Raw genomic sequence first — 112,252 nt, forward strand, 5'->3', positions numbered from 1 at the left:
GTGATGACAATACATTGTATATCTGAAATTATGCTGTATAATGTATAATGTTGTATTGCTGAAATAATGCTCAGTAGTATGTATTTTATTTTATAAAAATAGCTACTATTGTTGTCTTGTCAGGGTTTATGTTTTAGTTTTAACCAAGAAGGTTTTCATTTGTTATCTTTAATTTTTTTCCCCCTATCCTCCAACTGGTTTGTTAGTGATATTTGAAATAAATAACACAATAAGTTTTGAACAAACTCTGTTCTAAACTAACTAGGTTTTAAACTAACTCGCTAGGTTTTGAACTAACTCGTTTTTGAACTAACTAGGTTTTAAAATAACTAACTAGCTACCTAGGTTTTCAACTAGGTTTTGAGTTATTATTTAACATTAACTGTATATTTATATTATTATTTATGTTTAGTGTTTATGTTTACACTATGTTTGCACATTTACACCCTTCATACTAACACACATAATGCTGCCATATCTGTTTATTGTAGTTTGTTTGTTTTTTTGCACTCTTCTTTTGTGCGCCAATTCTGCTTTATGTTCCCCCAATTGCCCCTTTGGAAGTTTTTTTATTTTAATGAATCTGAATCATCATTATTATTAATAATAATAATTAATAATAATATTGATCTGTAAATCACATTTCATTCTTAGTGTATGATATAATAAATCATTAATATAATGCTTATTGGGGGTGGCAGTAGCTCGATCCACTAAGTCTTGGACTGGGGACCGGAGGGTTGGTGGTTCAAGACCCAGGAGTGTGAACTGACAGTGGTGTTAGTTCACCTCCCGAACACTGTCAAAGCACCTTTGAGCAAGGTGCCGTCCCCTTTATAAGTTGCTCATTGGAGGTGCACCATGAAGGAGCTGTTATAGATTATCATTCCAGTATGACTAACTTTATTATTAATTTTTTATATTTTTGTTCTTTCATGCACTTTCAAGTACAAAACACATTAGATGTTCAAGTGTCATGTTACAGTAGATGTGCTGCTATGGTGAAGTAATGTAAAATAGTAAATGACTTCATTTTGTTGATTATTGACATTTGTGTTTGTAAAATTCAAATTGTAAAGCAGGTTATAAGTTAATGTTAAACAATTAACTATCAGTTAAATGTACATTCAATGTATAACTAATGAAATCTGAGATCCTTAAGATCACTAAATCATTTTACAAAAAAAGATTGCATTTAAATTTGGATGAATCTTGGAAAATAAACTTTGAAATTTGTTCAAAAAATTATTTCACATGATTCAATTGTAAATGAAATTTGCCTGCGCCTTTCCTAGATTTGTACCGTAGAAACATGGCACAATTTACGTATGGACAAGGTTTTTGGAGACAAAACAACTTTTAAAAATGTGTCTCCAACTCTGAACTTTGCACAAATTCTGTAGAATGGCCAATATATGTAGTGGCTTCATCTGAATCAGATTCTGACAGACATCAAACTAGTTATAGTATCCCGTTTTGGTTTGCTGTGTGTATGCAAAAGTTAATTGCGCTACTGATGCTAATGTACTAGCCCATCAAAGGGATTTTCCATATTATGTTAGCTTCATGAGTTCGGTCCTGGTGAATAAAGCATCGGGGTTCCCGCTATGTTTGATAAAGCCAAAACGGCTCCTTAACCCATTTTAGCCCAAGTTAACAATTTTTAGATTTTTGTGATGATTTTCAGAACATTTGCATAAAATGGGAATACAAACATGTTGGAACTTCCAAAACTCCTTTATATCAAGTAAGAAAAGAAATACAGGCTGTCGTCAAATGAGGACACTGGGTTGATATGTATACATTCTGGCCAAATAAAAGAATATTTCCATCTTCAGAAAACAATAAATATAAACAGTTTCTACTTAATAGAAAATGACAAATGAACAAAAAACACTTTATTTAACATGTTCAGAAGCAGCTCATTCCTTAGAATGATGTGGAACAAACATTCAACACCTAAGGTTACAGTACAATTTTTACAATATGTTCTTTGGTTGAGGACATTTCCTATTGACTTAGATTCTGGCCGCCAAAGCTGTATATTCTTTATTGGTTGTACTGTGTCATGATTTGTACCAATTGTAACACATTTGCTGTCCACCCATTTCACAATGGGAATTTCTTCATTGTGATCAAACCTGTAATCATATGTTCCTCTAGGTTCTTTTTTCAGTGCATTTAATTCCTTCAATGGGCACTTGCTGATCCTGTTTTCCCTCATTGTTCCCGTGGCATTGAATCCCAAATTCCTCAAAAGAACTATTTTCAAAGTATACATTATAAGAGAATGGGTTATCTACAACTGAGAGCATATTCAGCACCACCTTAGAACCGAGCAACAAATCGCTGTTTTCTGCATTAGCATACCGTTTGCCAATAAAAATCTAAATTGTAGCAGTATCCTGACACCACACACAATACCCAGAATTTATACTGAAATCGAATTGGTTTGCCCTGCATGAATTGCTTGACAGTTTTATGTCCATAATTGCACACAATCATTTCGTCAACTGACAAATTCTAACACTACAAATTTTTGGAAGGATTCTTGAAGCATAGTTATCAGTGGCCATCATTTTATTATAATATTATTTATTATAATATTTATAACTTAAAATATATTTCTATCGGAGTATACTAAATGACAAAAAAATGGATATACCAGCTATGGTAATAAAACATGTAAACACATATCTTCACAAATTCATGGAGTGACTTAGATATTCATACAGTAATTCCTAATTGTGGAACACTTGGATCTTACCTTGCAATCTCTTCTGTACATTAAAAAAAACCTCTGCCCACCAGAAGCTCCAGTCAATGAATGCTATACAGTACAGTACAGCACGTACAGTACAGCTCTCATGTATGTTAGTCACTTTACAAGTTTCAAACGTGTTACGTTCAAGCTTTTTCCCGCCTTGCAGTTCAAAACTTGTTTAGAACAATATATGAACATTGTTTCATATTAGAAGTATGAAACTTATTGTGGATTGAGCTTGTTTCTTCCAAATGAGGCAGCGCTTCTTCCGATGCATATCGCTTATGTAATGCCCAGTGTCCTCATTTGAGGACAGCACATTTTACGCCGTTCTGTAGCCTACAATTGCAAGCCTATTTAATACGAAATAATAATAAAATAAAATAAAATAAAAAATGAAGCATATAAATAAACCCTTCTGGACACTAGTCACTGAATACCAGCATACGCAGATCAAAATTAAAGAAAATATTGGTAATAATTTTCATCGATCTCCAGAAGGGGATTTTTGTAAAATTTCCATGGAGTCTTTCTTGTGCTTTATATTATATAAATGAGAATTTTGCATCATATATTGATGAATCAATATTTTGAAATTACCCTCACTTCATAATGTTGTTCTATAACAACATTATTGTTATTATTTTCATAGTTTTTTATGCTGTCCTCAAATGAGGACGGTGGGTTAACACGGTTAAGTGAGACACATGGACAAATGTGAAGACTGAAGCTAACTCAGCCAGTGTCCCGAACTTCCGGGTAGATGCCGGAAGTGTGATAGCATGAGGTTTTCAACTGAGCTTATTCAAATATATAGAAGCGGAGATATATATATGTGTGTGTGTATGTGTGTGTGTGTGTGTGTGTGTGTGTGTGTGTGTGTATGTGTGTTCCAACATCCGTGACCGAAAACTGCTATCACAACTGGACATTGATGAAATACTAAAGCAATGCTATGGCAAGGGACAGCCAGGACGTTAGGTCAGCGGGGGTTTTTCACCATCTCCCCCACAATCTGAGATTGGGTACCAAGCCCCAAGAGACATAGACAGCCACAATCCAAGAGGTGCTGACTTGAGAAGGAAGATCGTGACCCAACTGGAAACCTGGAGCTTCCAACAAATACCGAAGCTGAGTGGTCAAGTACCTTCAGAAGATCTGCTAGAAGATGTGAATGCTGCAATAAGAACCATCCCATAGGGAACATAACTGAGACCAACAAGCTGATTCACATAACAGCAACAGTAATCCTCGATATACTGGGATATAAGATCAATACAAGGCATAACAAGCAATATCCTCCATGGAAGAGACGGTTAGAGGCCAAGATAAAGGCAAAATGGAGAGAGGTAAGCCAGCTAGCTGAGCTGAAGAAAGGGAACATGGTGACTAAAGGCGTACCCAGGAAATACAACAAGCTCTCCATACCTGAAGCACTCAAAACTGCTAAACAGAGACTAACAGCTCTGGCTACCCGACCGAAGAGATACACCAATTAGATACAGGCCAGGAGAATAAACAAAACCTTCTCCACTCAACCAGCAAAGGTGTACTCTCAGTGGCAGGGAAATAACAGCAGCTGGTCAGACCCACCAAGAGCTGAGGTGGAGAAATACCAGAAGGGCATATGGGAACACTGATAGCTAGTGGACCTGAGAACTGACCACAGCAGCCTCCCAGAACGAGAACCAGTAACCATCGCAATTGTAGACATCTGAGAAAGAGTGTCAAAGATGAAGAGTTGGTCAGCACCGGGCCCCGATATGATCCATACATACTGGCTGAAGAAGCTGACAGCACTCCATGAGCACCTAGCAACACAGATGAACCAGCTGCTAAGGGTTGGGACGCACCCAGAATGGTTGACTGAAGGCAGGACAGTTCTGATCATGAAAGACCCACAGAAGGGATCTACCCCATCCAACTACCGGCCAATAACCTGTCTCTGTACAACATGGAAGCTCCTGTCAGGCATCATGGCGGCTAAGATGAGTAGGCACATGGATCAATACATGAGTGGGACACAGAAAGGAGTTGGTAGTAACACCAGGGGAGCCAAGCACCAGCTACTGGTGGACAGAGCAGTACACAGAGACTGTAAGAACAGGCAGACCAACCTGTGCACTGCCTGGATTGACTACCAGAAAGCCTACGATTCAATGTCACACACGTGGATACCAGAATGTCTGGAACTGTATAAGATCAATAGGACACTAAGTGCCTTCATCAAGCACTCCATGGGAATGTGGAAGACGACCCTAGGGACTAACTCCAAGCCACTTGCCCAAGTTAACATCAAGTGCGGCATATACCAGGGGGATGCACAGTCACATCATATGCAGTGTGTGTGTGTGTGTGTGTGTGTGTGTGTGTGTGTATATATATATATATATATATATATATATATATATATATATATATATATATATATATATATGGATTAGATTTATACAGTCATACCTCTACTTATGAATGTCTTTATTTACGAAATTTTCTACTTACGAAATTTCTCAGCAAGAAAATATTACCTCTACTTACGAAAGAAATTTCGACTTACGTAATGTAAAACCACAAAATCGGCAGTATCGACTGATACTTGAATCTCCCACAGTTTCCTGAACGTAACATGTTCATAGCTGCTCTGCCATTGGCGATCACCTATTACGTATCTTCCTGGCATCCCATTGGCTAAGAGGGATGCCACTCCACCCCTGTGTGGAGCTAGAACAGTGCTTATGGAGAGTCTCGACATTCGGCACTCGACCCGTTAGGTGTTCTGATAGTTTTGCGCAAATATAATAAATTTTTCAGTACGTATTTACTATGGACCCCAAGAAAATGACGGAGAAAAGAGGAAAAGAATAGACGAAGAAAAGAGTTTTTTCGTCCATGCAAACAAAGCAAGAGATAATAGAAGAGCATGGGAAAGGGATGTGTTTGGTTGATCTCGCCAAAGAATATGGCCAAAAATCTACAATCAACACATTATTAAAACAAAAGGAAGTTTAAGGAGTTTAAGGCATCACGTGGGTGGTTGGAGAAGTTCAAAAGGAGAACTGGAATTCACTCTGTTCGGCATCTTGAGATAGGAGCTTATGAACCAAAGAGGGCAAAAAACAATGGGGACAACAGTTAAAAGGTAAAAGACCATTATTTTTATTCTTTAATCTATTCTTCGCTTTTTACGTTATGCACAACTCTCATTTATTGTGTAATAATCTAATCATAACATGTATTTATTATGTTTTGATACATTTTTCTGCTTTATAAAACATTTATGTCTGAATTTTTGTGGGCTTGGAACAGAGTAGGGCATTTCCATGGAAAACGCATCTGTACTTAGGTAATTTTCTACCGGAACCAATTAAATTCATAAGTAGAGGTACCACTGTATATATATATATATATGTGTGTGTGTGTATAATACATATACAGTATGTCAGTCAGTCATCTTCAGATTACCACCGCTACATCCGCCGCAGCGGGTCACGGGGAGCCGGAGCCTATATCGGCAGCATAGGGCGTGAGGCGGTGGAAACTCCGGGCATGACGCCAGTGCACCGCGGAGCCACACACAAAGACATACACACACACACACACTCAGTCCTACGGGCAATTTGGAATGGCCAATCAACCTGAAGCGCATGCTTTTGGAGGTGGGAGGAAACCGGAGAAGCCGGAGAATTTCCAAATATTTTGTTGTAACTTTATTGATAATACAATCAGTAGATAAAGTCAGTGTGACAGGATAAACAGTTAAAGTTATGTTCATCTTAATTTTTCATTTAATCTTATACAAATTTCTCAGTTAAACATTTGTGATTAGATGGGTAAATGCAGTGCATTTACCTTTCAGATTGGGTCACTCTCAAGACTTCTCATGAAAGAGCTTCACCAATGTGAATTGTATAAGAAACAAGAAAAAAATTGCTATAAATTTGCTTGTTATTAACAAGATTTTCCCCACCCCCACAAAATACAATATAGATTGTCACCGTATGAGGACAGGTGATGGCTCGCTTCTCCATGGCGGTACAAGGGCCAGGATCTGGGGGTACAAGGGCCAGGATCTGGGGGAACATCGTTACAAGCATGAACTAACTAATTAGCTAGCCATCATATTCACCTGAATTATCTTTTGTGGTTTGAAAAGTTTTTTTCTAAATAATTTTTGAGTAAGTGAATATATGCTTGTCAATCCATGGCAAATGGTATAACAATTTTTATTTTAACAGGTTTATTTTAATATAGAATAATAGTGTGTGCTTATTTTTAGCACTATATGAAAATTAATCATGTGTGTCACCACTCAAGGACTCAGGTAAATATTAATGCATTATTTAATTAATAAGAAAAAAATATCTGTACAGGTTTAAAACATGCCATAATCATGAAACCCTTGTAATTATGCTGGTTAGTGAGGCTTCACAACTGTTTTCTCAAAAACATGTATTATTTAAGAATTAGTTGCACAACAAACTACTGATCATAACAGCTGAGCAGGACTTTGTGCACTCGGCAAGCTGCACTGCTGCACCACTAAGGAGTCTGTCCGAAGGGCTCGTCAGCCTTGTCAGTCATCCCATTGCAGTCCATCGCCGAACATGGCTTGTGGTTTAACAGAGCTTTATCACCATGTATAAATATTTTACATTTCCTTATGTACAAACCAAGACCCAAATGTGAAGATATTGGAGTGATTAAAAATACTGTATATATTTGTTTTACTTTAAATGCTAGGACATAACTGAAATGTAATACAACCAAAATGGCTGTAATGTATTATTCTTGTTATTTTAATTATTGTTGTTTAAAAATGTGTCATATCTCTAAATAAGAGCAAAACATTTCCTGGATACGTGCGGTGCACCAGATGTGAACCACAGCTCAATATGTTCTTCCTCGGCTCATCTTCCCACCAAATGTTCCTGAAATCTGTCGAGCAGTTTTCCTGCAATCCTGCTCACAATCAAACAAACACAATAGTGACAACAAAAATATGACTTCTTCCTCACTGCTGAAAAAACTCAATTTGCTCAGAGGTGAATTGACCGGTACCCCTGTCTTCCGTGAATGTGAGCAAACTGATATGCCCACAAACAGCATGAAACATAAAGACTTGTTTCAATCACACTGGCAAAGTGGAAGTTATTAAAATAATCCCAAAAAGGCTGCCAAACCTTGTGGTATTTTTTTTAGTAAAGGCTTGATTGGGTTATCTCAGCTCCAATAGTTTTAATTGTGCCATTAAAATCGTGACGCTCCAAACCTCTGAAAAAAAACTGAACCATGGAAAAACAATTCGAAGATAATGTGACTGAAAAATGCAACTAGGCAGTTACAATTATCCCATTTAAATGAATTCAACTGAGAAAGGTCAATAAAGGATGGGCAGAAATTATTCTCTGGAGATTCTAGTCTTCATTGTTGTGAGTGTAACGGAACCACAGCACATCAAGTAATCAGCTATCTGAGTAAGTTTCAAAAACAACACTCTCAAGGCCATTTCAGTAACAATTACATCCCGTGAAGTGGTCATGTATTGTAATTGTCAGTGTTTGTGTGTTCGTCCGTCCACCAAATATCTTCACAACTGTTGCAGATAGAAAGATAAAAGAAAAAGCCCATTACTTGGGTGGCAAAGGGAATGAAAATGAGATGACCTTAAGAAAACTAGGTCAAGGTCATTTCAACTTTTGTACATTTTTTTTGCACATATCTCAGGAACCAGATAGAAAGACGAAACAACGGCATTTTATTGAGGGAAGCAAGGGGATAAAAATTAAATCACAACCACGACACTGAAAAACTCGGACAAGGTCAAATTTTAACTTTTATACCTTTTTAGGTATAACATCTCGGAACATGATGAATTATGATCACAAAACAAAAAGCAACATTTTCAGGAAGCCAGAGGCACAAAAATGTGATGATGTCACGGGATCTTGCAGTCTCTGACTGCCTTGTTTTATTTGAAAAGATCGATGATGATTGATCATTTCTGTCTGCACCAAAACATTAAAAAAAAATCAATACTCAAGCCTACATATTTGAGCATATTTGTGTTCATTATTACAGAAACTTTGTAATTATGTTTTTCAAGCTTTGTGAAAAAAAAAAGGATTAAACTCCACCTAGATGAGTGATGAGTGAATCAGGATTATGTTAGTGTAACTAATAATGAAAATATATCTCTATATCAATCAAATAATTAAACAGAAGTATTTAATATGTGCATTGAATGTAAATATACATCTATCAGTATATTAGGCCTAGTAGCGACCCAGGGTTGGGCTTTATGAGATAAAGCAAGCAGTGGACAAATTTTACTTTCAACTAAACATGCAGAGCATTATCTCTTTAAGAAGCCAGAAATTTTAGAAGCCTCAGTGATGCAGAGATGTCAGCGGCATAGATTCTGAACAGTTCTAGCTAATATCTAACTGTACACACACACAGGGACAAAGAAGCCGAGCAAGTCATATCAACATCTGTTAGAGCTGATGTCATTGCTCATGGTTACAAATCCTCTGCAGTAATTATGATGTAAGTATGATGATGCTATGAAAATATTTTTTGAAGTATTTCAACATTTCCCATGAATATGAAATTCTTGAACTCACACATTATACAGATAGGATACATCTAGTGTGACAAACACTAGATGGAGCTATTTGATGACCACATCTGTGTTACTCTTCTCTGTTGCACTAACAGAAGTTTTAATATATGAATAAAATGAACAACAGCCTGATAAGAAATTATGTTTGACGTTACTCTGAGGAAATGTCAAAGGATGTTTGGTTTACAAAAGACTACATAATTGGTACAGGGTGTATATTATAAGACATCATTAAATAATAATTGTTATTGAACTAATAATAAATTCCAAGATAGTATGAATAATTCTTTTGAGACCAGTCCATCAAAAACCTGATCCCTGAATCAAAAGATTTTTACTTATTTATTTATATTTTCTATCAATCCTAATTACAAAAATTATACGATTTCCTTTTTAAAATAACAAAACTGTCCAGCTTCGTGCTTACTATGTTGGTTTCTACTCATTACATATGTCTGTGTAGGTTCTCAGTGATCCACGTCAGGGTTATTTACAGCTGTTTAAATCAATCCCCTGGACTTTAAGAAAGTTTCTTGAAAACGTTTCCCCTCTCATCCAAGAGACTTCATGGATGAGAAGTCTTGGATGAGAGGGGAAACATTTTCAAGAAACTCCAGAAAGTCCAGGGGATTGATTTAAACAGTTATGAATACACTGACTACAGTACATAAATTTCCCTTCAGGGGTCAGTGGTAGTGAAGACCAACATTCTCAGTAGGATTTCAGATATGCACTTTTTTTTTTACAGCAGTTTTCCAAGAACCATGGAAGTTAGAAAAACATATCTCTAAAACAATGAAACAGACGGTCTGGTAATTTGCATATCTGTTCATTTTACTTTTCATTAGGTGCTTCATATTAATAAACAAATGTTATTTGTTGCCATTTGTCCATAGTGTGATCAAATTAGCCTATAAGTTATCAATTACCTCAAGAAACTCAAATTTTACTGTATTAAACCATTGATCAAATTTTTGTTGAGTAATTGTTTCAAACATTCCTGATATTTACCAATGTATTTTTCAAATACTTCATCAGTTAAAGATACTTAGTTTCATGGAGAAACTGGTTTGGGAACATGGCCTTCAAGTCATCTGACAGTGTCTGTCAAAGCTATTCTGTCATAGGACGAATGGCATTTTTAACATTGTTGTCAAATGTTAGCCTTGTGAACAAGTCCTTAACTTTAGTCCATGAAATGGAACAAAACCTGGTCCAAATGCTAAGGAAGAAAGAAACCCTTCAGTCAAGCTTCATGGTGGGCAGTTCCTTTCAGAGGTTGGTCTGAACGTTTTCTGACATGCTATAACTAAAGAATAAACTTCAACCATTTGCTTATTTAAACACCAGCTGACACCAAAAATTAGCATGAATCTAAAGGTTTTACAAAAAACATAATAAATTACATTCAGATATTCAACATCCATTTTGCCAAGTCTTGGACTCCACCATATTTTTATATTATGAATATGTGTTCTAGCTCTCTGATAATGCCGTTATCCAGTTAACAATCCTAAGGGTTAAAAAAAATCAGTTGGAGTATCAGCTATTTGGCGTCAGCCGGTACTTGCTGCTGCTAAGTCTGCTGCTGGAACCTTAATATTTATTTCCTCATGTATGGGTGTAGACAATTTTTTAAATCACTTTCTCATAATCATTTAAAAATGTCCTTCTAAATGTGCCCACTTTTTGAGCGTAGCTACAGCGATTGTTAGACTCTGAGTGCTGTTTTATCGTTGGTGATCTACACTCACTGCTGTGTCTGGGTCGGCACGGACGAAGCGCTGAAGCTGCAGACGACCGCTGCTGCTACATCTCCCATGCAACAGTCCAACCGTGACAACAAAGGGCCCTTTAACTTGGGCCTTAAGTGACAGTTTCACAACACATGTAGGATTAGGCTATACTGGGGGAAAGTTGCAGATGTCATTAGTTAGAAGTTTCATTAAAAAATAACTGTCCTTAACAAAAAAAAATGTGAGCGAGTCATCCTGGCCTTTATGTTCTCTGGAAATTGGATTCAGAGTAAATGGATAATTTCAATATACGTCAGTGTGGGTGTTACCTAATCCGGTACGAAATAACTTCCAACTAATAAAAGTGGTCAGATTCATTTAACAGCATTCAAAGATATATTAAAAGGTAAATGACTGACTTCTTTAAATCTTAAGGTTCTCGTTTATCCTCACAAACTTGTGCATGTAAAAAGTGAGAGCTCTCTTTGCACACTCTTAGTAGGAACAAATACCGGTAAGCAAGTTTCTCTCTCTCTCTCTCTGTGTGTCTCTCTCTGTGTCTGTTTGTGTGTGTGTGTGTGTGTGTGTGTGTGTGTGTGTGTGTGTGTGTGTGTGTGTGTGTGTGTGTGTGTGTGTGTAAAGAAATATCTTATTGGTTCTACTGCATTGTATTAATTAAAAACAAACATGACAATCATCAGATTTCCTGTTCCCCCTGGTTTTGGTTCACAGGTCTCTGAACAAATATTACTAGTTAACATGTTATTTAGCTGATATATGAAGGTATGAGTCAGAGTTTGTAGTTTGTACCGATGCTTATGGTCACTGCAGGTAATTTTTGTTGATACAAATAATGAAAACATTTCCCTGCACACATTTTTCATTTAATTGTGCAAACAAAAAGTGTTCTGTATCATACCTACAGCTGTTCACAGGAGAAAGCTGAAGCTGCAGCAACTTCTGAGGTCTTGCTTGTTCATTCTTGGAGCTGTTTGAGAGCAAGGGAGGGGAGGTGCAGGGAAGGAGGAGGAGGGAGGGGAGGTGGAGTAAGGTTGGACTCCCACATAAGGGGAACCACCGGCAAAAGAGCTGTTTCATGCTGTGTTTCTCAGAGCTGTCTGTGCTGGGAGTCAGCATGCACCTGTGTATTTCAACACTCACTGGTCTCTCTCAATCTTACTGGTTGTTTGACTCAGCTGCCATGTTAGTAGCTCATGCAGAAAGCAGTAGGAGAGAAGCAGAACTGGAACTGGCAGACTCAACATAACAAACTCAGAGCAAAGGAATTGTGTTTGGAGAGCTTCTGCCTCCATCTTGAAACGAAAGAAATCTGAGGCACAAACTTTACTGGAATGAACGACTGACAGCAAGCAGACTTGTGTGGAAATGGTAAGTTACTCTGTTGCTGCTTTTGGCTCAATATGAAAGTTTTAACCACTGAACAACTGCTTGGAAACCCTTCTGTTAACTGTCCAGTCTTCTTCACTTGTGCATTCAATTACTCACGTGAGCTGTTGTTTATCCTTTTGTGTATGTATTTGTGTGCACACACACGTGTGTGGGGGGCATGGGTCTGTAGATTTTAATGATGTGTTGAGTCTCTGAGGTTCATCTGCACTTTAGACGTTGCTGCTCTGCTTGTCTCGCTCTATGTCTTGTTTTCCCCATGCTCATTTGTTCAGGCATCTCACATGTCCAGAAATAAACACTCGCACACAGGAAGCAACAGGACAGTGTGATGTTCTCACTACAGAGCAGACAGGATTTACTCCTGCTGGTTCAAATGACAACAGTTACCTCCATACCCATATTCTAATTATAACATTATAAACAACTCTTTAAGCATGGAGTGTAGGTGGAAGATTGTCTCTGACTGTAGGCAGGTTAATGTTGCGGAGGAGCTGGGTTTGTTGATGTGATTATTTTTTTCTCATTGCTTGTGATAGGCACTGCTATTTTTTGTTCATGTAATTGTGGACTGGAGCGATGAATGCTTGTAAGCACTTTCTTTTCTTGTACACAAAAGAATCAATTTCCATATCATCTATTATATTACCACAAACTAGTTTAGCAAGAAGAGGCTAAGAAGAAAATGTGACTTGTATCAAACACATTTGTAGAAAAGGGATGATGGCAATAAGAGAACAACAATGAGGACTAAAGATTAATTAGCCTGAGTGGAAGGATTTCCAACCACGGCTGGTAGCATCATCAATATTAGAAAATTCTTTAACATCCATGCAGTATTGAAAATAATATTGTAGGAATCGTTTACCTTGTTTACTTCTGTGGGAAACCTCCCTGTTGTCAACCAGGGTGAAAGAAATGACCCTGAGGGCTTCAACAGAGACCCCAACGACTCATGTCATTCAGTTCTGAAGTATAACTGTTAGATGTCATTGCTTCTGTAGTAAATTTGATTTGTGTACAGGAAATGTGCTGGGTGTTTCTTAACTTTCCTGGCATGTTCAGTCAAACTCTACCACTTTTACATCTGACACATTTATCAAAGTAACAAAAAAAAATTTACTTTTCAAATTTTAAGAAGATAATAGATTGTATTTCATCTGCTTTTCTAACTTTTCATCTTCACCACGTTCCACCCTGTTGGACTGAAGGGTTGTGCTTCAGCAGGAGAGTGAGAGGAGTGCATACCTGTAGTGAAATGTGATGGTGATTGCATCCAAGTTTACACCGGTCACAACCTTTGTCACCTACACCATTTCATATCTAGCAGCAGCAATCATGTGTAACAGAACTCAGGTAGAGGCACACCCACCCAAAATGATTCAGATTTTTCTCAGAAATGGCCCATTCCAGTGAAAAAAATTGCACGAAGCCAAAAATTCATGGGAAATAGAATTTTATTTTATTACTATAGCAGCGTAAATATAGGGTGAAAGATGATGTCAGTATTTCTGAGATGAATGAGACATGTTCTCTTTAATGTATTGATATAGAGCTGCAGAAAACTGTATCTCAGGAATGCAGACAAAAATGTAAATACATAAATATATAGATAAAAATAAATAAATAAATAAATAAACTTAGTCCATAACATGCAAAATAAGCCAATCTAAAGAAAAGTCAGAGTAAAATTAATGTTAATTTCAATTAACATTTATTTCAGCAGATATTAAATGTTGCTGAGATTTAGTATCTGACAGGCAGTAGCTTAAATAAAGAGATTTGCAAAAATCAGTTGTCAACACTCAGGATTAGATCAGTGTCTTTTATAGCCAGGTGTGCCCACATCCTTTTCACAGACCAGTTGTCTGAGATTAAAGTAACTCCAACTGCTTCCAAGCCCAATAAGTAGCACACCTAATGCATTTTTTTATGGATCAAGAATGGAGAATCGGAAAGGGCAGTTGGGACAAGACAAAAACATCCCATGTTTTTTGAAGGATGTAAAACAGGAAATATGCTGGAAACAGACCCAGAATAGCTTTGTAAATAAGAGTATTCCAGTGGTTTAAATTGTGGGTGTATAAGACTGATCACCCAACCCTATAATCATTTAATAATAATTTAATAGTTTCAAGGCATAAATAGGTCTTTCATTCATCTAAGTAAGACTCAAGATCAAATATAGCTGTGTTTTTTTTTGTTTTACATCTAACAAATATATCTTTACCTCAAAATAAGTAATCTCCAGCCCTCCATTAGTTATTAGATAAATACCTCAGTCAGGATTCAAAGAGTGTGAAAAACAAAACATTTCAAAATCTATAAATCACTTTCAGATATCAGTGGGCTTCAAAATCCATAATAATGTGTTATTAATGGTTTGTACAGTATCTTCATTTTATTTACTTTACCCTTGACCCTCCACCCCACCGTATCTGAAGCTGTGGTGGGTATATAGCATATCTATGTAATGTATCTAAGTGGGTGCTTATAGCAGATTATCTTTTTCAGAAACATTCAGCCATAAGGAAGATAAATTGATGACTAATGAATTGGGCATTATCTTGTCTGATTGCATCCTTTGTTTACTATTAAAATGATTGACTTCAGGTTAGCCACTGTGGTTGAGCTGAGCATCAAATCTGGTTAATATTATGAATATTATGAGGGTTGTTTTTTTTTTAAAGCTAAAGTATCCAATGATATCCTGAAGGCAACAGATTTTTCTTTTTTTGTCTCTCCTTTTTTACTCATTTATTTCTCCTCCAAGAAAACTCTGACCAGTGCCAGGCTTGATGCTGTTCACGGTGCTAAATGCTATGACCTCATGAATGTTATACAGTAACAATGGGCAAGGATAACAAAAGCTATAAGCAGGAACACACTGGTTTGCACATTTGATGTAGAATACGCCATATATAGACATTTTAAACAGATTTGCTTTATATGAGTAACAACAAAAACATTTTCTTTTAAAAGATGGGGGTTGCTATGAAGAGAAAGGCATGTTTGAGGCTCTGCATGCCTCACATTCTTTGCTGCTGACCTCTATGGAAAATAACAACAGCCGGGCTTGAAGGTCACGCTATGGTAGCTTGCGGCTGAGATTGGATCATTATCGGTACCAAACTTAAGGTTTTGAAACCTCGTATTGATCTGGTCTGTAAATATACTGTCCGTGAGGGGGGATGCCAACGTTGCCCATTGATGACAATGACATAAAAAGCATACGCTAGATAAATAATGTGAACATTTATCATGATTATAAGTGTCCATTTTATGCATGCTAATGGTTTGGACTATCATATTTATTTAGTTTTTGCCTTTGGTTGCAACAGCATTACAAAGGAGCCTATACTTTAGATGTTTATCAATCTGTGGTCTAAATGGGATGATAAGAATATTTTTTAAAAATGAAAAAGATGAATGATGGACTGGCAACTTATCCAGGGTGTACCCCACTTCCTGCCTGATGTCAGCTGGGGTAGCCTCCGGGGTAAACCTGTGACCCTGATTTGGATAAGCGGCCGATCGATGATTACTGATCGTCTCCTCTTTAAGATAATGAATGGATGACTGAAAAAGAAAGTCAGTACAGAAACAGTTCTACTTTTTGATAGTGATGTATCAACAGTATAGTATAGTGACAGCATAATCATAGCAGAAGTACCAAGGTCACTTTTAAAAGAATAAAACTAATTTGACACAGGTTAAATGGCTTTTAAATAAATGTCCCATGAATAGGTTAGCTGCATCATTTTATGAAGGAGCATGCTTTGTGTGTATTCATTTAAATGTTTCCATTAATTATTCATCTATAAGTCAAATACCTGGAGCATCATAAAAAACAAACAACAAAAAAATTGCAATTACTTTATAGTAATTGCAGAGAAGTGGAGACAGATGCTCTAAAGATAATGCTTTTAAAGCTGCAGCTTACCTCCATATTTGTGATGGTTGTTATGTGAAGATATTGTGGACATATTTAAGAGATACTGTCAAAATCATGACTTATTGTGTGATATAATAAGAATGTAAAGTGCACTTTTCCAAAGAAAATCGCAGTGACGTTGCATCTGACATTTGTCAGGTAGTTACAGCTCTGCTTCAAAATATTTATAGTGATTTTCTATGAATATCTAAGGAATGTTGGAGGGAAAAAATGTCACAAGCATAATGTCAAATGTTTTCTCATCTGAATCATATTCTCAAGCCTGAGGAGAGGAATCTGAATAATTTTATCTCAACGGTGCACAGATATACTTTGAAACTTAACTAAATTTTACATTTATTATGAGCACAAAATCTATCATATGCATTATTATTTTTTAAAGCTTTTGTTGTAAAATGCTTGAATGATGAGGTAAAAAAATAAGCATCACATTGAAAATACGAGGCCAAAATGTTTTCTGAATTTAATCATTTGATTTTTACGTAATCTGAGGAGAAATTTCAAAATTAACACACCAACACACGTGTTAATTTGTTCAGGTCATTAAAACGTGTAAATAAAACCAGATACTTGCACAACTTTCATGTTATACATTATACCGTGTATTAGGATTAATGAGATGAATGAAATGACAATCAGTAAAATATAAATGGGGTCATATAGCTGAATAAAGACAACTTGTGAAGAAGACTGGTCTGAACCTGCTCAGTTTTTGTCTTTGGGTCAGACAGTTCCTTGTAAAAGAAATGGTTCTGATAAAGTAACCCATGGTGTGCCTGCCAGACCACACGTTTACTGTCACCTGTAAAATATAGCCACGCTTTTTGCCCATTTGTCTCCTGACTCAGTACCCTTTTGACCCGTCCTCATTTCTTGTTTTCCTCTCAGTTTAACCCCTTATCTTCTGTTTCACTTCCTTTTGTCTGTTCCTTTAGGCCTGCCTTAGCCAACAAGTGGTCTCCTTTCACTGCGGGCTGTTTCACCTTCTTCCCCTTTTTTGTTTCAAGCTTGTGGCTGTTAGTCTTAGGTGTCATTAGGTGAATACTCGAAGTTTGATAAGAACCATACTTTATAGTACATGAAGTAAAATTTGAACCTACCTGCTTAAATAGCTAAAGTTACCAATTCTGTACTTTGATGTTGTAGAAGGGCTGAGGAAATGCATTTAACCATTGAGTTGTGATCCGGAACTGATGTTCAGAATTCATTCCTCAATTTCCATCTTTTTTCTGGGCAGGAGGATCATTATCGCAACATTATACTGTATAGCTAAAAAGATCTCATTTGAAATGATTAATTAAATGTAGCCATCTATATTGAGTATTAGTAATTTCCATCTGCTTTGTTTTTGTTGTCAGTGTGGTTTCTATTCTTGTAAAGCCTGTAAAATAAAAGGGTTATATATAACTCTGAGACAGTAATCTTCAATAACGTCCTTAGTGACGTTCACATTTCACAACGGATAGATTGCCCAAGAGCTTTTCGTAGAATTCGAACAGCCTTGTAGGAAAAAAAAGAGTGCCCAGAATGTTGCTTGAAGCAGACATAAACTGCCTTGACAAATATGGCCAATGAGTGGTTGTTATCTCTTTATGGGAAAGATAGCAGTGCTCACTGTGCTTGATAAGTGGTTCCATGTCATCTGCTTCTCACTGTGTCAGTCCCTGTAACTCAGTGGTCGCTTCTAAGAAACCTGACTATTGACCAGAGAATAGGACCAAAACTAACAACATGCCGTGAAGGGATTAAGAGAGCGTCTAGAATTACAGCTCTCAGAACACATCCAGATGTTGCTTTCCTGATCCTCCTCAGGTAACACATGTGACAGAACTATAGTGTGCAGAGGGGCATAACGTGGCTCATGTAGAGCCCCCCCCCCCATCTCAGATGAATACTCTTTTCTTTTCTCAACTGGTGTGATAAAGCCATTAGCTGCACAGAGCACAGAGGGTGTCACAGTATGAGTAAGAGGTGCTGTAAGGATCATTTCAAGCATTTTCAAGCATTATTTAATCTTTGATGTCATTTTCTTCTTTCAACTGGAGGAAAACCACTGAAAACACAAGGAGAGAGCTGTGATTGCTTGATTTGTGGTGCTTTTTAAACCTATTTCTGCTCCTACTCTCTATCTGCTTAATGTAGTTCTCTCTTTGAAGTCACCTTAAAACAAACTTTTGGACTTTACTTTGTACCAGGTCTCCAACTTTTTTTGCTCCACGGACTGGTTTCATCTAAGACAATATTTTCACGGACTGGTCTTCATTTGCTCGATAATCATTAATGACGCCAGGACAGCTGTAGTCTAATAATAAATCATCTGCAGTGGTTTTATGTAAAATGTAGACATCAACAGACAATAAACAAACTTTTGTTCATAAATTGATAATAAACATCTCTATTTCGTCTCTGTAAATGAAATAATTATAAGAAATAATTACGTTAAAAACTCGATTCAAGTGACTGCACTGATGAGGTTTATTTTGAAATTTCGCGACTTACAATCAGTGCATTCAACGCAGGAGAAATATTGATCATTTCCAATAGAAAGGTGAACAAGTCAATCAAGTAATAGTAATTACAATAATGAGAATGAGTGGATGGGGACCGCTGATCTAGGGGTAACAGGAGACAATGACACCTGAAGTGTGTTCCATACCATGCGGTCTACTCCGCAGTTTGGTTTGGTTTAGTTTTCGGTCACAGCAGAAAATCGCTTCACAAAGACAGGAGGTTGGAAATGGAAGCAGGGTTTTCGATACTTTTTGGGCGATCTCAGGATAATCTGCCTTGACTTTAATCTAGAACACTGGTGCGTTTATGGGTGCTTCATTGTGTGTGTGTGTTGATAACCTGTCACGTGACCGAGACCCGTCAAGCGGGACAGATGCATGAATTTGTCGGTGCGTCGTTCCACACAGACGTCACTTTTCAAATTTAACGTCTTTCAGACTCCGAAATAAATAAAACAGAAGTAATGTAAATAAGTTCTTCTTTCTGAGCGGCCCGGTACCAAATGACCCACGGACTGGTACCGGTCCGCGGCCCGGGGGTTGGGGACCATTGATATAAAGCATATGAATAGAATTTCCATATTTTTTCCATAAATTCTTGATGCCAGCATTTGCTTTTTCTTGCTATCACCTACTTGTTTCTTGTCGTAAAGCACATCTTTGCAGAATGATTCAAAGTTCTTCAGAGTTATTTGTGGTGGTACTTTGTCTAGTTTAAGCCTGTTGAGAACCGATGACTACAAAAGCATTCTGACTGCTAGTTAAAATGAACTGAAGAGCAAACTCCACTTTTTCATCATCATACGAGCAAAGATGATTTAACTAAAACCAACAATGTGGATAACGACACTGGTAACACGTAGCTTCCATTTCCTGATGCTATTTGTTCTTACTTTGGAGTCAAGCTTACTTTATGGTACAGTGACCATTATCAGGGCGGCAGTGGCTCAGCGGTAGAGGGGGGGTAGAGCGGGTCATTCAATGTTCCATGATCGGCGGTTCGATTCCCGTTCCCGCCCAAAAACAAGCAAAAAAAACACCCGGAGTATGAGCTGATAGTGGGAGGTGTCAACTCACCTCTGGAGCACTGCCAAGGCACCCTTGAGCAAGGCGCCATCCTCTTTACAAGTCGCTCATTTGGGCGCAGCACAAAGGAGCTGCCCGCCACTCTACCTCCCCCTGCATACGTACAGGCACCATGTGTGTGTTTTTGTGTTCAGGGCCTGTACACACACACACACACACACACACACACACACACACACACACACACACACACACACACACACACACACACACACACACACACACACACACACACATATATATGTATATACTATATGCATGATTCATTCAATTCAACTAACTAGTGTGTGCCACTAATGTCTCTTCGGGGATTAAAATCAGCAAATCAGCAAAATAAAAGAAAAAAGGTTGGCATCAAGCAGTTGGGATAGGCTCCAGCTCCCTGTGACCCGTTGCAGCAGCAGATAATGCAGCAGAAAATGGATGTTGGTTGAGTGCAGGGAGGTGCGCAGTGGATTGCACCGTTGCCTCAAAGCAAGAAGGTTGTGGGTTTGATTCCTGTCTCTGTAGAGTGTGTATGTTCTCCCATATCTGCGTGGGGTTTTCTCCGAGTTCCTCCTACCTCCAAAATATGTAGCTTGGGTGAATTTGTCACATCAAATTGACCGTAGGTGTGAGGACGTGTGATTGTCTGTCTTGTAGCCCCAAGATGAGCTGGCATCTGATCTGGGATGTACCCCACCTTTGCCCATAGCTGGCTGGAATAGGCTCCATGTATTGTAGACCCATGCTCTGCAGGCGCGTCTGCTTGCTGAGGAGAGATAATTACAGTCATCTCCTCTTCAAGAAGATGGATGGAGGTGCACAGGCAGTTATTTTCGATGATGCTGCCATGCAAAGGCCCCAATTGTGACCTCAAATCACTAAATTGAAGTTGCTCACTTCTTGTTTCAGCAGATTACCAAATATTGTTTAGTGGTATGTTATGCAGCACACACTGAAATTTGTAAAAGAAGGGCCTGTAAACTTGTCTTCTTTCTGCCTCATGCATTGAAACTGGCTACAACACAGTTAGTTGACTCTGAAGTCTGGTGGAAATCAAGGTAAAAGGTTTTGACGCAGTTTCTTGAGTTCAGATATGAACTTTAATGTTATTCATTGACCAACCTTTTCATTAGTTTTACAAGTAGCATGACTGAATGCCTCACAAGGTCAGCCAGGTTTTTACCCACCTGAATGAATGGAATCTCAGACTTTAGGCTCTCTGAGTGGCAATATTCAATGTGTAGGACCAGGGTTAAAAAACTCTAGTCTGACATTATCAACAAACTTGACACATGTAGTTATTCCACCATTGCTCAAAAAAAGACCTGATGACAGTGTCAAATGTGATACAGAGCAAACAACCCTTGAAGTAGCTACACAATTAAACAGGTGCTACCCTGATAAAGATGGTAGAGGTAACTATATTCTTAATCTTTTTTCCTGCCTTCTTTTCTCACACCTCACTGGGATCCACAAGTGGTAAAGGGAGAATTTAGTTGAGTTAGAAAGTGCTGCCAAATTTCTGAGTTGTCATTATGTTGATTTTTGAATATGAAACCTGGTTATGAGCTCAGAAAATTATCCAAGACTAAAACTGTGTCCACTACAAACCCCACAATTCAGGATTATGTGAGGTCATTCAATCACAAAGCGCATTAATCTGTGATGAGATTTAATTTGCCCAGTTTACACATTGCTCTGTTGCCAACTTTTCTAACTGCAGTATGTGTGTATACATTGAAGTCATTGGAGGTAAAAAGAAGTTAGAAGCTCTCTTGTATTTATATAAATGTGTGAACATTTAACAACATTTATGACTTGAGGGACCATACCTATCAAAAACAAAGAAACAGTTATTTTCTAATGCTAATTTACAGTCATTGAAGTAAAGAAACGCATGTTGGTCTCTGCATGGACCCATTCTCCCTATCAGAATCATTTGAGAACAAGACATCTGTTAATTCCTTGGGGTCAAGCCAGCTTTGCAAAGCCACCCCCTAATCCAGATCAACCAAATGTCACTAGATCATTTGCAAATGGAATAATTCAACCCTACATCCAAACAAGTCAAAGAAGGAATGCTGTGGTGTATTTTATAAGTGGTGTATGACTTGGGAAAACAGGAGATGTGCGGCTTTTTTACTGATTTCATTTATTTTAAATTTTTTACTCAGACATCAACTTGAAGAAATATTGAGACATCCGCTCAGCCCCAAATCATCCCTGTCTCCATTATTTTATGGGCTCCTTTAAATAACAACAATTACAAAAATAATAATTAACAAAACGAAACAACAAACACTATAATAAGATGTTTTTATGCAGTGTTTTTTGAGGGGGGGGGTAACATCACTGCAAATGTCTGTGGAAGTACTACTCTGCATCACATGGGCAGTAGTCATTGAACAGGACATAAGGGGAAGGGTGGAACTGTCCAAGTTAATATGTGATGGATGGCACCTATCACAAATGGATAATAAAATTATAACTGCCACAATATGGTGGCCAAATGCACTATTTTTTCCCTTATGATCAGATACAATTTAAAACTAGTTTGCAATAAGGTTGTTCTTTACAGAGTTAAGTGGTTTGATCGTGAATAGGGTGCTCAGATTTGTATGATTTAAATATGATCACTCAACAGTCTCTCTGACAACAAAAAATTGCATTGATTTCTGTGTGTTCAAAAAGCAGACTTCTCAGTCAGTTTAGAGACTCAGGAGGGTGTGCAGGATTCTGAAGAAGTAACTGGACTGTAGAAAGTGATGAATTTAGTGAGAGTTTTACAGAACATAATCACAGAAACACAGATCCTTGGTTCCACGCAATAGCTAACAGTTACATTTAATGCAATTCTGCACATCAGGAGCAAATAAACACAATGAACACAATATTAGTAAATTTAATGACACAATTACATTATAATTCCAAATTAAGTTCAGGGGCACAACAGCTGCTTGTAATAAATGTACATGAACACAAAAATATTTGCAATAACTTGGAGCCCATTGCTCATGAGGAAGAGGATAAGAATGGTGACAGTAGTTGATGTTTGGATGTTAATGTTTGCAGGAGTTCATAGCAGCTAAAGGGTCTCTTGATAAAGGTTAGATGTGCTTGTCAATCAGGGTTACATCGTATAGAAAATGGAGTTGTCAGTTAATAGAGGCACATCTTGTCATTATTTAGGAGGGACTTGTACAAAGCCCTGAACTGTTTGATTTTTATATTGCAAATGGCCAGTCCCAAATTGCCCGTAGGAATGAGTGTGGTCATTTTAGAGAACACTCATGGACATTTCCACGTTTACTTTCTGTTTAGTCACATGTTTATATTGTAGTTTATCTTATCTACTGATGATGTATGCGCCGTAATGGTTATACTGTAGGTCATGATATCAGAATATCACGCCTCCACAAGTTGTATTCTGGATCCTTAATGCATCATACAGTAGATAAACTGCATGATGCAGGTTTGCTCAGTCACACTTAACCTGCAGGGGGCAAATGAGACTTTGGTCATCTTGATGTCCGGTTACCTTTGCTAGCAGAAAGTCTAATCTAGTCCAAAGTAATGACCCTCTGCCAACGGCATTCAGAGCAGGATATGTGATCACCAATGTGTTTTTATTTGTTAGTCTGTTCATAAAACATCTTTAAAGTTGATGGATCTTGGACCAAGGAAGAGTTGGTAATATTCTGAGGCTGATCCAGGTATGGAGGAGAATTTCAATTCTCTTTTTCACTTTTTACAACAGGGGTTGGCAACCTGTGGCTCTTGAGCAGCATGTGGCTCTTTAGCGCCTCCCTTGGGGCTCCCTGGTGATTAATCACAAAATAAAAAAATAATATTTAAAAGTAAAAAATAGATATTCTTCTCATAGCTAAAAATCTTTACAAGCAAAACTTCCATCCATCCCCCATCCACTTCCTTCCGCTTTATCCGACGCAGCGGGTCACAGGGAGCTGGAGCCTATCCCAGCTGGTGTAGGGCGTGAGGTGGGGGGACACTCCGGGCACGACGCCAGTGCGCCGCAGAGCCAGACACAAAGACAGACAACCACACACACACACTCACTCCTACAGGCAATTTGGGACCGGCCAATTGACCTGAAGCGCATGCTTTTGGAGGCGGGAGGAAGCCGGAATACCCACGCAGACATGGGGTGAACATGCAGACTCCTCACAGAGCGGGACTCGAACCCGGACCCCCCGTGTTGTGCGGCGCCACCACTACCCACTGCGCCACTGTGCCGCCCACAAACAAAACTTATTGTTGTAAATTTCCTACCTTTTGTTACGTTATCAACGTTATTGTAAAAATTTAGTCAGGCACCTTTTAGGACAACTCAGATGCGCTTTGGGGTCCTAGGCGATTGTAGCCATGGCTTTAGAAAGCAGCAGTATTTGATTGGCAGGTGATTAGGGCTGTGACATGAGTCCTGACCAATCGGGTGAGACTGCCGGCATCCCTGGCCAGGTCTACTCCTTGCCATCAGCCGCGGCACTACCATTTTGTCCTGGAGAACTTGACACTGCCGGCCCGTGTCAAGTTGTGAGAGAGAGAGCCACGAGGATTCCTCATTCTATTTCATAAAGTACAGCAGCATTGCGGCCTTTCAGTAGTTAGTGGAGAAGGTCCGCTGTTTGTTGGTACACCTATATGTGGTTTGAGTTCATACAGATTAGACTTGAAAGTCGCACTAGCCGCGCAAAGCGTGCTAGCTGCGCTAGAAAGGTTGGTTATGTTAGCCGTGCTAGGTGTGCTGGTCACGTGAATCGCTCTAGCCATGCCAGCTGCTAATTGCACTGTGAATACTGTAGTTATTATCATTAATCCAAACAAGTGTGTTCCTGATTAAGTTTCTTCAACCTTATTATGTGTAATATGTATGTATGGCCTGTCTGCAGGGCAGGTTGTTCTGGTAGAGGGTGAAATTGGGACCGGGTTCAGGACCGGAGAAGCGCCTATTGCTCTGTTGAAGGAGGAAGCATCCATTGGATAGAGGCCATTCTGGAGAGCGCGGTGAACTACAAAACCGAGTTGTTCACAAAATTATGTTCTGTAATACTGCAAGTTACTGATTAAATGCCAGAAATCAACTGTTCCCTTTGTGGTGCCTGCTCTCTGACCGGAGTTATGCCGTGGATAAGGTGGTTCCAACATACAAACACAGTCCCCCCGATTACATCTCCAGTAGATGGTGATTACACGAAGGACTCATTCATTAAAATGAAAACAAACAGAGATAATACAGAAAGTTAGACATGGTTCTCTCTGCAAAGACAGTGAAGGAGGTGACACCCAACATCACCAATCAGCAAATCAAGGACATTTAAATCAACTCCAGTATAATCAATTAAACATGATGAGTCCTTTGATGTGATCGATATTAGACAGAAAGCGCTGTTGTGCAGGTATGTAAACTCCGATGAGCCCCAACAAGAAACGATGGAATTAATAGCACTGCTTGTTGAGAACACATCACCTAAACATGCTCGATAAAAGTCAACAGGAGCGGAAACACTGTTTGTCATTGGAGCTCAATCTGACTGTAATCACCAGAGATGAACAGCAACGTTCTCTCACTACCCTCCATGAAAGAGTCCAGAGATGCCGTCATCATCACACACTGAACAGAGATTACTTAGGAGCGATTGTTGATATGTGAACTGCATTTGGGAGCATATTTAATGAGTTCATCAATGCAAAAAAAAATATGATAGAGTAATACAGTATAGTAATGGAAGTTAAACTAAAAGTACCAAATTTGGTACAACAGAATAGTCACATGGTGCATCATTCTCTATAGGATGCGCTGCATGGAAAATAAATAATCATGAATCTCATTATGCATTTGTAGCCCAGTTAGTCAATTTGATAGTAGGCTAATATAGACACTTAGAGCTTGTGTTGCGTTCATATAAGGCTTATAATTTTTTTGTGGCTCCAGACAAGTTTGCTTTTAGTTTTTTTGGTCCAATTTGGCTCTTTGAATGTTCAAGGTTGCCGACCCCTGTTGTAGAACCTTGGATCCTTTGCAACATTTTAACAAAGTAACAAAAAATGGACCAATAATAATACAAAGGCATGGATTGAAATAAAAAAATGAGGAAAAAGTTGTTCTATACTAAAACCTGCCCTGCACATGAGACTCTTCTCTTCTCCTCTTCTCGGCTTTTCCCTTCAGGGGTCGCCACAGTTTGTCAATTGCGTCCATCTAACCCTGTCTTCTGCATCCTCTTCTCTCACACCAACTACCTTCATGTCCTCTTTCACTACATCAATAAACCTCCTCTTTGGTCTTCCTCTAGGTCTCCTGCCTGGCAGTTCAAAACTCAGCATCCTTCTGCCAATATATTCACTATCTCTCCTCTGGACATGTCCAAACCATCTCAGTCTGGCCTCTCTGACTTTATCTCCAAAACCCTCTGATGTTCTCATTCCTGATCCTATCCTTCCTGGTCACTCCCAAATAGAACCTCAGCATCTTCATCTCTACTACCTCCAGCTCTGTCTCCTGTCTTTTCTTCAGTGACACTCTCTCTAGACCAAACAACATCGCTGGTCTCGCCACAGTTTTGTACACCTTTCCTTTCATTCTAGCTGAAACTCTTCTGTCACACATCACACCTGACACTTTTCTCCACCTGTACCATCCTGCCTGTACACACTTCTTCACCTCTTTTCCACACTCTCCATTGCTCTGGACTGTTGACCCTAAGTAGTTAAAATCCTCCACCTTCTTGATCTCTTCTCCCTGTAACCTCACTCTTCCACTTGGGTCCCTCTCATTCACACACATGTATTGTCTTACTGCGGCTAACCTTCATTCCTCTTCTTTCCAGGACAAACCTCCACCTCTCTAGTTTCTCCTCCACCTGTTCCCTGCTCTCACTGCAGATCATCTGCAAACATCATAGTCCATGGAGATTCCTGTCTAACCTCGTCTGTCAGCCTGTCCATCACCATAGCAAACAAGACGGGGCTCAGAGCTGATCCCTGATGCAGTCCCACCTTCACCTTGAACTCCTCTGTCACACCTACAGCACACCTCACCACTGTCTTATAGTCCTCATACATGTCTTGCACTGCTCTAACATACTTCTCTGCCACTCCAAACTTCCTCAAACAATACCACAATTCCTCTCAGGGCACCCTGTCATAAGCTTTCTCCAGATCTACTAAAACACAATGCAGATCCCTCTGGCCTTCTCTGTAATTCCCTATCAGCATCAGCAAAGCAAATACTGCATCTGTAGTACCGTACTTTCTGGACTATAAGCTGCTACTTTTTCTTAGGTTTTGAACTATGCGGCTCATACAAAGGTGCGGCTATTCTGTAGTTTTTTTCTTCCACCAATAGGGTTTCTCTAACCGGAATAAGAATTAAAATAGATGAAAGGTTAATGCAAAGAAGAATAGCCTACGCTACTTTTTCTTTAACAGATAGAACACGCACAACCTTTTCTTTAGCAGATAGAACACGCAAAAAAAATTACTAACTGGTAATTAATTTCAAATCCTCGCCCCTTCAACATGGAAACTACACGAAGAGGTTCGTATGATGCAAGTTTTAAGTTGAAGGCCATTGAGCTTGCTATACAGGAAGGAAACCGCGCTGCTGCACGCAAACTTAGCATCAATGAATGTATGGTGAGACGTTGGAGGCTGCAGTGGGAAGAGCTCAAGCAATGCCAAAAATCGCAAAAAGCTTTCAGAGGCCATAAAAGCAGGTGGCCTGAACTTGAAAATGTCCTGGAGGACTGGGTGAACACACAGAGAGCAGGTGGCCGAGGTGTATCCACTGTACAGATCAGACTGAAAGCGAACACAAATGAAATGAATATTGAAGATTTCAAAACTGGCCGGTATGAGACGTAAAAACCTGTCCATCAGGGCATGGACCACTCTCTGTCAGCAACTCCCCCCTGACCATCAGGAAAAAATTGAAAACTTCCACAAATTAGTTGAAACAAAGATGGAAGAAAACTCCATCGGCCCAGAGGACATCATAAATATGGATGAATTCCCTTTGACTTTTGATCTGCCTCTTACCAGGACTGTTAACAAGACCGGTGCATCATCCGTGTTGTTGAAAACAATGGGCCACGAAAGGACGCATTTCACCTGCGTTTAAGGGCTCAGTGGTAAAGCAGGCGGTAGAGCGGGTCGTCCTATGATTTAAGATCGGCGGTTCGATTCCCGCTCCCGCCCCCCCAAAAATACCCGGAGGTGAGCTAACAGTGGGAGGTGTCAGCTCATCTCCGGAGCACTGCCGAGGCACCCTTGAGCAAGGTGCCGTCCCCTTTACAAATTGCTCATTTGAGGCGCACCAAGATGGAGCTGCCTGCCACTCTACCTCCCCTGCATGCCTACAGGCCCCTTTGTGTGTGTGTGTGATACAGGGGCCTGTACTCACAAATATGTATGCATGCGTTTGTAATCAGTAGCTAGAGTGTGCTTTCTTAATTTCCCTTCGGGGATCAAACCAGTATATAAAATTAAAAATTAAATTAAAAATTAAAATTCTGGCATTCACGGCATCCGGACAAAAACTTCCACCAATGATCATTTTTATGTCGAAAGAACAACTCCCGAAAGGTATAGGGGTCAAAGTTAACACTAAAGGGTGGATGATGGAAGGCCTAGTGAAGGAATGGTTAACGGAATGCTACAGCAAGCGCCCGGGAAGATTTTTTCACCGGAAAAAAACGCTGCCTGTTTTGGGTAGCATGAGGGCCCACATCAGAGATTCTGTCAAAGCAGCGATTTAGAAAACAAAAGTCCATTCCAGCTGTGATTCCCTGAGGTACAACAAAGTATTTGCAGCCACTTGACATCAGTGTCAATCGGGCATTTAAACCTGCACTCCAGGTTGAGTGGGAGACTTGGATGACAAGTGGTGAGAAGTCTATCACAAAAACTGGCCGCATGCGAAAAGCATGCTTTTCTGATGTCTGTCAGTGGATCCTAACAGCGTGGAGTGCTGTGAAAGAATCCACCATCACTAACGGGTTCCGAAAGGCTGGACTGCTACGCGAAGAGAGCGGCACATCTTCAGAGCCAACTTCACCGGAGGACAACAGTGACACGGAGAGCAAGACTGATGGAGACAGATGTGACGAAGCGCTCTTGAGGCTGTTCAACTCCGACACTGAAGACGAGGACTTCATGGGTTTCAGCGAAGATAATTAAAGTCACTTGTGATTTCAAACACAGGAGAAATTAAGGTAAATAAATGCCGGTTATTTTCTTTTGGTTCTGTTCCGTTTTAGTCAACAAAGTTGCTGTATGTTAAAAGGCACTGTTCGGAAAGGATCTGTTCAGGAAGGTGTTCATTTACAGTACAAAATCGTTCTGCACATTCAGTAAATATCTAATTTTTCTACATAGATATATGTGGCTTATAGCCCAGTGCGGCTTGTATATCTTAAAAAATTTTTTTTTTTTTAAAATAGAGCAGGTGCGGCTTATATACAGGTGCGGCTTATTGTCCAGAAGATACGGTACTTTTTTTTTTGGCAAGAAACCATACTGCTGCTCACAAATGCTCACTTCTGCCCTTAGTCTAACTTCAACTACTCTTTCCCATAACTTCATTTTATGGCTCATCAGCGTTATTCCTTTTGTAGTTGCCACAACTCTGCACATCTCCCTTGTTCTTAAAAATGGGCACCAGAACACTTCTCCTCCATTCCTCAGGCATCTTCTCACTATCTAAGATCCTGTTGAAACTCCAATGCCACCTCTCCTAGACACTTCCATACCTCCACAGGTATATCATCAGGAGCGAGTGCCTTTCCCCTCTTCATCCTCTTCAATGCCCTCCTCACTTCATCCTGACTAATCGTTATTACTTCCTGGTCCACAACAGCCACATCTTCTACTCTTTGTTCTCTCATTTTTCTCGTTCATCAACTCTTCAAAGTACTCTTTCCATCTTCCCATCACACTACTAGTACCTGTCAATAGACTTCCATCCCTATCCTTAATCACCCTAATCTGCTGCACATCCTTCCCATCTCTGTTTCTCTGTCTTGCCAACCTGTATATGTGATGTAGCGGTAGAGACCGCGCCGTCCATCACCGTTCATCTTCGCTCTGCGCGCCTCTCTCTCGCGCAGGAGAGCGGCTGCAGTGGAGCTGTCATTTTTTTCTGGCAGGACCGCAGGAGCGCGGTCCCACTCAGACTGTTTTACCTATGGTACATTCGCGGGTGAGTTATCCACCAAACTGTCGCGGTGGTGCGTCGGGGGTGCACACCCGGCGCCCATGCGTGCTTCCTAAATACAAATGCTCACCTGTGGACTGTAGGACTGTACCATTTGGTACGTTGTGGAACTGATTTGTATTTTGTCGACCTTTTGCTTTATGTAAACAGCCATATGAGGGGAATTTATGTTTTATTCTGTTCTGGTTTTATTTTGTAAGAGGTTTTTCTGTTTCTAGGTTATTATTTTAGCTATTGTAAGAACAACCCCATTCAATTAATGTTGGTACGCCAGGGGAGGGGCATGGGGTTATTTAAGGGCTGCATTTTTGTTTCATAGGGGTGGTAGTTGGAGTTGGAATTGGTAAGAGTCGGAGAGTTGCAAGGAGCGATAGTAGAGCGATTGGTAAATGGTTATTGTTGTGGATTTCCTCTGTAGATACTTCTTTTTGTTGCACTGGGTTTTTGGTTTGGGACATTTTATTTGCACTGTAAATATTTTTTCACGAGTTATTGTGGTGTGAATAAAAACCCCACCAAAAATTGAACTTTTGCGGCTGCGCCATCAAGTTATTTCTTACGGCATACACGAACCCGTCACAGTATAGATCAGTCTCTCCCTCTTTACTGTCCAACCTAGCATACAAGTCATCATAATCCCCTTGTTTGGCCTTTGCTACCTCTGCCTTCACCTTACGCTGCATCTCCCTGTATTCCTGTCTACTCTCCTCAGTCCTCTCAGTGTCCCACTTCCTCTTAGCTAACCTCTTTCTCTGTATACACTCCTGTACCTCCTCATTCCACCACCAAGTCTCCTCATCTACTTTCCTTCTAGATGACACACCAAGTACTCTCCTACCTGTCTCCCTGATTACATTAGCTGTAGTTGTCCAGTCATCTGGAAGCACCTCCTTACCACCCAGAGCCTGTCTTAACCCCTTCCTAAAAGTCGTGCAACACTCTTCCTTTTTCAGCTTCCACCATTTCATCCTCTGCTCTGCCTTTTCCCTCATCTTCCTCACCATCAGAGTCATCCCACACACCACCATCCTATGCTGTTTGGCTAAACTCTCGCCTACCACTATTTTGCAGTCACCGATCCCCTTCAGATTACACACAAGATGTAGTCTACCTGTGTGCTCCTGTCTCCACTTTTATAGGTCACTCTATGTTCCTGCCTCTTCTGGAAGAAAGTATTCACTATAGCCATTTCCATCCTTTTTGTAAAGTCAATCACCGTCTGTCCTTTTGCATTCCTCTCATGGATACCAAACCTGCCCAGCAACTCCTCATCACCTGTTTCCTGCACCAACATGTCCATTGAAGTTTTCACCAATGACAACTCTCTCACTTCTAGGTATGCCCTGCATCACTTCATCAAAGTCTGACAAGAATTTCTCCCTCTCCTCCAGCTCACATCCTACCTGTGGAGCATACCCACTAACAATACTGAACATATCACACCTTCGATTTTTAGCTTCAGACACTCTCTTTACCTCCAGAATAATTTTTGACATTTTTTGAAATTTTCTGACAGATGGTATAAATGATATATTATTCTTAGTTGCGCTATATTTGTACAGTGAATATATCTGAAATAATTCAATTCAAAATTGAATTTGAATCTAGGTTATTTTTCAAATTAGTCGTTAATATGTTTCACACGTTTTCGTGTCATCTCATCTCTTTAAGCTATTCACTTGTTTTTTTCCTTTGGTTGTCATTTCCCCAACATACACCTCTGGTCTCTACACACAGAAACTCACCCGGTGTCTTTCTGTCACTGTCATTTGTTCTAATGTTGAGGATGATTTGTTTTGTTTTTTTAATTTAATTTAATTAATTAATTTATTTACAATTGACCAAAGAATTAGTAGGCGGCACGGTGGCGCAGTGGTTAGCGCTGCCGCCTCACAATACCGCGGACCCGGGTTCGAGTCCCGCTCTGTGTGGAGTTCGCATGCTCTCCCCGTGTCTGCGTGGGTTCTCTCCGGGTTCTCCGGCTTCCTCCCACCTCCAAAAGCATGCGGTTCAGGTTGATTGGCCGTTCCAAATTGCCCGTAGGAATGAGTGTGTGTGTGCATGGTTGTATGTCTTTGTGTGTGGCTCTGCGGTGTGCTGGTGTCGTGCCCGGAGTGTCCCCTGCCTCGTGCCCTATGCCACCGAGATAGGCTCCGGCTCCCCGTTGTTAGTGACATACAAATGAAACCGACAAATTGCTAACAAAGACTGGCATCTACCAAGTACACTTACAAATTTAAAGCACAAGGGCTAACGTTAAACATATTGGGTCACATCACAGGCCACACAAATAATCTGACATCACAGAATGTCCAATTATCTGTATTTTTCTGTTTTGGAGATAGATGGGATAGCGAGGGGAAAGTGTCCACAAATTAATCCGTCATGGATTAACTCTGGTGGATTAATATAAATGAATAGAAGAGCCACCAAAAATGTGTTACCATATACTGTATACTTTGGCCGGTGTAAAAATATATGGGTGGACTTCTATAGCAAAGTCTTTGTATGGAAAACACAAAATGTGTTTGTAAAGGAAAGAGCGAGGTGTTCCAAAAATGAGCCATTAATAAGCAATGGTTATATTGTGGTGTGCTGCCACAAAAAAATTGAAGTGTGTGTGTGTGTGTGTGTGTGTGTGTGTGTGTGTGTGTGTGTGTGTGTGTGTGTGTGTGTGTATGAATGAAAAATGAAATGGTTTTTGAAAGTAAATGTTCTACATAGTAAATTATAATACAGCAATTTACATTACTGAAGACATCAAGCTATGACGGAACACATGAAAGTATGTAGTAAACAAAAAGTGTTTACTACAAACAACCAGAATATACTGTACATCGTATTTTAGATTCTTCAAAGTAGCCTCCTTTTTCTTTGAAGATACGTCAGCATTCACCCAGCCAGCTTCATGAGGTAATCACTAGAAACGGTTTTCAATTAACAGGTGTGACTTGTGAAGAGTTAACATTTGGAATTCCTTCTAAATGTGTTTGTGGCCAGATTTGTTGTACAGACGTGGGGTTGGTGCAAAGATCCCTACAATGAAGAGCTCTATTTTTGAATTCACATTATGGCAAAAAACTCTATCAAAAGACAAATGACAATCCATAATGAATTTCCAAAGATCTCAAAAATGAGCAAAGATGATCATTAAATTGCCACAAAGAAACCACTTCTGAGGAAGAACAACAATAAGATGAGAAGTTCTTGGACCAAGAAAGACAAGGAATCATTAGACCTGTGGAAATCTGTCCTTTGGTCTGTTGTATTAAAATTTGTGACATGCCATCCTACTTAGTTTGTGCTTAGTAGGGTTCTCGTTTGTTTTTCAACAGGACAATGACCCCAAACATACCTCCAAAATAACCTAACCTAAACCCAATCAAGGTGGGTTTAGATAAGTTGGACCGAGCGTGAAGGCAAAGCAGCCAGCAGATGCTCAGTGCCTCTAGGAACTTCTTCCAGACTGTTGGAAAACCATTCCAGGTGACTACCTCATGAGGTTGATTGAGAGAAGAGAGTAATATGCAACGTAGTAATGAAAATAAAAGGCTTTGTGACTACTTTGAGAATAATAATATAAAACATATTCTGTTTTAACATATTTTTTGGCATTATTCCTCAATTTAGAAAAAAAAAAGGAAAAACCATTTAATGAGAAGGTGTATCCAAACCTTTAACTGATGCTCATAAAAGCCTACCAAATGAAAAAATAGATGTATTTGCAATACAGATAGTCCCCAACATACAATCATTTGGAGATACGAACAACCACATACCACCATATCTGACTATTGTCCTGCAGTTCCCCTTTCTGCCACAACCCCCGCAGGCGCAGCACTGCTGCATACAAGCAGTTCCAATACTCATCTCCCCCTCTTTTTACATCCCGCTTCAAAGCTGTAATGTATTGTAATTGTCAGCGTTGTGTGTTTGTCCGTTTATCCGTTAGTCCACCAAATATCTTTGCAACCGTTGCAGATAGAAAGATGAAACAAAAAGTACATTACTCAGGCGAGAAAGGGAATGAAAATGAGATGATGACCTTGACCTTGAGAATACTAGGTCAAGGTCAAAGTTTAACTTTTGTACACTCAGGAACTGGATATGATAGACGAGGGAGAAGGTCAGTGTAAGTAAGACCGTAGAGCAAAGCTACTGCTTTAATCTATGAAAGTAAGTCAGAGCACTAGCTTTGATCTTTGACCTATGTTAGTAGGTCAGGGTAAAATTTTGAAATCAGGGGTGTCGCAGGATGTTGCAGTCTCTGACTGCATTGGTTCTTGTTTGTCGTTGTCTCTGTTAGCATTTCAGCGCTCCGGGCGAAGTACCTTTGTATACTTTACTGTTTATTATGGATGATAAAGCAAAGGCTAGTGATGATAGTGGTAGTGGTGACAATCTTTTTAATCAGAACTTTCTCTCCTTGACAATAACTGCCCCCTCCTTCTTCACTTCCTTTGGTCTAACGTTAAGCTACGTGCTACTGCAGCATGTAGCATGCTGTAGCATCAACAGCTGACTCTGGCTGTTGTTGTTGGATGCGCTTAAACTGGATGAGAGTTCCTTGAACTATTTTTTTCTCCTCAAGGATTAAAGGATAAGGAGCAAAAGTTTACCATGAACTAAACTGAATTTAAAAAAATCAAGTGATGCCATTTCATGGCTCAGATATTTGTCGAGTACTGACATAAATTTATAATTATATGTATTTTTTTGAAAACCAAAGTATAATCAAGAGAGACTTAACTTGAAATGACATGTGACATTGACATTGTATTTTACTACTTCATGCAATTTTTATCATTCAAAGCTGTGAAACGGGACTTTCAGATGCTAATACATGCATTACGGTAATGACTGAGTGCCGTGTTGGGAGGGTGAGGAAATGAACAGCAGCTGCAGGTGGCGTTTGTGATGACAAGCAAGTGGAGTAAGCCACGTCTCCTTCTGAACCACAGTAAGTTAAACTTTTTGTTTATATAAAATATTTTTTTCCAACGTTATAACACTGTTTATTGTCATATATTTTTTATTATTGGATTTATCTCAAATGGACCTTTATTACTTTTGATCTTTTATTACTTTTCCTATGCAAGATTTACAAGTTACACTGATTACTTGCTCCTGTTTGTACAAATCTGGAACATTTTTTCTTGGAATAGAAAGTGTTTATATATAAAAGACTGCATGTATTATAACTTTCTTATTTTTTCTTAGAAATACTCCTGAGGAATAGCCAGTCAACAGTTGAAGGAATCACATCCGGGGCCAACGCTGTGCAGCTGAGTCCAAACCTACTTGTCGTGCCACTGACCAATCCACCTCATCCTTTCACTCAAGGCCACTTCCCTATCCCCACCAACAAAAATGAGACAAAAGACAGACAAAAGTGCACTCCGTGCACAAAAGTACACCTTGGATGTGTGATGTACAACAGGTGGACAGGAACTGTTTCAGAATCTACGAGTGCTAAAATAAAGAACGCCCGGCTATTGACAAATGTAACAGGTTTGATTCTATTTGATTCTATTTTTGTCCTTTTCTTTTTACAGTTTTAGGTACAGTATTTAATTACATAAAAATGGTACTTGACAGATTTTGAATGTTCTACTCCTGGAAAATGGGTGTAAATTATTTACACATAGGGCATTTTTTGACACAACTGACAAAAATAGACATGAAAGACCAGGCATTTTAATAAATGCATCTATTATTATGGTAGTAAATTAATAACTTGCATCTCTACAATCCAGTAGACTGACCTATAATAACAGTGGGTGCTGTTATGCAGGTTAAGGAATAGCAGATCTCACATTCCACAGGGCCACATTGTGCCCGATAATTTGCATCTAAGTGGCTACAGCTGCTTCTCTATTCACAGAAGGAAGGTGTCTCTTGTCTTCTGAATATGTGTTCACCTTCATTTGTTGCATGTTTTTATTGTGCTGGAGGAGAAGAACGCCTATGTTTTCACAAACCAACAACAGACATACAATTCTGTGTATCGGCATTCTGCTTTTTCCCACGCATGTTCACAAACACTGGAGGACACACATGTTCATGCAAACTGTACCTAGCTGGTAGTAAATGGAATAGAGAGGGGCCACCTGGTTCCTGTGTGTTTCAAAGAGCTTTACTTTGAGGGCGAGCCTTGCTACTTAGTTAAACAAAGGGCCTCCGTGTTGGTCCTCTAGATAAACACACTTTCCTGAGAAAACACGGACACAGTTACACTTTAACCTGCAGAGGGAGGCCGCAACGACATCCTCCTGGACAGTTTAGGTCAGACTGGGCTATAGTTCAGACCTGTGGTGAGAATCATGCGCTGCACGTGAAACCATGCTGGCCTGTCAGACAATGGAGCCTTTGACAGGCGTACACCCCTCCCTAGTCCTTGTTACAGTCAGACCACTGTCTCTCTAGGGCTTGGGTGTCACTCCCCATCTCTGTTGTGCTCCCCCAGAGCTAGCCAGCTGGCTTCTCTGCTCTGGGATGTGAGAACAGCGACACAGAGGAGCTACAGTCAAAGTTCGCTCGGATTAGCCCTGCAGAAAGGGGAGCAACTCATCCCGGTCAAGTTCAAGCTATTCTTCACAAATACCCTGATTATCTCGTCACCCGAGAAGAGGTTGAACTGGTCCTAGTCTGACACACCCCAGATATTTTCAGTTCTGATCTATTCCCCTGATTTTGCTCATGGATATTTCTAACTTTGACAATCTGTTGTTAGGAAAGTTATAGTAGTGTACGTGAAAAACTGTTACCAGTATTTGAGTGTCTATTGTGGAATAACTAGATAATTAGGTAGGTTTATTTTCCGTACTATGCAAAAATAAATATGACGCCTTGAAAAAGGAGATATAGACAAAACACTGTCTACATTATAGGTGCCATCTACTATATTAGGTTTAACTGAGTTCATACAGTCACATGTGTTTCCTCAGTATCTCTGTACATGCAAAACACAAAGGTGAAAGGAGGAAGCAAGCAGTTTATCACCCTGACTGCATTTCTTGAACAAACAAAGGGTCGACTGGATACACACAGGCAGAAATCGTTTTTGTTTGGTTAAGTCTACTATTTTTTACAGTGTGGCCACAACTGCATTAGGGCTACTTTTGGATCTCCATAAAGTGTCAACCAAATGTGGTTATTTTTGTATAATCATGTTGGAATATAATTATGTGGTTTTGCTTGCAGTCAATCACTGTAAACATTCTTCAGTTTAGTGCAACATATGATTGACTTACTGCCCGCCAGCTGAAACCCTTGCAGTTTATGTAGTAAATTGGTCATTGTTGAATCAATGGGGCTAGACCATTAGCATCTGGAGATACCGTCAAAACTTCAATAGGGTTACAGCACATGTTTGCATCTGATGAAAAGAAGTTTGTGAACTGCAGAGAGATTATTTGATGAAAAACTCATCAAGAGTAAGTTGACAGGTCAACCGTGGAGGTCAAAGGGTGCACTTCAACTGTTTAATTGCTTCAGGTGAGAGGTGGTTGGAAGGAAAATTTACTGGGGCTGAGTTTGGATGTCGCTAAAACTCTGGGTGGGGTCACATAGGCTAGTTTGTGTGCTAGCTTTCACAATCCTGTCCATGTTCGCCTTTTTTTTTTTTAGTAACTCTGGTCTTCTTGCTCAAGTTATACAGCTGACAATGCAGAGTTGATGAGTACCGAATAATTTTTTTAAAAACATTGAATGAAGTTCTCTGTTGGTATGGTATTTTGGTCTTGCCTTCAGGAAGCCAGTCTCAGTACTGAGATTTTTAAGCGATACCTGGTCCTGCATGGGTTAAATAAAGTAAAACGCCTGAGCAGTTTTCAACATTTGAAACAACAATAAAGGATTCTTGTCTCCCTGGTTGATAATGAACATAAATACAAGCAATGAGTGTTATCTGATGGTATAGTTCTGCAGAGCTGCCACCTCCCCCCAACACGGCAGTCATGTAAACAGACAGCACTCGTGAGGAATGCTGGACTCAGTGACCTCCCGCCCCAGTGCACTGAGTTCATCTGAAACAGCCCATGCTGCGCCTCCCCAAAGCTCCGCCTCACCCTACCCCAGCCTGAGGCCCCACAGGGTGGAAAAAAAACACACCTCGATCAACCAGCGCTAGAGCCTCCCCACACAGTCAAACATACATACACAAACAGAAAGACGGGGCTGACAGCTCTGCTTCTCCAACGCCCCAGCTGTCAGAGCAGCCACTTCTTGTGGTATCAACGCTTTACCGTCGCCTTTCCTCATTCAGCTAACCTGAACTCTTCAGAGTAGAGAACTGTTCAAACTATCTGTATTCCCATCCATAACTCTGTGTGTGTGTTAAAAAACAACAACAATGGCTTTTCTATTTCATTCTTTTCCTGGCTGGTCACTATGTCGCATTTGATGTTCTGATTTACTTTCCCTGATTTTGAGTGGAGAGGAAAATAAAGCATGGGGTCTTAATTTCTTTTTTAAAAAATGATATAAAGAGCAAGGTCAGGACCAGTTTTAGTAGACAAAAATAAACCTCCAGTGAAGTTTGAGAGAAGCACACCAGAGGGTCGAGCTGACACTGCCCTCTGCTGGAGTGCAACATTTGGTCTGGGAGCAGATCCCTCCACAAGTGAGTTTGTAGAGGCACAAGCATATGATAATATACTGAGACACTTACACACACTGAAATCTTTGAACTTTTCAAATAGCTGTTGCCAGATGTGTTACACATCATGAATAAGTCATAAGGTGCAAGATTTAAAACCCTGACTGATTGCACTGAAAGCACAGTAAACCAGACACTACTGATTATCACTTCGCTGCACATCATTACACGAAACACATGGGGCCTTGCTCTCGTGTGCATCACCCATGTGGATACACACACACACACACACACACACACACACACACACACACACACACACACACACACACACACACACACACACACACACACACACACACACACAAACACACACAGCTGTAGACAAACATGCACACTCAGACACACTATCACAGTTAGTTGTTGTCTGAGGAAACAAGGAGCTGTCTGGTGCCATAGCAACCAATGCGGATATCCCACCCTTCTTCAGCAAGACAAAAAAAAAAAACCCCCCAAAAAAACCAGAAGTGGCAGACAGACAGACTGACAAGACCCTAGAGGTGATGGATACAGACACTTATCCGTCTATATCTCTATTTATCTTCCATCTATCCATCTGGAAGAAAAAAAGGAAATATAACTACCAGAATAACAGAGCGTGGGTGAGGAAAGGGGACAACACAAACTGATGAGGAGGGAGAAATTAAATGAGAGAAGAAAAGACTGGTCTCTGGGGCATGTCTCTCTGTTCTGAGCACCGAACCACAGCCTGAAAACACAAAAACTGCCGCAGTCAGTATGAGCCTTTCCCTGCCTTGACTCCAGTTTGAACTGCATTCTGTTGTAATATTATGATTCTGGCCCATATACTAGGTTACATAACACTCCAAGCTAAATCCTGACCTCAATCTGCCTAACAGCCACTCTTGCGCAGATAAAATTTTTTAAAAATGGGACTATTGTTGTGAGACGATGTTTGATGATCCAGACGGCCACTGGCGGCCCTTCTGATTTATTCAGCATTATTTTCCTCTTCCTTAGGTGGCTGAATGAACCTCTGCAGAGGATGCACAGGATTTCGAAAAGGTAAGCTGATTCCTGACTGAATCTCACTTCCTGGGCTGGCCTGCAGGTGGAAGTCACACCCACTGATATGTGTTTTACACGCCATTTACTACGATCACCTTCACTGCTGGAAAAATCACCACTCTAGTTTTACCAGTCTTGTCTGCCAAGTTTGGTGTGATGTGACAAAGCGACAGTTTGTTGGTTGCCACCTCATCTCAGTGACACGATGTGTGAGTGACAATCTGTGTGTCAATCTACGTTTTTGTTTCGTCTGTGAGGTGTTGGTGCACAGTGGAGGACAATATGATCTGACATACAACATTAGCATGACCTAATTTTATTTTAGCCAGTGTCAGTGAGAGGTATATGTGCAAAGCCTTTGAGATTGAGGAAGTCTTGACGTCGGCTTGGAGCTTGGAGGCCTGAAGGAGGCTTGAGAGGATGTGACTTTGACTTTTCTGAAAAATATGAATTCTCAATTGAAATTAGGCCTCTTGATTTCTTATGGAATGGCCTGGTCCCTTGTTTGTGATAATACAAAATAAGAATAAGCATAGAACACTCAGCCACAGGTGCATTTCTTTGGTAAAGTGGCAGATCTTTGAGTTAATCACAATTCTGGGGCAGCAGTGGCTCAGTCGTAGAGCGGACGTTTTACAACCAAACATCACCCAAGACATCTGCGGTTCAATTCCCACTCCTGGCGGTTTGATTCCCACTCCTGCCAAAACATCCTCAGAGTGTGAGCTGACTGTGGAAGGTGTCAGCTCATCTCCCAGTCACTGCTGAGGCGCCCTTGAGCAAGGCGATGCCCCCCCCCCCCACAAGCTGCTTACTGGGGTGCACCCTGGAGTCGCAACCTGTCACTCTGCCTCCCCTGTACTGTTTGGACTAATTGCATGCCTACAGGCCCCTAGTGTGTTGTGTTTCAGGGGCCTGCATACAACATTGTGTGTGCATTGACACATGAACAAGCATGTATTGGACTGAAAAGTGTAAGGAGAATTTCCCCTCTGGAGATTTGTAGTGTATTTTTATCTATCTTAATCGGAATTCTGTGAATGCCCATTAGAGGAAAATGTTAATATTATTTGTTAATAATAAAACAACTGCTTGAAATATTTTCAAATAAAATATCCAAAGCAACCTAGACAGCACATGAGAGATTTGTGTCAAGGCTAATAAGAAATACTGAACAGTTTCCTCACAGGAAAATATATGAATGATGAATGTTTCTAAACAGCAAAAATCACCTTCAGTACTTTTTTTTTGGGAGTAGTAAGTTTCATTGCGATTATTGTATATGTTTTGATTTCTGCTCTGAAAATGAAAGAAGGACTCCCATTCCTTGCTTTGTTTGTTTCCAGGGATTATAATTCAACAGAATTTCACTGTAAACCAAAACTGAAGACTTTATTTCCTTAAAATTTTTTACTCTCATATGACAATTTTTTATCTTTATTATATCGCTTGTTGGGAGGATTTATATTTAAACATTCAGTGTATATACATTGGGAACAACCTCAGTCCAGGTACATGCTGCATTTTAACACTCGCCGCGCTATCAATGAAACAACTCGAAGAAGAGAAGCATCCTGCGTCTCCATTCTAGTGCTCTGTTACCTGGTTTGGCCGCACATCCCTCCTCCTCCGTCTCCTCTGTCTCCTCCTTCTCCTCATCAGGAGTGCACCCCCACCTGATGCACATCTGCTGGATCTACGCCACAGCTTTGGAAAGTGTGTGGTTGGCGGAGATGGAGAGGAGATGGTGCACCAGCCAATGGCGCTCCTTAATCTGACAGCATTGAAGTGATTTGACAAATGTTTTAAACCAATCACAGAGCACTGCAGCAAAGAAGGCAATGGTCGTAAATGTGGTGAGAATTTATTCAAAGCGTCCTTACCGTTCGGTACCATGCACATTTTGCAAGTCACAGCTTCTGTATATAAGAAATGACAGAATTACAATGTCGTAAAGTGAAAACATTTTCCAATATTGGTTGAATAAAACTGATGAATGATAAGTGTAAATGTTGTGCCTGTAGATATTAACTGCTTGTATATTGATTTATAAGGTAGATCTCTCAAAATTACACATGATGATCTTATGCAGAATCATATGATTGTGTGACATAATAAATACAGATGGCAGCCACGTGTTCATACAAGGTCAACGGAACAGCAATCAGCACCTTTTTTGGAGGAGAAGAACAGAAATATGTCGGGATACTGTGAAAGCGAGTAGATCTATTAACCTCTATAGTTCCTATTAGGGACATGCGCCTGCTACCTCAGTAGTCTTATTATTATTGTTCTGCCCTCCAAACGGAAGCTCCATGAATCCTTAAATCAACTCAGGATGTGCTCCTCAGCTTCGGTGTCTGTCAGTCAGTCCCGTCAGAGTAAAACACAGTGTAACACAGTGTGGCTTGACTGTCTTAAGGGCTGCAGACACATGTCAGAGCGGTAGTCATATACTGTAGAGGAGGACTTCTTGTCTTTCTCCCTGTGAGCTCAGGGGTAAGTGGTGCTTCTTAAAGGTTTTACCTTGCGCTGCCTGGTAATGGTTGTGTTTCAGTAGGGATACACACAGTTGCAGGTTTGTGTTTGGACAGAAGTGCACATGTCAGGCACTGTTGGATAACTTGTTGTAATTCTTGCTGACTATCTCTGTTGGAAGAAGTCATTAACAGAGCTGCATATTTAAATTACTGTTTTGATTTGAACAACTTGGAGCTACGAAATAAACCTGAGGGTGCAAGAGTGTGACTGAGGTAAAATGATTTTGCAAGAATGAAAACAAAATAATGAATATTCTTCTCTTTAAAGGTCTAATGTGTGTCTAAAATCACATTAGAGCTTTAAGGAGAAACTGTTCAAGTGCTTGCTTTGTCTGTATTCGTATCTACATAGTTACAGGTGATAAGTGTGGTGATGTGTTCATTTGCAGAGTATGTGGAAGGAAATAAAGAACAACACATGTGCAACCTGGCAAGCCAAAAGAAAAAGAATAACCCATATTAGTTACAAGTAAAATTTATAATCCCTGTATACACATCTTTAATGTATCATCAAAGTTCCTTTAAAAATGTCCTTGATGTTCTTAAACAACAAATGAAGGATTTAAATGAATCAACAGGAAGACAGAATGAATGATTGTAATGTAAAGATCATTAAAACCTCAGGAAAACATGCACTTAACTGCCTGTCAAAGCTGTTTTGTAATCAAAGAATAATGTAAACACAATAAATATAGGAAAATAATTGACAAAAGCTGAACATTAACCAGATATTAAGTGAAAGTAAACCAGTAAATAGTATAGGATTTTGAATGTTGACAGTTAAGGAAAATGTCAGAAAACAATGCAGCTCATGTCTGTTGGTGTGGATGTACTAACTGAACTGAAAAGAACATGGACATGGTATCAATTCAACACAAGGTATGCTCGATAATAGTGCTGGGAAACCAGAAACTCGTTGGCGCTATGATATCAAGTAAAAGATCTTATCGCAAAAAAAACCCCCAAAGAATGTAAAAGAGTTTTTGAGAGACTTAAACCTTTGAACTGATCATCCAAATATTTTGGGATAACACTGTGCAATTTGTAATATAAGCTGCTCCATTTTATGCTGAGGAAGATTCTTTAAATTTAAATTTAAATTTCAGTATCTTGCTGTGTACCATGGCAATGTTTCCTTTCAACACATATATATGTAAATATTTTACATATTTAGATTGGGATATACATATTTACAAAGTGGTCCCTGTGTTAAAGTGTGAATTTTTTTTGCAGCTGACAAGAAATAAAACATAATTCTACGATTTTTACAAAGCAGAAATGGAATGTTGCTTTTTCTCTGCATTCTGTGGATGAGTCTAAATAGCTTTCAGCTGCTGGCAGGGGGCCACATCATTGACATCCTTTCCTTTCTTACCTTTACCTAGGCATGACAGGTATGTCTGAATTCTCACCACCTCAACTCAAGTGGACAAAGAGACTGAAAGCCATATGGCATTTCTTCTCACCATAGTCAAGCTGAAATATTTCTTGATAATCAGACTGAACGAACGACAAATGAATGTCACCATTTGAATCCCTAAATGACTGAAGCTGCAGGGAGAAATTTCGTGGTGGAGTCTGACAAGTGAGAGATCATGTAAACCGATAACAGCATGTACTGTATATAAATTATGACTGACATTCATTTTCCTTAGTTGAAGTGAATGAGCTATGAGGTGGATTAGACAACATCTTTTCCCAAAAGAATATCAATATTGAGCAACGTCAGAATTCTTTTGTTTTTAAAAACTGTTGCTGATTGGCTGAATCTGACTGCTGACTGCATTATTATGCAGGTTGGTGTCTAATTCTTGGAAATACGTTCACACAGTATCATTCTGATGGAAATATAGAGTGAAATCTGAACAGTATTAAGATTCATTAATGTCACAGGGTGACGTGATGTATACTGCAATGCAGGGAGGAATAATAAGAGATTACTGCACTTATTACAGAGAGAAAGGATTATTCACAGGAATTTATGGAAACCTGACAGATGTCCGGAGTTGCACTGATGAAAGAACCTCCACTGAGTAATACAAGAAACTATTTTATTTCTCTTGAAATAAAACGATATGGAATTATGAAGAATTATCTTTTAGAATTATATTCGTATTTTACAATAAGAATATTTGTTCCAAATAGTCATTAATAATGTTCATAGTAGTTTAGTCTTTTTGTAGGTATGGTGCAGCTCAGGAGGTAAAGTGGTCTCCCACTGATTGGTCCCCCAACCTAGAAGTCTGTAAGTGCTATCAGTGCAGTGATCCAGTAACTGGGTGAGTGGGTATTGCTCCTGATGAACAGTTGGTGCCTTTATTTGAGTGATAGATTCTGTGTATGACTGGGTGAAAGCTTTGAGGGACTGGTCAGACTATGAAAGCTCTACATAAGTACAGTCTATTTAGTTTTTTATTTTATAGAAAGAAGTTAAAAAAAAAAAGCACTTTACAGTCAAAGCTCCTGCCTCATAATTATGGTGAGTGAAACAGTGTTAACTTCGCATATTCAATGAAGTGTGTGTGTTGTCAAGAATATGATTCAGACTGGGATTTGTTGGTGGAAATGTGGTTAAGTGACCAGTTTGTTCATGTGCTCACCACAAGAGAAAGTTCAAATGAGTCATCAGGCAGATGTACAATAGCACAGGAAACCACAGTGGTGTCTGTATACCCTGGTACAGTTAAATGCTCACACACACCAGTACAACACACACGCTGAAAATACTTGAATGCTGAAATTTAGGCATGTTTCATAATGACGTCATGGATGTGAATCATGTTTGGAGAGACACACCCAACAAAGATTCCTAACTCATTGTGTGTGTAGACAAAAGTGCATTCTGTAAAAGAACACAGCAGTAATGAGTCAGTAATAAACTACTTAGGTGGGAGTACAGAGACACTAAACATTCATCTTTACTGGTACAGACTTGAATTAATCAGTAACTGTATGTTACATACAGAGGAAAGTGCAAGTAAAAGTACAAATAAATTTAATTTGTTTTTTGCTCAGGTTATATGCAACACTCCTGAATTGTAACAGCATTCAAATACTATCATAGAACAGTTTCTCTTAGTTTCTCTGTTTAAAACTCACTGAAAATAATTTTTTTTACAGATGTCTTTCATTTTGCAGACAACAATCAGACATTTAGTTTTCTATTTTTTTTTAAAAATGATGACAGTTTAATATTGAATATGTTTGGGGAAAGCTCTTACAGGACCACATTCTGAACATTTGTGGACTGAAAAGCAAAATAATTTTGGTTTCTCAATGCCACTTTATTATCCACTAGCACTAACAAGATGACGGGAGCATTCGGGAAACGTGTCCATCTATTAGTCACAATTTGTTTGTACACAAAAGTACTGAAGTGGTACTTTTGCTGTTCAGTAACTTCAATAGATATTTTTTTATAATTTGAAGATTTTATTTTTGAAAATGTACCCTTTTCACAGATATACTGTACATCTAAGAGGAACTGCGGTTAACAATGCTCAATAACTTCTTTCATTCTTCATTCAAGTGCAACTGTTGTGATTATTATTTCATGTTAGTTTCTACACATCTTGTAATTAGGAGTAGGTTTTTTGCAGTCACATTCCTACAGACATAACCTGTAGATTCATCATCTTTAAATAGGTCTGGTGTATCTTGGAGGATACTTTGAGCCAAAACGGCAAATCCCTTTTCTGCAGCTTTGTTAAATCAATTACAAATCAAATGGGTTTATCCAGTGTTTGTCAACATTGCAGAAGCAAATGAAACAGAGTATTGGAACTGATGTAAAACTCAGAGGTCACTCACTCACTGCATACCTCAGCCAAGGCAATGATCTACTTGTTTATGATGATTAAGTCAAATATGTTTGTGTGTAGCTCAATCGTCAGCATTGCCTCTCAAGCATCAATTTAGCTGACTAGTAATGTGTGACAGTATCTACAGAGTTCCCTGTATTTTCTCCTTGTTATTCTGAATATTTTTCTATCTTGAGGATGTTTCCATTCATCAGCCGTTAACGATGCACAGGGTGTCAGGTGAAGACTGCAGGTCGATAATCTTGTTACTGGGTTTCCTTGCCTTCTCTTCCTCTCTCACTTGCTCTGTATATGTCATACATGTAAGCTGAGGATGTATGTTTGGCATATGATTGTGAATTCTTACATTCAAACCATAAGGCACCTTCCGACAGGTGTATGTGAAGGTGTGGCCGTGTTCTGGCTTAGAATGTGATCAGAAAACAGTTCTTTTTCTTTTGTTGATTATTTTTTTTTAGTACCAAGTATTACTTCCTCCCTGTCTTCACTCCCTGCCTTGCACTCAAATCTTCACCCTCTGCAGTCAGGAACAATAATTTTAAAAAAAAACTATAAAGAAGATTTACTCTTTGCCAAAGTGAAACAATTTGAAAATCCAAAATCCCAAAATTCAGATAGGGTTAAAAAATGAATGGTTTCCTCTTTTCACCTAGTTCTCACTTCCTTGACAGAGGTATCAAAACTTGCAGCAAGCCCATACAAACTCATGAAAGAAAAGCCCACAGCAGGGAGGAAACACAAATAGATATGGCTGAATGGAAAAAGGAGGAGGGTGGTTTTGTTGCAGACATCGTCCTGGCTCATTTTGTAATCATGATGGAGCAAAAGTAACCTGCAGAAAAAGTTGATGATTAACAAAACCTGCCACCATCTCTTTCAGATGCCATTGGAAACTATTAACTAAAGAGTTTGATTAAGGCCTTTAAATCAATAAAAATCTGAGGCACAGATTCATTCATATAATTACATGACTGACAGAAGATGATTTGGTACCTTGTAATATTGGCAGAAGACGCTCAAATCACAACCTTGCTTGAGTTTAACTTAGTTATTGACTGAAAAGATATGTACCTCCAAATGTTACTTCCAATCTGTTTGTTTTTCATCACTCATTCTGTGTAATTATTGCCATCCCATAGGTTCAGTTCATTGGTTGTTCCTTCTTCCTCTGCAGCAGACATGTGTAACAGTCTGGCGATGTCTCTGTAATGTTCGACATTTTCCAAACCAAAGTGGTTTTCTCGTTGTTTATTAAAATGAGTCAGTAATGCGACTTCCAGAGAGTGATGTCCAAAATGGAAAAGAGTAATTTGTCAGAGGTGGAAGGTGTGACCACAGCCTGTAGAAGTTACAAGGATGCACTGTGTGTGACATCACCCACAGGTCTCTGAAGGGAGGGTTTTCACTGAAGCAAAGGGGAGGCAGCCCGTTGGAAGAGACTGAGGGGCTAAGATGTCTGTCAGTCAGTTCACTGTAAAACTTGAAGTAGCTTCCTCAATAGTTGTGAGCTGGTTGAGGATATTCAGCGTTTACTTTCACAAATGGGTAAAATCCATTTGAACAACTGTAAATCTGCATTATCTACCCTCTGTCTCACATAATATACTGTGACCCAATTCCAATTTGTAATCCAATTACTTGTTGCGATGGGACGTCATGTATTTCCCATGTTTTATTCTATTTGGCTTTTATTAATTTTCCTATTTTCCCTTTTCTAAGAAAGAAAAACTTGCCCTGACCCTGTGGGTGTACCCCGCCTCTCACCCATAGCCAGCCCAGATACGCTTCAGCTGACCTGTGATCCGCAATGCGGATAAGTAGCTGAAGACTAGATGGCTGCGGTCGCCTTGCCTTTAATAAAATGAATGGATGAAAAATTTTCAATCTCCATTCATATTTGCTTCAAACTGTCAGATTTTGAGAGATTTTATGGATAAAATCAACCGACAGACCAACCAATGCAGAAATGCTGAATTTTTAGATGGTTTCTGGTTTAAAATTTAATGATTCTATGCAGCAGTATTGGTGATGACAAAAACAATCATAAGACACCTTTGCAGGCCTTTTGTTCTTCCATCAATCATCACTAACCTGAATAGTGACAGACTTGAGCTAACTCGGTAACATTTTGAAAAAAATATCTGACAAAACAAACTAAGACAGACATTTCTTAAGTCCAGCCCATGGGCCAATCAGAGTCCGTGGTTGGGTTTTATATGGCATGCTTGTTTTGTCTAAAATCACGTTATATTTGTCCAGCCATATGGTGAACAAATTGAGCATACAGTTCTCAGCTCATGGAGGTAACGTCTAGGTCTTGTAGCAGATGTTTATCAACTGCCATAAACACTCAAAGAGGAAGAAGACTGAATGATGGACCAATCACAGCCCAAGCTGTGTGACGCTGGTATCCTTGCGTGGGAAGGGTTATCACTCGAGAGAGCTCTGCGGGAGTTCGCAGCTGAAACGTAGCTGTTCAAATGAAATTTGCTCGAAAATGGAAATTTGACAATCAAGGCTGCTGCTTGCAAAAAAGGTGGAAATAATACTAACTTTTCAATGAAAGCTGCAAGTAACTGTCTGACTGATTCGCCATGACCATTCATGACTAGTACCATTAATACACACTAATACGTATGACAAGCTAGCCAAGAGCAACCATGCTGAAAAATTAAAGCGACTCAAATACAGGCTGAATATGGAGATGTGATGTATCACACATTGTGAGGTGGCTCCACAGGAGAACCACAGTGCAGGGATTTTTTCTCAAAGGGAAAATTAGACAGTTTTTAGCTGGAAAAAGGACAACTGATGCAGAAGCTGTCAAACACTGAATGGATGGCAGACGTGGGTTTCTTTTGTTGACATAACAAAGCATCTAAATGCCCTAAATGTCAACCTTCAAGCAAAAAATACAGTAATGAGCCAAGTATTTGCACACATCATTGTCTTTGGGGTGAAGCTGCAAATTTTCCAGAGACACTCGTCACTAACGGAGTCCTGCACCTTGCATTTCCCGGCTCTGTGGAATGTCATGGTTGGCGGTGTAGGTGCACAAACCAGGCAGTTTACATCCATCAACATGTCCCTCACTGGTGAGTTCAGCGGCTGCTTTTAGGATTCTACTGCTATCGAAAAGGACATTTTGTTATTCTCCCCTCTCTTCATCGTAGATCCTGATGAGACTCCACCTCACCTGCAGCTGGAGCTGATGGAGCTTCAGTCTGACAGCTAATGATGCAGTTCTCTCTCGTGTCTTTTTACCAGCATCTGGATAAGGGCAAGCTTCCAAAAATGTGCACATTTGTGAAGAAAATGTTAAGCTTGTTTTGCTACACATATTTCTGTGAGTAGACTTACCCTGTTATGAACTTGAGCAGGAACCATTTAAGATCTAGACTGACTGACGCCCACCTATGTGACATTTTATGCATGTCTGCCAGCACTGTCCAACCAGACCTGTCATACATACTGCAAACCAGAGCACATCTTTACTCTTCACATGAGTGTCGGTGGTTTACATGCTGTTTTGTCATCAGAGAATAATGTCTGTTATCACACAGTTGTATTTTACAGACTTTCTTTCTTGTTAAAATTTCAGGTAACTTGTGTGTCCTGACATGTTCATTTACAAACTTCATTGTTTGTGTCATATTATTGAAATTTTTAAATAATTGAATAATTATGGGCAACTTTGATTGCTTTAAATAAGGTTGTCAGGGACTGTTGGCTCTCAGCCACATTCACATGATCAGATTTGGCTCTCCTTACTAAAGGGGTGGACACCCCTGCACTAAAGGAAGCATAATGAATCATAAACATGTGGCTCAAATGTTCACGGAAGAGATGAAATAAAGCAGCAGACTAAAACAGTGCTTTTCACAGTGTGAGGTTTGACTGGCGTTCATTCAATTGTGTCACGCAGTTACGTCCTCCTTTGCTGGTCAAGCATAATGGGATAATCACGCTCAACGGGAGAATTGGCACCGACGCAGTGAAATAACTATAAACTGCATGGCAGCCGTGCATTGACACAAACACTCCATGTATTTCCTTTGTTGATTTTCTTGAACAATGGTTAAGATTTATAGTTTGAGTATCTTGTCAGCTGACATCTATATGTTATTGCAGTGTCTCTATAAAGAGGGCATGAGTCTTATAGCCAAGCATACCATTAACTGGGGAATTAGAAACCCCGAGAAGCTGTTAATCACCACAGTCATTCACATTCCACATAGACTCTACTCTGCTCAGGACCTCTATGAGCTGGTGATGGGGCATGGTTGGGGTGGAGCGGGGGGGGGGGGGGCTGGGCCAATGCTATTGGACCCAATAGTCTTTAATTAGAGGGAGAGCTTGGCAGGGACTGATGAAGGAGAAAAGCTCTCAGGATGTGAGTCCAGGATGAGAGAGTTCACACACAAAACACTGGCTTTTCATCACTGCATGAGTCACTCAGTTTGTGTGTAAAGTGTGGTGTATGTGTGCATGTGTGTCAGGCAGAGAAAGTGAGAAAATGTGTGTGTGTGTGTGTGTGTGTGTGTGTGTGTGTGTGTGTGTGTGTGTGTGTGTGTGTGTGTGTGTGTGTGTGTGTGTGTGTGTGTGTGTGTGTGTGTGTGTGTGTGTGTGTGTGTGTGTGTGCCTGCCTGTATTTCTTACCTCACTGCTCAGGCATTCCAGTAGAAAAAGCAGTGAAAAGAGAAAGAGCGGCTCTCACAGTGTGGGTATTCATGGATCTGGCCCCCGTGGGTCGGTCCAGGCTCCACTGTTCACAGACAAAGACTCTCCAGCAGGACCTAGACACACTCACACAGAAAGGGGAACAGTAGAAGGAGAGGAAAATGGGAGTGGGAGAGACAAGGTAACAAGGGAAGAGAAAATAGAGAAGAGGTGGCAGGGGGGTAATGGGAGAGGTTCTATGTGAATGCAGAATCCAGGTGTGATGAGTAGCCATCAGAAGCTGAACCAATGCAGGTTCTGCTCTGCTTTGAGTCAGATTCTACATCCCTACATTAATTGTAAAGTAATGTGTCCACAATTTTAATACCCGTGTCTTCAAACAGAGATGCATGCAAGCCTGTCACCCATACTGTTATTTCACTTTAAAAGATCGGAAGACAAAGCGTAAAGGCCCTACTCGTGACCACCCTTATTCTTTTTTTCTCCTCTCTGCCGACATTGTCCATAAATCTATCTGACTCCTGGAGAAAGGCTCCTCCCTCTCATTTTTCATCAGCCAATCGCATCTCTCTCTTCCAGCACTCTCTCCCTCTTTCGCACTGAGCCAACAGCTTGAGCTCCAAGGATTCCATCAGAGTTTCTTTCTCTTGGCCGCCCTGTCACTGTTCCCCTTGCCTGGCCCCTTCCCTAGATCGGGTATCCTGGTTCACTGTGTCCTCAAACAACCCGTGTGCATGTGCAGGAAAGGGGCCCCAAAGTGGGGAGGCCCATCTCTAACCCTTAGCTTTTGGAGACACAGATTTGCACAGGAAAATTTTGACAGTGACTCTCCTATATTAGTCCAAGGTTTGATTAAGACTGCTGCTATCAGCATTAACGATATGTATGAAAAGACACAGACATACGAGGTGGTCTTGAAAAAAATATTTTTAATTGCAATGAAGACTTGGTTAAATAAATAAATAAATAAATACACACACACACACACACACACACACACACACACACACACACACAGACACACACACATATATATATATATATATATATATATACACACACACATACATACAGTATGTTTATGTATATATATATATATATATATATATATATATATATATATATATATATATATATATATATTAAACAAAATATGTAAAGAACATAAAAATCTTTGAAATAAAATTAATCGAAAGTCTTTTAAATATTGATTAAATATATTAAATTTATACACCCTATCCTAAAGCTGAGCACATCGTCTTTCTTTGACATGTGAAATACTGACAACTTTTGATGATTTTGGCAATATTGGAGCTAAAGTCTGATGATTAACACTGGACTTTGAGATGACATGTTCCACAAGTGATGAAGGTTATCTTATTCTTTGGTGTTTGAAAAACAGTCCCATCTCAACAAAATCGAACAAGCTCCTGTCAGTTTGATGCTTTGTATTTGCTGCTGGTACAGATTTTTTGGAACTGGAGGATTTGGATGAATGCGGTGTGTCAGAATATTTTCTATTTAGCGCTGCTTGAATGTGGTGGAGGAGAACAGAGTTCTCAAATCTTTCTCAAAATAGAAAGTATTTTATAACACTGCAAAACTCTCCTCACTTGTAATTGCCACTTAGGAAGTATTATTATAAGGGTTCGTGGACTCAAACTTTGCACACAAAGTGACAATTATGAGAGAAATGAAGGATTGCTTAATTTTGTACAAATAACTGATTAGTCTTGCTGTTAATATAGATGTACTTCTGTGGATGGATATTAAAGTTTACTGGACTGACAATGAATGAATGGAATTCTTTCATTCCAGTAAACCAGCTGGCTTCATGACGAATACCCACGAACAGGAGCTACATGTCAGATGGTGTCGGGTGAAGAGTACCATTAATGTACTGGCAGTCTACTGGTAAATTTCTGTAGTTACCTGTTTTCCATGTCTGTGGATTCAGCTGCCTGTTTGGTCTGTTGGCACAAAAAACCAGTGTTTAGACTTGCATTGAGGACAAGATCACTCACTCCTCCTATCTGACCAGAGGAGACAGTCTAGAAAGCTCTACACAAACAAATACCAAGGGAGCAAATCATCTGGAATAATCAGTTGTGTCTCACTGATCACCTTTAATCTAATACTAATTTACAGCTATGGTCAAAACAACATGTCTTAATTGAAGTGATAAGGTTGGTCAGTTACCTCTGCTGTGAACACAGTGTTTGCCTCCCATGGAAAATGATAGGCCCCTCCAGACATTCACAAATCAGCAGTCAGAACAGTCTGTGGAAGGACTTCTGTTATTTGTCTCATGATCATCCTGTTACCTACACACGCAGAGGTCAAAACACACACACACACACACACACACACACACGCACGCACGCACGCACGCACGCACACACACACACACACACACACACACACACACACACACACATCTCATCTCCATTTATCTGCACACCACCCAAGTCTAGTGACTACAGTCACTCTCCATTGTTTTTGCTAAATAAACTGTGTGTTCTGTCAGAGATGAACCATTGATAAAATTCGTGGCTATGTATTAAAAACTGTCTGACTTGAATGGTGACTGAATCACAAATCGTCCGTGTGTCGTTGCTGGACAGCTACGAGTGAATCTTTTGACTGTTGTAAAACGACCACGACCCACCTTACACTCTCAATGGGAACAGCAATGAACGACTGTCGAAAATCGAAGGCACAGTGGACACACTGTCATTTGGCTTTATGGTTCATGACTCTCGATCCTCTCAAAGCTCTGGTGACCCACAGGCCATGACCACAGCATCTATCAGCAGAAGGAGGAATACTTTACAAGTGTTTGAGAGGTGATATTAGTCACCAGACATTGATCCTGAGTTGTTTGGCTGCCGCCTACACAAAATCATCCAAACCACCTACTCTAGATGGTTAAGATTTAGCAACACCTTAAACAGATTTTATTTTAAACTATAACTGTGACAAAAAAGTTACAGCGAAACCTGATATATGTGTCCACCCAAAATCGCATAATGAGGGATGCCATTTGAAAGTGCTACTCGTAATTGTATGAGGAATGGGCTCTAAGAGTACTTAACAGTAAATACAGTAGATATTTCTACACTTCACCAAAATAATATATAATAAGAGTGGGTATTTCTGCTCTTAATCTGTGCAGCAGTTTACGGATTCAAGTGGAGTTTGATCCCGGGAACGTGAAGCTGCTTGCCTCTTTCCTTCCTGTGTGTTCTGAAATCTCATTTGCTGCAGACAGTCTGGGGTGCAGGGTTGGATGGTGTGGGGTGTGGGGGAGGTAAGCAGCGGACATGGCGACAGGCCAGAATCAATTGGCAGTGTAATGAGATGGCACGGTGCCAGGTAACCATGGAGCTACCCTCCTTGCCTGTCTGCTAGTACAGAGTTCAAAATTAAACTGAATGAATGAGAGAAAGAGCAGCGAGGGGAGACAAGGCAGGAAAATAAGGGTCTAAAATGGCTGGAGCAGAGGGTGACTGATGACGGACAGTGATATCGTTCTAAATTGGAAAATTGACTTTGTGTCACACAACAAAGTTAAACGGGATAAACTTAAACTCCGCCCAGGATTTTCACTACCATGCTCGGCATTTTCAGCATGTTGCTTCTATGCATTGTTACCCTTAAAGTAATAAAAAAGTCTTCACTAAGAAAGAAGCACATGTGATCTACAGTTTGGCTTTTTTTTCCATAATATTCATGCTGCTTTTGCAAATCTAATGGTATTATTTCACTTTAATTTGCCTTTAAAAATGCCAGATCTTCATGTCCACTGTCTTTCTCCTCTATCTCCACGGTCTTCCTCCTCTATTGGATGATATGATAATAATGAGTGTTTGGCTGCACTCAAATTGATTAGTTCAAGCCAGTGGATTCTGCAGATGAATAGAAATTAAGTAACTGATAGACTTATTAGATCTTTCCTCCCTCCTCCTGCCTTACCCCTGGTATTTTATTATGCTCACTCATTTTTCAACTACTCCTGCAAATGCATCTTCAGAACCAAAGCGCCTCCCATTAAGTTTTTTTTTAAAACTTTGTATGTTGAATGCAATGATGATATGCTTTTTACCTATTAATTTTTCTTGTAAATATTTAATTTAGATTTGAAATATTAAGTTACTAGTTTAGTACATTATATCATTGGTTTTCAAGAATTTAAATTTTTCAAGAGGAAAGAAATTTTTTATTTAGATGGCCTTTGTGAGAAGACGCTTGTACGATTTGTTTTTCTTTTACAAAGGATTATCTTGGCGAGAACTTGTTAAATGTTAATGCATGAATGCTCAGAATAAAGCTCAGTCTACAACTACAAGGTGCTCACTGGGCACAAGCATCTTCCAAAGCAGCCCAGTTACCCCATCAAGTCTCTGCATCAAAAAGCAAGAGTCCCATTATGCACCGACCTTCATAATGACCTTGAAAACCTACCTCTATAATTTAGAACCGCTATTATCTTTTTAAGCTTGTCAGTTGTCAAAAAAAAGAAACATTTTAGAACAGTGCTGCAAAATTTGGTTTAAGGCTCATCTTTTCACCCAATTCCATGGTAATCTGTGGAGTATTTTTTGTGTCATTATGAAAAAAAAAAGTCCACAAAGCCTCATATTGCAATTCCAAAGAATGGGAAACAACAATTCTGGATCCACCCCTTTGGCCATATCCAAGTGTTAGTGTCTTCTTCCCTGTCCTGTGCCCAACCTTCCCCCTGAGTGTCAAGAATTTTTGTGTATTGGAGCGCTGCTTATCCTGATATACCTTTGCTTTGACAAGCATTGTACCATACGTTTTCAATGTAGTGATAGTTGGTGGAAGAAGGTTGAATATAACCAAATATATTTCAGTAAAGTACAAATTTGTACTATAAATTTGTACATATTTTTGTTTATCTTGACATGATTATTTAAGTCAATAATGTAGATTAATTTGACTTCAGCAGTTGAAAAGAAGATACACATAGGTGCAGCTGTAATATTACTACAAAAATATAAGATGACAAAACTATTCTATTTTATCTTATTTACATATGGCTTAGTTAAATAATATCTGCAATGCAGGACTAAGGATTGTTAACACAGCATAGTATTCCTACTTTTACGTATATAAAGAATCTAAAAACTCCTTCTAGAATGTCTGTGCAGTACAAAAAAAACTTAAAATGCATCTTCATCGCCAAGGCTCATGGCCTTTGAAAAATGTTCAAGCACTTGCTGTTGAAATGACCCAGACTTTGAGAGTTTTGAGTGCAGAGAGAGAGAGAGAGAGAGAGAGAGAGAGAGAGAGAGAGAGAGAGAGAGAGAGAGAGAGAGAGAGAGAGAGAGAGAGAGAGAGAGAGAGAGAGAGAGAGAGAGAGAGAGAGAGAGAGAGAGAGAGAGTGTGTGTGTGTGTGTGTGTGTGTGTGTGTGTGTGTGTGTGTGTGTGTGTGTGTGTGTGTGTGTGTGTGTGTGTGTGTGTGTGTGTGTGTGAGAGAGAGAGAGACGGTGGGCCAAGATGTCTGAGGAGTGGATTAATGGGGAGAACTGGAGAGAAGGTGCCGCAGTTGTGCGTGAGCAGAATATTTGATAGGGGAGTGAGAGGAGGGAACAGTGCGGGACAAGCAACTGCAAGTGATGGGTGAGATGTGTGTGGGGGGGCATGAAATGTACTGAAACATCAAGAAGAAAAGATGTATGAGTGTGAATGAAAATGTGCAGTAATATACTACCGCTGTCTTTATTCTCCCACTGGTGCTTTTCCCTGCCCTCCTTCCTGATAACACTCAACTGTGCTGACTTTGTGCAGTTATTCTGATGCACCGGACTGAATGAGACTGTCATAGACAGTGTGAATACATGCCTCAAAAAGTTTGATGTGAATAACTACACACACAGGTAGGAAACAAAATGAGAGAGGTTAACCGAAGTTAATCATGTGTGCTATGCCTAATCTGTAAGGGTTTTTGGTTACACACACAAAATATTTTGTCACTTTCATGATTTCTTTAGTTCCCTGTGTGACAAACAATGAGTACAATTCTAACTATTGTGAATTTACTTTATCATCCAAATGCTTCCTTTGTTCCTCTAAAAAAGTATCTGCAAGACAGATGGCTACATCTAACGTCCTTGTATCTCTATTTGATTGCAGCGAGCAGTGACGTTTTGCTAGACAAAAAGCTGCAAAGTAATACATCAATTATCATGAACAGGTAATTTGGAGTCGTTGTAATTGTAGTTTATCAGCTTATTATTAAGGAGATATTTGAATAAGAGAAAAATTCACAGTGAGTCTGTCCTTCAACGTCCTCAATTTCAAAGTAAAGTACTGTATGTGAAGTGCAGGTATGAGTTGCCCACCTGTGGAACATTATAGGCAACAATTGCCCAGAAGCCTCATTACCACTGACCAGCCAGAATGCTGGTATGCATATAGATTAACTCAAAGAAGCATAGACACAGTTCTGACTCAGCTGACAACAGTCCAATCAGCAAATGCACAATTTCCCAAGAATTCATTGAGGTTACTTATGGAGAACATAAATTATTGATGCTTGTTTGAGTCTTTCTGGCAGAGTTTAAATACATTATGTCAATATAAGACAAATGTACACTACATTAATTCATGGAAAACTGTTATCATTCATGATAGTACTCCATGAATTAATGTATACATGCAAATAATGATGTCCACGAGAATAATATGATGATTTCAGACATAGTAGTATATCTCAAGTTCAAGTATGCAATTAAATCTAAAAATACACATGTAGAGTGTCTGGTAGCATATGATCCTGACTGCTGGATAATAAATAAATCATGTTTAAATTATATCCTATGTTGAAAATTTTGTATTGTGTCACTTTAGGTTATTAAATTTGATTTGCACTTAAAATGCTGTAGGATGATGTTAGTGAACAGCTGGAATCTGTTATGCATCTGTCTAACAGACCCGATAGACTGTTGTTAGGACTGGTGTGACACCATGACTGCCCCTCGTACAGCATCATGATATAAAATCACAAATCAAGAACTAAAATAATATTGATCAGTATTACTTACACTTGAGGTAATTTGGCCTCAAGTGGTATTATGTCTGGTATTTTGTCATTGAAAAAATATGTGATTGTTTTCCACTGTTGGCCCACTTGCTCTTCCCTACTTTCCCAGGCTCTGAGAGTGACTTTAAGCGGTTACCTTATTAGAGGTTTGGGGTTATGCCCATGTCACTCACTCTTTTCTTCAGCCTTCTTTTTTAGGGCCAACCCTGTGACAGAGTTCTTGGCAATATCCTGAAAGTCAAATCTGTTTATTTAAATTCAAGTGGTGACCATGGAGCAGACAGAAGCCCATTGGCATGCTGTAGTAAAACTAGTATTCAGGACACTTAAAATGGTTAAGTCTACATTCATTTGTTTTCCATGTTTTATCATTGTGCTTGCATTTAGATAAAATATGTGGTTTTGACAAAATGTAGCTCGTACTTTGACTTCTAATGCAAGACAGAAAATGTATTGGTTGTATTGAAAAATGACCTGATGGCCTCCTTTAGTGTCCATGAAAACTGATTTCTGCCTTAATGCCACTCTAGTAGTGTACCTACATTTTGGTATGATCTTTAGTGTAGAACATCTACAATTGGAATAGTCCCAAAGATGGTGAAGGTGATTTCACAAGTGGACTCATTAAGGAGAATAGAGGTTTTGTTTTTTGTTTTTTTTAAATCAAATTTCTGTTATGAAAAGAGTGGACACCCAAATATTGTAGTTTGAAATTTTATAGTACGAATAAAAGAGAAACCCAGTGGATGTAAAAGAAGAGACCTTTGGCTTTTTTTATCATGGAAAAACCTGGGATCCACAAAAAAAATTAAAACGCTTTTCGTGATTTTTGTGTTTAGAAAAACAAATCGTTGCCCATTTGACAGTTCCACAGTATCTTGAGGTTTTTTTGGTTGTTGTTGAAATGATCAGTTTTCACTTGAGGGCTTCATGGTCCATGAAATCTATCTAGCAATGGCACATATTATGAGGTCTGCTTTGAGTCCATCTCAGTTCAACCTCTGAATTCCAAAAACTCTGAATTTTCATTTACATTCAGTCTCTTGCATTATTGCAACTGCACAGCTTTTCACAGACAGGAACACATTGAACTAAGATGACCAGTGGATAGAGCTCTGAGGTACTCCACTACACCGATGAGGAAGTAGCTCATGTTTATTAATGTATAATGTTCTAGTAATTGCCTGTACAATTGTAAGGTGTTGAAACATGTCCGCTGTTGGAATAAAGTAGGTGATAATTATTTTATATGGATCAGTGTTTGTATTCAATAACATCTTAGCTCAAATCTCTGTTTTGAATAAATTCAACTGCACATGCAGGAAAAGCTTGAACATGTTTCAACTCTTATTCAAATGGATTCTTTAGTTCTGACAACTAAATTCCCCAGAACTAAAGCCTCTTGGATAAGAAACAAAACATCTTCAATCTTTTCCTACAAGTCCAGTTGAATTTACTCAACACAGAAATCTGCAATGATCTGGACGACTGGGAAATTCCACAGACTTATCTGCCTAGTTTTGATGGGGTCTTAATGGCATATAGGAATTGGCTCGGCATATTTGTGATTATTACTATATTAATTGTGAGGACAGGGTTCTTACCATACATGTTCTTACCATAAAAGTAGTCTTTATAACATTGGATCATTTTGGGCTATAGTTGACAAGGTTAAATCGTGCTTCTGCTGTGTCACCTTTACTGTTTTTGTTTTTGTTTTTTATTTTGTTTGTATTTTTGCTTTTTTGTTTTGCCTTATTATTTTGAGAGCTGATTCCTTCTGTGGACTGTGAGAGGCTTCCAGAACTCTCAACTCTTGTGTTTGCAGGACCATGTGTTTAAATGTCTGTTTTACTGTGCTACGCTAAACCACCAACACAGTCGATGTCAGAAGAGTCACTATAATTAGTCTTCATGATGCGTGCTACATTTTTTTTTCTCTGCGAATGTGCGAGCAGGCTGCAGTTTCCTCTGCTCAGAGCGAGTTTGTTATGCTTAATTTTGCGTTTTTTTTCTATGTTTCTGTGTATATTATTCTAAAATAAATTTAGATAATGTATAGTAATATACTAGTGTACTCCAGGGAGGAGTTGATGTCCATGAGGGTCAAAGGAGACCCAGCAACACGCGATACAATGACTCTCTCAGGAGGAGCGGGGGGGAGGTGGCGAGGTCAGCACGCGGTTAAATGGATTTAATTTAATTTAATTTTATACTGTTTATATTTTAATTTTATTTTATACTGTTTATATTTTTATTGTAATTTTTTTAGTATATGTACTGTTAATGCTAGTGTAGTGTATGTCTTGTGGTATGTTCTGTTTTGTTTTTGTTTTTTCCTGGTGTTTGGCTGAGCAGTGGATATTTGCAATTTCCTCCAGGATATATATATATGTCTGTCTATCTATCTATCTATCTATCTATCTATCTATCTATCTATCTATCTATCTATCTATCTATCTATCTATCTATCTATCTATCTATCTATCTATCTATCTATCTATCTATCTATCTATCTATCTATCTATCTATCTATCTATCTATCTATCTATCTATCTATCTATCTCATCCCCGCCGACCTCTGACGGATATATCGCGAATGCCGAGCGGCTCGCGTTGAAAGGACTACACTAACGGCTACAGCCGCTAACCGGAGGCCAGTCAAGCCCTCCGTCCATCATGGGGAACGTGAACTATCTACCGAACAAGTTGGACAAACTGACGGCGCTGTGCAGGACTGAAAAGCGCTACCGGGAGACCAGCTTGTTTGTGTTCTCAGAGACGTGGCTAACTGGTGACGTGCCAGACGCTGACGTCGGACTTATCGGCTTCTCCTCCGTACAAGCGGACCGGGACACTGACACCGCCGGTAAGAAGAAAGGTGGATTAGTCATCTATGCCAATGATAGGTGGTGCCATCTGGGACATGTGACGGTAAAATCAACACTTTGTAACCGCGATCTGGAGCTAACAGCTGTTAGCATCAGACCCTACTACCTGGCGCGTGAATTTTCACACGTCATTGTCCTTGCCGTCTACATCCCTCCACGTGCAGACCCTGACACTGCACGAGAGACCATCTGTGGGACCACCTCTGCTCTACGGACCTGGCACCCGGACGCGCTCGTCATTATCACCGGTGACTTTAACCACGTCACTTTGGACTCATCTCTCCCCACAATGGTCCAGTGTGTAGACTGCCCCACACAGAAGAACAGAACCATCGATCTGTTCTACGCTAATGCTAAGGAGGCATACACCGCCACCCCCCTCCCTCCACTAGGTCAATCAGACCATAACCAAGTGTACCTACAGCCCACCTACATCCCGCTGGTGAAATGGCTGCCAGCAACAACACGGCAGGTCAGGAGGTGGTCCCCGGAAGCAGAGGCGATACTGAGGGACTGCTTCCAGACCACCAACTGGGATGTTATTGTGGGCTCACATGGGGAGGACATTGAGGGGGCAGCTCAGTGTTTTACAGATTACATGAAATTCTGTGGACACCGTGGCCCCTGTCAGGACAGTCAGGTGTTACCCCAACAACAAACCCTGGGTAACAAAAGGAAGTCAAGGCTGTCCTGAACAGGAAGAAAAGGGTGTTCAGGAGCAAGAACGAGGAGGAGATGAGGAAGGCCCAGCAGGAAGTGAGACCAAGGAGGTGTACAGGAGAAAGCTGGAGAAGCAGCTGGGGTTCAACCAGGTGCGGGATGTCTGGAATGGGATGAGAACCATCACTGGACACGGGAAAGGGCACAGCACTGTGGAGGGGAATAGAGAATGAGCGAATGAACTAAAGAGCTTTTTCAATCAGTTCAGCTCCCCCACCACTCCCGGCTCCTCGTCCCAGGCCTCTCTCGGCCCTGCAGACCACTCCACTGATGCTCCCTCCTTCTGTGCTTCCTCTCCTTCCACCCCTGCCACTTCTACCGAGCCCACTCCAAGAACTGCAAAGCTCAACGGCCCCACCTCAACCACTGGACTTCCAACCTCGCCACTTCCTCCTTCTCCCACCACGACCGAGACCATCATCACTGCAGACCTGGTGACGACAACGCTGAGGAGGCTCCGTCCCTATAAGGCGGCTGGACCGGATAAGGTCTCCCCAAGACTCCTCCGAGCCTGTGCTTCAGAACTGGGGGACCCCCTGAAGCGATTATTTAACCTCAGTCTGAGGCTGGGGAGGGTCCCGTCACTGTGGAAGACCTCCTGCATCGTCCCTGTACCCAAGAAAGGACGCCCTACTGAGCTCGACGACCACCAACCGGTCGCTTACCTCCCACGTAATGAAGACCCTAGAGCGACTGGTCCTGGAGCTCATGCGTCCACAGGTGCAGGGTGCTATGGACCCTCTCCAGTTCGCCTATCACGCCAAGGTTGGGGTTGACGACGCTGTCTTGTACCTCCTCCACCGTGTGCTCTCCTACCTGGATGCCGGGGGCTGTGTCGTCAGGGTGCTCTTCTTTGACTTTTCAAGCGTCTTCAACACCATCCAGCCCCGGCTCCTGCAGGACAAACTGACCTCCATGGCTGTGGACCCCTACCTTGTGAGCTGGATTACGGACTACCTAACGGACAGACCCCAGTATGTCCATATGGGGGACTGTTTGTATTCTATGTTGACCAGCAGGGGACCGTTCTCTCCCCCATTCTCTTCACCCTCTACAATTCAAGCACAACTCTGATACCTGCCACATACAGAAGTACTCCGATGACACTGTGATTGTGGCATGTATCCGGGAGGGTGATGAGGGGGCACACAGGGCATTGGTGGCTGACTTTGTGGAGTGGTGCCAACAGAACCAGCTCCAGCTCAACGTCTCCAAGACCAAGGAGATGGTGCTGGATTTCCGGCGGGCACCTCCCTCTCCACAGCCAGTGATCATCGAGGGCAGTGTGGTGGAGGTGGTAGAAAACTATAAGTACCTGGGACTGCAGCTAGACAGTAGACTGGACTGGTCACTCAACTCGGACTGTGTGTACAAGAAGGGGCAGAGCAGGATGTACTTCCTGAGAAGGCTGGCCTCCTTCAACATCTGTCCTAAGCTCCTTCTCATGTTCTATCAGTCCGTAGTCTCCCCTGTGCTGTCATATACCATTGTGTTTTGGGGTGGGGGGACCAGGAAAAGAGATATGGACCGTCTGACCAGACTCATTCGCAGAGCGGGCTCAGTGGTCGGGCTGAGCTTGGACTCTGTGGATACGCTTCTGGAGAGCAGGACCATGTCTAAAGTTAAGGCTATCATGAACAACACCAGCCACCCCCTGCACACCACCTTCTCCCAGCAGAGGAGCACCTTCAGCGGCAGACTGCTGTCACACAGCGCCTCCACAGAGAGGCTGAGGTCCTCCTTCGTGCCCCGTGCCATCAGGGGGTACAATGACTCTCTCAGGAGGAGCAGGGGGGAGGTGGCGAGGTCAGCACGCGGTTGAATGGATTTAATTTAATTTTATACTGTTTATATTTTAATTTTATACTGTTTATATTTTAATTTTATACTGTTTATATTTTAATTTAATTTTATACTGTTTACATTTTAATTTTGTACTGTATATATTTTAATTTTATACTGTTATATTTTTAATTTTATACTGTTTATATTTTTAATTTTATACTGTTTATATTTTTAATTTTATACTGTTTATATTTTAGTTATAGTTTAGTATATAAGTCATGTTAGTGCTGCATGTGTCTGTTAGTGTAGTGTATGTCTTGTGGTATGTCCTGTGATGTCATTGTTTCTTTTTCTCCTGGTGTTTATCCAGTATTTATTCGTTATGTAATGCCTGAGCAGTGGATATGTACAATTTCCTCCAGGATTAATAAAGTATCTATCTATCTATCTACATGGTGCATCAGCTTTGATGGTAGACTCCTTCTCAATGCACCATACTGTGTCCGCAATTGCTGACGATACTCAAACTTGGTGTGCTTTGGGAGAAAGACTTTTCACCGCAATAAACTAAAATTTCTTCTCGAAGCTTATTAAAAGAGAATGTACTGTTCAACATAATGAAAACACACACACACACACACACACACACACACACACACACACACACACACACACACACACACACACACACACACACACACACACACACACACTCTTATGACTGTACTTACATTGAAAAAAAAAACATGCCAACATGACACCAACTTAAAGAAATCTCATTGGGCTGTTTGTAATTCTCATTAAAACCATGTAATATTAGAATAAAAACTGTAGCTGGTTAATGATGAGATAACATTTGTTTGGCTTTATAGACTTTTCTCTTTGTACATACAAAAATACGTACTGATTAAGACTCATTAGTAAAGCACACAGAGCTAACAGCCTTAGTAACATGGACCATGCTGGAAAGCATCAGCATGTGGGCAACACACAATAAGTCAGACCAGCCTTACGTGTTTACAGTCGAAGCCTTCTCGTGCATGCTAGCTAAAGTGCAGTTGCTCCTGGACTGACATCACAACTGTACACCATTTGTCCGTTCTGAGAGACGGCTAATGGGACAAAGGACATGACTGAAGAGAGGGGAACGAGGGGAGAGATGCTCGCTGAATTGCCCAGCCCTCCCCTGAGCAAGACGGGGAGCACTACTCTTCCTCTCTGCTCATAGCTTCTTTTCCCCGGCCCTCAGCCATTTTGGAGAGAGGAAAAAGTGGCCGCTTTCACTCTTCCTCTCTCACTACGTGGCATAGCTTTGGAAAGGCTTCGGCTGCTGTGCTGTAGCAGCAGAGAAGAATTATTTTGCAGCTCGCACAGGGAGATAATGTTTGCAGAGAAAAAATTCTGATGCGAAACAGCCTTCTTCCATCTTGACGTTTTTTTTGGTGAATTTTTGTGTCCCCTGCATTCTGCTGTTAAGCCTCTCTCCTCTGCTGTGTATTTTCACTCATGCTGTATCCTTTGCTTTAACAACTTGCACTCCGGTTTTGTAGGCTAGTCCTTTCCCCTTTAAGTTATACCTTCTCTCATCTCTCAATTTGATTAATGGAACAGAATTTAAGACAAAGGGATAGGTCGAAATTTTGGCAGCTCAAGAAGAGACAGCGCTGCAGCCAAGGATCCTGCTGGGATCCAAAAAAGCCAAGCAGAATGAAGCACCAAAAAAATAAAAAAAGAAAACACCACCCTTTCCTTTGCTTGGTCACAAATTCCACTTTTTGTGAAGCCAGCCCTGTGCTTCGACTTCTCCTCATCTACCGCATTCAACCTTTTGCCATTTCTCTCTTGCCGTACCTTTTTTTTCAAGCCAATTTGAGGTTTTTGTACCCTGGAAAATGGGCACTGGACAACGGGTTAGGAGGGCGTAACAAGGAAACTACAAGGGGATGTCATCTTTTTATTCTTACTTTGCTTGATATTTCGCTTTGTGGTTATTCCTGTTTCGTAGATGCAGTTTTTGCAGTTTTCAGTGTAATAGTTGTGTTTTATTGGTGTACTTGGATTACCACATTTTAGAAATATGTGGGATTTTAGTAATTTGTCCACTTTTTTTTGTACTGTATCTTAGACTCTGTTCAAGTTGAGTTTTTGATGATTTCTATATCAATATATTTCTATATACTTTTTCAGGTTTCTTGCTTTATGTTGAAGCAGTGGCCTACACTCCCCTTGAAGCCTGACTACATCTGATCCCCAAGGATGTCTGACCATCACTGCCAGCGTGTCTCTCTTGGTATGTTGGCGATTTATAGTACTTTAAGTTTTTTCTGTTACGTTTCTTAACTGAAGTTTGTAATCCACATGAAATATTGTGCAGTAGATAATTTGTTCACAATGCATATTTTCTGATGGTATTCAAAACAAGTAGTAAGTGCTACTACTTACAAGTAGTAGGGTCAGCATTACAGATATTCAAAATTGATCAGATAATTTTATCTACCAGATTAGTTTTTAAATGAAAATGAGCATGTTATTATACTTTCTACAGAGATGTGATTTATCCCGATCTTGCAATATCACTTTTTAGTTTTAATAATCCGAGCGATATTGGTTTTATTATCTGTTGTGAGTGCAGTTGTTCCATTTGCGAATGCTAACAGTGTAGGTCTAATTTTGTCCACATATTAAACAACATACACTGCATTATCCTGTGTAATATTTCACAATTAAATGTTGACCTTGGGAGGATATGAGCTGTAGGTCACACAAACGTTACTCTCATCTCTCAGCCATGTGCTCTGGTGTTTTCACTGCACCATGACTTCAAGTCGCTCTTCTACAAGATACAAACTACAAACATGTTTTACAGCCATACAGAAAAGTTTGAATTAAAGATAAAATGCAAAAAAAAAAAAAAAAAAAGATTTGTTTTGGTATAGAATTTAAGATAAAGGGATAGTTCAGATTTTGATTAATGAAATTTAATATAGACATAATTTATATACTTACAGAGTCAGCATTTGAAAAATGCTTCTTATTGACTATTTTTGGTTTTCGTTGTGATACATTTTCTTGATTGCTTTTGGATTCTGATGTGCTGAATGTGTGAAATTAAGGTTCAGATAGTAGACTGACTTGCCATGTTCATGTTAATGTTTTCTGGCTTCCATCCTCTTTACTTGCTCCTAAGGGGTTAATGCCAGCTGCCACAAACCCGTAGATCCGAACTTGTGGTGACTGCCTGCACAAGCTCGTATCTATAGGTATGTGTCTTTCTGGCAAAAACAGCACCTGACATTTGCCCATGATAGCCGATAGCTGCATGTAATTATTCTTCATACCATCATACGTTATCACAAGTCTTTTTGATATATAAAATCACTTACAGCATCAAGATCTCCTTACCTGTGTCCTAAAGCCTGAGCAACACCAATCACACAGGTTACAATCAAACATACCCCACAAGTTCAATCTTTACTCAGTGACTCCACCCACGGAAGGAGTGTTGGACTAAATAGCATCACTAAATAGTGATTACTAAAATCACAAAATTTGTGTGTAATTTGATTACATTAGATTACTTTATTGTCTTTAAAAATTCCACATATTGTAGTAGGTATATCAGCAAATTTTCGCTGTCACGATGTGTCTTAAAATTCACTTGCTAAATTTTGTCGATCGCGTCCACCCCTGCAAAGCAGCTGTCCTGCAGTTTCCTCCAGTGTCCCGCAGGTTGAGGTAGTAGGTTGTATAGTTCAGAGTGACACCATAGGAGATAACTGTACAGCCTCCTAGCTTTCCCTGAGGAAACACCACTCACTTTGGAAATGAAGGATTATTTTGTCAGACACCATCTTTTGAGCAATATTCAACTGTACTCTAGATGTTTTAATGTATTATTATTATTATTATTATTATTATTATTATTATTATTATTATTATTGATGGTTGTGTAAAGACATTTTGTTCATGTAAGAGCACAGCATATATCAGCTGAAAATACCAATTTAGAATATTCCTTCAATTTTTTTTAATGTTTCACTTTTTTTTCAGGGTTTAGAAAGATATAAACGTACATGTTGAACAGACTCACATTAACAATAAATTTAAAAAAATCCCAAATAATGTCTTCCTGCCATTCTTGTGCAGACAATTTTTTGTTTAAATTACAGAGCAGAAGACAAGGGGAGAAAATATTCAAGAGTTGGACAAAATGCACCAACATGCTGCTGCTGCGAGATCTGCCAGCTGCTCTAATGAAAGAAATTCCTCTGAAGGGAAACCCCATACTGCCACAAGGGGAAAAACACGGTCTTTGGCGGCTATTTATGTATGAAGTTCAGGTTCACTTAACCCAAATGATATATTTTCTCTGTGTAGCAATGTGGTAAAAACAATGCTGTGACCAAAACCCAGCAACTTTCATTACTTCAAACCAAGATAACCACAGACCCCTGAAATCATCAAAGTCCCTGACAGCAGTATAAAAGTCACTAATTTATTGTTTTATTTGAAGTACAATTGTATTAATATATTGTGCTTCAGAACAAGCAAGACAAAAAGCTGCCCTTAGTCAACACAATTAAGTTGATTGAAACTATTTGTTGCGATATTGTCTCCTATCTGAGGAATGTGACACACAAAATAAAAGCACTTTCAAGGAATTGCTGCTTTGAAAAATCTTGAAAATAATTTTGATAAATTCGCATAAAAATATGTCAAAGCTTAATTATTCTGCTTCAATTTTATTTGCACATTGTCATAAAAATGCTTCTAGTCTTGATCCAGTTATTGATTTGAATAAGCAGAGACGTTATCTTTATAGTGCAGTTTACTGCTGCTATGTGCAGATGTGCGGAGCATGGAGTGGTCTTGATGATGAAAGAATGTTTCCACTTAAACTCTTCGCTCTCTGTCCCAAGGCCACTGGGTTCGATGGAGGTGGAGTAAGGAGCTCTGTGGGCCAGAATGAAATGGGGGCCCTTGGTACGGGGCAGCTTTTTTAGTTCGAGAAAGAATCAGTTACAGTAGTTGCAAGATGACACTACAATGCTTTTTTTTCTCATTGCATAATTACCCTGCTTAGTTATACTTTCCTGATTTTCATTTGTTTCTCCAACTTTGTGAGATATGTTGTTCTGGCAGTGCATAATGTGTTAAAGTATTAGCAGAGGATACGTAGAAGCTGAGCTCCCAGCACTCACACTCTTTCTCCCTTATGGATTACAAGTGTAGGTTTTGTTATTATTGAAATTTCCTTTAGCTGTTCTAATGTTAGTTCTATGTGTGTACAGCTGTGCTATCAGTGTTGCTGGAGAAGTGGAAATAAAGAAACGGACTTTGCAAAACTGAGATGAAATAGTATGTGCGGTCCCTTCAAATGCGCTGAGGGGCATGTGACGTGTTGAGACACCACAACATGTGATGTCTATGATTCAGACACATACATTCGCTTTACGACAGTGCTAGAATAGCACCAAAAAGCTTTTATTCTTAAATTAATTTATTTATAAATCAGGCTTGAAAAACAGAAAACACACTGTTAATGAAATCCATTAGCCCAGTAAAAGGAAAGAAGGTGATATTGTGGGAACCCGCAGGTCATTTTTTTGATGTCATTGATCTGTGCCTAGTGTGTGTTGTCCGTCAGAGAAACCCTGTTCGACTAATTCACCTATTCCTCCCTGTGTGTCCTGCTTTCTATTTTGTCTCCCGTTCGCTTTTCACAAGCCTGTCCTGCTGCTTTACAGCAGCTAAAGCTTAAAATAAATTAAACGACCACCCCAACAGTTACTTTTCTTTCACCGCTCCTTAAAAACTTTGTTTAATGTAATTTACTGTCATTTTCAGTAACATCAGCGCGAAGACAAACAAAATATAATAAAACATAATTAAACCACAGACCCCAACATATACAAAATAACAATAAATCTTAAAAAAAGTAACATTAAGAAGACATTCTTCATTCTGTCTTCTCTGAGATATAGCACATACTTGGATATTCTTTTGAATATAGTTAAAAAGGGGTTCCACAAAACGTCTCAATGGAGCTTCAGTACATTTTGCTCTCTAACTTGTTTGCAGTGCATCTTTGATCCATGAGTAAGACAGGTGAGTGGGACGCTTTTCACAAAATTAACTGTCTGGCACATCAAGAAGAAAAAGTGAGACAATCAGAGTCAGTCTTGCACTACGTGGGAATCTGGAGGGAGGGTTAACAAAGATGGCTCTGAGTGGGCTTGGGTCAACAGGGGGGTTGAAGATGAGAGAAAATTTGAAATTCCCAAGACTTCGCTGAGGGGAATGTGAGATGAGTTGCAGCAATTATATACGACTAATGCTTTGGAAGTGTGTAGACAGTTTGTCAAGTGGGTGGGATGCATGTATGTTTCTGCACAGATCATGAAGGTATGACCACACAGCCTACCATAATTTTTCTTCACAAAAATAAATTTTCAAAGCAGCCATAATATGAGGGAGTGACACCCTTGATTTTTGATTTTGCTTTTGAATGATAGAGACACTTATCCAGATGTTGTGAGAGAAAAAAACATCCATGTCTATGGAAACAAGCCAACGGAATCGTGAACGAAATCCTGTGTGAGAGAGACCACACACTAAATTGCAATTTATGTTTTATATCATTCTAGATCCTTTTCTGTGTTGCTGCAAATACATGTTTGGCACCTGATTTTTTGAAGATTTTTTTTTTTACAAGCACACATGTGTGTTATGATATATAATGTTGGAATTTTCATATCAAGTATGACATTAGGGAAAGGGAGGGAGGGAGAGAGAGAGAGAGAGAGAGAGAGCGAGAGAGAGAGAGAGAGAGAGAGAGAGAGAGAGAGAGAGAGAGAGAGAGAGAGAAAGAGAGAGAGAGAGAGAGAGATAGACTGACTGCTGGGAGAGGACAGTGCACTGCACTGTCAATTCATCACTTTGTCTCATCAGGAGTGGGCTGTTTCAGGGCGATGTGAAGGACTGAAGCAGAGGTTTATAGATCTACCTTCTGTCTGGCTTACATCGCTTTCTGGGTTTTTTAGTCTACAGACAATGAAAATTATCAGTCGTGAAAGAAATATAATCTACATAGCTGGAAATAGATAAAATTCGGGAAGCCCTGTTTGTTGTTAATTTATCAATGCACATATAAATTAGATGAAGTAATAGTTTAAATATTGGAAAGAATTGTCAGATTTACTGACAACCACTATCAATATTTTTTTCACCCATTTTAAATTTTAAATTAAGCCAAAAATAAATATACAGTATGTTGGCAACACTGATAAACTGCTCTCTTCCTCCTGATATATTGTAAATATTTGGTTCTTGTGATTTATACTGCCGTAAATGTGTCGTTGGTCAGTTATGAGTAACCACAACAATTTTCCAGGAATTTAATCATTTTCTGTTAGAAAAATAGATTTTTGTGATTTTTAAATTGTGATATTTGGTCAGCCTCTTTAAGTAGTCTCTTTTTGTCAATATTGATTGCTCACTCAGAAGCAGAAACCCCACGGAAGTCGGCAACAATTTTCAAATAGCATGCAGTTTAAGAGTGCGTCACATGAATTGCATACAGGTAAAGGGGTAATGTTGTGCAAAGCTTCAGATACAAAGTCATTTGCTTCAGGTCATTGAAAGATTTAATACCTGTTACTAAGAAAGGTTTGACAGTGTAGCACAAGTGAAAATTGGGGTTCAAGAGAAGACTAAACACCCAGTGTCCAGATCTTAATGGTTAACATGGTACAAACTATACTGAATATACACAATATACACTACACAATGAGTGCATGTGTTAACCTGCACTGCATGGAAGAGGAGGGACTGAACAGTCAATAGGAAATGACTCTTCATGTATCCTGAAATGTCATGAAGTTGGTTAATGACATAAAGAATGCATGATGAAGGCTCTCCAGGGTCAGAGATACAGTATATGCCCATTTATTATTCTCCAATGACAAATGTGTTAAGTTAGAATTTAAAGGTCAAAGGTTCAGCTGGCCCTTTAATGCGCTGATGTCTTATCTGGGGTGTACCCCACCTCTTGCCCGTAGCCAGTTTGGTTAGGTTCTAGCAGACCCATAACTTGTAAGGTAGATGAACAGTGAATCAGTCTTCTACAAGTCAATGGATGAATGGATGGTTCAACAGCTGTGGCAATGGGAATGAAAATATGTTGGGTGATGACTATTTCAGGAACATGAAAGCAGATTGGCCATTGTCTATGATTTGCCTTGACAGCCTTTTTAAAAACTCCATCGGGTAGAGATTGTAGGGAGGAATAATGAGTGACATGGAGACTTTGATAGCATTGTTTACTCCTTCAGAGATCATGAGTAAGAATGCTGCTTCTATTAATTTAGAAAGACAAAGCGTGTCTGAGTTCTGAATTGGCCAAAAGTTTGCTTAGGCCATCAGCATATTCATAGTCAACATGTCTGGATTTGACAAGCATTCCTTATGTGCTAGTGGTATGAAGGTTCTCAAATTCTTAAAAAGGTTCAGTTTTTAGTCACCCTTATTCTATAGGTTTATTGGTAAATATTCTATTTATCCCATTTGACATATGTGGTCGGATTTGAAAAGGAAGTTCAGTGTTTAGTCACCTTTGTTCATTAGGTTTATTGGTAAATATTCTATTTATCCCATTTGACATATCTGGTCGGATTTGAAAAGGAATTTGTAGCATATAAATCAATGAACATGACAGAATTTCAGACCTGTGTCCATGAGGAATGGGCTAAGAAGACTTAAATAATTTTTCTTCCCAATACATGTGATCAGTAAAGGAAGTAATTATATTGATTCTCTAATTGCAGAAAGCATGTGATTTGATGCAAATTTGTCCATTAGTTTGGCATATTTCTTCCAACAGGCAGTCGAAACCGTAGTAATGACATTACCTCCTTAGAGAAAGATATGATATCTGTTTGACAAACCTTCGATAAGTAGACTAAAATTCACTACATAAAATGTCAGTGGGGTGTGAGAGTGTCTAATGAGCCTCTTCCTCATTGGATGTTAGCCTCTATAAACATATGTGAATGGCTAAATACTTTCAGCGCAACCCGATCCAACCTGGTTCAACCCAGAATTGCCGTTGGTGTTTTTGATGAGGAACGTGAATGAATGAATCAATAAATATATAAACTTTATGAATCATAAACAAAGAAACAGACAAACAAATATTCACCTGTCAAACATGTTTATCAACGCGTCTTCAACGTGGAGCTGCTATACGTCAGAGTAGCCGGTTTTAACTCCGTCTATTTTGTGTGGACATGTAGACACGGGTCACACACACTCACGTCACAGCGGTTTTCGTCGCTGGGAGACACCCCTTGGATAGAAAAAGTTGCAAATACAGTGTCCACACGACAAAGCAGACCCAGCATTTTCAAATTCTTCACTTTGGCTAGCATTTTCAAAAAGTTGCGTATTCGTACTGGATATCTGCATTGTCGTGTGGACCGAAGGCATAAACGTAAAAAAAAGATCCAGTGGACGGTGGAAGTCTTGGACTGGGGACCGGAAGTCGCTGGTCCGAGACATGCGTGGGCTGAATCACTTGAAATGTGAGTGGGAAGTGCCAGGTCACCTCCCGAGGTTCCCTTGAGCAAGGCTCTGCCCCCGCTATAAGTTGCTCATTTTGGGCAGCACCTGGTCGGAGCTGCCCGCTACTCTACCTCCATCTGTATACAGTACACTGCATGCTTGCAGCCCTCTTTGTGTGAATTTGTGTCTGTTTCACGGGCTTGCACACACACATAAATGCAGTCTGGTGGTCATATCATCCAGCATCACAGAATGTGAGACCTGATTCCCACAAGCAATTAATAAATTTCATGGATTACAAAAGCAAAAACTGGCAGCTCAGGTGTCCAAGAGCCTCTCTTGACACTGGTAGCAACTTGGCAGACGGTACTCTATATTATTATCTGTAGGATCTCTTTGCTGACATGGAAATAGTGAAACCGGATGTTTGGGCTTTTCCTCCACCTTTTGTGCAAACTCAGTGTCTGGCAGATTGGTCTCTGACCTCAGATTGGAGTTTAGACTCACGAGTTTCTGTTGATATTTCTCCCTCTCTTCATGCCTTGCTTATCCATTGATGGTGGTTGTCAGCAGCAGTCTGTCTGTATGGTACTGGCTTCTATGTTTTTGTTCAAATGTGACTTTTTAGGAGCCATAAAGCCTTTCTGTTGCCAGTCTGTCACAGTGGCTAGAACGGTGTAGATCTGTCTTCATCAGTGGCATACGCCCAAAATGTGGTCTTAAATAATGGTTTTCCAGGCCACACTTGCTTAATTTAGTGGGTGGTATTTTAAGGTGAGGACTGCAGGGCGAAATTACCTGTATCAACATTAGGAAGTCAACTCATGTAGCTTGTGTAAAAATTCACCTTCATCTGTTTGGCCCAACAGCGCCCCCTCCACCCCTTTCTTTCTCTTTCCGTCTTGTTACGTCCCACCCTCCTTTTTCTCCATGAAACGTATGCTGTAATACCCAGTCACTCTCACAGACACAGAGGGGGAGAGACAGGGACAGAACACCGGACTTGCTGACTGGAGGAGGATTTTTCTTATTATGAAAAGGAGCTTTAAAAGAGACATTGTAAGATAAAAATGTGATTGCCTTACTTTGTCTTCTCTCTTACTCTCTTCTAATACTGTATGCGCTTGTCCTCTACCACTTTCCCCCCTTCCCTCTCTACCTTTATCTCACCTTCTCTGCATATAGCAGGCCTTTAGAGCCTGTGATTTCAGCTGCGAGAGGAAATGAATGGACAATATTTATCTCTCTTTACCCACACTGCTGCTGCTCTTTCAGTGCTATGTGTAACAAGCAGAGTGGCGAGCACAGGCTCTACAGTTTCGCTGCCCTGGGGACTTGAAGCATGCAAGGCAGAAGAGGGAGAAAGAAAATACAGAAGCATAGACAGAGGTGTGATACGGCGAGACTAAAGCGCAGAGCAGGAGCAGAAAGAAAACGTGACACAGATGGGGCCAGGAGGCAGGCAGACAGGCAAAGAATGAGATAGGTAGTAGTGTCACATGGAGAAGAGGGGTGAGTATCAGTAGAGGCACCACAGCAACAGGCGTTACACATTTTTCCCATTATTCATTTTTGTGGCTGGTGTAGCACTCTGTGTCTGAGGCCATTTTCACAATTTTTAACCCTATCCATGAAATTGCGATGATAACGACAACCTCTGTTTGTTCTTGTTTCCAAGTTCTGCTATGAAGCTTTGATTTGAATGTAACAGAAAACGTAAGCTTGCGGCAGATGTCCACATTTATTGGAATTTGTGTGGCATTCATGCATGTCTTTCATTGGTTTTCTTTTTGACCGATTATCCAGAGTCTTAAATCAACTTACCTTGTTTTAATACTGCTTCCCTCATTCTCTTTCCCTCCTGTCTTTTCTTTGTCATCCTGTTTATTTGCTCTGCTATACTGGTGAGCAGGGATGTAGCGACACCGACCCATTGATCTCATTTTTTCCTCTTGAATGCCATTTCTCATTTCTCAACTGGTGCCTGATACAGCGCATGTTCTTGCATCCTCATTTTGGAAAGACATTTAAAGAATAGATTTTGTTTTTATTCTGTTTTCTCCGGGTACGATATGTCTTTACAAAGAGTCGTAATTCCTCCTTAGTCTCTACATTACCTGCAGTGTCATTACCCCCCCCCCCCCTTCTATATTTCTTGTTCACCTACTCCAACCCTTTAACCTCACACCTACCCTCCCTTTCATCTCTCTCTCTCTCTATATATCGCTCTCTCTGGCTGTACTTGGTATAGTCTTGCATGTCTGAGCAGCAGACGGCTAGACAGCAATCTGCTACAGCAGCCTCATGTGCTAGTGCGAATAATCCATTCAACAAAGCCTAAGCTAGCAGCACTAAAATCTCTTCCTCCACTTCTCTCTTTCTCTTTTGCTCTCTCTGTTTTCCTCCAGCTTTCTTTTTTTTCTTTCACAGATCTCTCCTTTTTCATTTTGTCTGTCCACATCCTCCCCTCCTCTGTTCCTCTGCTAGGCTGACCAGAGCAGACACACAGGGAGGACTGCGGCAGCCTCCGCCACCAGTCAGCACGGTGAGTTTTCGCTCTTGTTTCTTCTTCCTGGGATCGCATCTTATACCCCCCTCCCCCACCCCCTCGACTTCCCCATTCCTGCTCATCTTTCATGGGTTGCCAGGTCTCATTCTGTCTACCTGACGAATGAGTTTTCCCTCCATAAACTCAGAGCTGCATGATTGACAGGTGCAGTCTCGAAGCCTGATGTGTCTGGAGATGGGATATCTCACAGTGAAAATGAGAGGGGTAAGGAGCTTTGGCTTTTTCAGCTATTGGGATAAGGATTTTTGTTTGACTGAGACCCTAACATTAATTTTTTTTGTCTCTGCTGATACAGCTGTGCATGTGAATGGTACACTGTTTATGTATTTGTAGCCAAAAATCAAAGATTATCTTAACATGGTTCAGCAAAACGAGAGTGGTAGCAAGATTATCCAAAATCTTTATGATCATCACTGATAATAAAGTGCGGACTGCTTGGGTGTGTTTGGCCTCAGTGCTGGCTACAAAATAAGCACATCTAGTATGTGTGTTCAATATAATTCAATCAATGGTCATCTTCATAGTAGCCTCTGTATATGTGAGCTGTTTGTAGTTTAAGACATGGATTGGTATTTGAATAACATGAACAATAACCCGTTGAGCTTTATGATACTAACTGAAATGTGTGTTGAACGGATGACTGAACGCATGTGCAGCGTGTCGTACAGACCATGACTTGCTAAAACCACACTGAACTTAGTGGCTAAACTGTAAGCACAAAGCCAGGGAGGGAGGGAGCTGCCATTGTCTGCTCCAGTCTCAGCCATAGCACTCGTGCAGCAGATGATTGTCCGCATGTCGCATAGGCCAGCCAAAACACGATCTGTACCTCTCTCATTCCCTGAGACCCTAACTTGTGACGTTTTGCTGTGATGTGCACGGGTTGGGTTCTTGGGAGCTGCGAGGGGCGCTCACACATCCCTGTAACCTAAATAAAAAGAGAAAAAAGACAGAACACAGAAAGCGCAAGGCAAAAGGGACGGCTTCTTGTTTTTTGGCTACGTATGACGATGGAGAATGTTCATTTAATCCTCCCACTCAATGAAAATCAAGATAGCAGGAACATTGGGGCATTTTTCTGAATACGAGGATGTTTAGATCCAATGGCAGGCACTGCCCTTGGAGTGATGGGTCAGGCAGAAGGGTAATTAGATAGATGAATGTGGGATTTTTTAATTCATTTCATTTACTCATCTACCCCTTGAGATGAAATCTTAGAGAGAGACCTAAAACTATGAAGACATTACTGGAATGTGTCCAGACAAAGAGGGTTGACATGATGAAATGCTGTCCCATGTCTGTGAAGATTCTCAGTAACACAGGTCGAGGAAAAACAAGAAGAGCAAAAATAATCAACTGGACTTGCTTAAAGTTGGTTGAAGACGTTTCACCTCTCATCCAAGATGATTCTTCAGAAATGACGAGCCCTCATGGATGAGAGGTGAAATGTCTTCAACCAACCTTAAGCTGCCATGAGATTCAGTGTTGTGCGATATGTAATATGATACGAAGATTCAAACATTTACAGTGTCCTTATTTTCTGGGGCATCTGTGATGAATGAAAGAGGAATCTGTGACTAAGGTTACAATCACAGTGACTAATGTTACACATATTCATAGACCAACAACTGGAGGACCTGACGACAAACAGTAGTTGCACCATATGGACAATTTTATTTTTACTAATGATAGTCAGTAAACGTTTATTTCTATACAGCAAAACGTCTTGCAGCAAACATAATATCACTTTGGCTGCAAAAGGCTCATCACATTTGAATACAGCGGAATGGCTCTCAGTGCTTCAGTGTACTATATATTATATAACATTCAACAGTCACAAATTCATGATGATTCCTGTTTCTACTGTCGCCAGCTGTCTGTGCTCCAGACTCTTCCTGCCTAATCTTGAGAGCAGCACAAAGTACTGTTTAGAGCGTGTCACAGAAAGCTCAGTACACTTGTGTTTGACCTCATGAAAATGATCCTCATTTTTTTCATACCTCATGTACTTTGTTATGAAAACCTCAATGCATAGTCAATTGACAGTTGACATTTGGGTTTGTGTGCAACAGGGTACCCCCGAACCTCACTCCCACCCCCGCCCCCTCAATTGGTGCTGAATCATTAAAGAAAGAAAGTCCACTTTATTAATACCCTACGGGGAAATTGTCTTTTCACTTCACACTTTATACAGTTACATGGATATACAGTTTGTGTTGAACCATGGCCCCTGAAACACAACACGGGCCTGTAGGCATGCAATTAGTAAATATCAACAGTACAGTATATACAGTGCCTTGCGAAATTATTGGCCCCCCCAAAAACTTTTTGACATTTTGCCACATTTCAGGCTTCAAACTTAAAGATAACAAACTGAAAATATTTCTCAAGAATCAACAACATGTGAGACACAATCGTGAAGTGGAAAGAAATTTATTCAACATTTTATATTGTGTTTACAAATAAAAAACTGAAAAGTAGGATGTGCAAATGTGAGACCAAATGGCACACAGATCACCCTGTTTGTCATTGTTGTTATTTAGGTCAACATTAGATCATTCAGAAGTCGTCAGGGAACTTCTGGAGTCGGTTAGCTGAGCGGAGAGAACAGGGGGCCAATACTTCTGTACATCCAACTTTTCAGTTTTTTATTTGTAAACACAATATAAAACGTTGAATATATTTGGTCCCACTTCACGATTGAGTCTCACATGTTGTTGATTCATGAAAAGTATTTTCAGTTTGTTATCTTTCAGTTTGAAGCCTGAAATGTGGCAAAATGTCAAGAGGTTCTTGTGGGGGGCCAATACTTTTGCAAGGCACTGTAGGGGGAGGCAGAGTGAAGGGTCGCATGACGGATCACGCCTCAAACGAGCAGCTTGTAGGGGGGAAGGCGCCTTGCTCAAGGGCGTCTCAGCAGTGGCTGGGAGGTGAGCTGACACCTCCCACCATCAGCTCACACTCCGGAAAATGTCTCGGTGTGAGCGGGAATTGAACCACTGATGGCGGGGTGATGTCTGGTCTTCAAGACGTCTGCTCTACCGCTGAGCCACTGCCGTCCCAAAGAATAGATTTTGTTTTTATTCAATTTTCTCCAGGTAGGATATGTGTTCACATACAGTAGAGTCGTAATTCCTCCATAGTCTCCACATTAAACATAAACAACATATGAATGCAAGATTGTAGTGAGAGATAATGTGCACTTTGTTTGAATTGATCTTATTGGAGACACAAATAAGTTAAACTATTATTTTTGATGTTGTGCTGTAGGTGGACCCCACAGCTCTAAGGCCCCATCCAGATGATGCCGGAACTTTTTGAAAACGCAACTATTTTGTTGCGTTTACACCTTCCATGCACACGACAACGCAGATATCCAGGACGAAAACGCAACTTGTTGAAAATGCTGGCCAAGGTGAAATTTTAAAAAAACGCTATCTCTGCGTTGTCATGTGGACGGTGTATCCTCAACTTTTTCTCTCCGGGGGGCGTGCCCCTGCATGTTGATCAAAGCAGTGATGCGGATACTTGTGGACGGAGATCTTTTTGAAAATGCTGTCGTGTGGACGCAAATCTTTTTCTATGCGGGGTGAAAAAAGTTGCATTTTCAAAAAGTTCCGGCACCGTGTGGACGGGGCCTCAAACTACTGCTCAGTGTGTCGAAATGTGTCTGGAGGCAGAAGTCTGTTTCTATAATTGGTCGGTGATCTACAGTATGATCACAGTTACAAGCTTCATTTTTGAGCTCTGTCTTCTCTTTATCTAGGCCTACGGTTTATGTATCGCTTCGCATCCTCTTCTGCTTCTCTTCTTTGGTCTGAAATCACTCTGCGTTTCATGGTGCATCAGCAACATTTCCACAGCGACACTCTTTCATGTTTTGTCCTCATTCTTTCATTAGTTTGGATGAGATGTGATGCACTGATTATGTGGTTGAAGGACGTCTAGCTTTGAGGTGTGATTCTATTTTCAGCTGTGATTCCGAGGCATATTTAGCAATGTCAGATGAAACATTTGAAAAAACAGCTGCCATTTTTGGTATAATCTCACCATGCTTAGGAAACTAAGGAATTCAACAAATAAGCTTTTTTTTTGACAATGAGTTGAAGGGCTTCTAACAACTTTTGTAAGCTTGCAACTGATTGGCATTGTCACGGATTTCATATCTTCCTGTGATTTCTGCTTTCCAAGCTGGCCTTAGTTTAATGCACGGATGCAGATACATGACATTACTCCAACAGCATGCCATCTGGATTACCTACATTTCTTTTAACCTAAAGATTATGTTGTAATTTAAATTAGATTGAGACAGATTTGAACAATAAACCAGTTCTCTTTTCATGAAACATTGCCAGGGAATTCGGAGAATGTCTGTCTTTCATTATTATAGTGAACAATATTCAAGGGCTCCAAGTCCATGGCTCCATAGACATATCGAGATGTTTTAGCTGTAGGGGTTTAATGCTCATGTTATTGTGATGTCATATTTATCTTTGATTTACTTCATAGAATAAAATGTTTTTGAATCACACAATGATCTAATTCATTTCTACATATGAGCTGTTTTTAGAGTGCAGGCATTTGGTGTTTAAAACTGGAACTGTCTATTTTGTGCCGTCTGAGTTCTGCGGGGTTTCCCACTCGCAGCAGCAGATCTGCAGCAGCAGTCATGGTGTCAGCGTTTGCCTTGGTCAGCAAAATCATCCACAGAAAGACAGACAGAGAAGAAATACAGTGAGGTCACAGATAAGTTTTTGGTACTGAAATGTCTTCCTGATCCAAAAATGTTAATGATGGTGAGAGAAACGAAAGGAGCTAACTTCAACGTGCGTTCAAACTGTACTGTGTGTATGTGTGTGTGCGCGTGTGTGTGTGTGTGTGTGCATGTGTGCGTGTGTGCGTGCGTGCGTGCATGCCACATTGTCACATTGACAAGACCTCCTACCACAGCTTTGCCCCCCCGTCGCTGCTCAATTTTTTTTTTCGAAACTGTAAAATGGCCGACTATTGAGAGGAGAACAGACATTTCAGCCTTGAGAAAAGGAAAGAAATAACATATCAAAATTCAAAGCTAAATGAAGAAGTTTGTGAGTAATAAAATGGAAAATGGACTTGACCGAATTCTATTATTGTTACTTACATGTAATTTAGAGACATTCAGCTCCTAGCTGTGCCATTTACGTAGAGTTGTTAATTGCTGTCTGACATTTGAGGACTGTCAAGAGGAAATGTGGAGATTGATTAGCTGCATCATGAGTTAGCCAGGCCTGTTTCAGTGTTTATGATTTAACTAAAAACTGGTTTAGTAAGGTTTTATGCTGAGAAGGGGCAGCAGCTCACCACTGATTTTCTACTGCATGCATCGGAAGCAAACCTCAACATGAAAGATGCAGCTTCTATTTCCTCTGGTTTATATGTAAAAGCTTGAGTAAACATGTGAACGTGCAGCGGACGAGTCGGTAAGTGACTGTCAGCCTTTTGACTTCTTTCATCTGTAATTTCCAGTTCTTCCCAGAAGCTGTTATCCTGCTCATGTGCTCAGAGTCCTGGGATGCCCTCTGAACGCTGGATCACAGACCGGACTCTTTGGATTTTTTCTGTTTGTTGCTTGTCACAATTACTGCTGTTGCTCCAGCGGCAGGAGCAGGTGTGTCAACCTCCTGCACCGCCCTCCCTTCCTGTTCCCTTATCACTGCAGTATGGCGGCTCTGTCTGGGAGACAGCCAGTCCATTGTTCTCATGCGCCCTACACCTATCAGTGCACCGCTCTGCCCACCCCACCCTGCGGACAGGACCAGCTCCAAATCTCTGTGATACTTGGCACCTACATGCCCTGAGCAGGTTACGCTTATGGCTTTTTGTCTCTTTTTTCCCTGGACAAAGCTTACTTACAGTGTCTGCCGCAGACCGCCGCCATCTTATTACTGCTTGTACTTGTTTGCTTGCCTCTGCTGCACTCAGACCAAATTCTCAAACCCAGCCTCAAGTGTTTGCCAGCATTTCTCTCTACAGTCAGAGGTGGTTTGGTTCATGCAAATCCCAACTCTGCTTCATTGTAAGAATTCCCTATTCCTGGCTCATGGATGCATTTTGTCGTTGCACCTGGAACTTTTTGGTGCGCATTATGCTATCAGGATTTGCAGAAGAGGATGCAGTCACTGGCATTTCTCCCTCAAGACAAATTAATCTCATTAGATCAAAAAATAAGTTACTTCATGATAATGTATGGTACAATACATTTTATTTAAATCCTGGTTTGTATAAGTACACTTTTATTTGTAACTATCAAAACTTAACCTAATCTCAAATTGAATTCAAAGTTAGCTATATATACAGTATACTGTTAAATATTACAGTAGAGTGTGTGTGTGCGTGTGTGTGCGTGTGTGTGTGTGTGTGTGTGTGTGTGAGTGCGTGCGTGTGTGTGTGTGTGTGTTTGTGTGTGTTCACGTTTACTAGTAAATGACTGAACAGTAGTGAGGAAGTCCTTGCTCTAGTTCTTTTGGGATGGATCTGTGCCGTTTAACCATACTGTATGTGCACATTACATCATAAACTTCACTCTCATTTGCTCCAAACATGCAACTCTCACAGAGGAAGCTTGAGCATAATTAGATTGTGTAGATAAACTTTCATATATTATTCATAAATCTCTGCAGTCTTGCTGTGCTTAAAGGCTCTACAACCTTTCCCCAGTAGAAGCAGATACAGGTGAAATACACACATTTACTCAAGCAAAGTGTATAAATTTGGAAAGTGTATTTCAGGTTAGTAAATTGTGCTTTGGAAAAAATTAGATGAGTGTAGGTGGAGGTTGGAGAGATACTTTTGAGTTCAGGAGTTCTTAGATGAGGCAGAATGTACAAAGTATCTTCATGCAGCCACAGTGGGGAAAAAACTACTCCTCACAATAACATCCATACTTCTGAGGTTATAGAGCCAGTGATACCTCTCTCGTCCTCTCTCTCTCTTCCTCTCACTCTCCTGCTCTTTCTCTCTCTCTCTCTCTCTTTCTCTCTCTCTCTCTTTCTCTCTCTCATATGTACTGTATATACACACACACACACACACACACACACACACACACACACACACACACACACACACACACACACATATATATATTTATGTATATATGTATATGTATATATGTATGTATATATACAGTGTGTATATATACACAGTATAAATGTATATATAGTACAGTATGCATGTACAATACATGTTCATATATAGACAGTATTTGTTATGTATATACTGTATATGTATGTGTGTACAGTATATATACTGTATAATATCAAAATCATAATGTATCCAAAAATGATGGAAGTTGAGATTCATTCTAAAACTGAGGTAATTCCTGACATCGGTTTTAACGACATGTCCCAATTTAGCTTATTTCAGGATGAAAGAAAAATGAATCATGATGGACAATTTATTAATCAAAAGAGATTCTTTTACATCAGATCCTTTTTTAATTGCCACAGATCTACACACACACACACACACACACACACACACACACACACACACACACACACACACACACACACACATACAGACACACACATACAGACACACACACACACACACACACACACACACACACACACACACACACACACACACACACACACACACACACACACACACACACATTTCAATTACTCATTACACCATTAACTCACCTGAAGTCAAGTGTTTGCAATACACAAATCACCTAATCCCACATTTTCATCCTTATCAGCTTGATGTCAACAAATCTCATTGTTTTTCTGTCCTTTGCTTTTTTGTGAAGTGAAATAATCATAAACAGTTTTATTTGATTATTGGATAAAACAAAGAGCACGTCCGATGTTTACGGTAGGAGGTAGGTATGTATAAATGTGATGCTGTCACTTTAATACTTTTTTTTAAAAATTGTGAAATACAGTATTTCTACTCAACCAGAGAATAGGACAGGAATTATTCAGTTTATTTTTTCTTTCCAGACATTATTACAGCAGACTTTACTTTCATCAGTTTTGGAACATCAACAACAACATATGAAAAGATTGGGGTTTTTTTTAAAAAAGGGTTGACAAGTAGGAGCCATTGGCTTGTAAAATTTGCAGAATTTTCATAACATTTCGTACGGCATGAATAAAAAAAATTAAAAATCCTGCTGATAATAGCGAACATATATCATCTTTTCAAAATATTCAATAAATACTAAGTTTGACATATTATCCTCCTTATTAGTAACTAATATTTGATAGTCACTAATAACGTAAACATCCGTAAGTTTAACATTAGCTCTCAGTGTAGCAACTGACTTAACTATGTGGTGTGTTTGATGTGGTCAGGTGCTGCAGCTTGGAGTGATCCCTGGCTGCACAATTAAGAAAGGATTACAGAGCTCCTGCTAATAAAACATCTTAATGTCAATGCATCAAAAATAGATGAGAAGTTTTTAGTTGATTCTCAAACTCAACTAAAGCCTTGGCTAATTTTACTCATCAGGTCATATTATTCCAAGTACTTGTTTTAAGACCTTTAATACCTGCAACACTCATGACTTTCCATCAGCTTCTACTGTATTTTTTTATTGATTGCCATTCTAGAAATGTTAGAAATGCTAGAAAAAGATTGTAAATAGGATAAATATACTGAGCATGACCATCAACACGATGTTGAGATTTTGACTCATTTCTGCAGTGTTTGAAAGTGAGCTGTTGCACTAAAGACTGCTGCACAGCACTGTTTGATTTCATATTGAACTGGCTACACATTCATGATGGTAATTTCTCTATTATTCTGAATGGATATTATTAAGTTAATGTCATTAGTGCAGTGTTTTTACTGCTATTATCCAAGTGACAGAATCTCCAATATATCTGGTGCTCATGCAATTATTTATGTTAATTTTATTTTTTCTTCTGTCCACATTGTGTAGCCCAGTAATCAACCATTCAACTAATCATCTACAATCATACACTGAACGGGTATCACTGATTTGTTCCAGCAGTGTGAGTAAATCAAGCTATTAATTATTGAATCAATTAGCATCTGTTCTTATTTTTTCTATAATCGTTGAAGAGCTGCTGTTGTTTTAATGAGTGGAGTACGTTCACATGCAGAGGGGACACAGATTGCATGACATGATCCAGTTTGCGCATGGAATGTAGAAAGATTTCAGGCAGCCGGTAATGAAGGCCAGATGTTACACGTACATATAGGAAGTTGGTTGTCTCCAATATGATATGACGGTGATGCTGCCAGGCACCAGAATTAATTTGTGGACTATAATAAAATTTAAAGAAGGCCATCTCACGTCTGATTTCATATGGGCTCTATTTGATAAAAGAGTAGAGAAGTCTTTAAAGACACTAAAAATAGAAAAGCAATATTTGCATAAGAGAAGTTTTTTCCTGTATTCTCTGTAGTTTGCCAGTAACTGTTGTTTCTCTCAAAATGTTGCTTGTTATCTCATCATAAAGTGAGAGGAGGGACATAGGATATATGATATAGGATGTAAGAAATAAGAATGGGTTCCTTCCTTCCATCACATTTAATTTCCAGGGCAATTCTCAGAACACGTTTAATACATTTTCATGAACCATTATACATGCAAAAAATAAGCTATGAAGTTGTGCCGTTGCTATTTAGGGACTTTTGTCATTTCTGTTTTCTGTTTCCATGGTTACAAGCTGATTTTAGGATTTTTCTCTACAGCAGAGCTCAATACTATTCAGTATTTTTCCAAATAAATTTCAACATACAACAACCAAACACTGCTCTTGGATATTACAGAGCTTCCATGTTTTGTATGTATCTTTGTTTGTTTTTAAAATTATCTCAGTGGCTACAAATTGAACTTAACCTCATTTTGATGACTGGTTTCTTTTCAGGCAAATGCTCAAGTGCTATTTTGTGTTTTTCAGATATCTTCTAAACAAAACAGGATTATACATATTGTAATTTAGGAATTTTCTTTTATTTATATTTTTTCATTTCCAAGTTGAACTTGCAGAAGGTCCTTGTCAGTAGGATTTATCTTCCTACACAGTTTCAGTACTCTTAAGTTGGTATTTTTCTTTACTAAACTTTATTTAAACATCTCCCATGTATTGCAGAGATGTCTTTTGATACCTTAGAGATTTCAGTCATTTATTTATTGTTTTTGAAAACAAAACTGTTTCTCACATGTACAAGTGACAAGAATTTCATTTTAAAACATGAATAACTTTTTTGTCTTTGATAAAATACACACTTGGCAAGGATCCTGAGTGTTTTACAATTTTTGAAAATTAACCTACAAGTGAGAGCAGTTTACAAATAAATCTAAAGGGTCAGTGACAAACTGAATTTAAAAAAAATTACTGTAGTTTTCATGAATGCTCATGCTCATGAATTAAATGCTTGATATGTTACAAAAGAGCAAAGTCAGAATGAGGCAAATATTCCTGGAAACATTTTGATCCATCAAGGTTTAACGTAAAAGCAACCGAAGGAAAATCAATCATTTGGTGAATTCTGTTAAATTGATATCCTCCTACTGTAAACCCTTTTTCATTCCTTCTCCCTCCCTTTTCTCCTCTTACAGCCCCCCCCCACACACACACTCACACATACATACACACACACACACACACACACATACACATACACACACGCACGCACGCACGCACGCACGCACGCACACACACACACACACACACACACACAACGTCTTTTGTTTGGATTCAGATGGCATTGAAGGCAGATCCTGTGGTCCTACTGAGGAGAATGTTAATACCCCTGCTCTGGTGTCTCTGGGGATGCAAAGAATGGACTAATGCACTGTCACACTAACCGCTCACTCTCCAAGTAAGGAACAGGAGCAACACTGCAGGCCCTAGAAGCTACTGAATGGCGCTCACAACTTATTACGAGTTGCTCCTAATCCCATCTTTAAACAGCGTGCTAACTTTCCTGCATGCATCTGTCTGGTGCTTTTTGTTATATATATATATATATATATATATATATATATATATATATATATATATATATATATATATATATATATATATATATATATATATATATATATCAGTTCTATGGAGTATTGAATGTAATTTTACAATGTTTCCTTTTGATTATTTTAGTTTTTTTAAATGTATTTACATTTTTTGTGTATCTTCAAATTTTACTCTGCCTAATCATAAAACCATATAGATATGTGATGTTGTAGACCCATTGCAGACTATGTGCCAAACAATATCATTGAAAACATTAAACATAAATGAAAATAAATATTTGGTTGCCATTTGGTGAAACTATTTCTCTACCGTGCACACCTTTTGTGTTTGCAAAGTTTTGATCTCAAACAGTGATGCCGTGCTGTAATTCAACAGCAGACTCACTAAAAACTAAAACTCATCAGAAAGACAACGGCCATTCAACTCTTGTGCAATAAAAACACAGAAAATGGATGTCATGGTAGGCTCACACTACAGGAGTTTTATAACCCAACTGATATTGAAATTGGGTTGCATAACCCTAAGAAAAAGAGGTTTTAGTGTGCCTAACATTCACACACCATAGGGAGCCCGGTCGGTGGAGGGTACATCCCACACACCAAGGCTACGGTCCTCTAGCAGCTGGAGAAGGACTGATATTCCTGTTTAACTGTATTTCCTGTCTTACCTTGGGCTGCCTATGTCACACAGTAAAGAAAAAAATCCATTATTGAGATATTTTTGATGATTTCTAAAAATCTATTATTATTGATCATATACAGTGGTACCCCTATTTACGAAATTAATTGGTTCTGGAAGAAATTTCGTAAGTACAAAATTTTGTAAGTAGAGACGCATTTTCCATGCAAATGCCCTAATCCGTTCCAAGCCCCTCAAAATTCATACACAAATGTTTTATAAAGCATAAAAATGTATCAAAACTTGTAACAAATACATGTTACGATTAGATTATTACACAATAAATGAGGGTTGTGCATAACTAAAAAAACAAAGAATAAAGAATAAAAATGATGGTCATTTACTTTTTAACTGCTGTCCTCATTGTTTTTTGCCCTATTTGGTTCATGCGCTCTTGCCTCACCATGCCGAATGACAAAGTGAATTCCGGTCCTCCTTTTGAACTTCCTCAACCACCCACATGATGCCTTAAACTTAAACTTAAACTTAAATAACGTGGTGATTGTAGATGCATTACGGCCATATTCTTTAGCTAGACCAACCAAACACATCCCTTTTTGATGCTTTTCTATTATATCTTGCTTTGTTTGTATGGACAACAAACTCTTTTCTTTGTCTTTTCTTTACCTCTTTTGTCCATAACTTTCTTAGGCTCCATAGCGAATACTCAAAAAGTTAATATATTTACATAAAACTATCAGAACACGTCATGGATCAAGGGCCGAATGACGAGGATGCTGCATAGACACCTATGCAGCGTACTTAGCCAATGAGGAACCGCCTCATTGGCTAAGATGAGGTCCCTCTTAGCCAATGGGATGCCAGGATGCTAGGTAATAGCCAATGGCAGAGCATTTATAAGAATGTTGCGTTCAGGGACCTTTGTGAGCTGCGAGTAGCAGCCCATACTGTATTTTTACCTTTCGTAACTCGAAAGTTCTTTCGTAACTAGAGGCAATATTTTCCTGTTGAGGCGTTTCGTAAGTAGAAAATTTTGTAAGTAGAAACATTCGTAAGTAGAGGTACCACTGTATGTGCATATACCTACAGCTCACAGCAGTGGGTAGCACTGTTGTCTCGCAGCAAATTCTAGGTCGAGTCCTTTCTGTGCAGTTCGTGTGTTCTTCCTGTGTCTGCATAGGTTTTCTTCAGGTTCTCCAGTTTCTTCCCACCTCCAAAGACATGTGCTTCAGGTGGATTGGTCAATTCCATATTATCCATAGGTGTGGGTGTGAGCCGGCAACATGCCTCATGCCCGGAACTCTGCTGGGATGGTGACCCATGAAAGTCTAATAAGCGGTTTGGAAAACGAATAAATGAATGAATCTGTCTATCTGTCTGTCTGTCTGTCTGTCCGTTTGTCTACATTCATGATGATGTTGGACACAGCTGAGCTCAGCAGCTGAGGAGATCGGCAAAGTGGTTCTTTGTCACCTCTACACCACATTTGTCAGGATTGAGGTGGTTTTTATCAAAATATTGAGAAAGCTCTCAACTGGCTACCTAGATCCACTGACAGCTGCCAGTCCTATGCAGAGTTGAGAACCTTTGGTGTTGCTCTTGATGTTGTTTCTGGCTTTGATGAAATTATTCTTCATGGGTCTTGACTTCTGATAGCTGGTGATGGCAGTGCTGGAGTGTGCCTTTTCAATGACTGCTCTCACCTTGTTTTGAATTAGATGCCTCTGCTACTTTCACCAAGCCTTGTCATTGTCATGCCTCTGCCTGCTCCAGTGCAGCCTCTGCTCTCCACACTCCTGCTTTGGTCAATTTGGTTCTGTTGATTCATGGAGTTGCAGCATCTCCTCCTCAATGGATTTCAATGGAAGTGTCAGTTTCAGGTGTTTCCATATAGGGCAATATTTCTCCAGTTCTTCAGGGGTTCTAACCATGTCATCAGGTAGTGGCTGATTCTTGTCTTCAAATCTGGGATTGTGGTAATCGGAAACTCAGAAAAGAGCAGTGGCCAAAGTATCCACGGCAGTTTCCTGTATTTGTACACTCATGCTTTGAATTTTCCTGGAAGGCCAGACTTATCAACATCCTTTAGCCAACCCTCAACTTATTACAGGTGTTCTTCATGGAGGCTGTGCCCCTGAGGCCACTGTCAAAGCATTTCCCCAAGCTCTTTATCAGCTTTCTATAAATACAGGGATTGATGTTCCTGTGATGGAAAAAGCAGAACATGACTGTCACTCTTTCCTTCTTCAAGACTAAGGGTCTTAATTTTGTTAGCTTAAATGACATCCTGTCCCATCCCATTAGCCTCTCTGACTCCTTCAAGACCCATCTGCCTTCAGGCACTAGTGCTTCAAGGACCAGCTTGGGGCATTGAGTTGTAGGCATTGGCCAGGTTTCCCCCACAACATCACCAGATAACCCTTTCTTTCTTGCTTCTCCAAGGAGCTGAGTGACCATACCCATGTGCTCTGAACAGCCTGGTACCCCAGGGACACTGTCTTTTTGCACGGAACCTTGAATGTGTCCAGCTTCGGTGCACCCCCACCCCCACCACCACCATTGGGCTCTCCTGGGGACATACTTCCTTTATTTGTTCCGTAGGTTGCTTTGGTATGTCCTTCACAGGAGGTCAGGTTTGATAACCTATGTTGCTGTCTTCCCTGGCTGTCATCTGTCTCTCCAACTGTCACCAAACTCTTCTTGCTTGTCAACCAGACTTTTCCTGGTAGTCATTGATTTTTCCAGTGGGAACATTGTAGTGGCTAAGGCTAAGGCACATCATCAGAGATTATGTAAATTGTATTATTATTATATGTCTAAAGGGGCTGGAAATAAACTCGTTGAATCTAACTGGAAACATGTGGTCAATCCAACAATAATGCAAATAATCTATGTGTCTATGTAATTGGTCAATCTCAAGATCTGCTCATTTTATCACCTTCGAACTTGACAGGTGTGGTGCTCTGGACCCAGCAAGTGTGGCAGTGCAATTTGGATACAGGACTCATTCAGTATTATTAAATTTTAGAATAAAAAGCTGAATAGTGCTTTGTAGAATTATTGATGTAAGTTCCATTATCCAATACAATATTGGTGCTCAAGACAGAACATCCCTGAGATGAAGCAGGACTCCTCCAGAGAAGAAGCTGCAGTATCACGCAGCCCTATAGCTCATATTCCTTTATAAGACATTAAACATGTTTCTGATTGCTGTAGTTATCAATTGAGACAACAAAATCTCCTGTCAGCCCTTGCATCAACATTGCATGTAGACTCTTGCATTGTCAATTGCTAGGTATGCAACTATATCTTGACAGGTGTCTTGCTATGCCCCCAGGGAAGGTTGATTTTGATATCTTTCTACAGAAATTTGACTTAACACAAACCTAAAGGGGCAGAGCATTTCATTTACGACAAGGCTCTTCTGTCAGCTGCTTTGTGATGTCTCTCATATGAAATTCAGCTCAAGATGTACAGATATAATCATCCGGACTTCAAATGCAAAAAACAATAACTGATATTAATCAGTCCGCCCCATTGATTTGGCAGTTTGGGTATAGTTCAGATTGGATCTGTAAATATCAAATAATGCGTACATTTCCTGTATTTTGGATCTGGAAGGATTAAAGATGCAATATACATGTGTGTGAATGAGAGGGACCCAAGTGGAAGAGTGAGGTTACAGGGAGAAGAGATCAAGAAGGTGGAGGATTTTAAGTACTTAGGGTCAACAGTCCAGAGCAATGGAGAGTGTGGAAAGGAGGTGAAGAAGTGTGTACAGGCAGGATGGAACGGGTGGAGAAAAGTGTCAGGTGTGATGTGTGATAGAAGAGTTTCAGCTAAAATGAAAGGAAAGGTGTACAAAACTGTGATGAGACCAGCGACGTTGTTTGGTCTAGAGACAGTGTCACTAAGGAAAAGACAGGAGACAGAGCTGGAGGTAGCAGAGATGAAGATGCTGAGGTTCTCTTTGGGAGTGACCAGGATGGATAGGATCAGGAATGAGTACATCAGAGGGACAGCACATGTTAGAGGTTTTGGAGATAAAGTCAGAGAGGCCAGACGAAGATGGTTTGCACTTGTCCAGAGGAGAGATAGTGAATGGTAGAAGGATGCTGAGTTTGGAACTACCAGGCAGGAGGCCTAGAGGAAGACCAAAGAGGAGGTTCATGGATGTAGTGAAAGAGGACATGAATGTAGTTGGTGTGAGAGAAGAGGATGCAGAAGACAGGGTTAGATGGAGGCAACTGATTTGCTGTGGTGACCCCTGAAGGGAAAAGCCGAAAGGTAAAGAAGAAGAAGACTTTGAAAAACAATCTCCGCGTACTACGCAATGGCTTGTTGGAGAAACATTTTAGCCGAGATGTGGTGTTTATGGCTCAATAGATCACTCTCAGTTATGGCAAGAATTTTTGTTTAAAAATGATAGGAAAAGCTGTATCAGGTATAGCACCACAATAAAATGCCAAAAATAACCGCAAAAGAGCATGAATATAGAATATGCATTATACATAGCACAGTCATTATCTATATCTATATATTTATATTTGTATCTATATAAGTGACATGTAGTTTGTGCTCACTGTTTTGATACTTTTTTTTTTTTTTGCGAACTAGCTTTGAGTTCTGAATGTCTTTGTTAACTTCACTTTCTTGGCAATTACATTGATGATTTTGCACTGAATTCTTTCATTAAAATTTGAGTGCTTATATTATTTTAATGATGTGTCAAAACAGGAAAACAAATTTAATGCAATGTGCCTTTGTAACTGTGGGCCAATCAGGATTTGATTAAGCCATCCCAAATAAGGGCCAGACTTAGATAAAGGCCAACTAAACCTGATTTTATCATAGTCACAATGAGTCAGGATAAACTGTCAGCTTTTTTCCCCAGTAGCACTTAAAGCACTACTGAAGATTTAACATGCAATCCTTTCTTGTCATAACAGAAAATTACTCACATTAATAAAGTGTCGTTTGCAAGTATCAATAAACTTTTGGACTACGCTGTATAGCTAGGTTTTTCTTTCACTAATTAATTCCTTTTCCTTCTGTTTTCCCAGCTGTGAGTTTGTAAAATGCACCACACTGTCCTTCCCTCTCCCACTCTGTATTGCTCCCTGTCAACTCCAGTCCTTTCATAATGAATGGCAAGGTACAATAATAGCTTTCAGGTTGCCATAGAAATGAGACAGGGGCCCTGTATGTGTATGAGGGTTTCGAGGCAAACTCTGTTCCCCCAACCTCATGTGAGCACCACACATCACGTCCATCTTTTCCTTCCTCTCACATCTTTTTTAAATCAGCGTTTCTTCTCTCTTTCAGGCGTCTTTCCACCGCATCGGATTTGATATATTAACATGAGAAAAATGCAAACTGAAAGTGATTAAAGAGCGATAAAATAAAGTAGGGAATATTTGAGTTCTCCATATGTGACTGTGTATTACATTCATATATCACTGACAGTCTAGACAGCTTTTGTACCCAGAGCTGTGAGAGGATCCTTATTCCACTACAAGCACAAACATCCAGGTGACTTTTTTGAGCGGTCTCCGGGGCCAAATTGAGTTTTTTTCGATGATGCGATGTCAGTCATCGTATAACTCAGGTCTCCTCCCTACAGTAAGCATCTGCAGCTGCTCTCATATATGATAAAGGTGTTTTCAAGTCCAATTATCAATCCGGTTGGTCGTTTTGGAAAATGATTAATGGCAATGGCGTGATGATGAAATGTCACTGATTGGCTTGGTTATAAAAAAGTATTAATTATACCTACAAGTAGATGTGCACATATGTCTTTTACATTGTGTTCATGTGTGCACCTTATATGCATTAATTTAGTTTGACCTGGAAGAAAAGACAAGGTGTTAAAAACAAATCAAAATTCATACCATTAGTTGAGTTCAGTTCCATTAATTAAGTTACACTATAATCCAAATAGTTAAATGCAAATAATAAATGAATGTCTTTATGGCAGCCACAGTGTACTAGCAACTGAAATATCACCCAGGCAACTTAATGAACAAATGCAGAGGAAAAAAAAAAAAAAAATCAAACGTAAGAAAAATAAAAATAAAGGATATGAAAATGACATCTATTTTTAAAAAATTCTAGAATGTTGGTACTCTTACAAAACTGTATCATGTTATTAATAAATATGACTGAAGAAACATTATAAAATGCTTGAATTGAAAAAAAGTCTTGGATCAGCCCCTCTCCACTTCTAAAGTTAATGATTTCTGTTGGGCTATCTTACTACTGCTATTACTACTGTTACTACTATTACTATTAAGACTATTAATACTACTACTAATACCAGTCATTATTATTATTATCATTAATATTAGTATGTGTAATAAATTGTGCTTTCTCTGTATTCTTCATGGGATAAATCTACAAGTGGTTCTTGAGGTTAGTGTTTAAATATTTTGTATAAGCTTTTTAATTGCTCCAAAATGCTCCGTTGTAGACAAACATGGGAGACATTTGTCTTACAGTACTTATAAATGTAGAATCAATTTTTTTAAAATTATGAATTAATTATGAATTCGGTACCAGTCTTCCTGTGTTGCACTATTTATAGTACTTTCCTTTTTTACATATTAGCCTTTTAATCGTTATTTATAGACATCATTATTTTTCTTCTTTTTTAGTAATAATTATATCCCCCTGTTTACTGAGTAAAAAAAATCTTTTGAACGTGCAATATCTAAAGACAAACTGCAGCATCCTCATTTGCGTGTGTCCTTGTGTCTTTGACGCACATTTTTTGATTTTTTGACAGGGACGCACGATTGTCCAACAGTGTGCGTCCCCGGGACACAAACTTTAAATGTGCTTCCATTAAACAAAAATATTCACATTTTTTCACTTCCTCACTTAATTTCGAACCTGGAAATCACCATTATGTTTTGAATCTGTGTGATTCTGCCTTATTAAAATCGACCCTCCAGAACAAACATAAGCGTCCTGTTGGGTTTGTCTGTCCGTTAAGGCATTTTGAAATGTCTGTTGATGTGATTAAGTGCTATACAAATAAAATTTGATTGATTTATTGATTGATTGATTGATTATCACCATGCCTCCGAAAAAGATGCAAAAGTTGGAGAAAAAGCAATTGACAATGAGTGCTTTGTTGCATAAAAAACAATCAATAGTTAATGTAGAAAAAGAGATAGATATTACTGACATATTACTGAAATTTGTGTGGAGCAGGTTCTGGCAGCTTGGTGCTGGTTCCATGGGAGAATACAGTATATGAATTGAAGGCAAAGAAAACTATTGAGTGAAAAGTAAAACGTTTTGTTTTTTTAAAAACTGTATTACATCTTTCTTTATTTCTAAAACATTTTTTTTAAATGACTACCAGGCTTTAACATTTTCATAAAACTAATTTCTTACTTTTACTCTATTTTCTTTTTACTTAAACAGTTCTGAGGTTATTAATACAAACATTAATATTAACAGTTTGTTTAGTTTTCATATTGTACCACTGACAAAACCCCATCCTTGCATATGCTTCTACCGTATAGTCTGTTGTTACTTTTGGGATACATAAACGTCATGATGGGATGCACAATTTTTTCTTGAAGCACATTCCAGGGATGCACTACTTTCTTGGGGTAAAATGAACTCTGAAACTCCTATGTTTATTATGCTGTCTTAGCATTAATTTTCACTGTATCTGAAATATTTCTATTTTAGAGGTACATAATGAAGTGATGAGGCTTCTGCAAGGCACAAACATTCTGACATGATTCTTATAGTTGGAAATATATCCAGAAATTTACCATATAATGGTTGCATTTGCAGGTTTATATATGATGGAGCGCTGACAAGAGTTCCCTTTGACAAGCTTTTATTTACATGGCATTTGCTTTTGTCATTAATAAAGAGCAAATGCACATTTTGACCGTGTATTTTTCCAGAATAAGTGTCCTCTCACACCACAGCCGTTGCACAAACCTGTCATTCAGGTGATCCTCCTGTCACATTTGTGAGAAAGAAATGTTGCTTTCTATCATCAGTGAATCTTTTCTAGAGATCTGTACTGCAGTATTTGCTTTTTTTCTGTCATCAACCTCTCAGCTTGTTTGCTTTCCAAATAACTGTGTCAGCTTCCTTTCCTTCTGCTATGTAATGTTAGCTTCTAAACATTTTTGAAGTAGTACAGTATTTTCCGTACTATAAGGCGCACCCTCAATAATTTGTTTGTGATATAATTTATTTCATATATAAGGCGCACTGGATTATAAGGCGCACACAATAAAAAATAAATAATATTTATTTGATAAACTGCAGCGGCTGTAGTTGCGCAATCCGTCCACTAGATAGAGCCACCCTGCTCAGGCAGTCATGATTGCATTCATGACTTCCTGACTACCTTTGAATGGCCCCTATTTTTATGTCAATAAGCCATTCTGAGCCTCATCAAGAAAACCTGATTACTTGATCACTTTGCCATCTTAGAAAGAAGTCAACACACATATTAAAAAACCTGACATTAAAAAGTGGTTAAATTCATTACGAGTGCAGTCAGTGCGAAATATAGCGGATTTCTCCTGATCTGAAGTTCGAAGCAGATATTTAAGCTCCGAAGTTCGCCTTTGTTTATTAATTAAATATTGTTTCGATTGATCGGTAGTCCAGTCGGAGGTGAGGTGCAACTATTTGCTGCTGTGTGTCCTAAACAATTTTTTAACTAGTTTTTAATGTCAGGCTGCTAATTTACTGGCAAATATGACGCTGTTTTACTCCTAGAACTGACTTAATGTCGGTGTCTCACCGCCATGAATCTCACCGCACGTCCTGCAGACAGAATACACAAGCCTGAATGCGCCCCTCCGCCGCCCGCCCAGAGCTATCAACTACATTTGTAAATCAATTGCAGCACACCCGTTGGCACCTTTGTCTAGCAGTGACTCTGCTCTTGAAATTTCAGAAAAGGCTGGAAGTTCATCTTTGAGGGTCTTTCATTCACCTTTATGCCAGTTTCTCCGTGTGTTTCCACAGACTAATAGAATGGACCGTCACTAGATTCCAGATGACAGCACAATGGCATTTTTTAGACTAATTAAATTTAAAGTGGGTTATTTCCTACGCCAAATAGTTAGGAAATACTGAGATCAGTCAGTCAGTCAAACTTTATTAAGAGAATTGTTGAAAGTTCCTTATGTTTTGCTACGTAATCACCGGTGCTCCAACAGTCTGCTATACCGTCTGAGAGCAGCTCAGTCAGAGCCGGGACTTCGGTGACGCCCCTTGACTACCGTTGTTAGGGGGCGTGGGCCCGAGTGCCTTGTGAGGGGGTTCCTCTGGTGGCGGAGTGCGGCATGACTGGCGGCCAGACTGCCGGCTTTTTTTCAGCGATCATGTTTTTAAGCAATATTAATATGAGTATTAATCCATATAAATAAGACGCACCGGATTATAAGGCGCACCACGGGTTTATGAGAAAATTTTAGGCTTTTAGGTGTGCCGTATAGTGCGAAAAATACTGTAAGCCTGTCCTTCACTTATTTCGTATTTTAATTTAACATATGGTTGTTCTCTTTTCTTTTTATCCAGTAGTACGAAATATGTTTTAGTCACCAAAATAAAATAGAATGAGCCAGCTAATTAATTCATTGACTGCAGCATGGTGCTTTAGAGTGTCCTTCAGTGTTTTCCCACTCAGATGTTTAATGGAATATTCATTTATGTGCCCACAAATGTATTTTTCTAATCAATACAATATCGACGGGTTCATTATAAATGGTTCTATTGAGTAAGAAGAAATTATTTCTGATTTTGCAAGGACTATGTCAAGCAATTCAGTTTCTCATTATACCAACACTTTGCTCAGCATTTCCGACATGGTGCATCACTACCTCTATGTGGCACCTTCAGCTACTTCTAATGTACAACTAAAAATATTAGACCTTAAAAGAAATAGAAATACGTGAAGAGTGACAAGTCCTGTATGGAAAAGGTGAGGGTGTACGGATGAGTAAAACATTGGAACTTCACATAGTTTAAAATGTGATGCATCCAAATATTTCCAAGAATAACTGCCTAGCTCTCTCCTTCTGTTTCTGTCTCTGTTGTAAGGGACAAAACATTTAATCAATAAGTATAAATTAATTTTTTCACAAATCATTTTAAAAATTAGTGTGGTTTATAATTAATTAATTTTAGCTAATTTATACTCTTAACCCATTAGTTTGGTAGTTGAAATGGTGTAGCATTACAAAGGGTCTGAATTTGAGAGGAATAGATTATTTTGAAGTGGCATAAATCCACTTCTTGAAAAGAAAAAATAGGAGAAAGTGTCAAACTACAGAAATTCCTGAATACAGAGCATTTCAGATGACATGATTGTTATTAGGCCAGTGAAAATCGTGCTTAACAATAATCTGCTCCGGAGTGGGCTATGATCAAAATAAGAGAATCAAACCTTAAAAGCAGTATTTCCATGTCTGCATGTATATAGTTTACAGGGTATGTTCTGTTATACTCTGAAATGAACCTCTCCTTTTTTGATCAAATCCAAAAGACGCCCAAGATTTAAGCTGATCTGCCAGAGAAGAATGAGCCTCACTCTTTTGTGAAGAACAGGTTTAAGTTGTTGCCATGGAAATGTAAAAATGCAAAAAATGTAAGACGTCTAAAAGGCAAAAAGCATCCCAAACGGCATATGTTGGTGTATTGAGTTTATCATTTGCGTCTAGTGTTGAATGTCGTTCTTCTTAAAATACGTCATTGTGCTGTACATTTTTGTCCATGGTTGTAATTTGTCGTCTACCTCTTGAAATGCCCTTGTGGCTTAGCATATATCAGGAAAACGAAACGGGAATTAAAAACGAGGATTTCTGAACATAAAAGCAGCATAAGGAATAAAGATGAAAGATCCCCAGTGGTCAGGCACTTTAATTCTTCTGGCCATGATGTCTGTCCCCTTAAATTTCAGGGCATAGAAATGATACAGCCCTTTAAAAGGGGCAGTGATAGAGACAGATTTCTGTTACAGAGGGAAGCCTATTGGATTCATACATTACAAACAGAAAATCCAAAGGAGTTGAACGAAGAACTGCTGTTGGGTTGTTTTTTATAATCCTTTGAGAACCCCACTACAGCAGTGATTCTCATTCTAACTGTGCGGTTATTTACCCTGTTCGTCTATTCTGTGTAGTGTGTATATAAGTCTCTATTGTTCCCTAATGCACAACTAATAGTTAGGCCATGCTGCTTTACATGTAGTTCCGTCTACATTTAGTCATTCTTATTCATTTGAGAGGAGTTTTTGTGTATATTATGTATTTTTTGTATATTATTGTATGTATTATTCAAAGTGACATCAGGGTGGCTCCGACTTGTATTTATTTTTATATGCCATTTGCCCTGGACACATTTAGAGTCGGTATTTGTATCTGGTGATCATATTTATTCTGCCAATTTTCTATTGCTATTTATAATTATCTTTTGTAAACAAAGATGTAGGTCACTTTCTACTAGTAGGGTCTTATAGCTCTTAACCCATTCTTCTTGCATTACCTTTACATGCTATGTCCCTCAATAGAATTTGGTGCTATGAATTTTTTGCTGTTATTTTTGATGGTCCAATCTGCACAGAACATGAATGGATAGTAGTTTTTATAGTGCTTTGAAATTGATTCAAAAATGTATTAATTTTCTCTTGTACATATCTAGCCTTATAAGATTTGTTTGTTTGTTCTGACGTACCTCCTCATTTGAACAGGCTGTGTCAGGGTGGTTTTTCCACAGATGAATTCTGTTAGTTAATCATGTGTTCTCTGTGCTGATTGTTACTTGATTCTGACCTCACCTGTTTATGATGGATGTCAGTTCTATTGTTCTTGTTCACGCTGATGAAGGCTGTTTGCTGAAATTCGTCCGTGATTTGCCCATAATAAATTATTTAAGTGTTTATCTGTGAGTGCCGGTTAACTGATTTTTTTAATCTTTGCCACTACCATGCACCTATTACACTATACAAGTTTTGGAGCTGTGCGCGCCGTCTCCTTCACCATGCTTGTAATTTGATCAAATGCTGCAAAACGGTGCTGGTCACAGGTGTTCATTTCTCCTTTCTGTTGTAGGTAAATTATGACATAAAGTCATGTGTCCACATGCTTGATCCATATAGATCATGTACAGAGATCTGCATGCAGGTTGCAGCAGCACACTTAGGCTGGGTAGCTAAGACAGCCATGATAAGGAGAGTGTGTCTTTCTGTCATGGATGAGTTTTTCGCAGGCCAACTAAAGGCTCTCTTGGCCAATGTCCACGTGGCACAAAAAGGCACCAGCATTCCTGATGTCTGTGGCTAATCTGTGGTGTCAGCTTGTGTTAACGCCGCACCGCCAAATTTGAGGGCACACAGGGCCGGGGTATATTAAAAACTTCCATCAGCAGCATTCCTCCAGAGGAGGGCGGGTCTGATGAGAGCAAGGGTCACCTGAGGTTGAATGTTGGTTGTGTGCTAGAACCGCTTGTACTGTAATGGTCTGATCCACTGGACAGGAGGTGGGGCTGGAACTGGATGGAGGGGAACACACTTCAAAGAGAAAGCGCTTTTTTCTTGTCTATCCTCATTGAAACCGGGCTAAATGAGCTTTGTGGAGCTTTTGTTCCTGCTGTTAGACAACTCAGTGACTCGTCGGAAGATGCCGAAAAGGACAGGAGGTCATATGGGTAGTTAATTATCTGCTTCTCAACCTGACAGATGCTTTCTGCATGTAGCCCTGATCAACCTGTAATGAGCATGAGATATTGTTCTGCCAAATTCGAGAAGTCTAGCAACTATATTGTCAATTCTGAAAGTTGCAAGAAGTCCACACAGGGATGAGATAGAGCCTTTGTACTTGAGTACAGAATCAGCCCTGCAGCTTCCTGCTGTTATTTGAATACACAAACATTCAAAGAGTGCCACAGTTTACTTGTCCAAGAGATTAACAACAGCATAAAACATTACGGATAAAATTAGCAGGTGCATATATTGATGTTGCAAAGCATATTTCTGATGGTCTTAGACTTCTGTGCATGTGTGTGTAACATGTGCCTGCCATCCCTGACTCCCAGAGGGGCAAAAACAGGAATGCACTCAGGGTAAGGGGTCAGAGAGCTTTCTACACGTAGCACTGGCAACAGGTGCTGTACAAAAGGCACAGCCAAATCTTTTAAAAATACATTTAACCTTCAATCATGTTAAATATTTCATCCATCCAGCCATTTTCTATGCCTCCGGGTCAAGGGGTGCTGGAGCCTATCCCAGCTGACTGGGGGCGTGAGGGTACTCTCAGGGTGCGACAAGGTTAAATATTCTTAATTATGTAATTTCCATGTTATCTGATGTTTTGATAACTGTTTCTTTTACAACACTGTAATTAAATAATGCATTATTTTAAACGGTGCAATCTGCGACTGAAACATCTGTACAGACCTCTCACTGCTGAGAGGTTGGTACTGTCTCAGGGAAATGATAGCTCTGTGCCAAGGTATTTCTTCTCCCTCCTGAGAGAGGCCCCACCATTCAGCACTGTGAGGTCAACAAGTACAGACCATTACCCACAATGCCCCTGAGCAGGAAAAAAAAACTTAAATGTGCAGGGCTGTTCCTTTAAGATGGTAAGACAGGAGCTGCCTGAATGTACTCGGAGACAAAGCTGCAGCCAAGATGGAGAGAAGGAGGCAGAGGCAGAAAATGGGAAACGGAGATCTTCCAGTGACATGGAAAAAGGACAAACTTGTGTTCCCTGTTTCTGCTGCACAACTCTTAAGTTGCACTTCTCTGTATTGTAAAATTATGGGTGTTGGTTCACGCATTGTGCTGCTCGGATAGAAGGAGTCTTGTTGCTAGGAGAAGAGAGATTCAGCTTTCTCTTATTGGCCACTGGTATGCGTAAGATGGCCCAATGAGAGTCCTCCCCCTAACAGCGGTGCAATAGAGGAGTTACCCCACATGTTTGATTAATATGTCAGACATGTTTTATGGGTTAACGTGAATCTGGCGGGTAGTATTGAAGAGACCACAGCTGGGATTTTGTGTGTCTGCACAGTGTGCCAGGGGAACATGCCTCACTGACACATCACAGACAGAGCTCCGAGGTCAAGCAATGCTCCCGATTCTGAAAAATATTCACACACACACATGCACACACACACACACACGCACGCACGCACGCACGCACGCACGCACGCACGCACGCACGCACGCACACACACACACACACACACACACACACACACACACACAGCATGTTCACTGTACTAATGAAATAACTTGAAACAGCCTGGAGTAGAGTGGGAAAAGGAAATAGGATTCCTCATGTGTGCATGATTATTGGGAGAATGCAGGGAAAAAAGGAGAAGCAGAAGTGAAGAACTGAGGGTGCGGATTTGTAACAGAGAGATGTAATATTTAAAACACGATGCAGCTGTTAACACTCTTTAAATCTCAACACAAATCATGGGAAGGAAACCTGTAGGAGTTGTTTTTTTTTAGTTTTTTTTTAGCTTTTTAGTCAGATGTGTCTGCTGCTGTTCAAAATATTACCATGCTATTTTTATCAAACGTTTCAGGAAATACGTTTATTTATTTATTTATTTTAAATTAAATTAGAAAATTCTCTGTCCTTTAAATCTCAAGTTTCAGTTGTGAGTTGATTAGCTTAGCATAAAGACTGACGGGCAAAAAAGCTTGCTAAGTTCTCCTTAAAGGTTAAAGCATGTCTACCAGAACCACAAAAACTCACCTATGAACATTTGTTAATTTCAATTACAAACAAAAAACATTTGCTGTTAACTGTCTTTGGTAATGATTTATGTTTTAATTTGTTTATTTTCTAATTTTTGTTGTAGCTGCCAATGTCATACCTGGAGCTAAAGAAATAGACTCTTTTCCATGTCACACATTTTGAATTGTCACGGTTAGAAAGGCACGAGTGTTACAAATAACAATACTTAAAGCTCATTTCTATTCAAACATCATTATCAGTCTGGATAGTGTACCAGTCAGGAATCATGTCCCTGAAATAGATGCAGCTAAATGAAATGCAGCTATCATTATCTTACTAACACCCTAAATCCGCTGTCCAACTAAAAGAGGCTACAGTATCTCTTCACGATGCAAATCATGTCTGAAGAAATAAATAAGAAACAAAAAACAATAATGATGACTATTTTTTTTCTAAACTTATTCTTACGTCTATTTATGAGGTTAGCATTGCGGATTTTATCTCTGGTTTAAATAGCCTGAAAAAGGAGTGAAATATTTCTCCATGTTATAAATGAAAATGATTTTCTTCCATTTAATTGTCTTTTATATTTGGATTATTGTACACTTAGTTTTCCAACACACTTTATGTAAGCTACACAGATTATCTCACTTTATAACAACATTTCCAGATGCGTCTTGCAACTTGTCAGTCAGATCTGTGTGTGTGTGTGTGTGTGTGTGTGTGTGTGTGTGTGTGTGTGTGTGTGTGTGTGTGTGTGTGTGTGTGTGTGTGTGTGTGTGTGTGTTTGTGTGTGCGTTTTAATATTTAATAACTCCTTGCAGTTTAAACTCAGCTTTAATTTGCGTGTGAGTAGCAGCGACAGTGATAGTATGTTAGTGTAATCACAGATACATCTGTGAGTTTTCTTGTTGGAACATGTCAACATGTCAGCTGTTCATTGACTGTGGAAAATTCACATAATTTTCATTGTAGCTCGCCATTACTGACAAACTGAACACAGGTCTAATGAGATACATGAAAATGTCTGGGTTTGTAGTATCAAGCAACAGCTTCATAAAATACCAAATTACTTTTGGACAGTAAATGATTTTGGTGGAGTACAAACATTGGTAATTTATGTTATGTTTTTCCTCATGTCAGCAATACTGTGTGGTCACCACCAATATTTAACATGAGTCTAACAGTTTAACCCGTCTATCCCATTTTTATTTATTACTAGGTTGAAAGCATGTCTGCATTTAAGAAGCATCAGCTACTCTGTTCTCCTCCACCGTCCATATTTGCATTTAGTGTTTTGTTGTTTTTCAGTTTTGATTTAGTCTCACAGCTTCCATCCCTCTTGTCAGATTCTGCAGCAGAAGCAGAACAGAACAATTTCACTGTGACCGTATGTCTCCAAAGGATCCTGGTGACTGTGACTATACAGATGTTCACAGACGTGCCTGACTTCAAATATTTCTTGATCTCTGGGAGGCAGAAACTTTCAGAGATATTCATGTCACAAATGAGGAACAAGCCTGACACTCTTGTACCAGATGCTTGGTGTGATCTTGATATTAATATTGCCAGTCAGGAAGTATTAATAGCAATATGACTGGTGTGTTAGTCAAATAAGTAATCAGTAGTTGTAAAATATTTTTATAGTAACATATCTAGTAATATAACTACTAGATATTGATTAGTACAACAAGCTACCTCATCATTTTATGTTTTGATTTCCCAATTTAAAAACAATTATTTTGAAAACACTGTAATTTATAATCTTGCATTTTATGTCATAACCTTGAAGGCAACAAGCAAGTTCATTATATTTCTAAATTTGATTCTAAAGTCTGTTAACAGTAACATTTTTAATTCTTATCTAATTTACCCATGACAGTATTTACTTATTTCTTACAAGAGGCAGATGGACTTTGCTAAAACACCAAAGTACATATCTGGAAACTGACCGGATTCATGAGAGTTTTAACTTGGTTATCATCTCCATTAGACAAACTGGTGATGTACCAGTACATCCAGAGGTCAAACAACTATATGTATGTTACACAAGATCTCTGATAGAGAGTTGTGCAGTACTCACAAAACTGAAGCTGCAGCCCCATCTCTGTTGATGCACAACAACATCTGCATGGTGACAGCATTGCAAAAGAGTTGTTGTAGGTGAAGTGAGACAGGAGATGGGTAGCAAGACCAAAACAAATACAGTAATCAAGTTCCACCCCCCACCGCACACCCCCAAACTAATATTTGCAAAGAAGCCAAAAGTCGCTTTTTGTTGGCAGTACTGATGTCGTGGAGTTATACAGCTCTCAACAGCCAAAAGTAGCTGAACATCAATGGACCAATCCCATTTGAGGAGTAAGCCTGAAGGTTTAATCGGCCATCGGCATCAGCTGTGTTGCTATATTTGGGCCCAGAAAATGCTGACTCACTGTGTTAAAAGACACAAGAAAATAAGCACACAGCCAGCATCCTAAGAAGTTACAGAATGTTTATTTGTATAATTACAGTGCTAAAGGTCAAGTTTGGGGACTAAATATACTGGTATGATCTGCTTTCATCCACTATTATCAGGGAAACGTGGGTATATTATTTTAATCATGTGTTTGTTTGTTTTTAATATTTACAAGACAAGAACGGAGTATACATTGAGGAAGTGGGTACAATTGTAAGACTTTTAGAAAGCTTTACTGTGCCCCTCCACTCTTACTTTAATCCACTCAATCACTCTACACTCAGGGCAACACACACCCATCATAAAACAGACCTAAAATTAACAGAAACGGAAACTGGGATCTCATGAAAACTATTCTGAATATCAAAATCCCCATTTAACCCAGTGATATCCTCAAAATTTCACTTTTCTGGGCCTTCGCTGATTGAACTTTTGCACTTTTGTGAGTTTTTGCGTCAGTTTTGTAACTCGCTGCCCTAAAATGTTGCACAGGCCTTTGTCTTCTTTTGCATGTGTTGGCTTTGCTCATCAGGTCCACAGAATAAACAGCTGACGTTAAAACCCTGCAAAGAAAATACAAGTCCCGACCTGCTAACTGCTTCATTAGATACTGCAAATCTTCAGCGGAGCCCACTCCCTGCAGCAGTCTTTGTCTAATCATGCTAAATAAGAAAATGAAACCAATGTTGCGTGGATATAAAAATGATTCACAATTACAGATATCTTTGTTGAAAAGCAAATAGACATTATGACATAGTGACATAAAAAACAATCTACTTTAAGTTGATAATTAAAGGGAATTGTTTGCGTCAGAATTGGCTACAGGGAACAAATCTGTCAGCACTTTATTGCAGAATAAATCAAAAGAAACATCTGCTGGATTCTTATTTTATGAGATGTTCTGACTGCAGTGGATCAAGAGAAAAATCTCTGATTTTCCTTTGCAATTATTTTTAATTTGTTGATCATAAACTATTTAAGTATGTAAGAGTATCAGTGAAGTATTCATTTGTGTAGAGACGAACAGAGAAGAAAGTGATGAGAAACTGTTGAACTCAGTCAAACCATTCATACTCATACTTTGATGACATCCACCTTGATTTTTATGAATCATTGTGAGGCTCTTTCTGTGCTACTTGTTGCCCTCAATAATAAATTGGTTGGAAAAACTGCAGAAAAGCTGTTCAAAGGGTTCTTAAAGATTTGGCTGTTGCTCGTGTTGTTTCTTTCCACATTGTTCACTCACCTTTGGAAATATGCATTTATTTGCTGTGACAATATACGCAGCCCAAAAAGTAAATCAACAAACTCCTTTTCAATTATCTTCAATTTAAATGCATCATTATCATCTGAGATTTTTTGTGTGTATTTTGGTCATTTTTGAACAAAGGTGAGTTCTTACTTCTGTCCACTTCAGTCTTGAATGTCACTTTAAATGTACTTTTTCTTGCATCTCATTTTTGTTGATGCTCTCTGCCTCAAGTGTTAAATAAATTAAGACATAAAAGTCACAGACCACAATCCTTTTGAAGTTGCGGAGTGGGCTGGAAGTTCCAGACTGTTACAGACTTGAATCCTCTTAGTCGTTGTTGAGCCTGGCTCTGAGCCAGAAAGTGAATCCGTTAAGATTCAGTTGAAAGAAGACATTTGTTCAATAAGTCAACTACAGTGTACAGGGAAACACAACATTGACGTTAGTGGATACAAGTTTGAATATTGTCCTATTTTTCAAACACAAATAACTCAAAACCCCATTGGTGTGCTATTTTTTTCCTATCTTACCATTTTTATTAATAAATCTCGGTCAGGCAGTGAAATCAAACCCTTTGCAGACTAAGAGGAAGGCTGTTAGTGCATAAAATAGAGTCATGTGCTTCCCTCTAGTGGAAGATGTGTCAAGCTTCCCTTACAGCAAGTTTTAGTTTCACTGTGCATAATGTTTTCATCTTCATCATCTTTCAACCCGCTGAGTCCGCTAACGCGGGTCGCGGGGTAGCCAGTGCCTATCCTGGCAGTCTCAGGGCGTGAGGCGGGGGACACTCCGGGCACGACGCCAGTGTACCGCGGAGCCACATAGAAACAAACAAGCATTCACACACACACTCACTCCTATGGTCAATTTGGGACCGGCCAATCAACCTGAAGCGCATGCTTTTGGAGGTGGGAGGAAGCCGGAGAACCCGGAGAGAACCCACGCAGACACGGGGAGAGCATGTGAACTCCGCACAGAGCGGGACTCGAACCCGGGTCCGCCGTGTTGTGAGGCAGCAGCGCTAACCACTGCGCCACCGTGCCGCCCATAATGTTTTCAAATTTATTAATTAAAATTTAAATGAATAAAAGTCTAATCATATCCAACCATTAGTTTATTTTATGTGTATTTAAATCCTGAAAACATTGAAATAATATACTTCTCTAATTCCAAGTTAAAACATTCTATATATTAAACTGTAAAACATATTAATTCAACATGCTGCAGAACAGTGCGGCTGCAATACTAAGTCATGATTTAACAATTAGCCTGTAAAAATATTATTATATCATTATCTATTATATTATTAATGTACACTTGTAGTATTTTTTTTACTTCTTCTTTTCCTTTGGGCTTTTCCCTTCAGGGGTTGTCACAGCGAGTCAGTTGCCTCCATCTAACCCTGTCCTTTGCATCCTCTTCTCTCACACCAACTACCTTCATGTCCTCTTTCACTACATCCATAAACCTCTTCTTTGGTCTTCTTCTAGGCCTCCTGCCGGGCAGTTCAAAACTCAGCATCCTTCTACCAATATATTCACTAACTCTCCTCTGGACATGTCCACACCATCTTAGTCTGGCCTCTCTGACTTTATCTCCAAAACCTCTAACATGTGCTGTCCCTCTGATGTACTCATTCCTGATCCTATCCTTCCTGGTCACTCCCAGAGAGAACCTCAGCATCTTCATCTCTGCTACCTCCAGCTCTGTCTCCTGTCTTTTCGTTAGTGACACTGTCTCTAGACCAAACAACATCGCTGGTCTCACCACAGTTCTGTACACCTTTCCATTCATTTAAGCTGAAACTCTTCTATCACACATCCCACCTGACACTTTTCACCTGTTTTCCACACTCGCCATTGCTCTGGACTGTTGACCCTAAGTGCTTAAAATCCTCCACCTTCTTGATCTCTTCTTCCTGTAACCTCACTCTTCCACTTGGGTCCCTCTCATTCACACACATGTACTCTGTCTTACTGCAACTAACCTTCATTCCTCTCCTTTCCAGGACAAACCTCCACCTCTCTAGCTTCTCCTCCACCTGCTCCCTGTTCTCACTGCAGATCACAATGTCAGTGAGAACTGACATCATACAAACATCATAGTCCATCATAGTCCATGGAGATTCCTGTCTAACCTCGTCTGTCAGCCTGTCCATCACCATAGCGAACAAGAAGGGGCTCAGAGCTGATCCCTGATGCAGTCCCACCTCCACCTTGAACTCCTCTGTCACACATACAGCACACCTCACCATTGTCTTACAGTCCTCATACATGTCCTGAACCGCTCTAACATACTTCTCTGCCACTCCAGACTTCCTCATACAATACCACAGTTCCTCTCTGGGCATCCCGTCATAAGCTTTCTCCAGATCTACAAAGACACAATGCAGCTCCCTCTGGCCTTCTCTGTACTTCTTTATCAACATCCTCAAAGCAAATACTGCATCTGTAATACTATTTTTTGGCATGAAACCATACTGCTGCTCACAAATGCTCACTTCTGCCCGTAGTCTAACTTCAACTACTCTTTCCCTTAACTTCATTGTATGGCTCATCAGCTTTATTCCTCTGTAGTTGCCACAACTCTGCACATCTCCCTTGTTCTTAAAAATGGTCATCATCACAGGCATCTTCTCACTATCAAAGATCCTGTTGAACAACCTAGTCAGAAACTCTACTGTCACCTCTCCTAGACATTTCCATACCTCAAGGTACAGTCATCAGGACCAAGTACCTTTCCACTCTTCATCCTCTTCAATGCCCTCCTCACTTCATCCCGACTAATCTGTGCTACTTCCTGGTCCACAACAGCCTCCTCTTCTAGTCTTTGTTCTCTCTCATTTTCCTCGTTAATCAACTTTTCAAAGTACTCTTTCCATCTTCCCATCACACTTCTGGCACCTGTCAATAGACTTCCATCCCTATCCTTAATCACCCTAACCTACTGCACGTACTTTCCATTGCTATCTCTTTGTCTTGCCAACCTGTATAGATCAGTCTCTCCCTCCTTACAGTCCAACCGAGCATACAAGTCATCATTAGCCCCTTGTTTGGCCTTTGCTACCTCTACCTTCACTTTACGCTGCATCTCCTTGTACTCCTGTCTACTCTCCTCAGTCCTTTCAGTGTCCCACTTCTTCTTAGCTAACCTCTTTCTCTGTATACACTCCTGTAACTCCTCATTCCACCACCAAGTCTCCTTATCTACTTTCCTTCCAAGTAACACACCAAGTACTCTCCTACCTGTCTCCCTGATCACATTAGCTGTAGTTGTCCAGTCATCTGGAAGCACCTCCTTACCACCCAGAGCCTGTCTTAACTCCTTCCTAAAAGTCATGCAACACTCTTCCCTTTTCAGCTTCCACCATTTCGTCCTCTGCTCTACCTTTACCCTCGTCATATTTCTCACCATCAGAGTCATCCTACACACCACCATCCTATGCTGTTTGGCTACACTCTTGCCTACCACTACTTTGGAGTAACTGCTCTCCTTCAGATTAGACCGTCTACACAAGATGTAGTCTACTTGTGTGATCCTACCTACACTCTTATAGGTCACCCTATGTTCTTGCCTCTTCTGGAGGAAAGTATTCACTATAGCCATCTCCATCCTTTTTGCAAAGTCAACCACCATCTGTCCTTCTGCATTCCTCTCCTGGATACCAAACCTGCCCATCACCTCCTCATCACCTCTGTTTCCTGCACCAACATGTCCATTGAAGTCTGCACCAATAACAACTCTCTCACTTCTAGGTATGCCCTGCATCGACGCTGTGCAACCACGATCTGGAGCTAACAGCTGTTAGCATCAGACCCTACTACCTGGCGCGTGAATTCTCACACGTTATTGTCCTCGCCGTCTACATCCCTCCACGGGCGGACCCAGAGACTGCACGAGAGACCATCTGTGGGACCACCTCTGCTCTTCGGACCCGGCACCCGGGGGCGCTTGTCATTATCACCGATGACTTTAACCACGTCACCCTGGACTCATCTCCCCCCACAATGGTCTAGTGTGTAGACTGTCCCACACGGAAGAACAGAACCATTGATCTGTTCTACACTAATGCTAAGGAGGCATACACCGCCACCCCCCCCTCCCTCCACTAAGTATATCAGACCACAACCTAGTGTACCTACAGCCCACCTACATCCTGCTGGTGAAACGACTGCCAGCAACAACACGGCAGGTCAGGAGGTGGTCCCCGGAAGCGGAGGAGATGCTGAGGGACTGCTTCCAGACCACCGACTGGGATCTCATCGTGGGCTCACACGGGGAGGACATTGAGGGGGCAGCTCAGTGTTTTACAGATTACATGAACTTCTGTGTGGCCCCTGTCAGGACAATCATGTTACCCCAACAACAAACCATGGGTAACCAAGGAAGTCAAGGCTGTCCTGAATAAGAAGAAAAGGGCGTTCAGGAGCAAGAACGAGGAGGAGATGAGGAAGGCCCAGCAGGAAGTGAGACTCTGCCTGAGGGAAGCCAAGGAGGCGTATAGGAGGAAGCTGGAGAAGCAGCTAGGATGCAACCAGCTGCAGGAGGTCTGGAATGGGATGAGAACCATCACCGGACACGGGAAATGGCACAGCACTGTGGAGGGGAATAGTGGACGAGCGAATGAACTAAACAGCTTTTTCAATTGGTTCAGCTCCCCCACCACTCCCGGCTCCTCGTCCCAGGCCTCTCCTGGTCCTGCAAACCACTCCACTGATGCTCCCTCCTCCTGTGCTTCCTCTCCTTCCACCCCTGTCACTTCTCCCGAGCCCACTCCAAGAACTGCGAAGCTCAACGGCCCCACCTCAACCACTGTACTTCCAACTTCGCTACGACCTCCTGCTCCCACCATGACTGAGACCGTTATCACTGCAGAGCTAGTGATGACAACGCTGAGGAGGCTCCGTGACTGGTCACTCAACTCGGACTGCGTGTACAAGAAGGGGCAGAGCAAGATGTACTTCCTGAGGAGGCTGGCCTCCTTCAACATCTGTCCTAAGCTCCTTCCCATGTTCGATCAGTCCATAGTCTCCAGTGTGCTGTCATACGCCATTGTGTGTTGGGGTGGCGGGGCCAGGAAAAGAGATATGGATTGTCTGAACAGACTCATCTGCAGAGCGGGCTCAGTGGTCGGGCTGAGTCTGGACTCTGTGGATACGCTTCTGGAGAGCAGGACCATATCTAATGTTAAGGCTATCATGAACAATACCAGCCACCCCCTGCACCACCTTCTCCCAGCAGAGAAGCACTTTCAACGGCAGACTGCTGTCACACAGCGCCTCCACAGAGAGGCTGAGGTCCTCCTTCGTGCCCCGTGCCATCGGTACAATGACTCTCTCAGGAGGAGCGGGGGGGAGGGGGCTAGGTCAGCACGTGGTTGAACAGATTTAATTTTATACTGTTTATATTTTAATTTAATTTTTTACTGTTTACATTTTAATTTAATTTTATACTGTTTATTTTTTAGTTATAGTTTAGTATATACTGTAAGTCCTGTTAATGTTGCATGTGTCTGTTAGTGTAGTGTATGCCTTGTGGTATGTCCTGTGATGTCAGTGTTTCTTTTTCTCCTGGTGTTTATCCAGTATTTATTCGTTATGTAATGCCTGAGCAGTGGATATGTACAATTTCCTCCGGGATTATTAAAGTATCTATTCATTCATTCATTTTCATAATACCACCGCTACATCTGCCGCAGCGGGCCACGGGGAGCTGGAGCCTATCCCAGTTGCATAGGGCGTGAGGTGGGGACACTCCGGTGCACCGCGGAGCCACACACAAAGACATACAACCACTCACACACACACTCACTCCTACGGGCAATTTGGGACTGGCCAGTCAACCTGAAGTGCATGCTTTTGGAGGTGGGAGGAAGTGTGGGTTCTCTTCGGAAGCCGAAGAGAACCCACACAGACACGGGGAAAGCATGCGAACTCCGCACAGAGCGGGACTCAACCCTGGTCCGCCGTGTTGTGAGGCGACAGCGCCACCCACTGCGCCACCGTGACGCCTAAAGTATCTATCACTTCGTCAAAGTCCAACCAGAATTCCCCTTCTCCTCCAGCTCACATCCTACCTGTTGAGTATACCCACTAACAACAATCGACATCACTCCTTTGATTTCTAGCTTCAGACTCATCACTGTGACACTTTTTTACACCTAACAAACTCCTCTTTCAAGATAACTCCTACTCCATTCCGCTTCCTTTTGTTTGGCAAAAGTTTTACGGCGGATGCCCTTCCTGACACAACCCTCTGTATTTATCCAGGCTTGGGACCGGCACGACAAGACACTGGGTTGTGCCCTCTTGTCGCTACGTTATAAATAGGACCAATACAATAAATAGTCCAACACGGGTATGTGAAACATCCCAATATCATGATGTTTTCATCATCATAATTCCCCGGCTTCACTTTATACTGTGGCTTCCTTTCAGTGTTTGGGGTTTGTCTGAGAAACTGTCTGTGGCCCCTAGACCCAAAAAGAACAGTCCCACTTTCATCAGTCTACAAAGTTTTACACCATTTTTTCTTGGGCCAGT

General features: G+C 40.0%; 1 protein-coding gene across 8 annotated transcripts; it reads left to right on the top strand.

The window, feature by feature from the left end:
- The first annotated feature begins 12,205 nt into the window (after window positions 1–12,205).
- LOC137605671 (uncharacterized) lies at window positions 12,206–111,423 on the top strand. Of its 8 annotated transcripts, XM_068330343.1 has the most exons (7): window positions 12,206–12,511; window positions 33,635–33,785; window positions 35,113–35,259; window positions 35,520–35,810; window positions 39,940–39,984; window positions 65,681–65,783; window positions 109,466–111,423. In XM_068330343.1, exon 7 carries the CDS (start codon window positions 110,156–110,158, stop codon window positions 111,089–111,091), a length of 936 nt encoding a protein of 311 aa, XP_068186444.1. In that variant the 5' UTR covers window positions 12,206–12,511; window positions 33,635–33,785; window positions 35,113–35,259; window positions 35,520–35,810; window positions 39,940–39,984; window positions 65,681–65,783; window positions 109,466–110,155; the 3' UTR covers window positions 111,092–111,423. The 8 variants fall into 8 exon arrangements, 2 of the variants coding, with proteins under 2 accessions (XP_068186444.1, XP_068186445.1); XR_011037764.1 differs by lacking the exons at window positions 35,113–35,259; window positions 35,520–35,810; window positions 109,466–111,423 and adding an exon at window positions 67,640–68,821; XR_011037765.1 differs by lacking the exons at window positions 35,113–35,259; window positions 35,520–35,810; window positions 109,466–111,423 and adding an exon at window positions 67,663–68,821.
- Window positions 111,424–112,252: the final 829 nt, after the last annotated feature.

Source organism: Antennarius striatus, chromosome 13, assembly GCF_040054535.1.
Source record: "Antennarius striatus isolate MH-2024 chromosome 13, ASM4005453v1, whole genome shotgun sequence".
NCBI classification, from domain to species: domain Eukaryota; kingdom Metazoa; phylum Chordata; class Actinopteri; order Lophiiformes; family Antennariidae; genus Antennarius; species Antennarius striatus.

Coding starts and splice junctions, on each gene's coding strand:
- LOC137605671 (XM_068330343.1), top strand. CDS start 110,156: ATGAGGAAGGCCCAGCAGGAAGTGAGACTCTGCCTGAGGGAAGCCAAG.